This window comes from Bos mutus, chromosome 13 (genome assembly GCF_027580195.1).
Source record: "Bos mutus isolate GX-2022 chromosome 13, NWIPB_WYAK_1.1, whole genome shotgun sequence".
NCBI classification, from domain to species: Eukaryota; Metazoa; Chordata; class Mammalia; order Artiodactyla; family Bovidae; genus Bos; species Bos mutus.
This window is the reverse complement of record NC_091629.1, coordinates 69,103,486-69,247,664: the sequence shown is the minus strand read 5'-3', so window position 1 is coordinate 69,247,664 and position 144,179 is coordinate 69,103,486. Positions and strand designations below refer to the sequence as shown.

At 41.3% G+C, this 144,179-nt stretch overlaps 1 long non-coding RNA gene across 1 annotated transcript; it reads left to right on the top strand.

Annotated features, from left to right (window-relative positions):
- The first annotated feature begins 38,500 nt into the window (after positions 1 to 38,500).
- LOC138990550 (uncharacterized) lies at positions 38,501 to 123,913 on the top strand. Its single transcript, XR_011466688.1, has 3 exons — positions 38,501 to 38,753; positions 118,878 to 118,971; positions 123,255 to 123,913. It is a non-coding gene; the product is annotated as an uncharacterized lncRNA (long non-coding RNA).
- The last annotated feature ends 20,266 nt before the right edge of the window (positions 123,914 to 144,179 follow it).

Here is a 144,179-nt window from a genome sequence, read left to right as displayed (position 1 = left end):
TGGAAAATTCCATGGACAGAGGAGCCTGACTGACTTCAGTCCATGCAGTTGCAAAGAGTCGGACACGACTGAGTGACCAAGCACACATACGCTTATATTTGGGGCCAGCTTTATGGGTATGTGACCTGTGTTGTCATACAGCATCCTATGCTGAGGTGTAGCCAGTGCTGGTTAATACTCTGCTGTTACTATCTTGCAAGTCTTCCTCATTTTTGAATAAGACTCCTTGTGTTTTCATTTTACATTGGGTCCCACAAATATGGAACCTGCTTGGCTGATATTTGTATACTCATTCAACATGCCTCTTTGAGGGCTAACTGCCACACACTCTTCTGGGTGCAGAAATATTTCGGGGAACAAGGCATCAAAGTTTCCTGCCTTCATGGAATGTACATTCCAGTTGCCAGGAGATGACAATAAAATCAAGCGCAATAAACCATTCTTATATGTCATGCCTGAAGATGACAGATGCTAAGGAAAAAACAAAACAAAAAAAAAACAGAGCCAGGTAAAAGGAGGTCAGGAGAATTCAGAGGAAGATTGCAGTTATAAGCTAGGCCAGGAGCTGGGGTGTAAGATGGCTTTTCCATGTGTTTGTTGTCATTAATGTGACTTTAGTATTATAACTAGAGTCTCACAAAGCCACAGAGAGCACAGAAACCTACTGGGTGTCATAGTGCTATCCTTAGGAATTGTGGCTTTGGCAAAAGAAGGAAAAAATGAGAGGAAAAATGTTTATTAGATCTGATCTTCTCAAATTAGGTGGTAAAAATTATAAAAGAAATACCTTAGAGTATGAGGAATCAAGTGAAATGCCCAGTAAAGAGAGTTTTTAGAATCAGGCAGACATTAGAATGTCATGAAAGAGCAGTGAACCCAAACCAAACCAACAAACAAACCTCCTAGATCCAAACAGGCAGGGAATGAGGTTAACTGTTCCTGTAAAGCAGATGGGAGTAGGTGCAAGTCAGAGGGGAATATTAAGCAATATGGAATTCAATATAGTGTTGTAGACCAGGAGTTATAAAGTTATAAATTAAACTTAAAAGTTAGGTAACCATAAGTCTGTCCTAGAAATCTGTGAATCTGCCTCTGTCCCACAAAACAAGTCCATCTATATAATTTATTTTTAGTCAGATTCCAAATATGAGTGACATCACCTGATATTTGTCTTTTTCTAAGTATGATAATGTCTAAGTCTGTCCACATTGCTGCAAATGGCATAATTTTATTCTTTTTTATGGCTGAATAACATTGGATTGTGTATATAAAATAAGTACCACATCTTCTTTATCCATTCTTCTGTCAATGAATATTTGGTTGCTATTGTAAATATTGTTGCAATGAATATTAGGGTGCATGCACCTTTTCAAATTATGATTTTCTCCAGATATATGCCCAAGAGTGGGATTGCTGGATCATATGGTAGTTTTATTTTTAGCTCTTTTAAGGAAGCTTTTTTAAAGGAAGCTCCAGACTGTTTTCCATAGCGGCTATACCAATTTATTTTCCCACTAACGTGTAAAAGGGTTCCCTATTCTCCATACCATCTCCAGCATTTATTGTTTGTAGGCTTTTTGATGATGGCTTTTTGTTCATACCTCATTGTAGTTTTGATTTGCTCTTCTCTGATAAATTAGTGAATAGTGATGTTGGGAATCTTTTCAAGTACTTTTTTTTTTTTTTTTTTTGCCATCTATACACCTTCTTTGGAGAAAAGTCTATTTAGATCTTCTGCCTGGTTACCAAGAGGGGAAATGTGGTGGGGAGTGGTGAACGGGGTGCTTGGGGCTGACATTCATACACTACTAAATATATATAGGGTAGGTGACCAGTAGTGACCTATTCTGTGGCATGGGGAGCTTTACTCAGTGTCCTGTGGTAACCTGTATGGGAGATGAATCTGAAAAATAATCTGAAAAATACATGCACATATATGTGTATGTACGGCTGAATCACTATGCTGTATGCTTGAAAATAGAATAACACAACATTGTAGATCAGCTATACGTCAATAAAATTTTTTAAAAATAAAAGCTTGGGTAAGAAATAGAGTTTTGAATTAATGACTGTGATAAAGCTTAAAGTCCAAAGGAACTATAGCCTTTTCTGTACCTAAAACTCACCATCAACGACACCTAAATTAATTGTGGTGTTTGAACTAAAGTTGTCAGTTAAGTATTTGTGGCCCCACCTGGCTGTTGCTTTTTCTTTAAAGTCTACCTTGATCTTTGTTATAAAACAAATAGGACTGGAATGATGAAGTTACATTTTCTTTCTCTTTTTAAAAATATTTATTTGTTTTTTGTTGCATCGGGGCTTAGTTGCAGCGTGCACACATAGGTGTCCTGCAGCATGTGAGATCTTAGTTCCCCCGTCAGGGACTGAACACACGTTCCCTATATTAGAAGACAGATTCTTAACCACTGGGCCACCAGGAAGTCCCCATTTTCTCTTTTAAGATGCAAGATTATGAAGGATTTTTCTGAAGACAAAGATTAATCTTACTTAAAGGAACACTACTCACCAATGTTTGAGATTCCTAGAATGAAAAGTACATTCATGTAGCACTAGCTATCCTAGACTGCTTGAGAGATAAAAAGGCAAGTTTTAGACCCAGTGAACTTTATAATCTGGTTAAGAGGCTGGTGCATTTAAGAAAAACTAAGAACCAGTATAGAATATGATATATGCCCAAATAAAAAGTGAAGAGAGACTGAGGGGGGAGAAAGAATTCTGTTTGAAAAAGGATGGAAGCAGGTCTTCTCAAGTGTGTGAGGCGTATGGCAGAGGTCTTCGGGGTCTCTCCAGATAGAGGTGGGCTGTGAGGGCAGCCAGCTGGCTAGATTAGAGGGAACAGAGGTGCAGAGGCTGAAATCTGAGGTCACATGTCAGTAATGAGAAGAGGATCTTGGAAACAGGAGTAAAAAGGGGAAGTAAGATTGGGAGACTCCACGTTTGCTCCTGGGGTATTCTTCCCCACTCACCATCCCCAGATGCTCCCTCCAGTTCCAGGAACGCCTCTTCCTCCACTCAAATCCTTCCACTAAGACTCAGGTCAAGACTGTTCTTTTATTCCCAAGTGTTAGATGATGCCTCCCTCTTCTAAAATTCTTGTTCATGCTAGTTCTTTGTCATGTAGTGTCATATTGCCCATATGGTGCTGGACGATGTCCAAGGTGAACTGTCAAGGAAGAGGAACACTTCTGTTCAACTCCTCTTGTTTCCAGGAAGGAAAATGCTTCCCTGAGCATACTGCCTCTTGCCCTGATTGGTGAGCCTGGGATGGGAAAATGGATGGTCCATTGCTTGGCCCCTTACTCTCTAATCCTCCCTGGGGGCCAGACTTTCCTACACATCATTTCTTGCTGCTCTGCTTGAAAAGTTTTCTGGGGATAACTTCAACACAAATGTCCGTGGCTGTCCACTGTGTCTACAACTGGGTGATTTTGTCTTATTTTGGGGTTTCTTATTAGGAAGCCCATTATTGCCACATACCAAGGGCATATTTTCCAGCCCAGCCATTCTCAGTGCTGGAGGTATTATTTTGATTTTCATTTTCCTTCTCCTTGCCTCTTTCATAGTTGGTTCAGAATATAATATGGTCACCTGAAAATAAATATTTTACCTCTGCAATGAGACCACAAACACAAATCAGAATAATAATATGTACTTTGTCCACCCCCTGGTTCATTCACTTATTTGTTCTTTTAGCAAACATTTGTGGGTCATCTAGCATGTCATCTGTTGATAGATGATTTTTTGTTTCCTCCATACTATTAGGACTGTACAATGTAAAATATTAGGCACTCAAATATTTGTTGATTTGTTAATGTTAAGGAATTCGGGCTTTACTCCACAGTCAAAGCCAAGTAATCAAAGGTCCAATGAGACAATGTCAAAGTCTTCCTCACCCTTCTCCCTATCAGAGGTCAGGTATAGAATCCAGTGGAAATACATACGGATCACACTGACTTAACTGCACATTTATGTGCAAATAACTAGTCATTTCCTACATGCAGTTTTGCTTGGATTAGAATAAAGATGCCACAAAATAAATCTAAGAAGTCTGGAGGGTGGAGAAGGATATCTGCTTGCAGAAAATTAGGTTGGGAATCTTTTAAAAAATACTTAAATAAGTAGGTCTTACCAGAGAGTGTTGTAACACTTAGGCATTATAAGTGATTAAAAAAAAAGTCTTCCATGTCTTTGTCCTTTGCTGTTTTCTTAATTGCTTGCAAGAAATCATAAAGAATCATGATGAATAAACCCAAACTGTGTTATTGATTCTACAGCTCTTTTCTCTTTAAGGCCATAGCATCGGTCCCACTGAACTGTTCATTTGGATCAGCCCAGCTTTTTTGACAGATAGTCCCAACTAGATCTAGAGTCTTAAATACATTGTATCAAGACATGGATTGTGACACCTGATACTTGCCAGTAAAGCCACAGCCTGGAAGGCTCATATCATCAGGCTTATTTACAACAGAGAAATGCAACATGTCAAGTAGTTACCTTCCAGATAAATGAAGCTAGTGACAAGGGAAAATCATCTTCTTTCCTCTGCCTGGGGAAATCTTATCCCTGCTGGGTCTTGCCTGGGAAAAGATTCCTGCTTGGGCTTCCCTGCTGCTGGGAGTGTTGGTCTAACTCGGGACAGAATTCAGCTCAGAGTCTGTGGGAGTGGAACAGACATTCTACAGGCAGGGTCCTTTCTACCCCAAATCCAGAGTCAGGGACCACATGTGGCTGAGAAAGAGCTCTTTTTTTTTTTTTTTTTTAAACCAGAGACGTTTCTTGTAATCAAAACCCAAGGCTTTGTGGTTCTGTTCAGAATAGTGTGCGACTTGTCACAATATGTTTGCCAAGTCCAAGAGAGCTTGAGTGAACATGTGTGTGTCTAATCCCCAGCCACGTCCGCCTCCACAGCAGGGGCTGGCGCTCAGGGCAAGATTGGTTTTCACCAGCTGTTTGGAGACCGAGACACATGACAGGTGGGCAAGGCTGGCAGATGCAACAACTTGCTTTCTGATTGCCAAGAAATAGATGGGCCAGCTACAGACGGGGTTGGTCTGAGAAGCCAGATGCTTTTTGCACAACCAGAAAAGTGTGGCCACCCTGATAGAGAAAGTCACCAACACATCCTGGGAGTGCCTGGGTGGTCCTGATTTCAACCACTGTGGACACTGTCAGACTGTGTGACCGACATGCCCATCCCTGTGTCCCCTATACCAGGGCACACATGTAGCTTGATTGACAGCCCATGAGCAATACTTCTTTCCTCAAAGTTGTTTTCAGTTGTTTGCTGTTATTGTTCTGTTGCTCAGTCGTGTCTGACTCTTTGTGACCCCATAGACTGAGGCCTGCCAGGCTCCTCTGTCCATGGGATTTCCCAGGCAAGAATACTGGAGTGGGTTGCCATTTTCTTCTCCAGGGGATCTTTCTGACTCAGAGACTGAACCCGTGTCTCCTGCATTGGCAGGATAGTTCTTTACCACTGAGCCACCAGGGAAGCCCTTTCGGTTGTTACAGGTCTGAAATTCCATCATTAAGAATTTTATCCTTGGGATTTCCCTGGCTGTCCAGTAGTTAAGACTCCAACTTCCAATGCAAGGAATGTGGGTTCAATTCTTGGTCAGGGAGCTGAGAGTCCTCATACCTCTCCGTCAAAAAGCCAAAAAATAAAACAGAAGCAACATTGTAACAAATCAAATAAAGACTTTAAAAATGGTCCACATGAAAATTAAATTAAAAAATTCAATTCTTGGATGTTGAAGTCTTTTGTAAAATTTTCAAGACCTTCTATTATAATAGCTGACTTCATAAGTCATGACTCACAGAGAGTAAATTTCTCATTAGGGCAAATGGTACCAGGAGTGGAAGAAAGTCATTTAAAAGTTTTGGTTGATCAGTCAACAGTAGAAAAACTACCTCGTTGAAAGTCTAGTCCATGGCTGTACCTCATCTAAGGCCATTCCAATTAATTTGCTGACCTTACTGAAACAAAGTTTTTTTAATAAGAAAAGACAGGATTTTAGATTCTGTTTTGTTAAAAAAAAAAATACACACTATCTACTTTGTTTAAAAATGTTAGACCATATGTAACGCTTTTCAGCAGAGGCTGATTTCCAGGTTTCCTTGTGACCAGGACAATGATAGTAAGATTTCCAGTGCCTGATGTGGGGAGAACAGGAAGAGATGGACTAATCAGAGTATAGGAAATGATTGATGGGTAGGGTAGAATCAAATGTTACAAAACTCAATTTTCCGCTGATACGTCATTTCTGCACTTTTATTTTGCCATGGGGCAAAAGTGATCTGCACTATAATCAGAGAAGTGCTCAGAACATGCATGGGCTTTGTCTCAAATGAGTTGGAAGTAATAGGGTCTGTGTTATCAGACCTACATGATCAAGGGGGCGTGGAAGCTCCTTGAGAGAAAAAAAAAGCACATCTTACCATTGAGCATCACCCAGATCAAGGGAAATTCAACTTTAGTTGAATTAATGTTGCATGCAGCTCGTTGGAAAATGTCAACACTTTTTAGATTAGTAGTCTGTCAAGGTCACTGTTCAGTTCTGCAGAATGAGAATGTTCCAGAAATCTGCTGTACAACATCATGCCCATAGGAACAAGACTGAATTGGGCACTTAAGCCTTTGAAAAGAGAGGAGATCTCATGTTGAATGTTCTTACTACAACTAAGAAAAAAAGAAATCTATTCCAAAGTTTCAGGGTGTTTCTAGAAACTTTTTTTTAAATGGTCTTCAACTGAATATTGAATATTTTTGATAGTTTCTTTCTTTCTTTCTTTTTTTTTTTTGGTAGTATTGTATTCTGTATTCTCTCATTTAGGTAAGTGTGTCCGTGTGAAGTGAATGCCTAGACCATAAGACATCACTGGTCACCTGGGGGCCCTTGATGTTGGCTGTGGTGTGAGGACATTACTGAAAATAAAAAAGGCCACCTGGGTACTAACCCCTTAGTTGTCACCACACCACTGAAACTGCCCTTGCTGAGGTCTCTACTGCCTCCTATTTGCAAAGTCCAATAGAATTTCAGCTTTTTTTTTTTTTTCAGTGAATTTCCTGAGATATCTAATGCCATCTCTGCCTAGTTCTCTTTCTACTGAGATGATTGCTTTTTCCAGGCTTTTCTACCGGCTTCCTCTCAGACTCTGGATACTGATATTCCCTGGGATTTCATGTCCCCATTGGGCTCTTTCTTCTCCTTTCTACTGCACTGTCCTGAGTGATTCCACATGTTCTTGTGGCTTCTCCTTCCTTCTGAATGAAGCTGCAACCCCCTGACAAAGCCAACGAAGCCTTCATGTTATGTCTTTTTGTCTAACTTTCAGTTTCATCTCTCTCTGATCAACCCCTCACTACTCCAAAATGACAGCACTTTTACATGACATATTCTTTCCACAAATCAGGCTGCTCCCTCCCTCTGTGTGTGTGTATCCCCACTGCCTGGAATCCGATTGGATTGACCCCGTATCCTAGTAAAGAACCAGTGAGGACCTCTTCTTTTGATGTCATTTGCTCCCTTTCCTCTCTCTCCACCTTGTGTTTACCTATCTTTCAGCCTAAGTGCTGAATGCAATTTGTATATATCATATTAGATTAGGATCTAAGATCAAAGGCAGTAATAGGTTTTACTTGGTTTTGTATCTCCTGTCACTAAGGGACTGTATTGACTCATATAAGAAACTTGGTAAAGCCTTATACACAGAATTCCTGAAGCCAACCCTTAACTCAATGAAATGACTACATGGATCAGAGTTGGTCTGATCTTTGTTTCTCCCATCTCATACTCCCCAATTTAAGGACTGCACAGTTAATCATAAACCCAAAAGGACTAATTTCAGATGCATCAGTCAACTGAAGAGAGAATGAAAGAAAGGGTTGGCTCTAAGTCTCCTATGTTTATTTTGTAAATTGGATCAAATTAGGTAGTCCCAGTCTCATCACACATCCTCAGCAGCATTGTGCTTCCTTTGGGATGCATCCTATATGTTTGCTTAATCTAGATTAAAAGCTCACCCCAAATCCTAACTCTAGGCTGATAACCACACCATTTGCTTTTCCAGGAAAACACAGACGGTCAACCCCCTGTCCAACCTTCCATCTTTTTCTCCTCCTCTGTTGAGGAAAGGTGTAAGCTTCTCCAACCCTTCTCCTTCTCCCCTCAAACCCTTCTCCTTCTCCCCCTCCATCCCTTCTCCTTCTCCCCCTCCATTTCCTCTTCCTCTCTATCTCATCCAATCATTTCCTTTTCCTGTCCTCCCTCATCTAAACCTGGTCTCATGTCTCTCTACTTTTCTGGTTGTTCCCTGCCCTAATGTTGTTCACCTTTAATACAGCCTTCTTCCTCGGTTCTTCTCCTTAATCTCAAATGTGTCCTACTCTTTCCGCTCGAATGTATCTGCCCTTAAGATATCATCCTAATGCCCACCTCACCACTGCTGGGGCCAGCTTGGACCCTCAGCAACCTGCTGTCTGCCTCCTTACCCTGCTGTTGCTGGTTTTGCAAGGATCACTTAGCAGTTACCCTGCTTTCATGTCTCCTTCCTGTGGAATCAGACAATTGCTGATTGTTCCCTTCCTTTATCTTGGGGGTGTAGCTTCTCTTGTTTTCAGTTCTCATCTTTGTGATAGTCCATCTTAGCTTTTGCATTCCTTGGCTAGGGCTGCCATAACAAACACCACAGACTGGGTGGCTTACTCAGCAGAAATTGATTTTCTTATAGATCTGGAGGCTAAGAATTTAAGAATGAAGTTTTCAGGAGGGTTGGTGTCTTCTGAGGCCTTTCTCCTTTTTCGTAGATGACCATCTTCTTTCAGAGTCCTCTCTTGGCCATCCTGTGTGTGTCTGTGTCTTAATCTTCCCTTCTTATGGAGACAATAGTCATATTGGACCACAACATATGGCCTTGATACACTTCGATTACCTCTTTAAAGGCCTTATCTCCAAATACAGTCCCATTCTGAGGTAAAGAGTGGGGAGGAGGTAGGACTTCAACATATTAATTCTGAGGGTTCACAGTTCAGTCCTGAGGCATTCTCTTAGGCTTATCCTTATGTTGGGTCCACATCAATGTTTCTCAAAATATGGCCTCTGGAATCACCTGTACTTCTGGTTACAAATATTTATCCCTGAGCCACATCCTAGCCTCTTGGATCAAAATCTCTAAGGAATAGCTCAAGGGATATATCTTTGAACAGACTTTATAGTTGATTCTTATTCTTTTTAAAGTTTGAGAGCTATTATTCCGCATGGTCCCTGGTTAATTCATCTATTGCCCTGGCTTCAGCTCCTGTCTCTTGCTGATATCTTTCAGTTTAGGGGTCTTCACTATTTTTAAGCTTAAAATACACTTTTCCAACTATCATATGGACAGATCCACCTTGATGTCTTATTGATATCTCAAACCCCACCTGTCTAAAGTGAAACACTTTATCATCCTTTCCCTGAAACTGATATTCCAAATACTGAAACCCAGTCAGTGGCATGTCTGTCTACTTAGACTTTCGAGCAAGAAACATTAGAGTTACCCTCTGTTTTTCCTGACTGACCCCACCTCCTTCCCATAACATTTAGGTGATTCTTCCATGGAAAGCTCTCTTCAGTCTCCCCACAGAGCCATGTTCCAGACCAGATCCACATCACTACTCCTTTCCCTGATTCTTGCAATGCCTTCCAGCTGCTTTCTCTTCGCCCTCCACACTGTATTCCCCTCCATACTGCTTCGGCAGTCACTTTTCCAGTCTCCAAACGCTGTCACATCACTTTCTTTACTTAAACCCTTCTGTGTTAGATTAGGCCAGGGCTTCCCAATAAGGCTGGTCATCAGCATGACGGGGGTAGTTTTTAACAACTCAGACTCCCAGGCTCCATGGCTCTCCTGATTCATTGGTCTGGGCTGAGATCCCAGTTATTCTGAGGATCAGCAAGTCTGGGCACACCTCGCAGCTGGATTCCAGCCTGTAGGATGGAAAACAAACTTCTCGGCTTAGCTGCCTTCCCATAGGACTGAACCTAGTCTTCCACCTCACCCTCTAAGCTTCAGATCCACAGGCAGCAGGACTCAGACTTTTCTAAATGTGACTGAGATCCTCATCATAATTTTGCAGCTTCTTTTATCTAAAATTCCTTTCTTTACCATCATCAGCTGACAAACTCTTGTTCATCCTTTAGATTCAGTTTAAATGCCCCCTCTTTGGCCAAGTTTCCCTGAGCCCTTGGTACCCACTAAATTGTCATTCACATTTCTGGAGCAAAAATTACTACATTACAATGCAATTTACTTATACATATCTTTCCAAAACATCAGTAATTCCTCAAGTATCTAGTGTCCAGTGACATAAAGCAGAAACCTAGTAAACATTTATTGGATGAATATTCTGGGCCAGAATTTAATATTCTGGTGTCTGATCTTATGAAGAAAGCTAGAAACCACAAGAGCTTCTTACCATGACTGGAGCACAAGTTTGGAACTGGATACCAGCTAGTGCCTTGGGGTACAGCTGTTTCCTGAGGGACAGGGGACAGTCACAACCCAATAGACTGAAGCTCAGGATAAGACTCTGGACCCAGCAGAGTAACCAATGTCCATCAGAAAATAGCACCACAGTTAAAGGATAGACATAGCAGAGGGTGTTACATAATGTGAGCATGTGGTGGGTTAAACATATTCACAAATTCTTTGCAGCTCCTCCCACCAAGACACGGAGTCTATTTCCCCAACACTTGAACCTGGACTGACCATGTGACTGGTTTTCCCCAAAAGAACACACTGAATGCTGTACCACATGAGCAAGCCCTCGAGAGCGCTTCTCGCTACTCTTCTTATCCTCTTTGGATGCTCCCACTATCATGAAAAAGAGCTCCATCCAGCCCGCTGGAGGATGAGAGGCTTGTGGAAGAGAAGTTGGGTGCCCTGGCTGACCACCCCAGGCAGCTGCCAAGTGTGAGTGAGGCCACCTGGGGTGAACCAGTCTGCAGCTGACCTGCCAGTACCACAGGGGCAGAGCCCTGCCCTCCCAGTTGTACCCCAGTCTCACTGTGAACCCAAAGAATCAGGACCAGATAAATGGGTGGTTATTCTGGACCACTAAGTCTTGGGGCAGAGTGGGAAGTTCCCCTGGAGAAGGCTACCCACTCCAATATTCTTGGACGTCCCTGGTTGGCTCAGTCAATAAAGAATCTGCCTGCAATGTGGGAGACCCAGGTTTGATCCCTGGGTTGGGAAGACCCCCTGGAGGAGGGCATGGCAACCTACTCCAGTATTCTTGCCTGGGAAACCCTATGGACAGAGGAGACTGGTGGGCTACGGTCCATGGTGTCAAAAAAAGTCGGACACAACTGAGCGACTAAGTGTGCTCAGCACAGCATAAGAGATAAGGCATACACAGCTTAATAGGCACAGCAGGGGTATTTTGGAACACTCATTACGGAAGTAACAGACATCTTCTAGAAACCTCCATGTAGGCAACATGGAGGCTGACAACCAGGCTGACAACCAGGCTGCGCTCTTGGCAGCCAAGAGACTCTAGGGCAGACAGATGGGCAGGAGAGGGGAGCAAACCACAAGCATCCCAGGGCAGCACGGCCAGTTGTCAGTGATCTCATCCGTGGATATGAGCTGGGCCAAGATGGATGTTGTCGTCGCCAGGTATGTAAAACTGTAGCAGGACTCAAATGGGCTCCTGAGAACTCTGTGAAAATACATGCCTTTCAAGTGTTGTGTGTTAGTCACTCAGTTGTGTCCAACTCTGTGCAACCCCATGGACTGTACCCCATCAGGCTCCTCCATCCATGGAATTCTCCAGGCAAGAATACGGGGCTGGGTAGCCATTTCCTTCTCCAGGGGATCTTCCTGACCCAGGAATCGAACCTGGGTCTCCTACATTGCAGGTGGATTCTTTAGCATGCCTTTCAAAGTTGTCTTCTATCCTTAGTTTCTTAGGTATTGTTGTTTCAAACACCCTCCTAATGCCATCCAAATCCTGATTCGTGTGTGGGAGTAATTTACAGTGGCAGCCTCATCTCTAAAACAGTGTTCATCTGAGTCACCAGTTCTGTAGCTCCGTGGACTGGTGGCTGGGGGCCACGGTGAGGTGCTAGGGGTGGTGTCTGGCACCCGAAGCCATGTGGTTTCCAGGACCAGCAGAGATACGAAAAGTCTGCTACCCTTGACCCCACGATGGCTTTTGTCTGTCATCGTATCTCCGTGCATTTCAGAATTCAGCTTCTGTTGTAAGTTTTTCACTCCTCTCTTTAAAAGATTTCATTACATTTTCCATGTTTTAATCCAAACAACCAATGCCAAGAGAAAAAAAAGAAACTACAGCTGTGGTGAGTCATTAAAGTGATTCTTCCAGCTGTTTAACTATTATGTCTGGCCCTTCAGCAGCCTCTAAAATGCTCTGCTTAGACTTTCAAGAGCTGAGAGTTTACAGAGCTCTGATTTTTCTTACATTAATAAAGCCCTATTACCACCTCTTGGAGCAATGGTGCAGAGGAACAGGAGAGGAAACAGGATAAAAATGTTTTAACATAGTCGTAAAAATCTTGAGCCCTGGAGTCAACAGATGGACGTGGGTTGAAATCATGGGTCAGCTGCTGATTAGCTCAGGACACGGAGCAAAAAAATTAACCTCTCTGTGTCTTTATCAGCGATGTGAAGATGTTATCTAAGATTCAATGAATGGACACAAGTGGGCATAAATTAGAAAATGCATCCAAGTAGTCTGGGGCCATCAGTGATGCTATTGAGTGGCTGTGACTATTAATATTTGTGATTATCTTGCTGATCTTGCCCCCACCCCCCCCACCCCCAGCCTTGTGATTCCTGCCCACTGAGGCCTGGGCTGTGCATTACGTTTCCCCAGCAGTTGAGGTGTCCAGGAGGAGCACACAGCCAGATGGCCCAGGTGTATTGCTTTCATGAAATTTGCAACACAAGGGGTATTTACACCTGTCAGAGCTGTCACTCATGACAGATGAATCAGATGGCATTCCCTGAGAGGTGAGCAGGGATCTGTCACAATTCAGCTCTGCAGAAAAGCCTGGACTCCTTTTTGCCACCTTGCAGAGATGGGCACCTGCCTTCCTACCTTCTGTAGTCAGCAGCTGTGCTTGCCCAAGAGGAAATCCCACTTTGCCCTCTTACTACCTGCCTCCTGCCTTCCTTGGGTACTTAGAGATTTGAAGGGGTTTCTTCCTTTAATAGATTGCTGGGCCTGTAAGAAAAGAACCCGGGAGTTGGAAGGCAGGGTACAACCTTGGGGCTGATCCAAGCTCTGGAGTTTTGATTGTGTTGCTGGTTATCAGTGGCTTCTTCTGGGAGTTGCTTAATCTCTCCAGACTCCAGCTCCTTTCTGAGATAAGGAAAAATATTAAAAGTTTTGAATATGAATAACCTCTAAGAAACCTACCAGTGCTATAGCCCTCTGACTTTTTCTAGTAGGGAGAACTCACCCAAAATTGCTAAGCTAGGATACCAGAAAGAAGAAGAAGAAGAAAGGAGTGATCTCAGTGGTGCCTTGGCTTTACCTTGTGTTTATCTCCAAAGTTATCATCATCCTGGCCTCAATTTATCAAGGACTTTTGGTTTAGAATGAGAGGGAATTGAAGGCAATCCAAATGAATAACGATTCTTAACAGGATTATGAATTCTTTTGTCCACAAGGGCAAGGCAACATGTCCAGATGCAGATGAGAGATAAATATAATTGGTAGTAGCATACATGTTAGAAAAAAATTCTAAGAATGTTTTACTAGAAGTTAGCTGGATACGAACAGGATAAGAGGAGAAACAGTTCTTGATTAATTTGAAAAAGAATAAACTCATTTTACTTCTAAAATCTACTCATTATTCCTAATCACTATCTTATCTCAGAAGAGGACATATTGCTGAAATATATTATAAAAACCTAATGTTTCCAAGAATTCTTGGTCAGTCATAAGTATTTGGAAAAATTCAAGCAAGTTACCCAGTCACTCAAAGATTTGTATGGTGTTGAGGATTTCAAGCACAAGAGAGAAGCTGATTCTAATGATCAATTGAGATGTTACTGAATATTATATATCAATTTAGGAAAGAGGGTGAAGGTAGATCTCAATATCATCAGAAGGATATAGCTGAGTCTCAGTCTTCATAGAAGTTGAAGTTCTGCTAGTTTGCAGTGTAAAAAGTTTCTAACCTCATGGATGATCTGCTGGTTTGCAGTGTAAAAACTTTCTAACCTCATGGATAAACCGGATGCATAAAACCCATGGCTGTTAGCGTATGAGCAAGAGGCTCTTCTTCAGTGTTTCTTGTCCCTGAATTTTCTCATGTCCAGTAGTGCTGGAACCTGATGACAACTGGCTACAGTCCCTCAAACAGGATGGCTGTCATCCAAACCATCTGGAGCCTTCTCCACAGGGTTGCCACAACTTCAGTCCTGCCCTGACAGCATGCGAAAGTACAGGTTTCTTTTGGATCCTTAGCTCCTGCGTTAGGGACACATTATGACTTAGAGATTCTCATGAAACACCTTTTTTCATCTAGTGCAATGTGAAATGCATCCTGGGAGGATAATCCAGCCTGCTCTTATGCCTGCTTCTTCTTTCATTTTCAGGGCTACATTAAATAAAGTAATTGACATAATAGTACAATTGGTGGTTGTTGTTTGGCTGCTAAGTCATGTCTGACTCTTTGCAACTCCATGGACTGTAGCCTGCCAGGCTCCTGTGTCCGTGGGATTTTTGCAGGCAAGAATACTAGACTGGGTTGCTGTTTCCTTCTCTAACGGGATCTTCCCGACCCAGGGGTCAAACATCCATCTCCTACATTGGCAGATGGATTGTTTACCACTGAATCACCAGGGAAGCCAGTACAAGTGATAGATGTGTGATGCTGCATCCTTAGGTTTCTTATAAAATAAGGTGTTACAGGAGTATGATCAGTAGAAAATAAATGAACAGGACATTTTGTTGGTTGATTATTGTGAAATGTGCATGATTCTCTTGAATAAGTATATTAATGGCAGAGTCCCGTATGTTCAAGAAATTAAAAAAATTTTTTTACGTGGACCAATTTTAAAGTCTTTATTGAATTTGTTTCATCAAAAAGTCAACAAATCTTGAAATAATTTAATTGAGGTAATTCTCACAACAGACTGCTTTCATGAGGATACTTTGAAATCTCAGGATTATTAAAGCTAGTATATGATCACTTGGAGATGAGTTTAAATGAAGCTCATATAAATTTAAGGGATTTCCCTGGTGGCAGAGTGGTAAAGAATCCACCTGCCAATGCAAGAGATGTGGGTTTGATCCCTGGGTTGGGAAGATCCCCTGGAGAAGGAAATGGCAAACCACTCCAGTATTCTTGCCTGAAGAATCCCATGGACAGAGGAGCCTGGTGGACCACAGTTCATGGATTCATGAAGTTGAAATGAATTGAACAAGACTTAATGGCTAGACAACGACAACAACAAACAGTTTATTATTTTAACTATTAATTAAAATATATACACAACTATATATAACTACTAATTTTCTTTGTTGTTCAAAGTTCTCCAGGAGAAAATAAATTTGACATTATCAATATGGAACTGTTAGGACCTCACAGCTTTTCCTGCACTGAAACCAAGATTTCCCCACCTTGGTGCTGTTGGTGATTTTGGCTGGAGAATTATTGTAAGGGGCTGTTCTCCGCACAGTAGGAAAGTCAGCAGATTTTCTGGTTCCCAAATAGCGTAGCATTCTTCTGCTCCCATTGTAACAATCAAAATACTTCTTAAGTGTTAGTCATTCAGTCATGTCCAACTCTTTGCAACCCCATGGACTGTAGCCCACCAGGACTGTAGCCTGTCCGTGGAATTCTCCAGGCAAGAATACTGGAGGGGGTAGCGATTCCCTTCTCCAGGGGGATCTTCCCAATCCAGGAATTGAACTGTGGTCTCCCGCATTGCAGGCAGACATTTTACCATCTGAGCCACCAAGAAAACCCTGCTGCTAAGTCACTTTAGTCGTGTCTGACTTTGTGTGACCCTATAGACGGCAGCCCACCAGGCTCCCCCGTCCCTGGCATTCTCCAGGCAAGAACACTGGAGTGGGTTGCCATTTCCTTCTCCAATGCATGAAAGTGAAAAGTGAAAGTGAAGTCACTCAGTCGTGTCCGACTCTTAGCGACCCCATGGACTGCAGCCTACCAGGCTCCTCCACCCATGGGATTTTCCAGGCGAGAGTACTGGAGTGGGGTGCCATTGCCTTCTCCGAAGAAAACCCTAGGCACTGCCAAATGGCCCCCACCCTGGGGTCAAAATCACCCCCACTTGAGGAATATTGATTTAAATAATTGTGTTTCTACTACCATGCCATCACATTTTTTTTTTTTTTTTTTTAAGATTCAGTTCTCAGATTATACCAGTACAGACTTTGTGGTGCTTTGTGGTGCTAGAGACAGATTTTAATAACATGTACAACTTTATTATCAGTGCTGTCAAGAAAATAAGGTGTTACTTTTAAATATTTATCTAGATTTTGACACTGAAACTTAGCACTCTATTGCTTTAAAACCTTAAAAATTGGATGTTCATCAGTCAAGAAAATTGAGGTTCATGATGTCATATCACTGGGCTTTTTTGTAGGCTATGTTTTTCCCTTCAGTTTAAATATTTTAGTGATGCTGTTCAAGTCCATTTAACAGGCTTTCCCTTCCCTTCAATTTACATCACATATATGAAAATAGTCCAATTTATTATTAGAATTATCTTTAACTTAAGCACAAATAGATTCTCTGTAAGAGCTGGAGGCACTCTCTAACTAATAACTTGAAAGGTCTTTGGGCAGGTAACTTTGAGCAAACCCAGGTAACTGCTCACAAATCTTCCTAGATCTTGACTAAATTTTAAAGAGCCAAGGTCACCAGGAAATGAACTTTGGCTAAGTGATCACCCGAGTCCAGAACTGACTGGTGCTCTGAATTTTAGAATACTCTTTTCAGGACACATCCCCAGTAAAACTCCATCACTGTGTTCTTACTAATTGTCATGAAGGCATTTCCATCACCACCAAATCCCCCTATTGTTCTTGCTCCTGTCAGGCTCCGGTCTTGACTTTACCTTCTTTAATGTCTCTTTACCTTCTTGTAGACTGCTGTTTCTGCTCAGACTGGTGTCTCCCTCTTTTGTGGAGCAAACTCCTGTTCATATGTCAAAGCCTCATTTCTCTGATTCTCTGTGAAACCATCCTGAAGTCTCTCTTCCTCCTCTGACTGCTTTTCACCTCTGAGCACTTCTCCGCTTAACATTTTCTTCACTCTATTTTGTTTCTTTGCACAATTCTCTCTCAGTAAGTTGGGCATTCCTGGAGGGTGGGGCCTTTGTCTTTTGCAATTTTGTCGGCTCAGACATGCTACTAATGCTCCATATGACAGGCTCCTGTTGGTATTCACACAGCTACCTTCAACTCAAACCAGTCTGCCTCATTTTTGCATTCAGGACAAACCAGCATCCTCATACTGATACATTTCTTTGTTCCTGAAGGAAACTCTCCATATTGAATAGTTGGCCCAATGGTTAAAAGATCTAGCCATCATTACTGTTTCTCTTTGATTGAAATAGAGGCAATCTTTCCCTTCCTTTCCTTCCTAGAAACTAGCTTTCTGTAGATGAGATGCTGGGAAGAAATTCCAAAGTGATGATAAGCACCTCTAACCTGGGTTAGTCTGAACCAGCCTACTGTAACCTGTTAGTCATTGCAAAGGAAGGAGAAGGATTTTGATATCTTTGATGCAACCCAGTGAAGACAGGGACCAGATAGACACTAGCATGCAGGTGACTATTTAATTCTTTTTGTAATTAAACGGGGACAAACTGTCTTGTTTTTGAAGCTAACTGGAGAGAACAGATCTGAAAAAAATTTAGCAAAAATAAATTGAAAGTGAAAGTGTTAGTTGCTCAGTCGTGTCTGACTCTTTGCAACTGCGTGGACTGTAGCCCGCCAGGCTCCTCTGTCCATGCATTTCTCTCCACAAGAATACTGGAGTTCGTAGCAATTTCCTTCTCCAGGGGATCTTCCTGACCCAGGGATCAAACTCTACATTGCAGGCAGATTCTTTACTGTCCCAGTCACCAGGGTATAAATAAATAAACTGACTTTAAAATAAGAGCAACACAATGGAATATTCATCAACCTTAACCCTGAAGAGGTTCATCCAAAGAAAGGAATACATTCAGTATAACATTTGAAAAATTTTCAGCCTGAGATTAGAAGTAAGACAGGAATGCCTGCAATCACATCTCCTCAACATTATACTGGAGGTTCTACCAAATGCAATGAGGCAAGAAAAATAAATAAAAAGCACAAAGATTGGAAAGGAAGAAATAAAACTTTCTTTATTCACAAATGACATGAAGGCATGCCTAGAAAATCCAAAAATAATTTACAGTCAAACCACTAGAGGTAATAAATGGATTTAGCGATGTCATTGTATACAAAGAGCAAAAATCTATTTTATTTTTATGTACCAGAAAAGTAGGAAATGGAATTTTTGGAGGAAATGGAATTTTTGTAAGAAATATCGAGCACCTAGGAATAAATCTCACAAAATATGTGCAGGAAAAACTAAACAAAGAGAGAGGAATATTTGAAACAGAGGGAAGAAACATAGACTTCAGCTGCTGACGGGCAGTCTCAAAGCAGAATGACAGCTGATGGGATTCACACCTGAGCTGTCTTCTCAAATGCTCCATTTCCAGCTTTGCTGAGATTTCCCATCCTTGGTGGCTCTAGCCACTGGATTGCAGGCAAGGAGGAGGCTCTGCGGATGATGAAGACTTAGAGGAAAACTGGCAACAAAGCAGCTGGCAGCCTTGAGGTATCTCCTCTTCTTTCCTCCCTAAAGGGAGCCCTGGAAAAGCAGTGTGCTCCAGTGGGGAGAAACCAAGGCCAGATCTGACCTGCTCCTTCCAGCCATTTCAAGGAGCCCTACACCCACCCATGGCCTCACCCTAAGGCCAGTCTTAGGCCCAGTTGCCATAAGTCTGTATTAGAAATAGAACTGTCATAGCACTAGGAAATGGGCTTTTAAAGAAACCATTCCAACTCAAAGCACAAAGTTCTGATATTTCTTCAAGGTGCATGTAGACTGGTGAGGGTAATGATCAAGATGAATGTTCCAACTTCCTCTTAAATTTAAGAGGCTGATGAAGCATCAGAAATTCCGGGGTGTCAAGAGCCTAGTACAAAGGCTGTGAACGAAATTATTTTCAAAGAAAATATAATTATCTTTAATTTTCCTCATAATTTGGCTCTTTCTCTGATGAACTGAGCCCCCTAATGCCCTTAATAGTGGTCAATAACATGTGCTCAGTCACGTCCAACTCTTTGTGACCCCATGGACATAGTCCACCAGGCTCCTCTGTCCATGAGATTTTCCAGGCAAGGATACTGGAGTGAGTTGCCATTTCCTTCTCCAAGGGATCTTCCTGACCCAGGGATTGAACCTGCGTTCTCTTGTGTCTCTGGCGGCAGGAGGATTCTTCACCACTAGCACTCCCTGTGTAATCACTAGTGCCCTTAATATCTCACACCCAATTCTCCTTTGAGAACAGAGGGGAACAAGCATCCAAGTCGGGAAAAAGGAAATGGAATTCCTCTTAGCTGGCTCCCCGCTTCATTCTCTTCATGGGGCAGCCCCTCCTCACACTGTGCAATTTGGGGGAATGCTGTTCCCCCAAGTGATAGCAAGTGAAATACAAATAAGTTTGAAACAATTAAGTAAAATTTATTGACATTCCCAAAGAAGAAGGAGGGAGCCTGTTGTTGACCACTAAGGAGATCACACCTCTCCCTTACCATCTTCCTGGGCAGAGGGACTGTCAGGGTGAGCCCAAGCTGAGTTCAGAATAGCCTCATTCTTCCCTTGGTCTTGGTCATTTCCTATAGGTGGGGTCTTGAGCTGGAGCCATCTGGAAACGTGAGGGGTCTTCCTGAATTTCTGGCTTGGAGTAACAGTTGATTACAAAAGTTGATGGGGCCCAGGATTGACCCTCAGATGCTTCACAGTATCCTGTGCCTCCTTTATTTTGGTTCACATCACAGTTCCTTGCAACTGTAAGTGGCATTATATCTTTCCCTCCCTGGAGAGTGAGCCCTAGGAGGCAGGAAACTGACCTGCTCTCAATTAGCATTTGAATTCTCTTTGGCAGTTAACAGTCACTCAATAAAATTCATAACATGATTAAGTCTCCCCAGTTTGAATCCAAATGTCCTTGTTTCCTTGGAAACTGCTTCTGGAGCTGTTTCTGGATGCATCCACAAGTTGAGGGTGTTCTGTTGTCCAGACACTTGCCCAGGTACCGGGTGGACTCTTTAGCTCAATTTTTGTAGGGAGGGATATTTAAGCTGAGAGGCTCCATTCTCCAAGTAGCACACCAATACCTGTATTTGCAAGAGGTTGGGGAGTATGACTGCAGTGGAGACCTGGGCATCTCCATAAATGGAGAATGGAGCCTTCACACCTCGAATCCACCTCCCTCCATTTGCTCCTTTTGAACAAACTGAGATCAGAAATGCAACCCAGCTAAACTCTGTCCATTTTGCCTAACCATGTCGCACACATATGACTTCCTCCTTTGAAAATTAATTTCCAAGACTTAAAGCACCAAAAACCATTTCCCATGTAACCTGGGATCCCAGTGCCCTCCTCCCCCTACCCCCAATAAGGGGGATCGTTTGAAGCAATACTTTGCCTTCAAGAAAGAGTGACAGTTGTTCAGTGTATTTCTATCAAGCCCATAGTACGTCTTCGTGCACACACACATGCACACATACACACACACGTATACACATGGGCTAAGCTAGTCCTGAATACTGTCTCTCAACTGTTTGATTCAATGATGGTTATTAAGCAGTAAACCCACACCAACTGCACAGTCATTGTGCTTCTAAAAAACATAAATGTCACTTTTTTGGTCTTTAAAAATTATTAAGCAGTGAGAAAGCTGGCAATTTCCAGTGTTTGCTTGGATGGTAAGATGCAGGAGAATTAGCATTACTCTTGAGAGCTGCCATTGGTTAGCTGGAGGGAAAAAGGATATCAATTATACATAATCTAAGAAGCCTCTGCATAATAATCAGGCCCAGTAGGGGCTTTGGGGCAGCTTCGTTATTCTCTTGTAAACACAAGAGCCCAGATAGACATGTCAGTCAGGAGTAGGGGAGCAATTCTTCCTTTTTAACACCTTCACTATCTTTGCTTCGATATGCAAACAAGGCTGTTTAGCTGGGGGTAGAGCCGTGCTAATGAGCTCCTTGCACTAACCCTGAAGTAAAAAGGTTCTGTTTCACAGCTGCTCCTAGACAGCTCCTCTGGGCATGCTCAGGTATTGGAAAATAATGCCTTTCAAACACAGAAATGCCAATCAGGATTTCGTGCATACTTCCCTTTTTTTTTTTTTTTCCTATGTGCTAATGCAATTACCTCATAACTTGTGAACTTCCAGTGCGTTTGTCTGGTCTTTTCTCTCTAAATGATATCTTTGGAATGTGACTGGGGAGAGAAAATGCTTGAAAAATGCAGTCACTGTAAAAATAAGCCCTCCTTTTTTTCATTCCTGGAGGATGCTACTTGGAAGCTAATCTCACACGGCTGCCTGAAAAGTGGACTGTTCTTTCATCTCCTTAAAAAAAAAAAAATATATATATATATATATATATATATAAAATTCCTCTTGGTCTCGAGGTCACTTGGGTGACCTGCATGGACAATGCCAGTCAGGAGAGACTTCTCAAGCCAGAGGGTTTGTGCCCTGGCCTCTGTGGTTTGGGAGCCATCGTGGTTCCCGGGGCTCACTGCAACGAGGAGATTCCATAATTGGCTGAGCAAAGACGCACAGGGCCAAGGAGAGGAGGCAGGGAGGGAGAGGGCTTCACACATCAGTTGACAGTTTCAAATCAAGATACAATACATGATGGTTTTTCAATATCCAATTATTCTCATGAATAAAGAAATATTTTGCACAGAAATATGCCCCCAATCCCCACTGGATTAATTTACCATCTACAGAAACCACTCAGCTTTGCTGGCTAAATAGCAGAGTATGTGATTTCTCCCATAATTATAGGATATCCTCCTTCTCACCATTAATTCAATCTCAGGGCCAGGCCTTCTAGGTGCCTGACACAGCAGACAGGGCCTGTCCATCGCACCCAATAAATGGATGTGAAGTACAAGCACCAATATCTGCAACTCTTAACCAGTGTTTTAACTCTTTGTCCATCAAAAGAGATGGTGTATTTCCCATCCCTTAGTTGACCAATCAGTGGGCAGGTTCCTAACCACCGACTGCTCCACTTATGACAGTACTGCCAGGTATTACACAGTCAGCAAGAAAGCCTTTCTGCTGGAATATTTTGACATTTAAATTATTTATTACGTGAGCTTTATGGCATATCACAACCTATTTGAGACAGGTAGACTGAACTCCTTTCTGCCATAAGGAGGCTCATTAAATGGCCATCATAACTGGTCAGACTTAATCGCTTTACAACGGGTAGTTTTCTGTCATGATTCAGATCCCTAGCAAGGCAGCTGACCCCAATTCTCAGGGTGATTTGATTCACCCCTAACTTGGAAAATGAGAGTAGGTTAAGAGTTTGCTTGCGCATTTTAGCATCTGATTAACGATGTGCAAGCTTGTGCATTACTATAGGAAACAAATCACTAGCAATCGCGTGTGAAAACAGTTCATAAAATCTTACAGTCAATTGTTCACTTTTGTTCATTTCTTCAAATCACCGTATACCTGTTCAAATGATTTTTGAGGGCAACGTGTTTATAAAACTGAGTTGTATTATTTACAAACTAATTGTGTTTATGATTAGAACATGAGGTGAAGAACAGATTATATTCAAATTTGAATGCCAAGTCCTTTGGCTATGATTGCTTGTGCATCTGATTAGTATTTTAAGACCAGGCCATTTGTTTTGAATAAAATAATGAAGATATTCAGCCAGAATGAATCTAGATTTCTACATTTTATGCTATATTTGATAGAGTGCTTAGGTTTGCCTTCTGCTTTCTGATGAGAAGTAGCATCTATGGATAAGAGTGCAAACTTTTGAGATGGAGTCTTGGAACTCTGGCTCTGTGACTTAATGGCTGTGGGGTCAGCTTCCCTGAATGTCAATTTCCTCTTCTGTAAAATTCATGTAAAAATAGTACCTACCTCCATAGTATCCAAAACTCTTAGAACTCAATACACACTAGCTGTTGCTATTGTTTTTGTGCATTGCCTTGGTGCTTTGCCTCAAAGCTTTATGGTAGAGACATCTAGATATGACATCTCCACTTATGGCTCTCAGTGGGCAGGAGTCCGTCTGGACTTACGATTTGCTGAACAAAAGCCAAGTCAGCAGTCTGTCCTTCTGACAGTAAAGCATCCAATCTCATCACCTTTAATGTTGATATTTAGAAAGGTGAGTTGTGTTAAAGTCTGTACCACCATGAGACACCCACTGATGGATCCATCCATTGTTATATGTTGAGCTCTTTGTGTTGAGCTGAAGAACCCCAAACTATTCCTGCCCAGTTCATATGTATATCATTCACATTTCTCTGACAGGGCTGGATACTCTCCACGATTCACTCACTACCGATATTATTAAACAAAAAAAGAGTGATGCTGTTTCCACGGCTTAATTTCCCTTGTCGTATAAAGTGAATTCTCTTTTAATTGTATGTTCTGATTGGAAGACACTCCTAGCAGAATGGTAATTATAACAATAGGAATATACTCTCAAATCTGCTCTGCAGGAAACAAGAGTATCTTGGGATTGTGCAATGTTATCCTTTGTGTGTGTGCGCCATGCCCTTCATAAGAATAGGAAGAACAGTCAAATCTTGAGACACTGGTATAAGTCGTTGTTAAAACATTGTTGTCATTTTTCTTTAAGCCACCCTTTGCTCTATAATTTGAGGGGTTGTCATGCCTGGATTGAGTTTGGGAAATCCACAGCCTTCTCCATAAGGGGGAATCTCTGAAAGCCTTATAATTAACTGGAGGATCAAGTAAAGGTGTGCTGAGATGAACATACTTTATTCCAAATATCAAAGTGAAGGAGGGAGGAAAAAGGGGACACACTGGTGTTTTGCATTTTGATGAGTTCAGGGACCTCCCCTTTAATTGGAAGATGGATAGAGCAGGAGGGTTGAAGAATGGAGAATGTAAATGACTGTTTTTGAAAGACATTCTTAGAAAATAAGACAGTTATGTTAAAAAAAAAACTTACAGTTTTTCTTTTTTTTCCTAGCATCTGGAAGTGAATCATATGTGACATTCTACAGGTTGATTCCTTTGATTTTCTTCCCCCCATCAGATCTGGCCACAAATCTGGCAGGCGAGGGACAGAGGTTATTTTTAGGGTGACTGCAATTGGGGCTTGCTTTGTGAATGTGCAAAAGACTGTGCAAAGACTCAGACAGATCCCACAAGGCTGGACACTCTCCATCACTGTCTTGAAATTCTTAACAAGATTTTGAACAAGGGGCTTCATATTCATTTTGCACTGGGCTCCACAAAATATGTGGCCAGATTGAGATTTCAATCGGTATGCAGCAGGAAGTCAGAGCAGTGAACCTGGGGCAGCAGCGTGGCTCCCCCAGCATGTACATGGCAGGCAGAAGGCTCAGATGTCTGCATGCCCACTGAGGAACGCAGGACCACTGAGGCATCATGGGGTGAATGGAGGCTAGGACTAGAACGAAGAAGCTCACAGTGTGTGTGAGACTCGAGATTGGAGCCTGGGACAATGGACTCCACTCATGGGAGCCAGAATGTCACTCTGGCATGGGTAGATGGCACAGGGCCACATAACTCAATGGTTACAGGTCAGAGACCAGACCAGAGGGCAAAAGGCAAAGGGCACCCAAGATCCAATGGGCGTACATGGATTCCACACCATCTTCTTCCTCGTGATCTCGAGGACCATGTAAGCCAAGAGTGGGACCTTTAAATTGACCTTGGCAAAGAGATTAGCTACTACAGGGAATTCTTTGCATTTTGAGTGAATATGAGTTTGTCGGATTGTCTAAAAAGATCTTCCTGCTCCTCTATCCATGCCCTCCTTCAATAAAGAGGCTTAAGAGGAAGATTAAATCTGTTGTAGAAAATGAAGAAAAAAGGAAGAAAGGTAGGAAGGGAAGGAGAGAGGGAGAGAGGGAAGGAGAGAAGGAGGAGGGAAGGGGAAGGAAAGAAAGAAACTATATTCTCTATGTGTACTTTGTGGGGAAATGTGCAACTGTGAGGTATTTGTTTTAGCTAATGATATTACGTATTAAGTAGATAACTGATAACTTACCACATAGCACAGGGAACTCTACCCAATGATTTGTGATGACCTAAATGGGAAGGAAATTTTAAAAAAAGAGGGTATATGTAGAGCTGATTCATTTCGCTGTACAGAAGAAACTAACACAACTTTGTACAGCAACTATTTGTTGTTGATTAATCACTCAGTCGTGTCTGACTCTTTGCGACCCATAAACTATAGCTTGCCGGGCTCCTCTGTTCATGAGATTTCTCAGGCAAAAATACTGGAGTGGGTTGCCATTTCCTTCTCCAGTGGATCTTCCCAACCCAGGGATTGAACCCATGTCTCCTGCATTGCAGGCAGATTCTTTTTGCCACAGAGCCACCAGAAAAAAAGACTGCTCTGGTCTCTACTCTGTGTCAAGAAACCTGTTTATAATGTATCTCATTATTCCACCTCATCTTTCCTCTGTTCTCTTTCCTTCCTCCTCCCACATCCCCAGTTCTGGGAATTACTCTGGATGCAAGTGGGAAACGCATAATTTTCATTGGCTCCTTGTTTTTAAAGGGACATCATTTCCAGTGTGTTTGTTTGGACTCTGGAGTGTGGGGGTGGGGAAAGATTTGCATATCTGAGGTTTTGGTTTCCTCCAATTCTACCCCGAGTTACTTAGGCCTGCAGTGTCTCCCCCCTGCACACCTGGGGCTATATCTGTACCATATGACACAGGACCACTGTGCTGCGCATTAGAATCACCTGGGGAGCTCTTAAAAGTACAGATGTCCAGGACTGGCTCCATTTCAGTTAAATCAGAACCTGAGGTGGGAGTGAGGGGCCAGCACAAGCATCAGGAGTTTTTTTTTTTTTTTTTTTTTAACTTCCCCAGGGATTCCAACATGCAGTCAAAGACTGAGAACCAGAATTCAAGATCCAGTTTTTCAAACTTGCTTGATTATAAGAATTGCCCAGGTCCTATTTAACTACATACATTTCCTGGCCTCTTCCGTAAGAATTTGGATTCAGTGAGTCTAGCTTTGGGTCTAAGACTGTATATTTTGAACAAACAGACAAAAAGAACTAGAGGAAGAGGTTGTCTAGTGTGGATGAGAACACATTTAGGGAGTTAGTGAAAGCTTCTGGAGTGTTTGGTTTGTTTGTTTTTAAGAGAAACTAAATAATTAAGAAAGTGAGGAAAGAGAATTCTAATAAGTGCAATAGTAAGTTACATGTTTGGATTCCCTTTTTACATGAGAAGAGAAATAAAAGGGAAGGATCGTAGTCACCTGATAATTTCTTACGGAGGCAGACAATGTTTTACTAAGACGGCCCTCGAAAACTGGATCACATGGGCTTCTATGTTTATCTGAGGATATAAGGAAAAAGCAGGCAGTTATCTTGGTGAAGGATATAGTGATGGAGTCGGGAGCTTGAGGAGCATAGGGCAGTTTGAAGGCGCTTCTAAGGAGATGGGGAAAGGTTCTTGAAAGGGATGTGGGATAGGGTTGCTCAGCATGTGAGATACCTGTTAAGGTGGCATCAGTTTCTAGTAGCCTCTATAGGAATAGCTTTGTGGTTTCCTCCAGGAATCCTTAGCCAGGCAGGTGTAACAGTGGAGGAAGCAGAAGGTAGATTAATCAGTGGATGGAATTTATCAGGAAGGTAATGTAAAGCATGGAGGCAAAAGAGCAGAATATGCAGGAAAGAAGACAGTTATATGCAGGATAGTAGTTGCTTTAGTGTCGACCCAATAATGCCACTCAAAGAGCAACCATGGTCTTCAGTTGCATGCAGTGGTAAGCTTTCATTGCTCACACGTCTGCTGGTCTTACCCGGACTCTTTCACATGTCTGGGGTTTGCTGGCTGCCAGCTAAGCCTGGATGTCCACAGCTGGAAGACATCAAAGTATAAGGGCAAACAGAGTTACATGGCAGAGTGTGGACACAGGGCAGGTGAAGAATGAAATCATCTTTGTAATTGACCACAGGAACTGTCAGTGGGCTATTAGCATTTTTCAAAATTGCAAGGGAATAAATATTTTGTGTATATAGGACAAAATATATGGAAACATCATTCAGATTTTTTTTTTTAAAATGCCTGATATTACTGTAACTGCTATCTAATCAAAACTCATTTAATCACCATAAATGACTCTGAGGAACTAGACCAAGAAATACTGATTTTTCATTGTTCCTCTTTTGTGGCCCATGTCTGATATTTCACTGATCTGGATCAGAATTCGTTAAGCATTTCAACATATAAAAATGTGAAGGTTAAAATTAAATTCTGCCTCTATAAAATTATTCCTGGTATTCCATTTCCTTCAGGACATTCATTTTTAAAAAATGTGTTAAGACATGCAAAAGAACTTTGTACTTGGTCTTCCCTATAAAAGTGCCTGGAGTGAACTTTCTCTCAACTTAAGCTAAATTGTTAATTAGTTCAAGGTACACTAGAGATGTGAGCTTGAAATATTCTGTTAGGAAATGTTTAAAATAGTAGTCATCAGTCTTGCTTAGATTTACTGGGGGAGAAGGGGAAGGTTAGAGTCATTTTAACATGTCCTAAAGACCACAGCTGAAGCATTTGGTTCCTTAACAAAAAACACAGATACCATTTTATCAGAGAGTCTAGAAGGTGCTGTCTCACCTTAAGACACAGTATTTTTCACTGTCAGAAGCAAATTTCATTTCTGTGTGACCCCTACTTATAGGGACCCTGCATGCAATATGCTCTCCGAACATCATACCCCTTTTCTATGATAGAAATGGCTTGTGGTTTGTTTATTTACTTACTCATTTATTTATTTTTGTCTGTGCTGGGTAGGAGCTACGAGGGTTTTCCTCTAGTTGCCGCAAGTGGGGGCTACTCCCTAGTTGCGGCACACGGGCTTAGTTGCTTGGCGGCATGTGGGATCCACCCAGATGAGAGATAGAACCCACGTCTCCCGCATTGGCAGGCGGATTTTTTTTTTTTTTTTTTTTAACCACTGAGCCACCTGGGAAGCCTGACTTGTGGATTTTGATGCAGTGATTTGATGGGTTCTACTCCACTTCCTTCCAGTGGTCCAAGTGGGTGGGGCCGACTGGCGGGGCTCTACCCTCTGTCCGCATCTGGCCAGGTGCTAAGCGGTGCTCCTGTGATTGCCTGAGTGAGGCGATGCTTTTCTGGGACAGGAGTGGTAACTGTCTGCCTGGAGAGACTGGAAGTGTTCCAGGGCGTACAGGCTGTCCCTAAATATTTCTCTGGTCAGACTCCCACAAAGATCTCTCTAACGTTAAACTCTGGGGCCCATTTGAGAGGAGATATGCTGCTCACGACTGAGCGACTGAACTAAACTGAACAGATGCTGCTCACATATTCCTGCAAGAAACTTCTTCTCAGGTGCCAGGTGCCCAGCATACTTTTCTTCCCTCCTGCTCCTTGTGTTTTGCCCAAAGGAAACTGGAAGCTCCATGATGTCTTGCTCCCTGCTCTTATCTCTGAAAGTAGATCTCTGCACACAGGCACCTGAGGCCTGAGAAGAAGTTTCACATTCCTTGCAGGAATTTGTGAGCAGCATGTCTCCTCCCAAAGGGATCCCAGAGCTTAATGTTAGCAAGATCTCTGTGAGGGTCTGACAGAGAAATATTTAGGGACAACCTATACACCCTGAAACACTTCACCACTTTCAGTTCTGGAGAGACTGTTAATGAGACACAGTGTATATTTACATCTCTGTGCTTCTGTAAGGAATGCAGTCCTGTTAGGAGACCTGACCTCCAGGATGCCCTGCCTACAGCCTCTTCCAATCCCCTCTTAGGGGTCAGGCTGAGGCCTGTTACCCCAACCTTAGGGTCTTTCATGTAATCAGCACAGCCTGCATCAGAGATAAAACCCCCAGCAGAGGGACTTTTACCAGGTTTATTTTGACCCTTCTTTGCAAAAGAGAAGAAAAAATTCTTTTCCCCATGTATCTTATCAAACTATATATATATACATATATTAGTTGACATATTTAAAGGAAAAAAAGAGAATCTTCTTCCTGTAACCTTGTAGCTTGTCAAGAGGGCCTTCTTAATATTCCTGCTTCTAAAGACTTGGGGAAACACACACCTACTCCGACAGCTTTTCCTGTTCTCAGATATCTCTTGCTAATCTGCCTCTAGCAGCGCCCTAAGTCTCATTCAGCCTTGAGTGAACATGACCCCCAGCCTCGGGAGAGGCTCCAGCTAGATCTGCATGCACTTAACTGTCAGGATCCTGCCTGCTTTTAAGCCTTAAATCAGCCATTGACAGATTGACAACATCAAGTCGTGTGTAACTCTCCCAGGTTTTCAAGTCTGGAAATAAATAGAAAAAACACACGATAGTAGCTTTTGCTGAAGCTGAAGCGCCAATACTTTGGCCACCTGATGCAAAGAACTGACTCATTGGAAAAGACCCTAATGCTGGGAAAGATTGAAGGTGGGAGGAGAAGGGGACAACAGAGGATGAGATGGTTGGATGGCATCACTGACTCAACGGACATAAGTTTGAGCAAGCTCCAGGAATTGGTGATGGACAGGGAAGCCTGGCATGCTGCAGTTCATGGAGTCGCAAAGAGTCAGACATAACTGAGCAACTGAACTGAACTGAGTAGCTTTTGAAGCAGGTGCACTGTCTCTGGGCTAAACTGGAGTCCACTTGGGATTAAGTGTTTTCCCAAGGACTTCATCAATAATTTGGAGAAGAAAGGCCAATACACTCAGATCTGCATGTTTTATTTTCTCACATTTAAACACAAGAGCGTCTGGACAGGCGAATCTGTTAAGGAGACATCCTGTAAGCTGGAAGTGAGCCAAGGAGATTGGCTGTAGGGTCGATTCCAGTCCCTGCCTTCAAGAAACTTCTAATTTAGGGATAAGAAGCAATGCACATGTTAAAAACAAACAAAAAAAAACTATACCAAGACAATTAGGAGCTGATGAGTGGTCCAGACAGTGCATGGTTTCAGGGCAGCACACAGACCCTGCAGTTCAGAGACTCCTTTTCTCTGTTTGTGATCACTGACAGTCTGTGGCCCGGAGCTTCTGTGAAAGTGGTCATCATAAGGATCAGATTCTTGTTTGTAGCAAAGCTGTGAAATTCTGTACTAGCAAAGTATTTCAAAGTCACACATGAAATCTCTTGAGGTACCGTGTGAAAAGGACCCACATTTGCTAAAGCTACTTGGAGTGAAATGCAATGTCTGGCAAAAGATCCCCTCTGGGGGAAGTATGGGAAGTGTTCCTGTCCCCCTGCTTCTCTTTTATTCTCCTTCCCTTTTGATCTCACCTCTCCCTCATTTCCCCTGACCCTTTTGCTCATTTCAGTAGATTTCCCAGTCTAATTGGGATCCTCTCTAACAGAGGGTCAGTGAAAGCTGGAAAAGAAAGGAGGGGTGTTCTGAATGAAGACGGGACCCTATGACCAAGGCAAACTGCCATGAGTAAAATTTTCTATCTAATAGATGTACTGCCCTATTTCCAATTTACTGCAATTAGAACTCAACTACATCATCTAAGTGGGCTCAGCTAAGTAAGAAGAACTCTTGGGATATAGTTTTGAGTGTTCACATTATAATTGCTAAATCAGAAAATCAGTCAATTCACACTGGGTCTGTAGTGCATTAATATCTAATGGTGAAATTTCACCATGGTGGGAATTCCTCTCAGTTCTTCCAAGAAGCAGAGGCCTTTCCATTAACCTTTGATATTAACCCTGGATGAATAAAAAGCATAGGGTCACAAGGAGTCTGATTCCTCGTGTTCTTCAAATACTTGATTAAGATAATTGGGTGATGCTTCTGCATCAGAGGAAGGGGCTGAAAGGATCTGTAGTAGTGAGGTATGGATTCGACCCCTGGTCAGGGAGCTGAGATCTCACAGGCCTTGAGGCCAAAAAAAGTAATGTAAAATGGAAGCAATATGGTAACAAATTCAATAAGACCTTAAAAAATAGTCCACATCAAAAAAATCTAAAAAATAAATTAAAATGTGACTTTCTATTGGTGCATGTTGCATATAAAATTACATCTCCTCTTTGTTGGGGATACTGTTGCTGAAATGACTAGATTTCTGCATGCAAAAAGATGAATCTAGACCCTATATCCTTAAGAAAAAATGAACTCAAAGTAGATCATAGATCTACATGTAAAGCATACCTATAAAACTCTGAGGAGAAAATGTAGGAGAAAATCCAGGTGACCTCAGTACAGCCATAACTTTTAAAATATACCACCAGAGGCACAATCCATGAAAGAAATATTTGATAAGCTAAACTTCATCTAAACACTTCTGATCTGTGAAAGACACTGTCAAGAGAATAAGAAGGTAAGCTACAGACTGGGAGAAAATATTTGCAAAAGACGTATCTGATAAAGGACTTACCTAGAAATGTATAAAAACTCTTAAAATTGAACAACAAAAACCAAAAAAATCTTAATCATTAAAAAATGGGCACAAGACTCGAATAGGGCCCCCCTGCAGTGGAAGTGCAGAGTCCTAACTACAGGACTGCCAGGGAATTCCCCCAAATTCTCTTGTTTTAGCCACCAAATTTGTGGTTATTTGTTGCTTCAGTCTTCAAGGTAGAATGAAATGAACATGAACACAAGTTGACATTTGGACATTCTCCTTTATGGTCTAACCTCACACAGGTAACCTAACCTTTGAATCTCAGTCTCTTTATTTGTATAAATACAGATAACACCATCTATATGTGCAGATTAAATCTGGCAGCACAAGTAAATTGCCATAGAGAATTCACTTTCATCCTCTTCTCACTCTCCTACTCTGGTCTACACAGAGTGAGATGATTGTTCCTCTTCCCTTAGGAGTAAGAGAGAGGATGCAGGAGGAGCCTCTTCTCTCCACCCCCTCACCCTGCCCCTCAGGCATTGGTTTTTGGGTCAGCACATGACATTCACTGGGTCACTCCTCCCCATGGGCTCAACCCCTGCATTGAAGGGGAGAGCAGACTGGTCTCAGAGTTTGATAGATCTTTGTCCTGTCTCTGCAGACTTGACCGAGTAGGCTGATTCCAAAGCAAATATTCAAGGAGCTCCTTATCCTAAGTTGTGTTTTCCAAACGTTTACCCACCATTCCTGCAGCTGGAGTTGTAGATTCTTACAGAACTGATAATAACCGGGATTTATTTTTGTTTGTGTCTGTGTTCCTCAGATCCCCACCAGGAGGAAACATGAGTTGCACTGCGAACCTCAGATGCCAACAAAGTGCCCAAAGATGCTGGTTCTTTCACACTGCGTCCTGGCTTGTTCCCCAGAGGAATGAATAGATATTTTTTTTAAAGGTGTGCTCATAAATGTATAGATGCCAATGAGAACACCTGTTCATTTAACCTAAAAACGTCAAAAGGGAGACTCACTCATCCTGCAAACTTGAAATTACCAATTTGTCTTATTTTTCAGTGGCCTTGCTTCTCCACCGTGCATGTCACAGTGAGACCCCAGATAATGACTAATGGCCTCAGCAGGTGAAAAAACGCCTTTATTCATGAACAGAGATTCATTACACCCGCTCCTGCCTACACGGAAAATTTTGCTGGCTTCAAGTAAAAGATTCTGTGCTGATAAACCCCACTGGTAAGAGAAAAAGTTTGTGTTCTCCTGATGTGCTAGAATTTCACAACACATACATTCCACAGCAGGACTCGGGCTCTAAAAAGAAAAAAAAAATATGGACCCATAGTGGTTGTGTAGATAGATTTTGCAAAATGAGTCTGGCTTTTTTTTTTAACCTCCTGTTTCAAGGTGGTCCTTATCCCTGCAGTGTGCTTCATGTTTTACACCCCAGACCCATCGGGTAGCTTTTTTGCCATTAGTTCTCCAAACAGTGTGCACCCTACTGAGGAGCACAGGTCAGCACAGCGCTCTCACATGCACAGGGGCACTGTGGATTCAATCTCATCATAGATGCATGGGGTCATCTCTTGGAGGTTCATTCACCCATTGACTTCACAGAGCTCATCTTGGTTGCTGCAGTTGCTCAGACATGGCACTCAAGCCCTTGTTCTTGTCTAAGATCTGGGCTTCTGGCTTGCAAACTTGCTTTTAACCTAGGGCAGAAACCAGACTCCTGTTTTATTCTCTTGGTCTGACTTAGTACCTTAGCTTCTTCTGGGATTGGTTCTTTCTTGGATCTCAGTCCTCGCAGGATGAGCCTAAGTTTGTGCATCCAATTTCTGCCCTACTGTGGCTTCTCCCCCACCTACCATCCACAGATTGCCTGTACCACTGAACTCCTTGATATCCTAGTTTTCTTGGTGTATATTCCCTGGAGTGATAGAGATGTAATAGGAGCTCAAGACAGGAGGAGGCTTTTCTGAGATCTAAGCTGATTTTCATTCAGAAAACGAAGATCATGGCATCTGGTCCCATCACTTCATGGGAAATAGATGGGGAAACAGTGGAAGCAGTATCAGACTTCATTTTTTGGGCTCCAAAATCACTGCAGATGGTGACTGCAGCCATGAAATTAAAAGACGCTTACTCCTTGGAAGGAAAGTTATGACCAACCTAGATAGCATATTGAAAAGCAGAGACATTATTTTGCCAACAAAGGTCCATCTAGTCAAGGCTATGGTTTTTCCAGTAGTCATGTATGGGTGTGAGAGTTGGACTGTGAAGAAAGCTGAGTGCTGAAGAATTGATGCTTTTGAACTGTGGTGTTGGAGAAGACTCTTGAGAGTCCCTTGGACTGCAAGAAGATCCAACCAGTCCATTCTGAAGGAGATCAGCCCTGGGATTTCTTTGGAAGGAATGATGCTAAGGCTGAAACTCCAATACTTTGGCCACCTCATGCGAAGAGTTGACTCATTGGGAAAGACTCTGATGCTGGGAGGGATTGGGGGCAGGACGAGAAGGGGATGACAGAGGATGAGATGGCTGGATGGCATCACTGACTCGATGGACGTGATTCTGAGTGAACTCCGGGGGTTGGTGATGGATAGGGAGGCCTGGCATGCTGCGATTCATGGGGTCTCAAAGAGTCAGACACGACTGAGCGGCTGAACTGAACTGAACTGAAGCTGATTTTGTTCTTCTGTTGCTTCCTGTTAGCAGTCCCTGAAGCAAAACTTATCTCCTCAGAAGCTTGGACATCACTGGCTATCTGAGCATGGCACTCAAGGACCTTCTGATTTGATGCTTTGAGGCTCTGCTCCAGGCTCATCTCCCACTGCTCCAATTCTTCTTCCTACAACATGAAGCTCAGCCCTGCTGACTGCTTGTCATTTCTTGAGCACTTCATGCTCTTTTACATCTCCTTTCAAGGGACAGCTGATGATCTTGTTTGTGAATCCTTCCCTAACCCACCACCAATTTGGTTGGAGGTGTACAGATGTTCTGCAGAAATTCCATCACTGGGGTCCTTTGGTCTTGAGTCCTGCTATTCCTATTACCATCTGTTTGGATCTTGATCAAGCACTGGAAGTTAATATCTTTCCCACCTCCCTTCCCAGTTGTAGTAGTAGCTGTATTGACTGCAGATGTAGTACTTAATTAATTATCTATTATTTTATTGTATTGTGGTGATACATTTGAACACTTTCTGGTAGCATGGGCTATAGACTGTGGTAAGACCCAGTGTAGCACAGGGTGGAGGCCTTGGTAAACACATGATGAAATGGTTTGGTACAAAGAAGGGAGGGATGCATCGCTGGGTTCAGGATCCTTGACTTGGTGTCTGATACCTTGATACAAGGACCAAGGAGTTCACAAATTACATGACATCATACAGACGGCTCCTATTGTTTGTCTGTATCACTTAGGACTTAATCTAATATGTCAACAGGGACAATTTGCCATACAAATAATTAAGGTATTCAAAAGCTGAACTCAATGTATACATTTATCTATAGGTACACTGGACCTTCCCATGATATATGTAGTTGTTAAGAAATTATGGCAGGAAATTCCCTAGCAGTCTAGTGGTCGGCACTCTGCTCTTCCATTTCAGGGGGCATGGGTTTGATCCTTGATCCAGGAGGTAAGATCCTGTATGCATGGCCAAAAGAAAAAGAAGTCATGGCAATCTAAAAGTGGTAAATTCTGCATTTAGCAGGCCACTGTTTGCCTTAGAGCCTGAATCCAAGCCCTATTCACTAGGGTCACTTCACTCTACCTCCTTTTCCAGAAAAGTAGGCGACTCAAATTCCACCAGACATGGTTATACCCAAGGAGACAAACCACATACCTTACCCAGGGGTCCAGAATACATAACAAACAATGGGAGAGGGGAGGCGTGCACACCCAGGTGGGCTGTTTCTCCACCATCATTTCTACTAGTAGAACAACTGATTCGGTAGACGTGCTCTGTCTTCATTAGGGACTCATCAGCTAACTTTGTTAGCTGACATTTACTCTAGTTAACAGCTTCCTTGCTCCTTTGTAAAGCTGTCTTTTTTTGATTTGCTAATAATTCCTAATGAAGAGAACTAGGTAATAAGGTTGTGGGTGGGGAATAGCGCATCTAAATACAGAAAAGACCCAATGATGCACTGACTGGTGGTGAGAGAGTCTAATGGGATGCTTTAGAGTGCGTCTCTGCCTGGGCATTCATGGAGCTGACACTTTTCTGGACTTCTTATCTTTTTTCTTCTCTCCTTCTTCCCTCCCTCCCTATTTCTCTTTCCATCCCTTCCTGCTTTTATTTGGAATTCCCCCCTATGAAGGAGGTGGGGAAAGGATAGATCAGGTCAATAGTTGGTGGGAATTTTAGGAAAATGGTGATTTTTCTCAACTCATCTAACCAGGTAGGCTTTTTGCATGGATGTGGGGTTTTCGAGGCTTGTGAATTAGATAGAAGGCTGGCTTGGCAAATGATAAGGGAAAATGAGAAGAAAACACTAAGCGAGACAAAGGCATTGGGGTTGGGAGTCAAACATGAGGTGGTGACTCCAGTGGGTCTGTCCTTGTGGGCGAAGTCACCCACCAGCAGAGGCACCTGGACTCAGTTCAATCCATCAAAGCAGGGACATAATCTGTAGTTGGGGGCTTCCCTGGTGGCTCAGTGGTAAAGAATCAACTTGCAATGCAGGAGATGCAGATTCAATTCCCAGGTCAGGAAGATTCCCTGGAGAAGGAAATGGCAACCATCTTGCCTGGAGAATCCCATGGACAGAGTAGCCTGCTGGTTATAATCCATGGGGTCACAAAGAGTCTCACAGGATGCAGGGACTTAACAACAACAGCAACATGCGGTTTGGAAACGTGCTTGTGAAGATTATCTTGGGTTGTTCAGTAGGACTAACGTCTAAGAGGTAAATCCTCAGAAGGCCTGGGGTCAGTTGTCTCAGTCAAGTTCAGGAAGCCTATGGTCTTTTTTAAGATTGATTAAGTAAGTCAGGCACAGAAAGACAAATACCATGAGACATGGCTTACATGTGGAGTCTAAAGCGTTCAGATGAACATATTTACAAAACCTAAATAGAGTCACATATGTGGAAAACAAGCTGATGGAGACCAGGGGATAAATGGGGAGATTGGGATTGATAAATACACACGATTATTAAATAGATAACTAATAAGAACCTACTGTTTAGCCCAGGAAACCCTATCCAACACTCCATAAGGGGCCAACTGGGAAAAGGATCTAAAAAAAAGAGCAGATATATATTTATGGTTCACTTTGTTGTATACCTGAAACGAACACAACATTGTAAACAAACTATACTTCAGTAAAAAACATATACTTCAAAAAAAGATTGATTAATCTTTTCAAAAAGACATGCATAAAAAAGGACAAAGCAGAAACTGGAACCACTGCGTGTTAAGTACTAGAGCCTCCTCACCATCTGGGGACAAGTGAGTATAAATAGGGCTTCCCTGGTGGCTCAGTGGTAAAGAACCTGCCTTCCAATACAGGAGACACAGGAGATATGGTTTTGATCCTTGGCAGGAGAAGATTCTCCTAGAGGAGGGTATGGCAACCCACTCAAGTATTCTTGCTTGGGAATCCCATGGACAGAGGAGCCTGGAGGGCTATAGTCCATGGGGTTGCAAAGAGTTGGACATGACTGAAGTGACTTAGCACACATGTTAAGTATGAGTATAAATAAGACCTGGCCTGTGTGTTCATGAATTTCACAGAATAGTCCTAGAGAAAGACATGGATGAGGGTTGTGTTCTTTGCCCCCATGCAGGAAGAAGGCTTGGTCTGATGTGCTTCTAGTAAACTTGCTCAGCTTAGGGAGACTCTGACACCCTTAGGGGCTCTGACATCCCTTAGGCCTGTATCTTTGTCCAGTAAATGGTGTGTGTGGCTGCTGATGGGTGGGGACAGGTCTGCTGAGTAAGCTGAAGTGCTGTGTGCAGGGAATCACAGATGTGACTCATTTTGGACCTAAAGTCAGGAGAACTGCAATTTGGTTTCCTCGCTCCTGATTCAGATGTTATATTTTGTTGTGGTTTGGAACCCCCCTAAACCTCCAGGAGACAGTACCTGGCTCCTGCTCAGGGTTCCCAAAATGCCCCGTCCTTCACATTTTCAGGAGAATGATGTGAAAGTCTGTAGAAACTCTCCTCTCTCTCCTGCAGTTTTTCTCACTAATTAATTGGGGGTTGAGCATTTTACCTCTGGACAAAGTTTTAGTGTTTTGTGAGACAAAAATCCTAAATTGAAGTGGAAATATTTTTCTATCATGGGAAATGACTCAGGATGCAATCAGAACGTGTTTTGCTGATGGCAAGATTGGCAAACCTTGGCTCAGTGAAAAGTACGTGGTTTTTGCTCAGTGACGAAGCTGGCAAAAAGTCAAATGTTCCCGTTTCTCTCCACATGGGTGATTTTTGAGTATTTGCACTCTCCACTCTCTGTGTGCGCTCTGTTTTCCTCTGGGGCTATAATTAGACCAACAGGGGTGAATATTTTAGCAGAAACATAAAGATTTGGGAAGATAAGAACTGCAGGATTGCACAAATCTAAATCTGGACTCATTTCTTAGTACACTGCCTTCCTCTTCCCACCCTTGTTACATTTTTAAAATGTGAACTTTTTGGTAGATTTATATAAGCTAACACCTACCTACTGCTCTCTGAACACAACAGCTAATTTGAGCACTTGGCTGAAAGGGTCTGGTGACATCTAATGCCAACTGATCCTGTCTAAAAGCCAGTTGCTGGGCTTCCCTGGTGACTCAGCGGTAAAGAATCCACCCGCCAATGCAGGAGACATAGGTTCAATCCTTGTTCCCAGAAGAGCCCACATGAGGCCAAGCAACTAAGCCCGTGTACCACAACTACTGAGCCTGAGCTCCAGAGCCTGGGAGCCGCGACTGCTGAGCCCACGTGCCCGAGAGCCTGTGCTCCACGACGAGGGAAGCCACCCCAATGAGAAGCCTGCACACCGCAACTAGAGAGTGGCCCCTGCTTGCTGTACCTAGAGAAAAGCCTGAGCAGCAATGAAGGCTCAGCACAGCCAAAAGTGAGTAAATTACTAAATAAATAAAAAATTTTAAAAGCCAGTTGCTATCCCAATTGGTGGGACATCAGGCAGGCGAAAATATTAGTGCTACAACTGCCCAAACTTATCAAGAAAAATTAGGAGTCTTCTTAATTCAAACAGTTGCTAACTAGTTGGCCTTTCTCAACTTGAAGAAATCATACAGCAAATGAAAGCATCAGAACTATCCGAAGCATATCTCCCAAAAGTAGTTTATATTTCATTTGTGTGTTGAAGTAATGTTAGGTGGAATTATTTGCCTAGCAAAACCCACTAGTTTTAGAAGGTGGTTTGTGTACTGCAGCAATTTAAAGTGGTATTCTTTTTCAGGCCCGTCAACAAGAGAGCTGACATTTAGTTAGAAGTATCCGACTTTGAAAATTATTGCACCCTGTGACATGATGTGGAAAAACGACTAGTCTGGACTCTAGTCTGTCTGCTCTTTCCTTAGGAACTGCTGATTAGGGAGGTTTCCTTTCCAAGTCTATTTCTGACTTCAGCCATTGTTCACATTAGAAATAAAGAAAAATAAGAGAAGCTTGATCCCTGGTTGTTGAGATGTTCAAAATAGTGTAAGTACCTGTGTGTGTGTGTGTGTGTGTGTGAGAGAGAGAGAGAGAGAGAGAGTATGTGTACAAGATAAGTATCCTCAGAGTCTGTTATGGCATACTATGGATTGGGGTTTCTGGAATCTTCCACCTTCCAGAAATACTTTAAGATATTTACGTAGTCTTTCCATCACTCCTGCCAGGCTTTCTAGCCTTAAAGAGGAGTATCGTTCAAAAGAAAAGTTCCTATGGCTGCATCTTTTCCAGACTGTGTGTGTGAAAATTAATATGATGCTAACTCCTTAAAGAAATTTTATATATCCAAGTTACTTTTGAAGTAAAACTTGGGGTATTTCTTTTTGCCATCAAAGATGAGAGATGTTTGCCCTCCTAATTTCTTGCTTGTCTTCTTTCTTATACATCCCTGAGATTCTCATCAGCCTCTGTTTCCATCGAAGGAAACGGCAACCCACTCCAGTGTTCTTGCCTGGAGAATCCCAGGGACGGGGGAGCCTGGTGGGCTATCATCTATGGGGTCGCACAGAGTCGGACACGACTGAAGCGACTTAGCAGCAGCTGTTTCCACCAGCTACGCAAAACAACAAGGATGAGAATCAAGTATGTTAGTGTTGTTTGTCGCTCAGACGTGTCTGACTCTTTGCGACCCCATGGACTGTAGCCCCCATGCTCCTCTGTTCATGGGATTCTCCAGGCAAGAATACTGGAGTGGGTAGCCATTCCCTTCCCTGGAGACCTTCCTGACCCAGGGATTGAACCTAGGTCTCCTGCATTGCTGCAGATTCTTTACCATCTGAGCCACCAGGGAAGCCCAAGGATGAGAATCTTAGGGGTCAAAATGTAATTCAGATGGCTTCCCCATCCAAATTCAGAACCAGCTGAGAACTAAGAACCAGCAGTCAGAGATACAAAGTCACCTCGTTACTGATGAAGCCAGTTGGGTGATGTGGCTCTTAACTTGTAGAGGAAAGGGCTTGTGGACACATCCCACTTGGATTGAGGGTTGAAGCCCTTGGTTCTGTCAGCCCCAACATCTCCAAGCTGCCACCACCAACCAAGTGTGATTACAGAGCAGAGAGAGGACCAGCATCACACCCTTTGCAGTCGGGCAGGTTCCCTGGAGGACAAGCATCATCACCTGATGCTGAGTGAGGTGGGGGAACAGGGAAGAAGGACAGGGAGGGTGAGTCCTGCTTAAGGGCCTCTTTGTGCAAGCTGAAGAGTGGGGAATAAATATTCCTCTCTAACAGCAAGAGGAATTGATCAGTCCTTTGAACTGAAATATTCAGGAAGAGTGATTTATGCTGAGACTTGGCTCTGAAGTGCATTTCTCTCTGGTAGGATGTTTTCTTTGGTCCCAGCAGTCTTGTTTGCACCTGGTGGCCAGTGTGGTTGTTAGCAGAGCTCCTTTGAATCTCAGACCTGTCCCAGTGTGGGTGATAAATCCCACAGTGCCCACAGCTTTGGGGATGAAGGGGTCAATAGATTACATCTCCTTGGACAGCCTGACAGTAAGCTCTGGCTTGTATTGTTCTTGGAGTTCGCGATTGTTTTCCAGGACATCCATGTGGTGGAATTTCATAATAGTGAGAACTGAAACCCTTCCCCAGCATGAACAATACTGACAGTGTTGTCAGTATACAGCCAGGCGGCACCACCACTTCCCGTGTGACTTGGGTGAAGACCTTTCCAGATTGTCTACCATGTCCCACTGGATCAGCATTTTTTTCATTTCAGGGATGGGTGATTTAAAGGGAATTTCCTCCCTTTCCACAAGCACAGCTGCAGCATTTATTGACAGGTTTTGTCTTTTATGACATAGGGATTAGGATGGTATTAAGTCTCCAGAGAGCATGGCATTCCTGGTGGAAGGAATATAAGAAATAAACTGAGGAGTGGGGGTGGGGGAAAGTAGACCCCAAGATGACTTTATGGGTTGTCCTGGAAAAGTGACATTTAAGCCAGGATAGAGAATCCCACCGCAGCCTGGGAAGAAAGATAATGTTAGAGTAAGAAATAAGAAGGAAGGAGAAATAAAGATGGGATATGTGTCCTGAAGGAATCACACGAGTTCCTTGGTCAGCAGCAGCAGACTGGGAGCAAGGCTGCTGAGTCCAGACCCGTGCCTCTCCCGTGCCTGCATGGCCATGGGACCCCTGGCTGCTGCACTGTCACCGCAGTTCATGAATATGGTTCACCTTTGGGAGTTAGCACAGGCTGGGGAACAGATCACTGGTTAGAGAGAACTGGTTCAAAAGACCTAGGTTCAAATCCTGATTCTCCCTTCTGAATTGCTTCATGTTTATAAGATAAGGACAGTGAGGTAAGCCTCACTAGGGACAGGTAAGTTAAATGTGATGCATTTTCTAGCACAGTGCCTAGTTACTCTGTCTTGAATTATAAAATGGAGCCTTCAAAGATCCTTTTTTTTTTTTTAAACTTTTTTATGTAGTAAAAGTCACATAAAATATTATTTTCACCATATTTAACTGTACAGCTCAATGGCACTAAGTACATTCACATGGTTGTACAACTCTCATCATCATCCACCTCCTGAATTTTTCACCTTTCTAAACTGAAATTCTGTCCCCGTTAACCACTAAATCTCCCTTTCTACTCCCTACCCCTTCATCCCACAGCCCCTGGCATCCACCAGTATACTTTCTGACTCTATGAATTTGACTATTCTAGTACCTCATATAAGTGGAATCGAACAGTATTTGTCTGCACCTACAAGACTGAAGGCAGGAGAAGGGGATGACAGAGGACGAGATGGTTGGATGGCATCACTGACCCGATAGACATGAGTTTGAGCAAGATCTGGGAGTTGGTGATGGCAAGGAAGCCTGGTCTGCTTCAGTCCATGGGGTCGCAAAGAGTCGGACACAACTGAGTGACTGAACTGATTGTATATTGGAATGCAGTTTTAAGATTACCTTAATATATGTCCCACAGATTGTGCTTTCTCTCCCCGCCCCCCATGCTATACAGTAGGTTCTCATTAGTTGTCTGTTTTTACACAGTAGTGTATATGTGTCAGTCCCAATCTCCCAATCTATCCCCTCCCTTTCCCCCACCCTTGGTGTCCATATGTTTGTTCTCTATGTCTGAGTCTCTATTTCTGTTTTGCAGATAGATTCATTTGGACCTAGAGAGTCATACAGAGTGAAGTAAGTCAGAAAAAGAAAAATGCTTATTGTATATTAATGTATATATGTGGGTTCAAACATCCTTGATGGTTCTGTTTCATGGATCTTTGGAAGCTGAGGAAGGTGGTTGGTGGGATAGTTCTTTTTAGTTATTTCCATCAGGTACATGAAGAGCAATTTCTATGGGAGCCTCTCACTGGGGTCTGCTAGATTAGATTAATTATTTGCTGTGGATTAAATTGAATGTTAATTATGGGTTCAGATAAGATCCTGGAGTGTTTATCCAAGGCAAAGTTAAGACTTTACTTTTTTCTAATGGTTCTGATAGAGAAAGGGGAAGGTTATTCTCGGAGCATGAAAAAGGTCTAAATAGCCACAGCTGGTTTAATTACAACTAGGAAGAGATCAGAGGAAAGAAAAGAGATGAGGTATATGATCCCATGATATGCTAATTAGAGATTTTCATATATGTTGCTTTGCAAAATACTATGATATCATGTACTTTGGCAAAGACCTTGAAGAGGAAAATTGCACTTTTTTTTTTTTTTTTTTTTTTTTTAATGAGTTCCTACTTTCTCTGAAGATAGTAACTTTTCAAACCACACTGGTCAGGCTGAAAAAAAGTGACTTTTCTGCAGTTGTTCTGCAGTCAGGTCTTTGCCATCATGGTGACTGAAGTGAAAGTGCTGATTAAGGGCTCTGCAGGAAGGTGACATGTGCAGAATCGTAATAGGAAGGTGGCAGCGATTCAACCGTTGGGTCATTTACTTTGGCAACGGTCATTAGCAGGTGACAGGACTGCGGGGGAGGGGACATCCCAATTATGTTCCACAGCCTTTCCTTGTTTCTCCAGTTCTACTCCTTACGTCAGTTTGCTTTTTTTACTCTAGTTGTTTGCCTATCTCTCCAGTAAGATTTTAAGCTGTGTCAGGACTTAAATGAGACATGTATTCATCAGTGAATCCCTTAGCATTTCGCACAATACTTTGCAGTAATAGTTGCTTAATAAAGGCGGGTTGAATTGAATTTTCAAATATCTGGTACCCTGTCAATGTATTCCATGGTTCAGTTGGCGACAAGCGCAGGAGAGACATGAGGTGGGCTTTGTACTTGGCCTGAGAGAGTTTGAAATGAACTTTTGTTTCAGTCTATGGATTCTTATTTTGCATTTGACTGAGTTGTTTGAATGCACTTCCGGTCAGGAGCTGAGGCTGGTACCCAAATCAGTTTGATAGTGAAAAGGCCCCAAGAGAAGGAATCAAAAGAGTTGAAATCAGCTGATAACTGATTCTAATTCTGGACACCTCTTGGTAACAGTAAAAGCTTCTTGATAACTCCAGTCTCACAAAATGCGTTTTAATCCCCTTTATTTTTTTGTCTTCTCATAGGAGAGATGAATTTCGGTCACTTTGCTATGTTATGTGGAAAGATCATTTATGCTTTTTACCATGATAGCAAGATTAGCTCTTGGCCCTTAGTGAGGCTGGGCTGAATCATCTGTTGGTTTTTTTCCCATGAACTGGTCAACTGCAGAGTTAGGACCCATCAACACAGATTCAACTTTGAGGCTTGGTCATCAGTACATGTCTGATTAATTTCCTTTACTCTCACATTTGTCAGAGACAAAGCATTTCTCTTGATTGAAAACATTCCCCTCCTCCTTCATTGGGGCTGACTGATCGGTGGCCGAACAGAAGTCATTTCTTCTGGCCCCCAATTAATGGGAATTCCACTGCAGATGCTCCCACTGGAAGCATCAGCTTTGTTAGACTCATGCAAGGAGGGAAAAGATCAGGTTTCTTCTTTTCTGCACAGGCCTTAACAGCTTTTTCAGAATCTTCATCCTTTTCCCCTTCTCCCCTCAGCCAGCCAGGAGAGCTGGTGACAAGGCATTGATTTTGAACTGGGGGATGGGATTGAAGGCTGCTCCTGCTTCTTCCACAGTCAATGCATTAATAAACAGCTCAGAAAATAACATGTCAGCTCAGATTTCCTCTCTCAGCGGTGAATAACATTTCAGAACCCTTTGGAGGTGCTCACGAATGCAGTGCATTATTTGTGATAGGTCCCTCCTTCCCTCCCCAGCATGTGAATTCATTTCCTCTTCCTTTTCCTAAGCCAGCGTGGTAATGTTTCCTGCTTGCCCGAGCATCATTCTCTAAGGGAGGGATCAAATCTTTGTCCTTGTGTTTTAGCTCCACACTATGAATGCTTGAGGGAACCATTGAACAGGACTCTGAATTTTAACCATTTAAAAGTTGGGAGAAGGTAGGATGAATTGAGAGAGTAGAACTGCCTTATACGCGCTGCCCATGTGTAAAATAGATAGCTAGAGGGAAACTTCTCTATAGCCCAAGGAGACCAGCTTGGTTCTCTGTGATGACCTAGTGGGATGGAATAGGGGTGGGTGGGAGGGATGCTTAAGAAGGAGGGAGGCTTAAGAGGGAGGGGATGTATGTATACATATAGCTGATTCACATTGTTGTAAGCAGAAATTAATACATTGTAAAGCAATTATTATCCAATTAAAAATAAATTTTTTTAAAAGTTGGGACAAAATGATGAAAATCACATTCAACCCAGCTTTTTTCTAAATGATAAATTACCTAATAGTTATCTTAGCTCCTAATATTAAGTAACTACTTACACATCAAGCTGGGTCTGTTGCCTGCTACTGATGCTGAAACCAGAAGTATTGAAAGTAATGATTATTACTTTATATGAAAAATTAAGCTTGAGATCAGAGTTGAGGTCAATGTATAATAATCATAGCTCACATTTATCAAGTGATTATGTGTTAGGTACTTGGTAATTACTCTATGTGCATTATCTTGTGCAATTCCAACAATGTCCCTAAGAGGTAGGTGCTATTACTATTATTATTTTGCAGTTGAGGCAACTCTGGGTTAGAGTTTTAAGTAACTGGACCCAAGGTTGCATAGCCAGGACATAGAGAGGGTGGTACTCCAGCTGCTGTCCACTTGCTCCCAATAAGTACAGTAAGCCAAGCACTGTCCTATTTTCAGATAGATTGTGAGAGGTTGAAACTTAAGAATCTGCCTGCCAAGCAGGAGACCCAGGTTTGATCCCTGGGTCAGGAAGATCCCTGGAGAAGGAAATGCCAACACACTCCAGTATTCTTATCCAGAAAATCCCATAGACAGAGAAGCCTGGTGGACTACAGTCCATGGGGTCACAAAGAGTATAAACTTACACCTGTTGGCTACTAACTGGTTAATATCAGTTTCTGGGACACAGTTTTCTCAATAGGTGTCACTGGCATGAGGATTACTCTACTTCTCTTAACATTTGCTTTTATTTAAATTCTAGGATATTGGCAAATACACGCATTTCAGTCAAAGGGTAGGTGATTGGTTTAACAGAAGAGGACTATGTCACTTCCTGGAAGGAAGGGTGGAGACTTAAGATTGGTCTTAAAGAATGGGCAGGATTCAGAATGATTAAAAAGAAGTGATAGGGGCTTTCCGATTGGTTCAGTGGTTAAGACTTTGCCTTCCAAAGAAGGGGGTGCAGGTTTGATCCTGGGTCAGGGAGCTAAGTTCTCACATGCCTCATGGCCAAAAAACCTAAACATAAAACTGAAGCAACATGGTAACAAATTCAATCAAGCCTTTAAAAATGGCCCACATCACAAAAAATCTAAATAAATAAATAAAAGGAATGATGATGGTGAGTTATCTGCTACCACGTGGTAGAGTCTGGATAAACTGGGTCTTTTCAACATAGTCTTCAAAAGACAGAAGATGGTTTTCTTCTTAAGTGAATGGAAAGCATTTTTCATTTAATCCATTGTAATGCATTTACTGTCATTTTTGTCCGTGGCCCTTTCCAGTGCTGCAGTTTTATACAGTATGTGGTGATCATGTGTCAGCTTTTGGCTTCAAACATTTAAACTCTTTCCTAGTGAAGAGGCCTTCATTGTGCAGATCTTGGTGGGAGGGAGGGCCAAGAACCCCAGCAGAAGCTGCAGAAGGGGACAAAGTTCCCCTATCCTTGCTTCTTGACATTGACCACAACATGAACTTGGCCAGTCAGATGCTCCTGGCTAATACTGTGAAACTGTCTGCGGAAATTTACAGCAGTGATGAGTGCCCAGGGTGGGGGTGGAGGCAGGGAGGGTGGTCATCAGTTCTGGAGCCCTAAACAGATTTTCTGGTGCAAATATGGATGGATTCCGGGCTCTCAAGCTTGTTCTGTTTCCTGTCTATATCCTTAGTGCATTCTTGAGACTTCCCAGAATTTTCTTTTCTGCTACCCAGTATTTCACAGATACATTTATTTAATATCAGCATTATTGAAATATTATTTATATACCATACAATTCTCACAATTGGCTTTTTATACATGTAATTACAAGTTGCAACTGGCACAAATCCCCTTTAAGAAATGTACAACTGGATTTTCAATATAGAATGATTAAAAAAAATTAATACAAAATACATTACAGAAAATTTGTGAAACAAAAAAGAATGATCTATAACCTACCATTCTAATATAATTATTATGTTTGTGGCTTTTATATTCCCTTTTTAAAACTATACACATTCCTAGTTATCCTCATGTCTCATCCAGCTTACTTGACCACAGCTCTCCCAGGGAACACAGCTGTTCACAAGATTCTGGGGGATCTATTTTAAAAATGTTGAAAATGAAGGACCAAGGTTGATCTGCTCCCTTGCCCAATTAGCTTTCATTGAGAAAACTGGCAGCCTACTTTCAGAAAAGTTTTGTTCACAGATAAAGGAAAAGTTGTGTGCAGAGAAGTCTTCAACTACACAAGGATGAAAATGAAAATTAGGGAAGGTGGGTTTCTAAAAGAAAAGGTGGGTTTCTAAGGGAGAAGGTGTGTGACAAAAGCCTGGTCATGACTTATTCGGATGCGTCCATTCAAATCAGATGATCACAATTACACTAAATGGTGCAGATATGCATCCACGGGCTGGGTATAGAAGATAAAGAATCTTTGAGCAATGAACTTGCTTGCTGGTCCAGTGGCTAAGACTCTGTGATCAGAGTCAGGGAACGAGATCCCACATGCCATAACTAAGAGTTCACAGCTGCAACTCAAAATTCTGTGCAGAGCAGCCAGGACCTGGCACAGCCAAATAAACAAATAAATATAAACATTTAAAAATAGTCACTGAGCAGAGTCTCTTCTCTTAAAGATAATAATCAAGGTGGCACGATGAGACATAACCCTGGACAACTGAAGGACATACAATACAGTGCACAGGCATTTGTAAGAGCAGTGAAAGTCGGTGCCAGTGTGATTTATGACTTACAGTTCTCAGGGAGGGCTGCTTGGACATGAGGCCCTTCAGATACACCTGGAAGAACTGGCAAGATTTGGGAGGATGGAGAGAAAGAGGAAGGGCAAGTCGAGGAGCCAATTATAGCAGAGATGCAAAGATGTGCTGCCTTATAAAAGGCTGCTTGGGGCTTCCCACGTGGCTCAGTGGTAAAGAATCCACCTGCCAGTCCAGGAGACACAGGAGACATAGGTTTAATCCCTGGGTGGGGAAGATCCCCTGAAGAAGGAAATGGCAACCCACTCCGGTATTCTTGCCTGGAGAATTCCACAACAGAGGAGCCTGGTGGACTGCAGTCCATGAGGTCGCAGAGAGTCGGACACGATGGAGCACACACAGGGGTGGCATCTCCCAGCCCAGCTTCAGTTGTAGAGCATCAGGGCTTGAGTCAGGGGTTCTTATACTTTAGGGTCCTGAGACCCCTTGACACTTTTAAAAATTACTTAACATGTCAAAGAATTTTTGTATATGTGAGTAATTTCTATCCACATTTACTAGATTTGAAATTAAAAATGAGATATTGGAAAGATTTATTACTTGACTTAATAATAGCATACTCTTATAAGTCAATATAAGTAACATTTTGGGGAAAAATAATTCTATTTTCTAAAACAAAACATTTTAGTAAGAAGAGTGGCATTGTTTTTACAAATCTTAGTAAAAGACAGCTGGTTTCTTTTATCTCTTCTTCATTCAATCTGTTGCAGTTTTTTGTTTTGGTCAAAATAGCTGGAGGAAATCTGGCCTCACCTAGATTTATTAGAAAGGGTAGAAGTATTTGAATAGCATTTTCAGATCCTTGTGAATATTCTTTGATACTACACTAGAATTTGACAAGAAGTAATTTCTTAAAGGTTGGTTGCAGTTGTGGAATTTGAAACCTTATCAATGAATTTTGCCATGTTGTAATCCATTGGTCTCTTGTGCACTGAGGTTGGGTCTTTAACCTGTGTGTGGTTTTGTAACTTCATTCATTGGTCATTGAAAAATATTGGTTCAGTGAGTTGTACAGATCTTCCAAATGCTGCCATATTCCCTTAAAAAGCATCAAAAGATTACATCGGGTACATGTCCCTCCATCTCATTAACAAGGTCTCTAAATACTGGGAAGTTCTCAAGCTCATGGTGGCAGATAGAGATTTTTATCATTGGCAGATAGTTCTGTAAGTATTATTCCTTGAAGTGACAAGGTCATATCATTCTTGACATGAGAGACAATGCCTCACAAATACCTGAGTCTGAAGGACCATTGTTTGCTGGTCAACAGTCCTTTCAGGTAAAAGTCTATTCCATGAAAAAAGAGCCTTGTTTGGCTCACAATTGAGATGATTGCACTTTGGTTTTCTTCCTTAGGCAGCAGAAGTGCCATATGTATACTTCTTGTCTTGTCATGCTAAATATTGTTCATTTATGCTAAATATTGTTCAATACACTAAAGGTGTTCATTCAAGAATTGAGGTTTAATAATACTAATAATTGACCTCATCACATCAAGGACATTCTTAAGTTCTTATATGGCACTGACTTTTTTCAGTGACAGTGAAGACTCCCAGGAAAGATCACCAGCGCCACTGGAGTCTTGATTCATGTACAGGAATTCAACCCACCTCTGCTGTTACACTATCAGTGCAAATATCAGGATGAAAATGGCAAATAATGCCTCATGTTATAATGAAAATCGTTTTGGCCTCATCACCCCCCTGAAATGGTCTTGGAGACCTCAGGGCTCTGTAGAACACACTTTGAGAACTACTGACTTAGCTTTATTAAGTGTATCTTATGCACCAGGCACTTCTCTGTGATTTAAACATATTAAATTATTTAGTTCTCACGATGATTCTCTTTAGGAGGCGATATTACTCTCCCACTTTACCCAGGAGGACACTGAGGTCCAGAGGTTACCTGTCCAAGGTCTCACAGGTGGGACGCAGCAGAGGCCTCATCTGGCTTCCATTCAGGGGTATCTGAGCCTTGCTTCTGAGATGGGCTGGATTACTGTCATTTGCATGGAGCCCAGGGCTGGTGGCTGCAGCTCCAGTCCACATTCATAGTAAATGTGCGATCAGTGTAGTCAGTAATCTATAATCAGCCAGTGTCCTGCTAGGAAAGACGAACCGCAGACAAAAGCATTGGCTTTGGGGATTCTTATGAGTTCCTTGTGCTAGAGACCTCCACTGCCTTCAGCATCCACCTGCCCTTTCCCTACCCTTGGTGATTTGCAGTCCCAAGATAATGTGCACTTCTACAAGCCTGGTTCAGCCTGGAGGGAAGGAGAAGGGCCTTGTGGAGAAAGCTTCCTGAGGACCTTTGGAGTGGGGAATGCTGTCAGCCAGCCTGTGATATGTGTCCCCCAACCTCAGCATTCTCCATCCCTCTGGTTTCCTACTCCATCTTCTGCTTGGAGCCAAGAGCCAGGGTGTTCCCTGATGGAACTGCCCATGATGGGGAGAAAGTGGGGTGTGGGTCTGGAAGGTGGATGAATGGGGAAGAGTTCCTTGATAGGCATGTTTTGTATTTCAACTTGGTTTACATCTTATGCTTTATTCAAACAGCTGGAAGATATACTATTTGTCCACACCAGTGTTGGGGACGTATTTCAGACATGATGATGCTTCTCAGGGGCCTGTCAAGGCAAACAGAGCTTCTCCTACAGGGCTGCCTTTAGTTCCTGCTTTACAGGGTTTGGAACAATCCTCCTGCCCCTGGGAACCATAGCCCACTCTGTGTGTATGTGTGTGTTAGTTGCTCAGTCATGTCCAACTCTTTGTGACCCCATGGACCCAGCCCATCAGGCTCCGCTGTCCATGGGATTCTCCAGGCAAGAATACTGGAAGGGATTGCCATTTCCTTCTCCAGGGGATCTTCCCAACCCAGGGATTGAACCTTGGTCCCCTGCATTGGCACGTGCAGATTATTTACCAAATTCTGAGCCACCAGGGAAGCCCAGCCCATTCTGTACCCCTTCCCCCTCTCCCCAACTGACTCTGTGTCAGGGACTCTCCACCTGAAGTTCCTAAATGGCAGTGGAGGCTGGTACTTTTTTTCTGATCCTGGCATCATGCCTCCATTTGTCTGAGATCTCGGTAAGTCTCTCTCTCCAGATGATTTCAGGATCTCAGTCTCAAATATTTCCTGCTTGTTCCCCAGCTCCCTCAGCCTTCCTGGTGGTGCCCATGACTCACTGGTTAACAACATCTGTCCTCTCTGAAGGTAAACACATTGATTAATTCAGTTCAGTTCAGTTCAGTTCAGTCACTCAGTGGTGTCCGACTCTTTGTGACCCCATGAATCACAGCACGCCAGGCCTCTCTGTCCATCACCAACTCCTGGAGTTCACTCAAACTCATGTCCATCGAGTTGGTGATGCCATCCAACCACCTCATCCTCTGTCGTCCCCTTCTCCTCCTGCCCCCAATCCCTCCCAGAATCAGGGTCTTTTCCAATGCTAGTAAATAGTTTAAATAATTGAAGAAAGGTGGGAGGAGCAGAATTGAAGCACTTTTATGGATGGACCCAGAGCTGAGACATCTCTGTTGTTAGCTAGACACACCATTTGAAGGTCACTGCGGTGGTTAATCTTGAGTTAATTTGGCCGGACTATGGTGCAAAGTTGTTAGGTCAAACACTAGTTATATATTTTGCTGTGAGGGTCCTGAGGGTTCTTTTTAGATGCGATTAACATTGAAATCAGTAGACTTTAAGTAAACTAAATTAGCCTTCATAACGTGGGTGGATCTCATCCAATCAGTTGAAGGCCTTAAGAGAAAAGATTGAGGTCTCTCAAGGAGGAAGAATTTCTGCCTTCAGTCTGCCTTTGGACTTGTGTTGCAATATCAGTTCTTCCCTGAGTCTTCTGTCCTGTAAATTTAAGAATTGACATCCTCCACAATCACAGGAGTCAATTCTTTAAAATAATTCTCTCTCCCTCTCTCTCTCCATAAACATATATACATGGACACATTCTATTGGTTCTGCTGGTTTCTCTGAACCCTAACTTAAGTGCACTGGAATCTAAGCTTACTGGGAAACTACTATTTGGTTCTCACAACAACTCTCTTTAGGTTAAAAAATTATGCACATCTTTTAAGGAATTGTAGTGATGAGTTTAATATTTCAAGCCCATGGCAGCATATTAGAATCAACGGGGGAGACTAAAAATTCTGATGCCTAGGCCCCACACCAGAAAATGAAGAATCTCTAGTGTTTGATCCAGGACTGGGGTTTTAAAAGCTCCAGGGCTATCCAAGTGCAAAGCCAGGGTCAAGGACCAGTGAATTTTCCAGAGGGAAAGGCAGTGCTGAGAAAGCACAAAGACAGTCTTTCTTCCTGGGGCATCAAATGCAGCCACCTATAAGGGACAAATTAACCAGGAACAATATTCATGCTGATTACACCTCTTCACCCCTGGCATTCACCGCCAGCTCAATGGAACGTTCAGTTTCCAGAAACCTATAATTTATGGAATTCTTTGAAGATGCCTCTGTGAATAATGCATGTCTATCCACCGTCCATCAAATGATTTTGTCATTCCAAGTGGGTATGGCCAATATGAATAGTCAGAATTGAGCTCCTGCTGGACTTGAAGGAGGATCACCCTTCTATTCATAATTACCTTATGTCATTGGGAAAAAAAGAGCTCTGCCCTGGATTCACAAAAGACGTTGGTTTGACACGTTACCTTACCTTAAGCATAGGCTACTGTACTGGTTAAAAAAAATAATATCTTTTGAAACTGACTGGAGTTATATTCATTTCCCCCTAAGATAAATAGACTCTGTTGAACATATTCATTTTTTCAAAGACCATTCAGTATCCAGGAACGTGCATCTGATCTTTAGGTGGGTGGTGCTGTCATAGAGAGATGAAGTGAGTGAAGGCAAATTAGTGAAGGTTGTGCCCCAGGACTAACCTCTCCTTGGTCTGAAGGGCTCGCCCATTGTCGCTACCAAGGTTCCCTCTGTGAGATCCTTGGCCTCTGACCCTTGTCCTAATTTATTGAGGTGAAGCTGAGAAGTGGAGCTATTTTTACTTTTGGGCACAATGACAGTCAGCACCACATGGAGAATAAGTGTGCTGGGCAGCAAAGATACAAGGGATGTGAATGTGGGCGTTCATTCTTTACCCATTGCAGTGGCTCCGAGGGGTGTTTCCCATCCCAGCCGGGGTTCCAGGCTGGGAAGGGGTGTGTGCACGATGTGGAGGAACATGCTACTGCGTACCTGCTGCGATGCAACCCCGACCTGTGAAAATGCTACCCTCCACCTGTGACTGTCTGTCATGTGCGACAATGCTACCTCTTTGCAGGGTATGCTTATCATGATGAGCTCATGTCATTCTCATTCTGTTCTAGGAATATCATTGAAAAACTAGGAATATCATTGAAAAAGACCCCTATTCTGGGAAAGATTGAGGGCAGGAGGAGAAGGGGATGACTGAGGATGAGATGGTTGGATGGCATTACCGACTCAATGGACATGAGTTTGAGCAAATTCCAGGTGATGGTGAAGGACAGGGAAGCCTGGTGTGCTGCACTACACGGGGTCACAAAAAGTTGGACAATTCTTAGTGACTGAACTACAACCAAAGAATATCATCCTTTGGGGGCAAAAGAAATCTTGAAGAAATAATGACATCCAGTCTTGTGTCTGTCCTCACACAATTAAGGAATGGCAGCCCTATGGTTGGAACCCAGTCCTAACACCTATTTCAATACTCTTAAAAACCAATGTGATATTTATCTTCTCCTTTTAACCAGGAAAGAGGTAGTGTTTATGTTTGCCTGTGGAAGGAGGAACAGGTCCTCTGAAGAGAGAGAGAGAGAAGTTAGGGGTAGCTGATTTCATCCTTGCTTTGGGTCCTGGGAGCAGGTGGAATTCCAGGGTCTTCTCACCTGTGAGGCTGCCCAAGTGCTCTCAGGGTATCTGGTTCCTGCCTAGCAGGAAAAGTGGGTCTAGGGGTGTTTCTTTCATACTGAACCAGTCCTGGAGGGTCCCTGTGGCTGCTGTGATTAGACATTTTTCCAAAATATAGAAGGAACTTATACAACTTAACATAAAACAAACAATCCAGTTAAAAATTGGCAGAAGACCTGATTAGACATTTTAAAAAAGACAAATAGATGGCCAATAGACAAATGAAAGGATGCTCAGCATCCCTAATCATCAGGGAAAGGTAAATCAAGAGCACAATGCTGTAACACCTCACACCTGTCCAAATGGCTATTATCAAAAAGACAACAAATAACAAATGTTGATGAGGATGTAGAGAAAATGGAACCCTTGTGCACTGTTGATGAGAATGTAAATTGGTACAGCCAGTATGAAAAACAGTATGGAGGTTCCTGAAAAAACTAAAAATAGAACCAGCATATAATTCAGCAGTTCCACTTCTGGCTAGTTTTCCAAAGAAAATACTAATTTGAAGAGCTACATGCATCCCTATGTTCATGGCAGCATTACTTAAAATTGCCGTGCTATGTAAGCAACGTAAGTGTCCATTGATAGACAAATAGAAAATTTTATATATATATATACATATACATTTGTATATGTATATATATATAAAAGGTATGGCTTTAAAGGTGGCACTAGTGTTAAAGAATCCACCTGTCAATTCAGGAGACACAAGAGGCATGGGTTCTATCCATGGGTCAGGAAGATCCCCTGGAGGAGGAATATATATATATAATATTCAGTTCAGTTCAGTTGCTCAGTCATGTCTGACTCTTTGCGACCCCATGGACTGCAGCACACCAGACTTCCCTGTCCATCACCAACTCCAAGAGCTTACTCAAACTCATGTCCATCGAGTCAGTGATGCCATCCAACCATCTCATCCTGTCTTCCCCTTCTCCTCCCACCTTCAATCTTTCCCAGCATCAGGGTTTTCTCCAATGAGTCTGTTCTTCACATCAGGTGGCCAAAGTATATTGGCCAAATATCCTTCCAATGCATATTCAATATTAATTGAATATTCAAGTAATATAGAATATCCAAGTAATGTAGCATATTACTCAGCCATACAAAGAATGAAATCTTGCTATTTTTGACAACATAAATGAACGTAGAGAGTATTAAGGTAAGTCAAATAAGTCCAACAGAGAAGTAAAAATATCATGATTTCACTTACTTGTGGAATCTAAAACAAAACAAATATACATAGCAAAACAGAAACAGATTCATAGACACAGAGAACAAACAGGTGGTTGTCAGAGAAGAGGAGGAGGAAGGGTTGAGTGAAATAGGCGACTGAGACTAAGATGCAAACTTCAGTTACAAAATAAATGAGTCATGGAGATAAAACATACAGTCAATAACATTGTCAAAAAAAAAAAATAACATTGTCATAACTTTGTATGGGGCAAATGGTAACTGGAGGTACTGTGGTGATCATTTTGTAATGTATAGAAATAGTGAATCACTATGTTGGAAGTAATTACTTGGAAGTAATACAGCATTGTTGGGCTTCCCAGGCAGCACTAATGGTAAAGAACCTACCTGCCAATGCAGGAGACTTAAGAGACACAGGTTTGATCCCTGGGCTGGGAAGATCACCTGAAGGAGGGCACAGCAACTCATTCCAGTATTCTTGCCTGGAGAATCCCATGGACAGAGGAGCCTGACAGGAGTCGGACACAATTCCAAAGAGTTGGACATGACTGAAGCGAATTAGAAGCACATATTGTGTACGTGGAAGTAACATAGCATTGTAGGTCAGCTACACTTCAATAAAAAGCAAACAAAACAAAACACAGAAAGAGAAAAATAGCCTTAAAAAAGGCAAGAGAAAAAGAAATAAAATGGAAGAATACCTTACTCAACCAGAAATTGAAAAGCAGAAAATACTCTTCCTATCAAAGTAATGAAACTTTCTTCTATTCCTAGTTTTCAAAAAGCTTTTATCATGAATAGATGTTTATTATTAAATGTATCTTGGAAAAAAAGATACATATACATATATACGGATATATATATGCATATATATATTATAAAAACCATAAAAACACTTTAAGAAAACATCAAAATATTAGTGGTGATCATCTTTGGGGAGTGAGATTAATGGTGGTTTTCTTTTCTAATTTTTAACTTGGCTGTATTTCTAAATTTTCTACATTGAAGACATGTTTGGTACCAGAATAAACTCAAATGTGATTAACGTACACAAAAGACCTCCATAGAGATTGTCCCACTAGTTTTCAGTCAGAAGATAGATAAAAGTAGGCAAAGGCTGACGTATTTCCCATCTCCATCTCTTACTCACTCCTTTGTTCAGCATGTATTGAGAGACTCTGTCCCAAGGTTGTACAAGTCCTGGGCACCCAAGGTTGAGCATGCCTTTTGTCTCCCAGCAAGCACTGCTGAGTTCTGAAGGGCAAGGTCAGACATGACTGGGAGATGAAACAGACGAAATGGAGTAGAGGCCCCAGCAAGATAGTAGGAGGGGCGAAATCATGAGAAAGGAGTTTAGAATCAAACCCCTTATCCACCAGAGACATTCAGAGGGCTCAAACAAACCTTGTGCACTCCAGGACCCAGAGACCCCACAGAGATGCAGCCAGAATTGTGTTTGAGTGTCTCCTGTCAAAGTATAGGTCAGCAGTGGCCTGCCTCAGGGGCAGGGGCTCTGGGTGCAGCAGACCTGGGTAAGGCATAAGCCCTCTTGGAGGAGGTCGCCATAAACCCCACCACAGAGCTGCCAGAACTTACACAGGACTGGGGAAACAGACTCTTGGAGGGGACAAATAGAATCTTGTGTGCACCAGGACCCAGGAGAAAGGAGCAGTGACCCCACAAGAGACTGACCCAGCCTTGCCTGTGAGTGTCCGGGAGTCTCTGGCAGAGGCATGATTGATGGTGGTCTGCTGCAGGGTCAGGGGCACTGAGTGTAGCAGTGCTTGCATGGGATCTTTTGAAGGAGGTCACCATTATCTTCATTACCTCCACCCTTGTTTGGCTTCAGGTAAAGCAACAGGGAGGGAACCCACCCTGCCCATAACAGAAAATTGGATTAAAGATTTACTGAGCATGGCCCCGCCCATCAGAATAAGACACAGTTTCCCCCTCAGTCAGTCTCTCCCCTCAGGAAGCTTCCATAAGCCTCTTATCCTTCTCCATCAGAGGGCAGACAGACTGAAAACCACAATCACAGGAAACTAAACAAACTGGTCACATGGAGCACAGCCTTGTCTAACTCAGTGAAACTATGAGCCATGCCATGTAGGGCCACCCAAGATGGACGGGTCATGGTGGAGAGTTCTGACAAAAAGTGGTCCCCTGGAGAAGGGAATGGCAAACCACTTCAGTATTCTTGCCTTGAGAACCTCATGAACAATATGAAAAGGCAAAAAGATAGGACACTGAAAGATGACCTCTCCAGGTTGATAGGTGTCCAATATGCTACTGGAGAAGAGTGGAGAAATAACTCCAGAAAGAATGAAGAGACAGAGCCAAAGCAAAAACAACACCCAGTTGTGGATGTGACTGGTGATGGAAGTAAAATCCAATGCTGCAAAGAGCAATATTACATAGGAACCTGGAATGTTAGGTCCATGAATCAAGGCAAATTGGAAGTGGTCAAACAGGAGATGGCAAGAGTGAACATAGACATTCTAGGAATTAGCGAAATAAGATGGACTGGAATGGGTGAATTTAACTCAGATGACCATTATATCTACTACTGTGGGCACGAATCCCTTAGAAGAAATGGAGTAGCCATAATAGTCAACAAAAGAGTCCAAAATGCAGTACTGAGATGCAATCTCAAAAAGGACAGAATGATCTCTGTTCAGTTCCAAGGCAAACCATTCAATATCATGGTAATCCAAGTCTATGCCCCAACCAGTAATGCTGAAGAAGCTGAAGTTGAACAGTTCTATGAAGACCTACAAGACCTTCTAGAACTAACACCCAAAAAAGATGTCCTTTTCATTATAGGGGACTAGAATGCAAAAGCAGGAAGTCAAGAAACACCTGGAGTAATAGGCAAATTTGGCCTTGGAGTACAGATGAAGCAGGGCAAAGGCTAATAGAGTTCTGCCAAGAGAACGCACTGGTCATAACAAACACCCTCTTCAAACAATACAAGAGAAGACTCTACAGATGGACATCACCAGATGGTCAACACCGAAATCAGATTAATTATATCCTTTGCAGCCAAAGATGGAGAAGCTCTATACTCAGCAAAAACAAGACTGGAAGTAGACTGTGGCTCAGATCATGAACTCCTTATTGCCAAATTCAGACTTAAATTGAAGAAAGTAGGGAAAACCACTAGACCATTCAGGTAAGATATAAATCAAATCCCTTACCAATGGAAATGACAAATAGATTTAAGGGATTAGATCTGATAGAGTGCCTGATGAACTATGGACTGAGGTTCATGACATTGTACGGAAGGCAGTGATCAAGGTCATCCCCAAGAAAAAGAAATGCAAAAAGGCAAAATGATTGTCTGAGGAGGCCTTACAGATAGCTGAGAAAAGAAGAGAAACTAAAGGCAAAGGAGAAAAGGAAAGGTATACCCATCTGAATGCAGAATTCCAAAGAATAGTAAGGAGAGATAGGAAAGCTTCCTCAGTGATCAATGCAAAGAAACAGAGGAAAACAATATAATGGGAATGACTAGGGATCACTTCAAGAAAATTAGAGATACCAAGGGAACATTTCCTGCAAAGATGGATACAATAAAGGACAGAAATGGTATGGACCTAACAGAAGCAGAAGATATAAGAAGAGGTGGCAAGAATACACAGAAGAACTATACAAAAAGGATCTTCATGACCCAGATAACCACAATGGTGTGATCACTCACCTAGAGCCAGACATCCTGAATGAGAAGTCAAGTGGGCCTTAGGAAGCATCACTACAAACAAAGCTAGTGGAGGTGATGGAATTCCAGTTGAGTTATTTCAAATACTAAAAGATGATGCTGTGAAAGTGCTGCCCTCAATATGCCAGCAAATTTGGAAAACTCAGCAGTGGCCACAGGCCTGGAAAAATATCAGTTTTCATTCCAATCCTTAAGAAAGGTAATGCCAAAGAATGTTCAAACTACCCCACAACTGAACTCATCTCACATGCTATCAAAGTAATGCTCAAAATCCTCCAAGCCAGGCTTCAACAGTATGTGAACCTTGAACTTTCAGATGTTCAATTTGGATTTAGAATAGGCAGAGGATCAGAGATCAAATTGCCAACATCCGTTGAATCATTGAAAAAGCGACAGAGTTCCAGAAAAACATCTAGCTGTGCTTTATTGACTATGCCAAAGCCTTTGACTGTGTGGATCACAACAAACTGTGACAATTCTAAAAGAGATGGGAATATCAGACCACCTGACCTGCCTCCTGAGAAATCTGTATGCAGGTCAAGAAGCAACAGTTAGAACTGGACATGGAACAATAGATTGGTTCCAAATCGGGAAAGCAGTACATCAAGGCTGTATACTGTCACCCTGCATATTTAACTTACATGCAGAGTACATCATGCGAAATGCAGGGCTGGATTAAGCACAAGCTGGAATCAAGATTTCTGGGAGAATCAATAACCTAAGATATGCAGATGACACCACCCTTATGGCAGAAAGTGAAGAAGAACTAAAGTGCCTCCTGATGAAAGTGAAAGAGGAGAGTGAAAATGTTGGCTTAAAGCTCAACATTCAGAAAACGAAGATCATGGCATCTGGTCCCATCACTTCATGGCAAATAGATGGGGAAACAATGGAAACAATGAGAGACTTTTATTTGGTCTCCAAATTACTGCATATGGTGAATGCAGCCATTAAATTAAAAGATGATTGCTCCTTGGAAGAAAAGCTATGATCAAATAGACAGCATTTTCAAAAGCAAAGACATTACTTTGCCAAAAAGGTCCATCTAGTCAAAACTATGGTTTTACCAGTAGACACGTATGGATGTGAGAGTTGGACTATAAAGAAAGCTGAGCTGAAGAATTGATGCTTTTGAACTGTGGTGTTGGAGAAGACTCTTGAGAGTCTCTTAGACTGCAAGGAGATCTAACCAGCCCATCCTAAAGGAAATCAGTCCTGAATATTCATTGGAAGGACTGATGCTGAAGCTGAAACTCCAATACTTTGGCTACCTGATGCAAAAAACTGACTCATTTGAAAAGACCCTGATGGTGGGAAAGATTGAAGGTGGAAGGCAAAGGAGACGACAGAGGATGAGATGGTTGAACAGCATCACCAACTTGATGGACGTGAGTTTGAGTAAGCTCCAGGAATTGGTGATGGACAGGGAAGCCTGGCATGCTGTGGTCCATGGGGTTGCAAAGAGTCAGATACGACTGAATGACTGAACTGATACGTGGGTGCAAGCTGCTATGAGAGTCAGAGGATGTGGTTGGTTGAGGTGTTAGAAAATAGGCCCTGAGTTAATACTAAAGAATGACTGTTGGCCTAGAATAAGAAGATAAGAACAGTCTCAGGAGATCTGGACCCTGTGTGGAGACATGAAGGACAAATACTGGAGGCTGGCAAATGATTTCCTGTGACTAGAGAGTAAGATGGATGGAGAGATAATAATAGGAGAGGAACCACAGAATTTTCGGTGGTCCTAATCATGCTAAATTATTAGGGCTTTTTTTTTTTTTCCCCCTCAAAGTCAGTGTTGATCAAAACGTGGGTCCTGAAATAAATTGGTGGGTTATAGCCTGTATTTGGAGAAGGAAATGGCAACCCACTCCAGTATTCTTGCCTGGGAAATCCCATAGACAGAGGATCCTGGCAGCCTATAGTCTATGGGGTTCCCAAAGACTCAAACACAACTGAGTGACTGAGCACTACTACTACAAGCCTGAGTTTTTAAAAAAACCCCACAAAGTAGAGGGATGGGGAGGGATAAATTTGGAGTTGGGGATTTACAGACACACACTACTATACTGTTGTGTATAAAACGGATAATCAACAAGGATCTACTGTATAGTCAGCGATTCTAAGTTGCCCTCCTGAAAATATTACATTTTATAATCAAAGCTGCATACCCACTTGTTAAATAGGATGATACTATGGTTATTTAACATTTTTTAAAACAAACTCCACCCATGTTTAGTGATAGTAAGATGTTCAGGTCTGTTTATTATCACTTGCTTTTTTATTTCTTTTACTATTTTTTTATTCTTCACTAGGAGTTTTTTTTTTTTTTTATTCAAAATACTGCTGGTAGATTTAACTTGTCCTTACCAATAAAGTTTCTCATTATCAACAAAGGATAGCAAGCAACCTGTGTCCGGGTGTGCTAAGTGGCTTCAGTTGTTTCTGACTCTGTGACCCCATGGACTGTAGCCCTCTAGGCTCCTCTGTCCATGGGGATTCTCCAAGCAAGAATACTGGAGTGGGTTGCCGTGCCCCTCTTCCAGGGGATCTTCCCAACCCAGGGATTGAACCTGCATATCCTGCATCACAGATAGATTCTTTACCACTGAGCCACCAGGGAAGGCCCACTTAGGTTGTATACAGGCACTAAAAATAGAGTGATCCAGACTCAAGTTTGGTGCTTAGGGAGGGAGAACACTGAGACATGGAGGAAGAAGATATGCAAACACTTAGGAAACCAAAATAATCTTTGCTGAAGAGGTCAGTGGGATATTCCTCGGAAGTCAGTGGACACTGGTCAGCAGAGATTTTGAGAAGGGACGAATCAGCTGCGTTTCCAATTCCAGGCAGGGGGCAGATCCATTCCTTTTACCTGAAATTGGACTTTAATCAGCCTCCTTTTATAATTTCCTCAATGGTTAAAACAGCATTGTAGTTGTTGTAGTTGTTCACAGGTCATATTGTTTACAAGGACAAATCTACCATATAAATGCTGGCTTTGTGATTCTATTAAAATTCTGTTGAATAAATAAATGCTTATGCTTTTTTTTTTTTTTTAACTAAACCAAGGCACCATCAGAGGGAGGGTGGGAGATGATAGTACCAGAAAGGCATTCAGTTCCTTTCCCTTTATAGGAAAGGCAATGAAACTATCCTGTACAGCAGCCACATAGCAAAAGTTCTGTCTCACGTCCAACACTGACTAATTATCAAGTTCCGCTCTCTACTGACTCATCTGGAAGATCCCTGCTCTACATAGGAGCTTCTTTATATTTCTAAAGCTTGTTGTCTGTAAGGAATTTTTTTTTTTTTTTTTTGGTCCTCTTGCCTTTTAACTCTGAATCCATGGTGAAATTTCAAGCACTGATATCTTTTCTAATAAAACAATGACCTGGTCAGACGCACCAAGATTTGTCCCGGTGGAGAAAGCTTGCTCAGCCTTGAGATTTTTGAAGCCGTGCAGCCCTGACTTCCTCCTCATTCTGCTGGATGGTCTCAGGAGCCCACTCCTCCTTTGGCAGGAAATGGAGAGAAGGTCAGCCAGGAGACCTTCCTGCATCCTGGTCTGTGATTCTCTTTAACTGTGGAATTGCCACACACAAAAAAAATCAGGGGGTCTTTTCCCCTTTTTTCGCCAAGATATTGAGCGATCATTTAAATATACTAGCTAATAGAACACGACTGGTCGGGGGACTGGATCTTTCTGGCAGGGTCTGAATTTGTTTTCCCTGCAGGCTGGAACTCTGATAAATTGAGTTCTCTCATTTTTCCAGAGCAACTGGAAACTGACTCTGCCATAGGTCAGTGATGCCTCACCAGGGCACTTACTTCCTGTGTAGTCAGCTGATGGGGGAAAGGGAGGTAACCAGGGAGCTGGCAACAATCCAGTTTTAGGGAGCTGAAGTGTGCCATTTTGGAGAAAAGATAGCAATGAAAATATCAGTGGAAAGCAATAAACAGAGGAGAAGTGATGGTTTGGAAGAATTGTCAGTGTATGTACTTTGACTAGAGCTTTGAACTGATGATGTATTAAGCCCCTTTTCTCGCTTCAAAAAAGTGTTTTTCGGAAGAACTGTCAACAGATTCTAGTAGGAGAGGACAGTGAAGACAGACCCTGGCGAGCAGGTGAAGCTCTCCGGCCCCCTGGTCCATCGTACCTGCCAGCCTATCACACTGGAGGAGATTCTGATGTTGCCGACAGACAGGGAACATAAAGTTGCTTGTAACACCTGTTAGCCCTATGCATGCCGCTTTGTCGCTTTCTTTTTCTCTTTTGACTATTCATCTGACATGGCATGAGAAGGGACCATGCGGTGTAGGAAGAGGAGATAATTACCAGATTTGAGCAGCGACGGGACCATCTCTGTTCTATCAAATGAAGGGTTGCTGCGTGTGATGCCCACCACTGGGCAATGCGGTCCACCGTCCCGGAAAATGCAGATGACCGGAAGTTGAAGCTAAACGCCGGTAAGGACTCAGGACGCTCGTGGAGGTTCCAGGACTCGGTGCTTTAGGTGTTATCTTAATGAGCTGTGGAAGTCAGAATAATCAAATCTTAAAGCTGTGTCCAATTTCCTTTAAGAGAGAGCCTGAGGCAAAACACCGCGGGTTTCTGGAGGAGGCAGCTAAGCTGGTACCGAGGATCGTTATCAGGAAAGGAGAGGTGACACTGAGCCTGTCACTTGCCCTGCCCAACCAACCTGGGGCTGTGTCATGTGAGGGACGGGAAATGAGCCTATGATCTTTGAGAAGCTAGCCAAAAACGATTCTTCTTTTGGCCTAAAATATCCTAAAAATGAAGTTAGTGTGAGCTGAGGGGAAGGTCAGGATTTGAGAAGAGGAACTCATATAACCGGATGGTTAATTATCTATATGACTTTGGGACTTGTGTATGTGCTTCAGATCAGTTTAGTTCAGTTGCTCAGTCATGTCTGACTCTTTGCGACCCCATGAGTCACAGCACGCCAGGCCTCCCTGTCCATCACCAACTCCCGGAGTTCACTCAAACTCACATCCATCGAGTCAGTGATGCCATCCAGCCATCTCATCCTCTGTCGTCCCCTTCCCCTCCTGCCCCCAATCCCTCCCAGCATCAGAGTCTTTTCCAATGAGTCAACTCTTCGCATGAGGTGGCCAAAGTACTGGAGCTTCAGCTTCAGCATCATTCCTTCCAAAGAAATCCCAGGGCTGATCTCCTTCAGAATGGACTGGTTGGATCTTCCTGCAGTCCAAGGGACTCTCAAGAGTCTTCTCCAACACCACAGTTCAAAAGCATCAATTCTTCGGTGCTCAGCCTTCTTCACAGTCCAACTCTCACATCCATACATGACCACAGGAAAAACCATAGCCTTGACTAGATGATCCTTTGTTGGCAAAGTAATGTCTCTGCTTTTGAATATGCTCTCTAGGTTGGTCATAACTTTCCTTCCAAGGAGTAAGCGTCTTTTAATTTAATTGGAGCCCAAAAAACTAAAGTCTGACACTGTTTCCACTGTTTACCCATCTATTTCCCATGAAGTGATGGGACCAGATGCCATGATCTTTGTTTTCTGAGTGTGTGTGTTTAAGGTTTAGTTATTAGATAGAGTGGTACAAAGAATGTACTTGTGTAAGATTTTTTAGCTTCATGGAACATTATGCACAAATTTGCTCTTTTAATGGGGCTTCCCTGGTGCTCAGCTGTAAAAGAATCTGCCTGCAATGCAGGAAACCCCGGGTTCAATCCCTGGGTGGGCAAGATCCCCTGGAGAAGGAAATGGCAACCCACTCCAGTATTGTTGCCTGGAGAATTCCATGGACAAGGAGCCTGGCAGGCTACAGTCCATGGGGTCGCAAAGAGTTGGACATAACTGAGCGGCTAACACACACACACACACACGCACACACACACATACTTTTAATGGATACATAAATTGAATATTAGCTCTAGTGCATTTATATGGCTTTTCCAGCTTTTATCCCCAAGTAGGGATTTTTCCCTTAAATCAAAATCCATGCGTATAGGAAATACTCTCAGATATGAATCACATTCTACTTTTATTTGGAGAAAATAGAAGCTATTTTTATTATAAAATAATCAAAGAAACCATATTAAAATGAAAACTATTAATACAAAGATTTTTGAATCACATCTTGATGAATTTTATCATTTGTGGAATATCCCTCTCTTGTTAAGATTCAGTTTTGTGTTTTTTTTTAACCCTGATTTCTATTTTGTACACTATTATTTATATTAGGACATTGGTTTTTTTTATATTTATATATATTATATATATCATATATAATATAAATGTTTTTATATTTATATATCTTAGGACATTGTGAGGGTAGAGAATGCTTCTCTCAGTTGATTTTGAGAGGTAATCTTCTGACCCAGTGTCTAAGAAAAGCTATGTAAAACATGCCCTCAAATGGATTTAAAGGTATCAAATCAAATGAAGGCTTTTCAGAAATAGATTAAAAAACAGGAAGCGGCTGCATCTCTTCTGTTTGAATTAATTAAATCACAAAGCCCATGTCAGTGAATGTTTGATTATCCTCTCTTTAAGTTATTGGATTAACAAAAATATCATTTTCACAATTAGTCAAGATGGAATGTGGAATTAGGAAGCATTTATATGAACTTATAATGATCATTCTCTCAGATGCAGGATGTTGGCCTGCCCTGGGTAACACTCATATCATGAAGCTCTTCCGAAGGAGAGAGGAATCTTTGGAATGTCTCGACTTAGCATTTTGAAGGCTTTTTAGTGTTAAAGGCTTCCAAATGAAATTGATTTTCCATTGAAAAATCATCCATTTGTTTTCCCACAACCGTGCACTTCTGCATTTTCTTCTTTTTTTTTTGGATAAGCTGTGTGACATGTGTGGTCTGACCAGGGATGGGACAGTGACCCCTCTGTTGGAAGCGTGGAGGCACTGGACCATCAGGAAAGTCCCCGTTTGCATCTTTAGTTCCTCACCATTGACATCCAAACCACTGACGAGCGCCTTGGCTCCTAAGTACTTCAACTTCTTGGGTCCAGCCTTCTGTCCCAAGGTTCATTCTTCCCATTTGGGAACAATCTTTTGGTGCCCACTCCTCCCTCAATATGAAGGTCAAATTTCAAGGTCTACCCTCTACAAAGTACTTCTCCTGTTTACACATGAACTCAGCTTCTGTTTGATTCCATTTTTGCAAAATTGAATTTAGTCTCATTGCCCCGAGCCTTCTGTAAGTTTCTAGGGGAGAATTTGCACTCTTTAACATTCTATCCTTGTTGAACGTGGCACATTTTAAAGATCTATGATTTATATAGAGCTGTACTGAAAACTGATGGCTTTCCTGTTCTGTCCCCCCACCCCAGCCCACGTATCTGTGCCCAGGTGAAATCAAAAGGCTCGAGGCATAAGCAGCTTAGAGGGGACAGTGTGTCTCCCACAGTTGCCTGATATATGTTAGTGAGGGTAAACTTGCTTCAGGGGTTTATCAGCTGATCCTGAGTGTACTTGCAGCCCTGGTGGAGCATGAACCCCTGCTCCATGGGCTGCCTCTACCAGGGATCTTCGGATGGAGTCACCACCCAGCCACAGGCAAGAGGAAAAGGTCAGCATCCCCTAGGCTGGGCTGCTCTCTCCACCTCTTATCCTCTGGCTGCCTCTGACGACAGGCTGTCACTCAGCAGAGTTTCTAAAAATGGTGTTGGAAAGGAAGGAATTCGCTGTGGACTATTTAATAATTTAAGATAGTGGATCTCAATCTGGGGGAGCTTATATTCTTGGGAAATGTTAAATGTTAGCCTTGCTGGGGATTTCCAGAAAGTGTACATGGTAAATCAGCAACTTCCCTGCCTTCATTACGATGATTCTGAGGGTGAAATGACACCATCACGTGGCGTTTGAGGAGATGGAGTGGAGGGAGGACCAGGGAAATGTGAGACTATGAGGGCAAATTGTAAAATGCAGTTGCTTCCTGTTAGCCTCTCCAAAAGACTGTGGGTCGTAAAAAGCATATTTGAAGTCAAACATTGCTTTAACTGACTGCTGTGGGATTGGTGCAAATCAGCCAACTTTACTTTCCCCTTGTCTTCTTATCTAAACAATGTGGTGAGAATAATTCCTGCTCAAGTGAAATAGTTGCTAACATTTTTAGGAGCTTATGACATGTTAGGCATTGTCCCAGAAGCTTGATATAGATGAACTCCTTCAATCTTCAAGCCTACAAAATAGGTCTTTTTATTATGCCCATTTTACAGATGTGAAAGCTGAGGCACAGAAAGCAAGCAACTTGTACGTGGTGGGACAGGAACTCAAACCCAGGCCCTCTGCCTCCAAGGCCACATCGGTCCACCTCCTCCCCAAGATTTCACAGGATGTTTGCTCAGGTCAAATTGCTTCTTTCTCTCTGATGTAAAATACACATATCAGATGCTATAGCGTTGAAGGCAATGCTGATATTAACATATACCATGTATACTAGTCTTTAACTGGCTTTTGTGTCATTGTGTTTTGAGGGGTTTGATTTGATCCATGTTCTATTCAAATCCATGGAATCATGAGCCACACAATAAGAGGATTATAACTTTTCTTTAATGTAGAGCTGAAAGAGCAAAAATAATCTGTCCCCTGGAGATCAAATTTAAAACCTTTTAGCACTCAGATATCATGTTGCCTGCATGCAGGCCAGAGGCTGCTGGCGAGGCAGCTGGGGCAGAGATATCAAGAACGGGGGTTTGAACCTCAGCTCTGCCACTGTGAGTTCTATGACAGAGGGTGAGGTGTTAGCTAGTTGTAGTCAGGATTTTCCAGAATAGATTTTCTTTTCAAAATTAGTAGATACTGGGGACTTCCCTGGTGGTCCAGTGGTTAAAACTCTGTCTTGAAATGCAGGGTACGTGGCTTCAAGCCCTGGTCCAGGAACTAAGATCCCACATGCCTTGGGGCAACTAAATTCGTTCATTGCAACTACTGAGCGCAGGAGCTCTGGATCCTGAGAGTCGCAACTAGAGAGCCCATGTGCCACAATGAAAGATCCCGTGTGCTGCCGCTAAGACCCAATGCCAAATAAACACATAATTGGTAGATATTGTAACTAAAGCAGGCAGACAAAAGCAGCTCTTTCCCAATAGTGAGTTTGTGTTTGTGTTTAAGTAAAGGATAAGAGACAGAGTATGAGACAGAAAATAAAGGACAAAATATGTACTATATATGAATTAGGTAAAACTTCAGGGAGGAGAGAGAGTAGTGACCTGGCAGAAAACAGAAGAAAATGCATTCTGGGCAAGACAGGAAACTTCCAGTGGTTGATCCTGAAAGGAACCCCAGAAGCTCATGGGCTTGACTCTGGCCTCTCCCAAGCCAGCCTGGGCCTCACGCAGACATAGATCTGAGCTGATTTGTAAGGCAGGTGCCTGCCATTGGCAGAGGGAGAGCGAAATGGGAGAGCATGCCTCTAACTCATTTTCTCAGAGCTTGTAGTTGTTTGGTCGCTAAGTTGTGGCTGACTCTTTGCAACCCTGTGGACTGTAGCACACCAGGCTTCCCTGTCCTTCACTATCTCCCAGAGTTTGCTCAAATTCATGTCCATTGAGTCAGTGATGCTATTTTGCCATCTCATCCTCTGCTGCCCTCTTCTCCTGTTGCCTTCATTCTTTCTCATCATCAAGGTCTTCTCAGAGCAAAGGAGTCTCTATTCCATTGCATTTTCCTTTGTGTCAGGCTTGTTCAGGACAGAGGTTCAGGATCCTCCAAACTAAGCTTTTTTTTTTTTTTTTTTTAGCAAGCACATCACAGACTCTTAGCGTGGCTTCTGTATGCAGCTGTAGCTTATATTTCTTGCATATTTACAAGTGTCGAACCAGGGAACCAGTGAAGTCACTTAGTCGTGTCCGATTCTTTGTGATCCCATGGACTGTAGCCTACCAGTCTCCTCCATCCATGGAATTTTCCAGGCAACAGTACTGGAGTGGGTTGCCATTTCCTTCTCCAGGGGATCTTCCTGACCCAGGGATTGAACCCAGGTCTCCCGCTTTACAGGCAGATGCTTTACCATCTGAGCTACCAGGGAAGCCCTACAAGTGTCGAAGGTACCCCTAAAAAGACACTTCTTTATTAGCACCCTATTTTTAGTAGTTTGGATTCAGGGTGAGCACCGAGATATTCTCAATTGTGCCATATTTAAATAAAAATAGGAAAAACATAAAGTCTAAGACTCCATATCCCTTTGGGAATAAAGAAGACTATCAGCTGGAAACAGTGAACCAGTCAAAACGCTTATCTTAGGGAAAATATTCACATTAATCATTTCCGGTATGAAAAGAGACATAAATTCTCATCCAAGAAGCTTTAGAGCATATGAATTTTGCCAAAGCTGCTTTAATAAAAATATGATTTTGAATTTTGCGTAATAAACATCTGTGAAAATGATCACATTTTAAGTGTAATCTTGGGCTCCCTGATGGTTCAATGGAAAAGAATCTGCCTGCTAATGCAGGAGACATGGGTTCAATCCCTGATCCGGGAAGATCCTACATGCTGCGGAGCAACTAAGCTCATATGTCATAACTACTGAGCCTGTGCTCTAGAGCCTGCAAGCCACAACTACTGAGCCCATGTGCTGCAACTTCTGAAGCCCAAAAGCCCTAGAGCCTGTGCCGCTGCTGCTGCTAAGTCGCTTCAGTCGTGTCTGACTCTGTGCGATCCCAGAGACAGCAGCCCACCAGGCTCCCCTGTCCCTGGGATTCTCCAGGCAAGAACACTGGAGTGGGTTGCCATTTCCTTCTCCAGTGCATGAAAGTGAAAAGTGAAAGTGAAGTTGTCAGTCGTGTCTGACTCCTAGCGACCCCATGGACTGTAGCCCACCAGGTTCCTCTGTCCATGGGATTTTCCAGGCAAGAGTACTGGAGTGGGGTGCCATTGCCTAGAGCCTGTACTCCACAACAAAAAAAGCCACCACGATGAGAAGCCAGCACACTGCAACTAAAGAGTAACCCTCACTCTCCATAATGAGAGAAAAGACTGCACAGCATCGAAGACCCATAAATAAATAAATAAACATTTTAAATTAAATAAATAAAATGCAGTCTTATGTATACCATCGACTTGTTTGAAAGGTTTCAATGATGTCACAAGCTTTAATGATTATTGCAAATTCTAAATAGTGAAGTTCAAATTAATATAATTTCATATTTGCAACAAAGTGGTCATTGTTTCTGAATAGCAGATAATTTAAAACAAATACCTGATGCATTATACATGATCAAAATGCCACATTTTTTTCTTAAAGTTCTCTGTGTGGTCTGGGGAAAGGGTGAAGGTCTGCTGGTTATGGGGCAAAACAACAGCCACTTTGGAATCCCAGTTAGACTGCCTGGATTTAAACACTGTCTCTGTCACTTTCCAGCCTTGATACAGTGACAAGTCAGTGAACCTTCTGAACGTCAGTAACCCTATCTGCAAGATGCAGGTTTGAGGATGAAGATTAGACAATGTATATAAAATAGCACAGATCTTAACATCTGTTAGGTACCTGAAAGATGGTCTTTATTATCAGTGTGGTTCCAGTGGTTTTAAACCTTCCCACAAAATTTCCCTGCAGAAGGTGGAATCTGATTCTCCTCCCTCTGGATGTGGGCTTGACTTAGTGACTCACTTCTCATGAATAGAATGCAACAAGTGGATGCTGTGTGACCTCCAAGACTACATTCTAAAGAGGATACAGTGTTTGCAGTCAGCTATCATGTTGTGAGGATGCTCAAGCAATGAACTGATGAAATAGAAAATTTGTTTTATTCATTTTCTCTCTTTGCAGGGAACATATGCTCTATGAGAGTAGGGATCTCCTACTTGGTCCTGCTCTCCTCCAGTCTTTCTCCATATTGGAGTCAAAGTCAAACAGTGAAATTGTTGATCTAATCACATGACTTTTCCACTTAAAATGATGAATTGACCCCTCCTTCCTTGTAGGACAGACTCCACAATTCCTACATGGCTGACATGCCTTCATGTCTGGCTTTCGCCCACATATCTATCCAGATCCAAGCTGCCTTCTGCTTGGCTCACTTCCTGGAAGCAGCCACCTTCTTTTGGGTCTCAGGCCACAGATTCCCAGCCTCACAGCCGCACTTTAACTAATGTACCTCCTCTACCCTTCCACCTGGCTAATTCTTGTCAATTACTCATCCTCAACTATCACATACTCTGCCAAGTGCCCCATCCCCTCCCAACAAACTGATTTAGCTTTCTCCATCATCATACTCATACCAGGGACTATTTATGGCAATTATGAATTATTTTGTCAACAGTTTATTTAATGCACCTATTTTGAGCACTTACTAAGTACCAGGAAAATATCTACTTCTGCTTTACTGACTATGCCAAAGCCTTTGACTGTGTGGATCACAACAAACTGGGAAAATTCTTCAAGAGATGGGAATACCAGACCACCTGACCTGCCTCCTGAGAAATCTGGATGCAGGTCAAGAAGCAACAGTTAGAACTGGACATGGAACAACAGACTGGTTCCAAATCAGGAAAGGAGTACCTCGAGGCTGTATATTGTCACCCTGCTTATTTAACTTATATGCAGAGTACATCATGAGAAATGCTGGGGTGGATGAAGCACAGACTGGAATCAAGATTGCTGGGAGAAATACCAATAACCTCAGATATGCAGATGACACCACCCTTATGGCAGAAAGCAAAGAACTAAACAGTCTCTTGATGAAAGAGGAGAGTTAAAAAGTTGGCTTAAAGCTCAACATTCAGAAAACGAAGACCATGGCATCTGGTCCCATCACTTCATGGGAAATAGATGGACAAACAGTGGAAACAGTGACAGACTTTATTTTTGGGGGTTCCAAAATCACTGCCAATGGTGACTGCAGCCATGAAATTAAATGATGCTTGCTCCTTGGAAGAAAAGTTATGATCAACCTAGACAGCATATTAAAAAGCAGAGACATTACTTTGCCAACAAAGGTCCATCTAGTCAAGGCTATGGTTTTTCCAGTAGTCATGGATGGATTGAGAGTTGGACTATAAAGAAAACTGAGCACAGAAGAATTGATGCTTTTGAACTGTGGTATTGGAGAAGACTCTTTAGAGTCCCTTGAACACATGGAAATTCAACCAGTCCGTGCTAAAGGAAATCAGTCCTGAATATTCATTGGAAGGGCTGATGCTAAAGCTGAAACTCCAATACTTTGGCCACCTGATGCGAAGAACTGACTCATTGGAAAAGACCCTGGGTGGGAGGAGAAGGGGTTGACAGAGGATGAGATGGTTGGATGGCATCACCGACTCAATGGACATGGGTTTGAGTAAACTCTAGGTGTTGGTGATGGACAGGGAGGCCTGGCGTGCTGCAGTCCATGGGGTCACAAAGAGTCAGACACTACTGAGCGACTGAACTGAACTGAACTCAATATTGAGCACCTATTATGTACCAAACAGTTTAAGACACAGATATCACAATGGTAAATGAAATGACAAAGAATCCTGCCTTCATGGGGCTTATGCTTCCATGAAGGCAAATGGACAATAAATAAGATGAATTAAAAATATGGAGGAGATCACATGCTAAGGGGTGTTAATGAAGAATATTAAGGCAGCAAAAGGAAAATAGAAAATCCTAGTGGCTGAGGGACTGTTATTCTACACAGAATGCTCAGGTAAATCTCCAGTGAGGGCATGGCATAGCAAGCTGGGCTCTGGTGTAGGTCTTGTGGAGTTCAACTGGCTTTGAAACCCAGTCTTTTCCCCTTCTCTCCCATGCAACCAGTTGGACTTACTCCCGACCAGCTCACCTCTGGTGAGAGTGGTCAGGTGTCAGGGGTCAGATCATCCAACATCATTTGCAGGGACCATGTAGGTAGTTACTAAACCATTTTTTCACATCAGTGGGGTCTAAGCACTAAGCTTGAGGCTGCTTATGTGAACAAACCCATCAATTCTTTTAAAACACATAACTGAAAACCATCTATTCCCATTCATTTCAAACATAGCATTAGTGCCTAAGCTGCTGTCTTCTAAGCAAGTTGCATCAGCCAGCTTTACATCTTAGGCTCATCGGCATGATTTTGGAAGTCTGATGACCAAAGAGCCTAACTACAAAGTGGAAGGAGATTATTCAAACTAAATCTCACCACGACACCTGGGACGGGGAACAATGAATGGGATTCATGTCAACATGGACATGACAGGTACCTAATACTTTCCTGAAAGCAGGTTTTGTTAAAAGTGGGAGAGAATAGGAGAGCCCTGAGTGTTTGAATATGAAACTGAGTGGAGAAAAGGCAGGATGCAAAATACACCTCTATCTATTTCTAAACTTTATTCAAGATGTATATGTATAACTGAATCACTTTGCTGTACACCTAAAACTAACACAACATTGTGAATCAACTATAATGTAAGATAAAGATTAAATTAAAAAAAAAAAACAACCCATAGCTTAGTCTGGCTGTTCATCTTCTCAACTCAAAAGGCGATCTTGCCTCGTGTCAGGTTTTCTTATCTACCATGATTGACAATTAGCTGCTTTTTCTCCAGATAAACTGTATGATGTTTTTATAATGTTGTTCAAAACTTCACTTACTCATGTATGTTTGTATCCAGCAAATAATCATTGCACTGCAGTTAAGTCTATAGACATGCACACGTGAGGATCTTGTTCTATAAATCACTGGCTTGCAAACATGGCTGTGTATCAGAAAAGGCAATGCATGTAGTTAGTGATCACTCGAATGTCATAATATTTACATAACTAAAATATATGAACACCTGTAAGTTAATAGTTTGGCAAGCATCTTTCCAGAAACATTGCTATTTTGCTTGCTTTCTCTCTTCACTTTTCTTACGTTGATTTATTATAGAAATAGTTTTAAAATATGTCTCTGCTTGGCAAGGTAAATAGTTCCTCATTATAAATGCTAAATATATATGTAAGATCATAATAGTTAAACATTTTGAAGCCTTGAACAAAGCATGACTTTGTTCAGTTTTTAATATAACTAAGTGGTAGATGTTTAGCTTTTAAATTGCTTTTGCTATGTTCAACGGTGCCATGTTTAGCATCTTAGTGTATACAGTTTCCAGATGTGGAATTCTTAAAACCACCCTAAGTAAAGCTACACCCATCAATATTACACCAGCATTTCTTAACTGAATCTTTTTTTAAAATTAATTTTTATTGCAATATAGTCATTTTACAGCGTTGGTAGCTAGTTTCTGCTATTCAGTAAAGTGAATCAGTTATGTGTATACATATCCCCTCTTTTTTGGATTTTCCTTCCCATTTAGGCCACCACAGAGCATTGAGTCAAGTTCACTGTGGTATAATGTAGGTTCTCATTAGCTGCCTATATTATAACAGTGATAACAGATGTACACACACTTAATTAAACCACATGTGTGTGTGTGTTAGTTGCTCAGTCGTGTCTGACTCTTTGTGACCCCATGGACGGTAGCCTGCCAGGCTCCTCTGTCTGGGGGGTTCTCCAGGCAAAAATACTGGAGTGGGTTGCCATGCCCGTCTCCAACCTGTATTATATATAGTATCAATAGTGTGTATACGTCAATCCCAATCTCCCAGTCATCCCAGCCTCTTCTTCCCCCTTTGATAGCCATAAATTTGCTCTCTAGTGTGTGTGCCTATTTCTGCTTTGTAAGTAAGTTCTTCTGTATCATTTTTTCTAGATTCCACATACAAGCAATATTATACAATATTTTTTTTTCTTTCTGACTTCACTTGGTATAACAGTCTCTAGGTCTAATGGATAGATTATTTTTAATTTTCTATCCGGCCTCATGGTATGATCAGAATTTCAGATAAAGCTTAGAAAAATGTGTAACTTTTGGAAACTTGGCAGTTTTCTCCAGTTTAGTGTTTCTCAAAATTTATGGATCTCATGGGAAAGTTGTTTATCTCTGGTTTCTGGGATTTGCTAGAACTTTGTAGAAATCATCTGACAGGCAGCTTTTGGAGAGAGAGAAGAAAGATCCTAAATTTATATTTTAACCTTTTTACTGAAGTCTCTTGATACCAGGTTTCCCGGCTGCTGAGCCAGATACATTTTAATGTGCACACCAGGTGTGGCCCATGGTGATGGTCATGCCCATCAGGGCCTCACAGGAGCGACCAGAGGAATAGCCCTGTCACCTGGGCACCAGCGATCCTGTGAAAATGACTAGTCCTGTCTTTGCTCTCTGCGTATCTTCAGGAGGTGCAGTCTCTGACAGAGTAGCTGCTCAATGGTTCTTTGTGGAATGAGAGAAGTGTATGTCCAGGGAACTTAAAAATGTACAAGGAAAAGGTGAGAGGATTGATATTGGGTTATCTGTTAAGGCAGGCTCTTTTCCACACTGCAGACTCCCTTTCTCTGCTTTTCTCTTGTACGTGTATATTATCCGGCCACCTTAGGTGAACAATAGGTGGCAACAACTAAACACAGTTTGATGTTCCCTCGGTGTCAAATCACACCTGTCGGTCAGTGGGCCTCACCATCTCTCTAAATATCCTTGGGAAGCAATTGGAACCTGTTCTTTGAGTAAATGAGTTGTTTTCAAAACAGAAAATGTATCTGTGTTTTTTTTAAACTTCTATCTTTACAATAGAGTATAGCCAATTGACTATGTTGTGATAGTTTTAGGTGGACAGCAAAGGGACTCAGCCATACATATACATGTATCCATTCTCCACCAAAGTCCCCTCCCATCCAGGCTGCCACATAACACTCAGCAGAGTTCCCTGTGCTGTACAGTAAGTCCTATACAGTAGGTTATCCATTTTAAATATAGCAGTCTGTACATGTCCATCCCAGGCTCCCTATCTCTTCCCCCTATTCTCCCCACTCCAAGCAACCATCTAAGTGTTTATTCAAGGAAGATAACAGAGGAAGGATAGTATAAGCTGTAATTACTTTAGTAATTTGCACACATTCCATGAAATTATTGTAATTGAAAAACACACACACACACACAAAACTTAGACTATGGCTCTTCTGCTTTGAGCTCTGACCTTGGGGGAAAGCACATGGTATGCACTGGGTCTGAGCACAGAACACTCGGATCACTTCAGAAGTCACCGGCTATATTTTCAGCCAAGTTAGATGATATTCACCACTTAATTCCTTTCACTTCTGTTAGTGAATCACTGAAAGAACTGATTTTAATCTGAGGATACCTCTTTCAAAGAAATCTCAAGAGATTCACTCTACTAAAGAAGCCGAAAGATATGAAAGTATTTATTACAAGTGAAGAGAGCTTTAAAACAATGTAGAATGGGAAATGTACACCTGGTGACCTCTTCCCTACCTCGGAAGATTGTGAAAAGAATCTGATGGGGATGCTGACTGTCACTGAGTATGGATGTTATATGGACTTTGCTAATGGAAAGACAACAAAGGCTACACTCAGTGGGTGTTCAATGATCAGACAAAACCGTCGAGAAGCATGAGGGTCTTACCTGAACATTGGTTCAAAGAAGTGTTCCAGCACCAAGAGACTCTTCATACTATATAGAGAAAGGAAGACTGGATTGATGTGAGATTGCCTACCTGAGATGATCACAGGAGATCCATAGATGGAAAACTATTCGATACATTATTTTCCCCCAGCAATTTGGCGTTGATCTTATAGTGTATCTTTCACCTAAATGTTTAAAGTGTAAAACTATGGATTCTTTCATCCAGTCACCTTATATTGGGAAGCCTTGAGTAACTGTGACACTAGTGTATAATCAATTATCTCTATTTTGTGTAAAGGAGTAGCTGTGAAATTGTTAAAATGCTGACTTTAATTCAGTTGAATTAAGAACCGTGAAAATCTATATGAGAAAAGAGTGAATGAATATATGAGACAAAGAATGAATACATGTATATGTAAAACTGAATCACTTTGCTGTATACCTGAAACTAACACAACACTGTAAATGAACGACAGTCCACTGAAATTAAAAAAAAATAAAGCCAAAACAAACAAAAAAAGAACTAGAAACTAGGAAGGGTAGTATGTGTACATATGTGTATTAGGTGTGTCTGTTGTAAAACTAAATAAGTGAATGAACATATATGTGAAATGTGTTTTATTCACTGTGACAGCCATCATTGTAAGCAATAAAATAAGTTAAACTTATGTCATTTGATTTGAATATTTAAAATTTACATTACAAGAGTAACTGCTCTTTTGCTTTATACTGGTGTACATAGTGTTACAAATGATTTTTCTACCTACACTATGTCTAGTGGGATTCCAATATATGTATGATATAAAATAAATATTCTGAGAAGATATATTCTCCTAAAAATAAACACTTCACTAAAGCCATAAATATTAATAGGTAGAAATAAATGATGAATGATATGCCTGAGAATCTTTTATGATTTGAAGAATATAAGATAGAGTGAAATCAGATCATATCAGACCAGTCGCTCAGTCGTGTCTGACTCTTTGCGATCCCATGAATCACAGCACACCAGGCCTCCCTGTCCATCACCAACTCCCAGACTTCACTCAGACTCACGTCCATCGAGTCAGTGGTGCCATCCAGCCATCTCATCCTCTGTCGTCCCCTTCTCCTCTTGTCCCCAATCCCTCCCAGCATCAGAGTCCTTTCCAATGAGTCAACTCTTCGCATGAGGTGGACAAAGTACTGGAGTTTCAGCTTTAATATCATTCCTTCCAAAGAAATCCCAGGGCTGATCTCCTTCAGTATGGACAGGTTGGATCTCCTTGCAGTCCAAGGGACTCTCAAGAGTCTTCTCCAACACCACAGTTCAAAAGCATCAATTCTTCGGCGCTCAGCCTTCTTCACAGTCCAACTCTCACATCCATACATGACCACAGGAAAAACCATAGCATTGACTAGATGGACCTTTGTTGGCAAAGTAATGTCTCTGCTTTTGAATATGCTATCTAGGTTGGTCATAACTTTCCTTCCAAGGAGTAAGTGTCTTTTAATTTCATGGCTGCAGTCACCATCTGCACTGATTTTGGAGCCCCAAAAACTGAAGTCTGACACTGTTTCCACTGTTTCCCCATCTATTTCCCATGAAGTGATGGGACCGGATGCCATGATCTTCGTTTTCTGAATGTTGAGCTTTAAGCCAACTTTTGCACTCTCCACTTTCATTTTCATCAAGAGGCTTTTGAGTTCCTCTTCACTTTCTGCTGTAAGGGTGGTGTCATCTGCATATCTGAGGTTATTGATATTTCTCCCGGCAATCTTGATTAATAGATATCTACAAAAGCAAAAATCCCTGGGAACATAATTGCCCATTAACCATGTCTTTTGTTGGTTATCAATGGATAAGAAAAGGGGATCTCAGGACAGTGGAATTCCATGGGATACTTAGAGGAATGAAAAATACAGGGAAACTTCCAAGTAATTGGTAAGATATATATCAGTTCAGTTCAGTTCAGTTCAGTCGCTCAGTCCTGTCTGACTCTTTGCGATCCCATGAATCAATCGCAGCACACCAGGCCTCCCTGTCCATCACCAACTCCCGGAGTTCACGCAAACTCATGTCCATCGAGTTGGTGATGCCATCCACCCATCTCATCCTCTGTCATCCCATTCTCCTCCTGCCCCCAATCCCTCCCAGCATCAGAGTCTTTTCCAATGAGTCAACTCTTTGCATGAGGTGGCCAAAGTATTGGAATTTCAGCTTTAGCATCGGCCCTTCCAAAAAACACCCAGGACTGATCTTTAGAATGGACTGGTTGGATCTCCTTGCAGTCCAAGGGACCATCAAGAGTCTTCTCCAACGCCACAGTTCAAAAGCATCAATTCTGCCATATGACCCAGCAATCCCATTGCTGGGCATACACACTGAGGAAACCAGAATTGAAAGAGACATGTGTACCCCAATGTTCATCGCAGCACCGTTTATAATAGCCAGGACATGGAAGCAACCTAGATGTCCATCAGCAGATGAATGGATAAGAAAGCTGTGGTACATATACACAATGGAGTATTACTCAGCCATTAAAAAGAATACATTTGAATCAGTTCTAATGAGGTGGATGAAACTGGTGCCAATTATACAGAGTGAAGTAAGCCAGAAATAAAAACACCAATACAGTATACTAACGCATATATATGGAATTTAGAAAGATGGTAACGATAACCCTGTATGTGAGACAGCAAAAGAGACACAGATGTATAGAACAGTCTTCTGGACCCTGTGGGAGAGGGAGGGGGTGGGATGATTTGGGAGAATGGCATTAAAACATGTATAATATTATAAAAAAAGTAGTATTTGCACACACACAAAAAAGCATCAATTCTTCAGCGCATAGCTTTCTTTACAGTCCAACTCTCACATCCATACATGACCACTGGAAAAACCATAGCCTTGACTAGATGGACCTTTGTTGGCAAAATAATGTCTCTGCTTTTGAATATGCTATCTAGGTTGGTCATAACTTTTCTTCCAAGGAATAAGTGTCTTTTAATTTCATGGCTGCAATCACCACCTGCAGTGATTTTGGAGCCCCCAAAAATGAAGTCTGACATGTTTCCCCATCTATTTCCCATGAAGTGATGGGACCAGATGCCATGATCTTCATTTTATGAATGTTGAGCTTTAAGCCAACTTTTTCACTCTCCTCTTTCACTTTCATCAAGAGGCTTTTGAGTTCCTCTTCACTTTCTGCCATAAGGAGGTATCATCTGCATATCTGAGGTTATTGATATTTCTCCCGGCAATCTTGATTCCAGCTTGTGCTTCTTCCAGCACAGTGTTTCTCATGATATACTCTGCATATAAGTTAAATAAGCAGAGTGACAATATACAGCCTTGACGTACTCCTTTTCCTATTTGGAACCAGTCCGTTGTTCCATGTCCAGTTCTAACTGTTGCTTCCTGACCTGCATATAGGTTTCTCAAGAGGCAGGTCAGGTGGTCTGGTATTCCCATCTCTTTCAGAATTTTCCACAGTTTATTTTGATCCACACAGTCAAAGGCTTTGGCGTAGTCAATAAAGCAGAAATAGATGTTTTTCTGGAACTCTCTTGCTTTTTCTATGATCCAGTGGATGTTGGCAATTTAATCTCTGGTTCCTCTGCCTTTTCTAAAACCAGCTTGAATATCAGGAAGTTCACGGTTCAGGTATTGCTGAAGCCTGGCTTGGAGAATTTTGAGCATTACTTTACTAGCATTTGAGATGAGTGCAATTGTGCGGTAGTTTGAGCATTCTTTGGCATTGCCTTTCTTTGGGATTGGAATGAAAACTGACCTTTTCCGGTCCTGTGGCCACTGCTGAGTTTTCCAAATTTGCTGGCATATTGAGTGCAGCACTTTCACAGCATCATCTTTCAGGATTTGGAATAGCTCAACTAGAATTCCATCACCTCCACTAGCTTTGTTTGTAGTGATGCTTTCTAAGGCCCACTTGACTTCACATTCCAGGATGTCTGGCTCTAGGTGAGCGATCACACCATCGTGATTATCTGGGTCGTGAAGATCTTTTTTGTACAGTTCTGTGTATTCTTGCCACCTCTTCTTAATATCTTCTGCTTTTGTTAGGTCCATACCATTTCTGTGCTTTATTGAGCCCATCATTGCATGAAATATTCCCTTGGTATCTCTAATTTTCTTGAAGAGATCTCTAGTCTTTCCCATTCTGTTGTTTTCCTCTATTTCTTTGCATTGATCGCTGAGGAAGACTTTCTTATCTCTCCTTGCTATTCTTTGGAACTCTGTATCCAGATGGGAATATCTTTCCTTTTCTCCTTTGCTTTTCGCTTCTCTTCTTTTCACAGCTATTTGTAAGGCCTCCCCAGACAGCCATTTTGCTTTTTTGCATTTCTTTTCCATGGGGATGGTCTTGATCCCTGTCTCCTGTACAATGTCATGAACCTCCATCCATAGTTCATCAGGCACTCTGTCTATCAGATCTAATCCCTTAAATCTATTTCTCACTTCCACTGTATAATCATAAAGGATTTGATTTAGGTCATACCTGAATGGTCTAGTGGTTTTCCCTTTCTTTTCCATGGGGATGGTCTTGATCCCTGTCTCCTGTACAATGTCATGAACCTCCATCCATAGTTCATCAGGCACTCTGTCTATCAGATCTAATCCCTTAAATCTATTTCTCACTTCCACTGTATAATCATAAAGGATTTGATTTAGGTCATACCTGAATGGTCTAGTGGTTTTCCCTACTTTCTTCAATTTAAGTCTGAATTTTTCAATAAGGAGGTATATAAGATATATATACATAAACATATATATGGACTCCCCAGGTAGTTCAGCTGGTAAAGAATCAACCTGCAAGGCAGGAGAGCCCGGTTCGATTCCTTGGCCAGGAAGCTCTCCTGGAGAAGGGATCATGTACCCACTCCAATATTCTTGGGCTTCCCTGGTGGCTCAGATGGTAAATAATCCGCCTGCAATGTGGGAGATCTGGCTTCCATCCTTGAGTTAGGAAGATCCCCTGGAGGAGGGCATGGCAGCCCATTCCAGTATTCTTGCCTGGAGAATCCCCATGGACAGAGGAGCCTGGCAGGCTACAGTCCATGGGGTCACAAAGAATTGGACATGACTGAGTGGCTAAGCATAGCACATACGTATATAATTTATTCTTTCAATTACAGTTATTTCACACTTTCTCACACAATCGTTAATATAAACCAGGTTCCATTTGCTAAATACATAGATCTTGTTTCAAATTAACGTACAAGATTAATTAGCAATTATAAATCAATCTTACAATATCTGAGTGCATAAATATAATGTAGTATGCTCATTTGTTTTAAAATATAGTTATATATACCAAAGGCATTTGGGTATGTACATGTGAGGATGGGAGACACCAGGGTAAAGACGTTAATGTGTAAGTGATATACTCACAATAGTGTTTAAAGCTATGGAGTCACCAAAATGTAGATGGAGAACAAGTGTAAGGACTGAGCCTACAGGTGGCTTTGTAGTCCTGGTGATTGGTTGGTTGGCTTGTTTCTCTTCAGGTGTTGAAAGGGTTAGGGTTAGGGTTGAGAGCATGCTGATAGTTGGGGAAGGGCCTCTACACAAGGAAAGCTTGAGAGATTTCATTACCGTCTCTGGCAAGTTACTGCTCACTGAGGGCGGGTGTATGAAAAGCCTCAAGTTAGATGGATGACCACTTCATGCATCTCCATCCTCACCCATCCATGTAGTGGGTCACTGGGATGGGTCTCATTTTACAGAAAGGAGCCAGTCAATATGTGACACATGCTTCAGCTGCACCCTGGACATGCAGAGCAGAGCAGAACACAGCCCCAGGCTTGCAGAATGTTCCAGGGCAGGCTCAAAGTGGAACCTTTGTTGGAGTTTAGTTCAGAAAATGCATTTATTTACCTTATCCCGAATTCCCTTCTTTGACCTGGATTGAGTCTTAGGACATTCATCTATAATTAGATGCCTGGCAATATGATCCCTTTGTTTTTATTTTATAGAAATTACAGTTTCTGAATCATTAATATGAGCCTGATCCGCTCATTTTTTTGTAGTGCTATAATGGGGGTGTGTGTGTGTGTGTGTGTGTGTGTGTGCTTGAGAGGTACCAGTCAGTGGGATTTGGGAAAAGTGGAAAGGTGAATGTGGACGTCTTGAAGGAGAAGCCATTTATAAAGTTGCATTGTGTTCTAAGGAAAGATATATTTAAATTACTTTTTTTTCTCTGAAAACACATGAGATTGTAAAATTACCAATCATAAAAGATCCAAGTAAATATTTAAAATGTAAAATATATTTTACTTTTAGTCCTAGATATTACAACGTTAATAAAAATATGGAGAAGTGGAAAGTCTCTGGAGTCATTATAGCTACAACTGTGTAAATAGCTTGCTTCAAATGATATCAAAGGGAGAGTTAACCTCATTAGATGCAGTTCTAACAGCAAGAGAGCCGAAGGCATGGCAACAATTGTATCTGAAGATTGAATTGGAAGGATGCTGTCCTTACAAAGGCTATGATTCAGTGAAACTTTACTTGGTGAAATTTTCATTTGCAAAGTGATGTTTCTTCTTACAAGTTACTAATATGGTTTACTTTGGGGGTCTGGAATCAATTTTTCTGTTCATGTTTTAAAATGAAAAGCAATTAAAATACCAGATTAAGAAAAACAATACACTTGACCATAGGGACAGTCTGTGATTGACCATATTGTTTGTGATGTGACGGATATTAATACAATGAAACTAGAATGGGGAGGAGATATAAATTTGTGCATACTAACTAGGAAAAAAAGGTGGCACAGCAAATCCCTAGCCACTGTGCTTTGATGCTAAATAATAGTACTCAATTTATATTTGAAGGATTTTCCATAAATTAACAATCCTACTCTTTTGAAAGCATGTACTAGATTTTAGGGGGTTTATGGGAAAAAGCTGAGCATTTTTGAAAGAGGTTGCTGATAAGACAAAGATGGAAGATATATGATATATATGTATTTAATACAGCAAATTCTACAAAACAAATTGTATTAGTAGTATTTTCTGTGCCTGAACCATACTGTTAGCACTAAGATGGAAACTCTGATGTTGTTTTCCAGTCTGGCTAGGTATTTTTATATAAATAGCAAGATCATTTGGCACTTCAGTAGTTGAGTCCCCCTGAAAACGATGCAAATTAAGACTTCTCCCAATATTTTCCCTGTTATATAATGGCTGCAATGAATCCATTGCAAGAATCCGCCTGCAATGCAGGAGACACAGTTTCAATCCCTGGGTCAGGAAGATCCCTTGGAAGAGGAAAATGGCAAACCACTCCAGTATTCTTGCCTGGACAGAGGAAAAAATCCAATGGACAGAGGAGCCTGGTGTGCTACAGTCCAAAGAGTCAGACATGACTGAACAGTTGACTAAGCAAATTAGTGAGTTATTATGGAGAGTTGCTATCTGTGCTAGCTGTTTTCAGTTTGACACCTTCTTCCCCCAAATTGCTGTTCTCTGCCTTGTTCCTACAAGGCAGGCTGCCCCAATGCCACACAGATTGAGCCCCTTTGCCACTGGCCAGTAGTGAGGTGCAGCCAGGGGTGGGATCAACCAGAGATGGCAGCAGAAGGAGCTAGTGTGTTCCTTGTTTCTTATCTACAAGCAACTCTCACAAGGATCTTGCTGCATTACACACCACCTACCTTTGTCCCATCAGCTTCCAATGGTTAAACTTCTGGGTGCTTCAGCATCCTTTGTAGGTACCCTTAACTCTGAGCACACCCCTGAAATAATCTCATTAAAAACTCTTCTGATGAGTCATCAGAGTGGGATTCTTTTCTTACTGTGGCCCTGGCTGACACAGACACATGATACTGATGTCATATGACAGACCAGGCAGTATGATGTACTTCATGAACACTTCCCTTACAATCAGGGCTGTAAGCACTATACAGATTTGAATCTGTTTGCTGATGACGGTGGTACCACTCAACAATAATGCCTTAGTTATTACCATAACTATAAGGTACTGAACATCCGCTGGATTATGGAAAAAGCAAGAGAGTTCCAGAAAACATCTATTTCCACTTTATTGACTATGCCAAAGCCTTTGACTGTGTGGATCACAACAAACTGTGGAAAATTCTGAAAGAGATGGGAATACCAGACCACCTGACCTGCCTCTTGAGAAACCTATATGCAGGTCAAGAAGAACAGTTAGAACCGGACATGGAACAACAGACTGGTTCCAAATAGGAAAAGGAGTTCGTCAAGGCTGTATATTGTCATCCTGCTTATTTAACTTCTATGCAGAGTACATCATGAGAAACGCTGGGCTGGAAGAAGCACAAGCTGGAATCAAGATTGCCGGGAGAAATATCAATAACCTCAAATATACAGATGATATCACCCTTATGGCAGAAAGTGAAGAGGAACTCAAAAGCCTCTTGATGAAAGTGAAAGAGGAAAGTGAAAAAGTTGGCTTAAAGCTCAACATTCAGAAAACGAAGATCATGGCATCTGGTCCCATCACTTCATGGGAAATAGATGGGGAAACAGTGGAAACAGTGTCAGACTTCATTTTTGGGGGGCTCCAAAATCACTGCAGATGTTGACTTCAGCCATGAAATTAAAAGACACTTATTCCTTGGAAGAAAAGTTATGACCAACCTAGATAGCATACTGAAAAGCAGAGACATTATTTTGCCAACAAAGGTCCGTCTAGTCAAGGCTATGGTTTTTCCAGTGGTCATGTATGGATGTGAGAGTTGGACTGTGAAGAAAGCTGAGCACTGAAGAATTGATGCTTTTGAACTGTGGTGTTGGAGAAGACTCTTGAGAGTCCCTTGGACTGCAAGGAGATCCAACCAGTCCATTCTGAATGAGATCAGCCCTGGGTGTTCATTGGAAGGACTGATGCTGAAGCTGAAACTCCAATACTTTGGCCACCTCATGTGAAGAGTTGACTCATTGGAAAAGACTCTGATGCTGGGAGGGATTGGGGGCAGGACGAGAAGGGGACGCCAGAGGATGAGATGGCTGGATGGCATCACCGACTCAATGGACATGAGTCTGAGTGAAGTCTGGGAGTTGGTGATGGACAGGGAGGCCTGGCATGCTGTGATTCATGGGGTTGCAAAGAGTCGGACATGACTGAGCAACTGAACTGAACTGAACTGACTAGTAGCCCTACCTTTTGAGATGAAAATGAGGTAAGGATGCCAGAGATAATTATTCCATGTACAGGCAGCAACCTCAAGAAAAAGGGTAGGCTGTGACCTCTTGACCAATAAACTGACTTCCCTGGCCCAGTAGAGCATTCCAGTTTTCTATGCAGACTCTGTGAAAAGAATGCTAATTTGCCTGTTTCCATTTCTGAATCTCTTCCTGAGGAAATTTTAATGCAAAATCTAGGTAACTAGATCACCTTGAAAGAAGGGATCTTCCCCAGAAATGAACTCATGAGGAGATAGCAAAGGGAAATGCAGGTTCGACTCACCAGTGGCAATACATCTTAAAAGCTATGCTGTTTTTGCAGAAGAGCTGAAAATTGGCAGTTTCATCTGGGTCCTGGATATTTGGCACGAGAATGTTTCTTGAGGTCCCTGGGCTCCTTTCTCCCAGTCCCTGAGTATCTGAGTCTACATTTACCTTCACGGGTAAATGTCCTGTCCCGGACCTCTCTTAATATGGACTTATAGGGTTCATTCCCTGGGATCCCTGGTTGGCAGTTTTTTTTCCCCTTATATTTGAGCAGTGGGAGACACTTGCCAGAAGTCAAAGACCAAAGGAAAGAAGGAGATCTGGGATGACGTCCCTCTTCCTTTCTCCTTTGTCTGTGTCCCTGAGTGATCGGAGTTCTTCTGGGTGTCTCTGCACTACAGACTGATGCCAGGGCTTCAGTAGCACACCCCCATTTTCCTGTCCCTTCAGCTCTACTGGTATTAACAATTTCAAGTCTGGATATCTCAGTATTCCTGGCTGCAGCTCTCCGTGTAACTCCCTCATTAAAGTACTTTTATTTAAAACACCTGTGTTGGGTTTCTTCCCATTCGCCTATAATCTTTCTTGAATTTGTGTCCTTTCCATAGCATTAGCTCTGAAATCATATGCAATTGGTTTTACTGTTGCAACACTTTCAGAATCATGTTAAATAATGCTATCAGAGCAGAAATAATCTTGGTAGCATTTTTACATAAGAGTTAAGCAATGGATGCATTTTTTTGGTAATTGGAGAAAGAACTCCAAAGACCAATTAAAGCCAAAAACAAACCAAACGAAACTCTCTCAGTAGCTGAGAACATGCTTAGCCATGGTTTCTTGAAAAAGTCCTTGTAAGTGTCCAGTGACAGGAGAAGTGTACCTTGCAAGCAACTATGCCACATGTAAAGTTTTACAAGCTAAATCCAAACGAGTCTTTTCCTGGTTTATAAAAAGACAAACTGTGTGACCTTTTGGATTTATGCTCTTTTTTTTTTTTTCATCTCCTTTAGTCTAGCCTTTCCCTTTAGTCTAGGGTTCTATTTTAATAGAACACATTGCTAAAATGTACACTGTTATTACTGAATAGAATTATATAACAATTTTATATAAATATGTCTATGATTATTTAATTAAGATGTTAAAATTTTAATATTTTATTTTAAAATACATATGTAAATATTTGCAATAAAGAGAAATAGAATTAGAAAAATATGGGCAGAGTGTCCTGGAGGATAGACTGAAAGAAAGAAAAAAAACAAAACTCAAAGCAAACAGAATGTGAGTCTTTGGCCAGAAAAGCAAAGAGAAGAGAGAATGATTAGGTTTTAGGGTAAGACAACTCACTCTCTTTCCTCAATAAAATCAGTAGAAATTTAATGGTGCTGAATCGTGGGTTTTAAAAAGCTGATTTAATGGCCTGAAATGAAAGAACAGGTCATGGATTCTTGGGAGGTGGCGACAATAGCTGTTAGCAGATCAAAAATCCAGGAGATGAATTGATTGCAACAAAGAGGGCAATTCCATAGCAATGTGGGGCATACTGACAAGGCCGTTTTAAACCATCAGTTTTGACATTACTGTATGAAAATGACCCCATCAAGGTATAAAGCTACATTTTAAAGTTATAACCCTGCCACTTCACCTACCCACACCCACCAAGATTATGCACCTTTTTATTCATTTTTGTATTGTTACAACTATTGCTTTCTTTTAGTTTAACTACATTTTATTCATTTTAAAGATATTTAAAGCTATTTTTATTACCAATACTGAATTATATAACACAATCATAATATAATACTTTAACTTATAATCAGAAAAGACAATAAAGATATTTTTTACAACCCAAATTGAGTAACATACCACTGATTGTTTTATAACAACCTGTGTCTAAAGTGAGAAACTACATTGACTTGCTATAACCTGTTTGAAATGTCCCACCATGGGACTTCCTCGCTGGTCCAGTGGTTAAGAATGCACCTTCCAATGCAGGGGACACAGGTTCAATCCCTAGACAGGGAACTAAGATTCCTTGTCCTGAGGGGTACTAAGCCTGTGCGCCACAGCTAGAAAGCCCAGGCACAGCAACTACTGCACCCTTGTATTCTAGAGCCTGTGCTCTGCAACAAGAGAAGCGCTCTTGCCTAGAGAAAGCCTTCAGTGAAGATCCACTATGGCCAATGATTAAAAAAAATATTAAATATTATATTTGCTGTTAGATAATAAATTGTGACAAGATATGGAAAATTTGCATAACTTACTAAAACCAATATTTTCCAAAAGACTGATGATCACAAAAATCATTCATGATTAAAGAACCACTGAAAATGCAAGATAGGCAAGTAAGCTTTAAAGAGGATGAAAAGTTCATGGATATGGTTTCAGAGTCTGCATTTCAATTACTTTTTAAGAAGTTAATACTTGTTGGTTCTAATGAACTGACTCATTGGAAAAGACCTTGATGCTGGGAAAGATTGAAGGCAGGAGAAGAAGTGGATGACAGAGGATGAGATGGTTGGATGGCATCACTGACTTGATGGACATGAGTTTGAGCAAGTTTCAGGAGTTGGTGATGGACAGGGAAGCCTGGTGTGCTACAGTCCATGGGGTTGCAAAGAGTCAGATACGACTGAGCAACTGAACTGACTGAACTGACTTGTTGGTTACACTGAAAATAAAGAGGAATATCCACAATTATCCACAAATATGACTAAAATAATATTCTCTTTTCCATTAACAACAAAAAATATCTTTTGGAGTTCATAGATTTTAATATATTTATTGAGATATAGTACATATTCCATAAAATTCACCTTTTTAACATATATAGTTTAGGGATTTAAGTATATTAACAGATACTGAAACTGCTATCACTGATATCACCATCAATTTTAGAAAATTTTCATTATCTCAAAAAGAAAACCCTATTCTTCAGCTACCTTTTGCCATGCTTCATCTTCCCAGCTCTCCACAACCACAAATTAAATTTTTCTCTCAATAGGTTTGCCCATTCTGGAAATTTCTTTTTAATGGAATCATGTGACGTGTGGGGTTTTGTAACTGGCTTCTTTCACTAAAACAATGTTTTGAAGATTCATCCATGTTGGACTTCCCTGGTGGAAGCAGTGGAAAAGAATGTGCCTGCCAACTAAGTGACACGGGTTCGATCCCTTGCCTGGGATGATCTCATATGTGGAGGGGCAGCTAAGCCCAAGTGCCACAACTACTGAAGCCCTCACGCCTAAAGCCTGTGCTCTGCAACAGGTGAAGCCACTGCAGTGAGAAGCCCATAGCACTGCAATGAAGAGTAGCCTCCACCCCCCACCACAACTAGAGAAAGCCCGAGCAAAGCAACAAAGGCTCAGCGCAGGCAAAAATAAATAAATAAAATAAAATAAAACAACAACCTGCTTTCTAAAAAAAGAAGGATTCATCCATGTTACAGTATATACCAGTACCTTGTTACTTCTCACAGTCAAACAATATTCCGTTTTATGGCTAGACACGTGGTGTTTATCCATTAATCCATTGATGGCCTTCAGATTGTTTCAACCTTCAGGCTGCTTTGAACAATGCTGCTGTGAAGATGGGTGCGCCAGTTTTTGCAAGGACATACTTTATTTCTCTTGGGTCTACATCTCAGAGTGACATTGCTATGGCAACCCACTCCAGTACTCTTGCCTGGAAAATCCCTCGGACAGAGGAGCCTGGTAGGCTGCAGTCCATGTGGTCGCTGAGGGTTGGACACGACTGAGCGACTTCACTTTCACTTTTCACTTTCATGCATTGGAGAAGGCAATGGCAACCCACTCCAGTGTTCTTGCCTGGAGAAACCCAGGGACGGCGGGGCCTGGTGGGCTGCCGTCTATGGGGTCGCACAGAGTCGGACACGACTGAAGCGACTTAGCAGCAGCAGCAGCAACATTAGCTTTAAGCTTAACCACCTGAGGAACAGCCAGACTAGTTTTCAATGTGGCTCCACCATTTTAAATTCCACCGTGAGTGTGTAAAGGATTTCTCCACATCCTTTATAACATTTGTTATTATTTGACATTTTGATTATAGCTCTCCAATGAGGATAAAGTAGCATATTATTGTTGCTTTGATTTGTATTTGATGATTAGTGATGTGGAGCACTGACCTCCTCCCAGTCACCCATCACTGCAACCTCTACTGCTTGTAAGACGGTCCTGAGGCTTGAACTTCTCAGCTCTTTGTTTCAAAAGAGGTCAGTTCTTTGCGAAGAGAATATAAGCTGTTCCAGGGTCTCCTTCTCCTTTCAGGCAGAATCGCTGTGCCATGGCTCCAGGGCTGGGAACCAGACAGTGCATGCATCACCCTGTATCACACCATAACTAGTACTCAGTGCAGAACACAGGGTAATAGCCTCAGGTCTTGAGGGCTTCTCGCTGAGTGTGGAACCTCCATCTTTACAGCTGAGACAAGGGAAATTAAGACTTACGTGTGGGGACTTTCCTGATGGGCCAGTGGTTAAGATTTTGTCTTCCAATGCAGGCAGTATGGGTTCGATCCCAGGTCAGGGAGCTAAGATCCTACATGCCTTGGGGCCACAAAACCAAAACATAAAAACAGAAGCAATATCATAACAAATTCAATAAAGACTTTAAAAATGGCCCATATCACTCTGCTCAACATTATGTGGCAGCCTGGAAGGGAGGAGAGTTTAGGGGAGGACGGATATGTGTATATGTATGACTGAGTCCCTTTGCTGTCCACCTGAAACTATCACAACATTATTTATCAGTTATACTCCAGTACAAAGTAAAAAGTTTTAAAAAAAATGGTCCACACCAAAAAATAAAAAAAAATCTTAAAAGAAGACTCATGTGTGTATATACATACAAGTATAAAATTTTAAATATATTAATAATTTACATATAACCATGAAATAATGTAATAATTTGTCTTGTTTTATATATATCCATATATTTAATAATTTTGACCAGTTTTGCTGGGGAGTGGGTCTCACACTGTGCCAGAAGTGGAATCTCATTTGCAAAGTGGATTTGCCTCCAGATGGGTTATAAGTCCTATTCTCGAAAACCAAAGATGTTTTTTATACATGAACTATGTTATTGAGAGAGAAGTTATTGCAGATTTCTTGTGCAACCCAAATGGCATTGCTCTAGCTTCTTCCTTCTAGTTATGTATTATTGAATATAAGGGAGAAATCCGAGAAGTCGTGATGTGGCACTTTCAAAATATAAGCGATTTTTCAGAAAAAAAAAACAAACAAAAAACAGAGAGTTTGTTCAGAGCAGGTGGTGGTCTCTTTTGGGGGTGAGAGTCTGTGGCTGAATTTGACTCCCAGTGACCTGTAGTTTGTCCAACCTCTGACCACTCCTTGATTCACTCACACCTCTTGGCTGATGCCCATATTATTTGTTTTATTTTTTAGTGACTTAAATTTTTTTTTTATTGGAGTATAGTTGCTTTACAGTGTCATGTTAGTTTCTACTTTATAGCAAAGTGAATCAGCTATATGTATACGTACATCCCCTCTTTTTTGGATTTCCTTCCCATTCAGGTCACCACAGAGCACTGAGTAGAGTATCCTGAGCTATACAGTAGGTTCTCATTAGTTATGTATTTTATACATAGTATCAATAGTGTACATATGTCTACCCCAATCTCCCAATTCATCACATATCCCCAGTTTTCCCCCTGGTGTCCATGCATTTGTTCTCTACATCTATGTCTCTATTTCTGCTTTGTAAATAAGAACATTTTTATCAGTTTTTTCAGATTCCACATATATGCATTAAAATATGTATTTTTTCCTCTTTCTGACTTAATTCACTCTGTATGACAGTCACTAGGTCCATCCACATCTCTGCAGATGACCCAGTTTTGTTCTTTTTTATGGCAGAGTATGCCTCAGATATGCAGATGACACCGCCCTTATGGCAGAAAGTGAAAAGGAACTAAAAAGCCTCTTGATGAAAGTGAAAGTGGAGGGTGAAAAAGTTGGCTTAAAGCTCAACATTCAGAAAACGAAGATCATGGCATCAGGTCCCATCACTTCATGGGAAATAGATGGGGAAACAGTGGAAACAGTGTCAGACTTTATTTTTCTGGGCTCCAAAATCACTGCAGATGGTGACTGCAGCCATGAAATTAAAAGATGCTTACTCCTCAGAAGGAAAGTTATGTCCAACCTAGGTCACATATTCAAAAGCAGAAACATTACTTTGCCAACAAAGGTCCGTCCAGTCAATGCTATGGTTTTTCCTGTGGTCATGTATGGATGTGAGAGTTGGACTGTGAAGAAGGCTGAGCGCCGAAGAATTGATGCTTTTGAACTATGGTATTGGAGAAGACTCTTGATGGTCCCTTGGACTGCGAGGAGATCCAACCAGTCCATTTTGAAGGAGATCAGCCCTGGGATTTTTTTTTGGAAGGAATGATGCTAAAGCTGAAACTCCAGTATTTTGGCCACCTCATGCGCAGAGTTGACTCATTGGAAAAGACTCTGATGCTGGGAGGGATTGGGGGCAAGAGGAGAAGGAGACGACAGAGGATGAGATGGCTGGATGGCATCACTGACTCGATGGACGTGAGTCTGGGTGAACTCCGGGAGTTTGTGATGGACAGGGAGGCCTGGCGTGCTGCAATTCATGGGGTCGCAAAGAGTCGGATACGACTGAGCGACTGAACTGAACTGAACTGAATGTTCCATAGTATATATGTGCCACATCTTCTTTATCCATTCCTCTGTCAATGGACATTTAGGTTGCTTCCATGTTCTTGCTATCTCAGAGACCTCTGATGCTCACTTACAGGCTGTAAGACTGAAATGGGTAAGGAATGCTCAAGTATATATGCAACTAACATAAAAGCTTATCTTACAATATTTTATTATTTTTAAGTTGGGTCAAAATGTCTGTAATCAAAATACCCTATGGCAGTGTCAAAGAACCTGATATTGAAATGACTGCAGTAGGAACACAAGGTCAGAAAAGTTACAAGCATGTCCCACAGAGAGGATATTTTTGACAGCCTCTAGATTTCAGTGGCTTAGATGAGGGAGAGGAAGGATTGAGAAATGCATGCCAATGAGATGGTCAGTGTACCTCGTGAAGAGGACTAACTTCAGGGAAGTCTGGGGAAAATGAGAAAACAGGCATGTGTCTCCAGCATCACACACTGAGATGAGATGTGATGTGCTGAGATGAGATGACTTTCATGAGCTAAGTCACTCAGGAATTCTTGGTCATTCTTTGCAGTCCACACTAAATATTAGAAGATGTAGTACTTGGATTTCTGTTAATAAGGTCTTTCTGTGTAACTTCTTACATATTTTAAATATTTCCAGGAGTGCTAGAAAAGATGAATATAACATATGCCATGGTGGTATTTCACATGAGTACCTGCTGTGGAAACTTCCTGAAAAAACAGAATGGAGTAAAAAAATGTTACTCTATTTACTTTTTCTGCAAAAATAAATAAATAAAATAATAAAATATCACTCCATAAAATATAAGCCCACATCAAATTAAAATAGAACTGATGTTAACTCCTGAGAATTACTGAATAAATCTAGAAGTACAAGGGTTAGACCATGCCTGCTTTCAATAAATTCCAGTAAGCTCTGCGCCTACTTATGTCGGATGATGTTCAGCAACATTTTATCACTTAAGCATGTAGAGTCTCTCAGCTTTCCAGCACTAAGCAAAAGTAAATACTTAGAATTAAGTGAGTGTTTTCTTGGAGGTTTTAACTCTATACAATAGAGGGGGTAGATACACAGTATTCTTGCTATAGTTAGAGATGCATCAATGTGTGTTTAGAGAAAGTGGTTTTTCTCAAACATAGCCCACAAATCAAGATAGAAAAACTCCCAATTTATTGTTCAATGTGTACATGTACACACCCACTTGTATGTATACACAGATGCATACATATATACACACACACGTATATACCTTATACATATGTGTACATGTTTGCTAGCAAAAGGCAAACAGTATATATTAACAGTATATATTAAGTGACTATTAGTTACTTTACAGCTAAAATATTCCTATACTTTTTTCCATTATGGTTTGTACCCCTCAGGACCCAAAGGTACTGTATAGAAAGTTTATCCACACCTTCCCCTCTGCAGTTATAACAGTGGCTCAATCAAGTTAAAGGCTGACAATGTGAGAATAAAGGAGAGAGTTGAAAAGGGCTGTAATTCATTCAAAATTCATTTGTCAAATTGGAATATCTTGAGTTGGCATGTGGTTCTTTCAAAAAATAGCATCATGTTAGGAATCATTTTAATTTTTGATTCGTGATACAGTAGCAAACATTCTCCTCTTGCTATTCTCTCAATGGTCATTTGTGAATATATTTTTATTTTTAAATAATGTATTGTGCAGCATAGACTTCATTAGGAAGGACATTCAGAGGGGGTTTTTGAGGAGAATAAAGTAAATTCCGAATAAGACCAGATGTTTTCCCAGGAGTCTTGCATTCCTAACCACAGGCCAGATTTGAGTGTTAGGTCTCAAAAACTAAACACACTAGGCTTAATGCAAATTAAATGAGAATGAGAAAAGTAATTATCCGGGACTTACAATGGCCAAGGAAAGAAACGCGATGACCGTCCTTCATACAAGGAGGTGCTGCGGCTCTGCAATTCTCAAGGTACGTTCCTTGGAGTTATTTTTCTTGGGTTGTAGTTGTGAGGAGCTGTGCAGAGCTAGCTATGTCTTGGGCTTCCTGTCCCGTTATTCCTAAAGGTACACTTGAGAAAACAGCTGGATGGGCTTAAAGAATAACTTCCTTCACAAAAACTTGCCTGACAGAAGATGTGGTTTAATACATCCCCAGAAATCAGCCCTGGCCTGTGTGCTGAAAATAGTCCTGCTAGGTGGGAGGCAGGTAGAGGCCAGGCTGATAAAATGTAGGGCAGTCTCGGTCCAGCACGTCGTGCAGTGGGCCGAAAAGATTTTCTGCTGTCCTTTCTCTTCTGGATTTTTTTGTTTGTTTGTTTCCATAGGAATTTGGCAGGGAAGGGAGACGGAGGACAGGGCAGCTGATGATTTACGGCTTTTGCTTAAGGTTGATTCATTTATTTATCTGAGCAAGTCCTGATCTCACATCCTGAAAATTTACTGCACAGTTGAACAGGGTGGGGGATAACCCAGGGCACTGGTGGGAACCCATCATCGTAATGCTGAAATCTAAGTCTTGGTCTAATTCCCATGTAAATCAAGCTTGCTCTGACATTGTTTTTGTGCTGTGGGAGACCTGATTTTGTTTGGGTTATATCTGAGCTGACTGTATCATAAGAACAAGCCCATCTATGACAAGATTAAACTTCATCTCCAAGAAGATATACAGAATTTTAAAGCTGGGAACAGTATCTGGTTTAAGTTCCTGATTTTATGCACAGGAAGGTAAGTGACTTGCCCAAGGTCACACAGCCTGTTTGCGTCTCTCCCCAGAAAACACAAGAAATTTTACAGGTGACCTTTTCACCAGACCATGAAAAGGACCCGTTCTGAAAGCTAAGATTTCTTTGGCTTCAGTTCTGGTTTGGTCAGTTTTTTTCTTGAACAACCCTGGACACTACAACAAGCTTCCTTGAATCTTTCAGCAGCCACGCATGACAGGAGGTGCAGATTTCAAGGGGCAGAGCTCTGGGAACCATCTTCTGATAATGCAGAAATCACAGCACACAACATAATTTTCCAGAAAATATTCAGTTTAGCTGCAAACATAGCATGCAAGTCATCTAAGTTCACTGTGGAAGAGATACACTCCTAAAAGGAACTTGTAGGTGCATAGTGAATGAGTCACCAGAAAAAGCAATGGTACACCTTTCTATTTCTCTTCTGAAACCTCTTCCTCAGTGATTATAAAGAGTTTGAGCCAGGGGAAAATGTGTGGAAAAGTCTTCTCCACTTGCTCTATATCAAACTAGTATTTATACATAGCAGCTTTCTATGTATCTGACTCCTTCTTACCACTTGAGATTACCAAGACTCAAGACTGAAATGAAGAGGGGTGCTTCCCTGGTGGTCCAGGTTAAGAATCCGCCTGCTGATGCAGAAGGTACAGATTTGATACCTGGTCCAGTGGTTTAGAATCCGTCTAGTGGTTAAGATCCCACATGCCTCAAGACAACCTAAGCCTGTGCACAACTGCTGAGCACCCGCTCTAGAGCCTGTGCTTCACAACTACTGAGCCTGAGCACCTAGAGCCCACAGCAAGAGACACAACCGCAATAAGAAACCCATGCATTGCATCTAGAGAAAGCCCTCATGCAGCAACAAAGACCCAGTACAACTAAAATAAATTAAAACGAACAAACAAAAAAGACTGAAGTGAGAGGAATTTCATTTCCAGACTAAGAGAATCTTTGAGCAGGAAGGTACATTAAAGATCATCCTGACATCTCTACTGGGAAGCTGAGTGACACAGTTATGAAGCCACTTGTCCAGGATGAAGAACTAGGATTAGATTTTCTACAGTTCAGCCTATGTCGCTTCTACCATACCCGTGTCTCCCTTAGTTGCTAGCGTCCTGGTGAAATAGCGATATCATGAGTATGGGCTTCCCTGATAGCTCCGTTGGTAAAGAATCTGCCTGCAATGCAGGAGACCCTGGTTCAATTCCTGGATCAGGAAGATCCACTGAAGAAGGGATAGGCTACCCACTCCGGTATTCTTGGGCTTCCCTTGTGGCTCAGCTGGTAAAGAAATCACCTGCAATGCAGGAGACCTGGGTTCTGTCCCTGGGTTGGGAAGATCCTTTGGAGAAGGGAAAGGCTGCCCACTCCAGTATTCTGGCCTAGAGAATTCGATGGACTGTATAGTCCACGAGGTCACAAAGAGCTGGACATGACTGAGTGACTTTCACTTTCTTTCAGGAAGCTCCATTGTCATGGGCTTTTTGGATACAACCAGTAAGTCTGTGTTCACATATGCTTTCAAAACTGAAAACCCATCTTGTTGCTCCTATAAAAGAGAAAACTATGGTAATAATGTATACCAATTTGGTGTTAAGGTAAGGAAGACAATGATTGTGTCTCATAAATACACATCCAAAGAAGAGTGGAGAAACATAAAACCTTCAGGGTGACCCAAGTTTCAATAAGAGAATTAAATTTACATTCTGGCCTTTTAGGACTTTCCCACTGGACTTGGACACTGAATATGTGCAGAAAGCCCTTCAACGCAGGATATAGGGGTGGGACCCTGAACCCATCTTGTCCTAATCCTTATCACACTGATGAGGAGGAAGATGCGAAGAGATTGTGACAAGCTGAGGGCACACAGCCATGTAGTGGTTTAGAGGCAAAGCCCATTGATTCAAACTTCAGGATGTCCACCCAGCAGTCTGCCCACATGTGATGCTCCTTCTCTGGTCAACTATCCCAAGATTCTCAAAAGTGTGACCCACCTGAGTATCTAGACATGGACATTTTCTTCCTGGACTCAAAGCGCTGGGGCACAGCCACATTGTTGGAAGATAAATCTGAAAGCTGAAATCTGTGAGTTGGAGTGTTCTAAACAGAAGTTCCAGACTGACTGTGCCCAGATTCAGTCAAACTGTCCTTCCAGAGAAACCCCAACTTCTAAGTAATAGTGCATGTGTTTAATGGCTGTACAGAACTTAGATTCCTCCAAGGAGAATCTGAATCTCAGTAGATATCTGGACCAAACTACAATCTTTGCCTAATTTAAACTTTCATTTAAAGTTTTTCTGTGAAATATGAATTTGTGAATGGGAGTTGATAGCAAGAAGCTAGGGAGTTTGGGGATGTTGAATGAGCTGTCACATTACCATAACCTGATTTAGAGCCCCAGAAGGCAATTGTGACTGGAATTTTCTGAGCTGAAATGATGATGGGAGAGTTATACATAGAGAGGTTATGACAGACTCAGCCTCTGGAGTGACTGTAAGGGCAACGGATTGTGACTGGAGGTGAAATTCACGGGTATGTAAAGGAATGCTTTCAGGGAAGGACATTACTGAGGCAAAGAGAGAGAGTTAAATTTGGAATTTTAAGGGCATAGAAAATTTCAGTGGGTGCATTGAATCATAAATCAGGAATTAAAAAAATACAGTCACACGTCAGTCATCGCGGTGAAGCAGCCGAGGCGTTGATTTAAATGATACCATCTTAGAACTATTTTAGAAGTAAAAGCTTCAATTTCCAGTTCCATGGGCAATCTTTGGCCAAGACTTCACATTTCCAAACTAAGGGAGAAACAGTCTGACCACCAGTGAGTAGATGTCTTGTAATTGAACTATTTGAGGCAACAGCTCAGAAACCTTCCTGGTGAACAGGGAAATATTTGCTGTGAGCTTTATAATCTCCCTCGCTTTAATCCTTCATTGTACTTCTGAGGGGGCTTCCTGGGTGGCTCAGTGGTAAAGAATCCGCCTGCCAGTGCAGGAGACACAGGAGATACGGGTTTGATCCCTGGGTGGGGAAGATCCCCTGGAGAAGAAAATGGCAACCCACTCTAATATTCTTGCCTGGAGAATACCTGGGTAGAGGAGCCTGGCAGGCTAGGCTATTACTTCTCACCTCTTCTCCTCGGAAGGGTCACTGATTCTGTTTGGAGAGCTTGCCCTTGGGCTATGCTAAGATCACTGGATCATCTTTATGGGACAAATGCAGTTCAGAGATTTTGACTGAGGACTCAGGCATATGGAGATGTGATATTGGCTCTATTCAAACTCTTTTCTATGTACTTTTCCACTTATTTACTACTTTAGGCCTCAAGATTTCTCTCTCAGGATATTAGCTCCCACTTAGAAATAGTTTAAATAATTTGCCCCAGGATGGCACAGGTAGAATGGGGTAGGCCTGGGGCTTGAACCCATGCCATTCTTCTGCCTAGCTCCTAAGTACGCAGAGATCTATTCCCAGGTTTCCGGGAATTCTTTCATCTCCACCCAGTTCCTATATTCTGATGGAGCATCTTTGTACCTTCCTTCAGGCATGAGTGTCATGATTCCAATCACCTTTGTCTTGTTCTCCCACATGTAAATCTTGCCCTGGAAATATTGATTTTACTCCAGACACTTCCTAATTCCTAAGCGTGGTTTCTGAGCTGCTGCTTCAGATAGTTCAGTTGACAGAAGATCTACCATCGCCCAATGCTCAGCCTTCTCTTGTTGAATTCAAAGACCAGATCCAAGGCTGATCAAGGAAAGAGAAGATTTAAGCTTTGCCTGCCCCACCACCAAAGATCTAAAATTGTATTGTTTGATTAACATCTCAGTAACCTGACTGAATGTGACATTTTAAAATTCATAATGAATGATTTAATGTTCCTTCTGTGTGTTTTCCTGATTCCAAAATTATCAAAAGGTGCCAAGTTTAATTCTTCATGTTTTGGTCCCAGAATTATTCCTTTATTGTCAACTCTATGGTCAAAAGAAACCCTTGGAAAAATAAAAACTATAAACCCAATAAAAAGGAGGGGAAACACAAATCCAGTAAGATATTAAACAGATTCAAGTCCTGACTGTTCATTTTAAACCAAAAAAAAAAAAAAAAAAAAAAAGATTAGGCTTCCTGTAGTTGCTTTTGACTGACCTTTTTTTGGTAGCCAGAGTCAAAGACAGTCCATGGGCTCCTGTGTTGTCTGATCTCACAAATAAGTACACACAACTATGTCATTGAGCAGGCCATTTTGATTAGGCTTTAGTCATTCACATTTATTAATTCTGTCCAAATATTTACTGCATTCTTAGTATGGCCAGTGCAGGAGAGTCTCTGCTTGAAGAGTTTGTAGCCCAGCAGTACCACAAGTCAATACCAACCACATTCTAAGGTAATGGTTGAGAAGATTACAAAGAAGGAATTCTTTCTACAGTCTATATCAGTTTATTTATGTAAAAAACTAAAGTATATGAATTACTCAGCTTACGAACAACTGTATCTTAATAGCTCAATTGCAAATTAGCTGTTTGAAACCCTCAATATATTTTCTTCGATCATAGAAATTGCAGCTGAATGACATGTTTCTCTTCAATGGTCTTGACATTTAAGTCCTGGTGGGCATGAAGAGGAAAATGGTAAGAAAACAAAAAGAAAGGTAAGAAAGAGAATGCAGAAACATGTAACAGTGGCAGTAATGTGGTCTGACTCTGATCCTGAGCAGGTTTCTGTGTCTCTCTGAGTCTCAGTTTCCTCACTGTGCAAGAGAGAATATTTCCTAAGTCTTGTAAGCAAACAGCATCTGGTGTCGTCCAGTCCTGTTTCTTGAGCAGGAACTTTCTGCAGCTGCTCCATTTTCCAGTGCTCTAATTTACAGACATCTCCACATCTCTATCTCCATCAGCCAAAGGGAGCCCATTCCCTCAAATTATCTTTCACCCAAATTACCCGCCTTTCCTTTCCAGCTATTCAAAGCTCTGATTAACTCAGCCTTGTTGCTCTCAGCTGGCTGTTAGGACAAAAAACAATCTGTTTGAATCAACCCACACAAATGCAGGAAGGGCTTGACAGTCTCTGAACTCTCCTAGAGTTAGTGGCATTTTAAAAAAATTGCTTATTATCCCACAAGCATGTCTCAGTGAGGTGATTTCAGCCAGCCAGCCAAAGTGAAGTCAAAACTCCAGGCACAGTGGGGGAAAGATATTTTTGGGCTGGTGAAGGTCAGCTCGTTCTGTGCACCTGTCCCTGGTCAGCTCCATGCTGAATTTCCTTTTTTCAGTCTCATTCCTTTCTTTACTTCTGAACCTCCAATTTCTCTAAAGCTTTCTGCCTGCCTGGATGGCTTTTTTGGCAATAGCACCAGGGGGTCCAAAGGTGAGGAGACCAGGGAGGAAGGGGCGTTTGCACACGCTGTTGATATTTCTGAGTCTTTTATAGGTAGGGGGTGTCTCTCCTAGCACATCGGTTACCCTTTATGAATCTGAAATAATAGCTCTGGGATTGTTGAGATGTGAGTTTGGAGGGCGATATTCATTGGCCGTGAAAGTACAAATTCATGGAACCTCTAAAGACTCTCTCTTAGGTTTCATAAGACTATTGACTTACCAATATTTTTACCAAACTGCAAACCTTTTATGTTTGAACTGGCCTAGATCTTGGAGATTTCTTTGGTCCAGCTCCTCATTGTAATTTTTTTCAAGAATTTTTGTTTTAATCTGGACCATTTTTAAAGTCTTTATTGAACAGTTAAAATATAGATTCTGTTTTATGTTTTGTTGTTTTTTTTTTGGCTGCAAGGCATGTGGAATCTTAGCTCTCTGACCAGGGATCGAACCCACACCCTCTGCATTGGACAGTGAAATCTTAACCACTGGACAGCTAGGGAAGTCTCCCTAATTCCTTATTTTAAAGACAAGGAAGCCAAATCACAGAGAGATAAACATGTAATTGCTTCTGCATTATATCCTTTGTGTCTTCTCAGAGTTGTGGGAAATGACAGAGGTGAGGTCTGTCCATAGTAATCAGTTGAAAACAGGTCTCTCTGCATCCCCCACATGTTAAGCTTTAGAAAGAAGCTGATGCGTAAAGGAAAGCAGAAGACCTGACCTATGGCAAGTTGTCTGTGGTGTGAGATGAGGCAGTGTGAAGGGAAACTTCGATATTTCATGCTCAGACGTTAATTAGAGGACATCACTCAGCTCCCTGCCCATGGTTGGAAGTACTGGTTGGGAATGGTCAAAATGGCACTAGAGCAACCCATGGTCTGGGGAGCTCACCCTATTATGTACAGGGCTGGGACTGATGCATCATGCCACAACCCCTGATGTTCCCTGCTCATAATTAAGGACAAAAATTGTAGTTTCATTTTAAAAAAGGTTAAAATTGACCTTGACTCTTTAACTCACAGAGTAGTTGGGAGTATCAACAAGGTCATCTATGTAAACGCAGTTCATAAACTGAAAGTGTACATAAGCGCAAGATGTAATAAAATTTAAAGAAAGAAAGAAAAAGTCAAAGAAACATAAGTCAAGTCAAAGTCAAGAAAACATAAGTCAAAGCTGGAGAGAAAATAAATCCAAGATTTATTTGGATTTGGTCAGCTCTTCCTCTGCTGACCATCTTACCCATGGCTTTTTACCACATCTTTCCTCCATCAGAATTGATCAAGTTTTCCTTCAGGCTGGCACAAATCTCATGATGTCAATCCACTGGTAGAGGTTCATTTTTCTTTTAATGGCTGGGATTTAAATGCACTGCTGGGAGTGGGGGTTTGGGGAGTGTGAAGGGTCAGGATCAAAGCTCAGTGGATATCTAGTTATCATGGCTCCTTCACATTGCTCAGAAAAGTGAAGGTCAGTGGGCAAATGCTCTAGTGCCTGCTGGGGATATCTGACCCTAACCACCTAACATGGTGAAAAAATTACATTAATATTTGTATTGTACCCCCAGCAAAAACAGTTATAGTCAGCCAAATGTCAGTGTGACTGAAGCTTGCGGTCATCATAGTGATGTGAGGCAAGTTCTTATAGAGCCTGGAGCCTTTCTCTAAATGTTGTAATTATATTACATCATTATTGATCTTCCATGGAAAATGCCATGTCATTTCTCCTAGTTAACGCTTAAATTTCTACTTCTCTCTAGCTTGGCATGTGAATTTAATCAAACACTAATTGTTGCAAAGAAATTCAAGAAAAAAATAATTTTCAAGGTTTTGTCCCTTGGCATATTAGTACTTGATTCTTGCTATCCAAATTTCACATATAAACAATAATTTCTTTATTACTTGAAATTTCTCCATTATTAGAGATATATTTCTTCCATTGTTAAATGGATGACATTATTAGATGTATTGGTTAACTTCTCCATTATTCGGTGTATGACCTGGCAGGAAGGAGAAGACCCTGAGAATTTCATGTGGGGTGTTCATTGTCTCAACTGGGAAGGGCTTAGACCACCTCCCTCTTATTTCAGTGGACTGCTCTCCTCAAGGGGCTGAGACGAGGATCTTCCACAGGCCCCTAAGGGGAGGAGGAGGGCTGGAGCACCACTGGTACCTTCCCGGGAGTGCCGTGCATTTCACATTTGCTATCTATCTTCTTCATCTTGCTTTGATGTAGTTTTTGGCCTTCGTGTGTGTTTGTAAACCATTTCAAATCTTTCTCATGAAAAGTGCCCGTGGAAAATGACCTCCTAAGATTTTTCCAGGGAAAATTGGATTTGTTCACCGTTTCGCTCTTTCTACTTCCTAGTATTATGTTATTTGAGGATAATTCTTTGACACTTTGAGAATTTACATCCATCGTGCTTTGTTAGTTTCAAGGAGTTTATGCTTGGAGAATGTGATCATCTTCTAGGACTATTTCACCAAAATCTCATCCTCATATTACTTAGTTATTAATACTGTTTACATTTTTGATGGAAGTAAATACTTTCTGGATGTAAAACTTCAATGGGGGAGATTAATCTCCATAGAGCAATGGTGATAATGCACTCTCCCTTAAAACTCTTATGCCAGACACGTGTGTTATTTGTCAAAATCCAGGCTATTTGAACTGTGGCTAGGCACCATGAAAAACAAACAGGCATAAAGCCCTCAAAGAGAACGGGTTGTAGAACATAGACTTGAATACTGCCAACATTAACTAGGAAGTCCTCCAAAGTTCATGATTTCTAAATGGAAGTAATGTGGCTCCCTTTGAAAAGAGCTTCAAAACATCAAATACTTAATCTTATTTTTTAAGAATTGGTCTGTAAACATGATGATTCTCAGCCCTCTCATTATTTTTGCTTCCATGTGGTCAGTAACAGAAGAGAGTCTTATTACTCAGGATATTTTGAAATTTCAGTTTCAAAACCTTCTGAGAAACAGGCATGGTGATAGCAGATGAAAACAGAGGGCTTTATTGTTGTGAATCGTTTAAAAAGTATTTTCTTTTAATGATAAGAAGGATTTGATCCTGTGTTCGATCTAAAGTTGGGTCCTCATGCTAAAAATCGATGTAAGACGTTAGGTCTTACATGGAAAGGTGGGCCCCACCTCCACATCTTACATCCAAGTTGCACCTCTTTCCACCGATGCCATGCATGCATGCTAAGTTGCTTTGGTCATGTCTGACTCTTTGCGACCCCATGGACTGTTACCTGCCAGGCTCCTCTGTCCATGGGATTCTCCAGGCAAGAATACTGGAGTAGGTTGCCATGCCTTCCTTCAAGTGACCTCCCCTACCCAGGGATGGAACCTGTGTCTCCTGCATTGTGGGCGGATTCCTTACTGCTGAACCACTGGGAAGCTTCTTTCTACTGAGGGGGCCCCACAAACAGAGCAAGGGCGAGGAGGTCTGTTAGAAGAGAGTGACTTACCTATAACTCACCAACCCCCCTTGCCCACAATGCAGTCTGTCTACAGACCTGTTGATTCTGCTTCCAAAGCCTCTCTTAAGTTGCTCTGTCCACCCCACTCCAAGTCATCTGCCAAGTTCAAGCTCCCCACCGTCCCATTCAATCTGCCTGCCCTCCGAGGAGACAGCTCCATGGTCCCCTGTGGACCAGAACCAGGCAGTCTCCATCCTGAGGTCTGAGAGATGGAGGAGAGGTACTCACTAGAGATGATTCGCCCTCCCATCCCCACCACTCCCCTCCCGTGACATCTAAGCGCTCTGGTTGCCCATGGGACAGGATATCACATCCTCAGTGGCTGTAGCCAGGCTTGTCCTGTCTCTCTGCCTCCTGTATCCCAGCCCTGCTCCTCCTGTCCCACAAACGAGCCCTTCTGGTTGGGGCCCTTGAGGTCTGTGGCCCAGGGTAAAGAAGAGGAAAGAGGAGGAAGAAAGTGAAAACAACTATTTGAATAAACACTCCATGAGCTAGTGGACCACACACAGTAAAAACTAGAATGTGAACAAAAATATCCTTTCTCGATTTCCACAGAATTTACCTGTTCATCTCGTCAGGGCAGACTGGGTAAGTTAGTCACGATGTGTTTATAATTTGCACAGTTTGGAAACAGGGCAGCTGTGTGGAAAAGGACCTTCGTGACTGAAGGAGAGACTTTTGACTGGGTTCCTGTGTCTAATGCGTTGCTCTAAATTCCTGACCCGGTTTCATAAATCTTCCTTGTCACAGGGACACAACTATCCATTTTTCACTTTAGGTGGCACTCTCAATATCCTGCTCACTGTTTTTAATGCATGCTAAGTCAGGCTAGTTGTTACAAGCCCGGAATTGTGAATCGATCAGTCACTGACCAATTAAACTTTGTTTCTTTAAAAGGTGACCACATCCAGTATTTTTATTTGTGGATCATGCCATTGGGATGATTAATTGGTTGGAAGCAGGAAACCCGGGTCTCACTGTGAAACTGCACTTGCCCGGCAAGCGCGCTGTGTCTTGTGTAGGTTTGATGTTTGCAACGACTTTTCAGGGAGCAGAAGGAAATGACATGTAGACTCAAGCCCTGATCCCAGCCTCAGTTATTGCTTTAACAAAAAGATTAGACATGTCTGCTTCTGTGCATCACTACCCCAGTATCACAACCATTTGTTTTATCTTCTAATTGTTTTATCTTTTGAGGTATGCTTATCTCAGATTGCTGTGCAGTGCTGTCAGCAACTCCTGGGAGGAACTGAGACTCACACCTGCCTCTTTCTGAGCATCTGCTGCCATGTTTTATATCTAGCTGAATCTCGATTAATGTTTTATGGCTGAAATAATGGTTACCTTGTAAAAATATCTACTCAGCATAGACACTTGCTGGTCTTCATGTGCTAGGCCCCGGGTGTCAGAGTCGGAGAGAATCTCAAAAGGGGGATTTAAATAAAGTTTGTTTCTCAATGATCTTATTTTTGGTATTTGATTTTAGGTTTTAGAGTTTATGACAGAAGTCCTAAGGATTAGTTTCAAATCATCCTGAGAGTTGAGAGCTGGAGGGGGCCTTCGATGATTAGGTCAAGTTTACAGATTCAGAGCTGCGGGACCTGGGAGGGTGAGTCTGGTCCCATGGCCCAGAGCTTGCTGATGTCCAGAAGATTAAGAACTTGGAACCATCACTTCCTTTCTGGGGCTCTTGAGTTACGTGGGAAATAAAAGTGAACCGAGCTGAGTCTCTCTCTTCTCATTTTAGTCCTGGCTCCATGGTGGCTTTTTACTGGAGATAGCTAGAAATATATTTTCAGCTTTGATTGGATTTTAAAAGGATACTAATTAAAACCTTAGATATATGACAAAGTCTCTGGGGGGTAGGGACCTTTATGTCAGTGTATGAATTCAGAGATCAGGAGCCTGTTTGTTCTAACATGCCATGTGAAAGAGCCACTGGATCCAACCTGCCTCCTACCTGTGGAGAATAGGAGAGGATACATCTGAAGGAAATATTGAGCTTTGGAAATAACTTCATTATCCACAATAGGAACAAGGTTACTTATTTGGTACAGTTGGCAAGTTAATTCTGTAATTTCTCTCTTTTGCTTCTATCAAAACCAAAAGCCTTTACTAAACAGTTCTTCTGAGGCTTCTGACCACTGCCCTGACTTCCCCACAAGAGCTAGTACTGTTTCCTCAGTAAGACTTGGCAGGTGAGGATGTCTGTCCCCCTGACATGAGTCTTTCTTTGTTTCTTAAATTATTTTGATTGTTTTAGTGTGGCTGACATTGGCAAATGTAAAGCACATTTAGAACTGAGAACTTCTCCCTCCTTAATTTCTTGGTCAGATTTTAGTGTCGAAAAATTCGGAAATGACCTGAAATAATAGATCAGTACGTGGATTCCATGACCTGTGGCAAATATCACCTTCAAAATAAAATGTTAAAAAAATTCTCAGTATGTGTATTTTCCTTTCAACAAACTCTTTATAATCGTAGGTTGGTGTTCGTTTCCATATTTCCTGTCTGCTTTTTGCTACCCTATTTAGAATTCTAGGTTTTAACCTCCCTGTAAGAAATTCTCCAGAGTTCTTTCTGGAAGAACCATGGAAGGGATATGAACACTGGCTTAAATTTCTTCTTTTCTGGGGTTACCGGATTTTTTTCCTACTGTTACCTCTTTGGCAAAATTCAAGCGCTGGGCTAAATTTTCATTATTATTCAAAAAGGATTTTTTTTAATTGATAAAAGCCTAACTTGCCCTCCACAAAATGAGTTTTGCTAATTAAAAGGCTCTGATTCTTAGTCAATGTTAACACCTGTCGAATACCAACCAAACATCTTAGTGCTAAACCCAGGTGGTGGCATATCGGTTGATTGCAGAAATTCTTTATGAGGCATAAACAAGAAGGCAAAAATTAATTATTGCTTACTGGATTTGAATGAATAATTACTCTAGTTTCCATCAGCATCAAATGAGAATGATTTTCAAAGTCAAGCTGTCCAAGAAAGAGTCTCAGTGGTTTGGGGGCAATGATTTTGTAAGAATGTAGAAGGATGCATATTTTTAACATCCATCATTCTACCCATGCCTAAAATTGTGAATATTACTGCTTAAGGCACCAGCCTTTATCTTCTCTGAGAGATAATATTCAGAGGAATAGTAAAAGAGTGGCACATGGGACTTAGAACATTTTCTGAGCCATCCTTCTGACATCTTTATGAACACTTCATCCATATATTTATGTGCGTATTTTATTTATTCTATGTATTTATAGCTCTGCTTATTTCACAAAGGATTTGCTCAAGAATTATTTCAGCATATAATAAAAAATAAAGAGGGACTTCCCTGGTGGTCCAGTGGTTAAGACTTCCTGCTTCCACTGCAGGGAGCAAAGGCTTCATCTCTTGTGGGGAACTAAGATCCCACATGCTGCATGGTGTGGTCAAAAAGAAAAATAAGAAAAGATATGAGAGTGTGAAAAATACTTTAAAAAATAAAGAAATATGGCACATATGTTTTTTTAACTTGGAAAACATTTGCATTCATTTTTACTTTCCCACATCACCAGTCATGGATATGAGTAGCTAAATTTTCTACCCATCAGAAAAATACAACACTCTTGAGTGATGATGTTGTCCTATGGAGAATTCTCAATCTTTGGTTTGACATATGTATTTTAAACTTGAATTTTTTAAGGGAAGAAACATCTGTACTTGCTATTATGTTGGGTAAACCCAACCAATAACTATGAAAATAGGTAATTATTAAGCATAACCCTGGAATGATTGTAAAATACATCTGGGTATTCTTTACACACTACCTTCAAAACAATGGAGTCTGATTCCTCTCTCCTAACAAGTGCTGAACTCATGACTTGCTTCTAATGATTAGAACATGATGCAAGTGATGCTGTGTGACCTGCGAGCTCCTGAACTTGTGGGGAAACACACTTTGGAAGCCCTGAGTCAACACCCAAGAAGTCCTGCTCCTTTGAACACACCAGGCTGGAGAGAGGTACCCCAGCTGTTTGGGTCTTCCCAGCCCTGACACCAGTCAGATGAGAACTTTGGCCATATCTTAGCCTGAGTGACCACCTGACTGCATCACCAGAGAGGCACCAGAAGCAGGATGGATCAGCCAAGCTGCCCTGGAAGTCTGACTTCCAGAAGCTGAGATGGGGAAATGATGACTGTGTTTTAAACCACCAAGTTTTGGACGATTTGTTGGGCAGTGTAGACACCTGGAACAGCCATCACACTGAGCTGGGTAATTGGAGGGGGTTTTAAAGGCCAAAGTAATAATGTCCCTGTCCTTTAAAGGTTATATCATCAGGAAAATGTCTTTTAAACCCCACTGATCATTCAGTGTGCCTTTGCTAGGGGCTAGAGAGGGCAATGGCACCCTACTCCAGTACTCTTGCCTGGAAAATCCCATGGATGGAGGAGCCTGGTGGGCTGCAGCCCATGGGGTCGCTAAGAGTCGGACACGACTGAGCGACTTCGCTTTCACTTTTCACTTTCATGCATTGGAGAAGGAAATGGCAACCCACTCCACTGTTCTTGCCTGGAGAATCCCAGGGACGGGGAAGCCTGGTGGGTTGCTGTCTCTGGGGTCTCACAGAGTTGTACACGACTGAAGCAACTTAGCAGCAGCAGCAGCAGCAGCAGCAGCAGAGAACAATTTGGAACACATCCAGTAGAGCGTCTTCAAAGCCTCTGATGACAGCTGTCGGCTGAGTTGGTGTCAACCCTGGCCTGGTTTAATTTTGGAAAATTGGAGCAACTCGTCCTCTGACTTTGGGCCTGGCCAGCACTGAACTCTTGATCAGTGACTCTGTGTGTTTGTATCTCTGTCTGTGTGTTTTGTGTATTTTCTTATTTTATCCAAAGGCATAAGTAATAGTCCTCTGGTTGCTTTATGTACAAAGTATCAAGTTACTAGGGAGAAAGTATTGTTTATCAACTGAGCTTTCAAACAGGTGTTGGATATTTCTGAGAAAAAGAATGAATAAAACAAACAAAAAAAGTGGCCATGCTTCCCCTTTATCACATGAACTTTAAACTAAGTTAAAAATAATATTTAGTGGTCTAAAGGCCTAACTGAAACTTTCTAGAGTAAATTGGTGAGAATTTTCATAATTACTCCTATAACTATAGTATAGGTTTTATTTAAAAAATAAAATTTAATTAACGATTGCCACCAAATCTCATTTCTTTCCGGGTAGGCTAGTCTGCATTATGCTGCTTTGTTGTTTTAGTTGCTAAGTCGTGTCTGACTCTTTTGCAACCCCATGGGCTATAGCCCACCAGGCTCCTCTGTCCAGGGCTTTCCCAGGCAAGAATACTGAAGCAGGTTGCCATTCCCAACTCCAGGGGAGCTTCTTGACCCAGGGACTGAACCTGTGTCTTCTGCATTGGCAGGCAGATTCTTTACCACTGAGCAACCAGGGAACCTGTTATGCTGCTTTATTTATTCTAAATTAAAAACAAAATCCTATCCCCCAAAGATAAAATTATTTATAGTATGAGTAAAGAGTATTCTATTTCCTGAGTTGTGTGGGATTTCTCTCACACAGTTTTGATGCCTCATGGGAAAAAATCCACAGAGAACGACGGCAGAAATCTTTCCTGGTCCAAACCTCCCCTTCTCATCAGGGAATACACGTGTTCAGGCATCTGTCTCATTGTTTCCTTAGTTGATTCATGTGAGCAAGAAAATGAGCTGTGTTAGCGACTGTGTTAGTGCGTTAACTTAGTTACTTAACATATATGTTAAGACATATATGTTGACTATACTGACCAAGAAATATTTATGTTTCCAAACAATAAAACAAAAATATTATTATTACAATATTATTTTAAGTATGAAGGTGAATACATTAATTATAAACCCTGTATTTCTTAGACACATAGCAAGTTCTGTAGAGAACTGTAGGTATTTGCTAAATACTTGCTGTGGTTGACAAGCTGCCTTTGCACTGAGGATTGACTGTCCTGCCCAAGCATCACTCAGCAAAGTCACCTCCAGAAAAGGTGTAGACTTTGCAATGTTGGGGCCAGGTTGGTGAGGAATTTCATCCCCAGGCACCTTTCTCTACACCCTACTCATTCTGGACAGAGCAGGGTCCCCATTTCCAATTTTCATAATTATATAGAAAGGTTTCATGTTGGCCTCAAAAATTCAATAATTTAAAATCTAACAATTTTGAAATCACATATTGGTGAATTTTGACCTAGAAGAAGTGATCAATAATTAGACTAAAAGAATACTGTCCTCATTAAGTAAATGTTTTCAGAGGTTTGTAAAATATTTGACTAAGACTTTTCACTGCAAGGGACAAAAGAGAGTCATCAGTTTGTTTCACAAAGAGTGAGCATGGCTTTGAGACCAAGGCTGGATAGATTTCAAAAAGCTCTCAATGCAGACCCTCACAATGTTTTGAGGGGATAAGACCTGAAATCCAGCATGTGAGTGGTGTGTTCTATTAGAGAGGCTCAGAGAACATGCTTTGTGCATTTCTATTAAAAACAGCTCATCTTTATTGATCTCTGTGCAAAGCATTCATCTAAGAACTTCAGGTTATTCCTTTTGACCCTTATAAAAGCCCTGAGTTTGTTATTCTTATCTCCATTTTATAGATGATGATAACTGAGGTACAGGGAAGTTAAGTGATTTGCTACCCGTCGTAGAGTCACCCAGGAGAGTCAGGATTCCAATCCAGGCAACTGGGCTCCAGACAAAGTCATCATTGTATCTTCCATCTGTGGAGCAGAATAGTTACTTCCAGAGGCAGTGGTGGTTGGGGAGGGAGGAGGTAGTGATTTCATCTAAAATAAAACAGAAGTAGCCTTTCCTCCAGGTAATTTGCAGTCCTTCTTTTATACAGAGGAAATTCATCCTGCTTCTTACATAGAAATAGAGCCTCTGAGTGTGAAGGCATCCTTTACAATCCCAATATAGCAACAGCCTCAAGCTGTTCTGAACTTGAGAATACTGGCTGGCTGACTCAGATTGACAGTGATGAACATATTTTGGCTGACACTTTATCAAAATTTGGGTTATTTATCTCATTAATATTTTTCTCTAGGTGGAATCTATTTGTAATGCTCTTTCTATTTATAAAATGGAAATACTTCCTTTCTTGAGTCAGATGACTCTCTGTAACAGGTAAGCGAGAAGCCGGAGACAGGTGGTTTAAATGCCTTCTTAGCATCGTTTAAAAAAAATGCAATCTCTTTGTACAAAGATGTAAGTCTGGTTGGGAGCAGTGCTCCCTGTGTACCATTTTGGTTTTCTGAGCAGAAGTTGCCTGTGCTTCTAAAGCAGGATTTCCTGCTAGGTAGACCACTATTCCAAACACAGCTCCTGGGAGCGAGGAGGAGACCAGGCTCTCACACCAGGTTCCTTTCCATTGATCAGGCTTTTCAAGGGGTGATATCAAAGCTAGAAATCCAACCCTGAAACAGAAATTTGGGCTCCTGGTGCTGTAGCTGTTTCTTTCTTTTTTTTTTAACTCCCCTCATGGGCTGCCTTGTTGAGAATCTTATACATGAGCCATATATTGTGACATAGCCCTTCCATCTTGAAGACTGAAATATACTGAAAATCCAAAGATGAACTTTAAATATATCTTTTATAAAGTCTGAATATGGTTTTAAAAAGTATTCTCAGGGCAGACTTATTAGTCAGCCCCAGGTGCGGGCTTGTGCATTCCAGTTGGAGCATGTCCGTGCCTGTGGAAGAAGTTGGAGGAGATGAGTTTTAAACAAGAAAAACAAAACCATTCTTGAAAAAGGAACATTTCTAAAGAGGAAATTCACAGTGAGTGCTCCTGAAAAGTTTTGTTGTCAAGATGTCTCATGCAACAAATGTCAAGTCTATCACCATTACCTGGATAAGTTAGCCAGAAGTATTTTGTAGATTTGCAGTTATTACCTCACCTTCACCTTGTTAACAGGTAAATATGTTGATGAACAGAGACCTAGAGAACTGCTGTGCTTAATCACTTCCTTCCCACTCTGCAGCACTATTAGATGGCTTCTCCTTAATTATCATATCCTTGGAGATGTGAAATGCTATATTATGGGAGGATCTGCAGGGTACTTAAATGACGTGGGTCATGTCTTTGGGGCATTTTAACTCCATTTTAAGTCAAAGAGGAGATGGGTAAACATCCTCAATTTGAGTGTTTGGTCAGGGACTCTGCTGGGCATGTTATGTTCCATCAGTGTGTCCAGTGCTCATTTCTCTGTTGTTCACACACACACACATAATCCTGATCCCAGTCCTGGCTGCACTAGCTTTGGTGGTGTGTCTCCCTATATGGTGGACCAAGTGGGACCATGTTAAGTTTGAAGAGTGAGGTGCTGAGGTTCTGCAGGAGGGAGAAGCAGAGGCTGAATTCCAGGGCTTGGGAGGGAAGGAGGGAGGAGCTGGAGGCCGAGACACAGATTGGGGGTGAGGCCTTTGCAGGGGGTTCCCAGGGCCACAGTCAGGAGCTGAGGTCTCAGGAGAGTTGTTCAGGGGAAGGGATTGTCAAAGGTCAGAGCACTTGAAGTACTTTAACCACCAGGTTAAAATGTGGTTTTGCTGACAAACCATTAGCCAGACTCATCAAGAAACAAAGGGAGAAAAATCAAATCAATAAAATTAGAAATGAAAATGGAGAGATCACAACAGACAACACAGAAACACAAAGGATCATAAGAGACTACTATCAGCAATTATACGCCAATAGAATGGACAACGTGGAAGAAATGGACAAATTCTTAGAAAAGTACAACTTTCCAAAACTGGACCAGGAAGAAATAGAAAATCTTAACAGACCCATCACAAGCGTGGAAATTGAAACTGTAATCAGAAATCTTCTAGCAAACAAAAGCCCAGGTCCAGACGGCTTCACAGCTGAATTCTAACAAAAATTTAGAGAAGAGCTAACACCTATCCTACTCAAACTCTTCCAGAGAATTTCAGAGGAAGGTAAACTTCCAAACTCATTCTATGAGGCCACCATTACCCTAATACCAAACCCTGACAAAGATGACCACAAAAAAAAGAAAACTACAGGCCAATATCACTGATGACTTTAGATGCAAAAATCCTTAACAAAATTCTAGCAATCAGAATCCAACAACACATTAAAAAGATCATACATCATGACCAAGTGGGCTTTATCCCAGGGATGCAAGGATTCTTCAATATCCGCAAATTAATCAATGTAACACACCACATTAACAAATTGAAAAATAAAAGCCATATGATTATCTCAATAGATGCAGATAAAGCCTTTGACAAAATTCAACATCCATTTATGATAAAAACTCTCCAGAAAGCAGGAATAGAAGAAACATACCTCAACATAATAAAAGCTATATATGACAAACCCACAGCAAACATTATCCTCAATGGTGAAAAATTGAAAGCATTTCCCCTAAAGTCAGGAACAACACAAGGGTGCCCACTCTCACCACTACTATTCAACATAGTTTTGGAAGTTTTGGCCACAGGAATCAGAGCAGAAAAAGAAATAAAAGGAATCCAAATTGGAAAAGAAGAAGTAAAACTCTCACTGCTTGCAGATGACATGATCCTCTACATAGAAGACCCTAAAGACCCCACCAGAAAATTACTAGAGCTAATCAATGAACATAGTAAAGTTGCAGGATATAAAATCAACACACAGAAATCCCTTGCATTCTTATACACTAATAATGAGAAAATAGAAAGAGAAATTAAGGATACAATTCCATTCACCATTGCAACAAAAAGAGTAAAATACTTAGGAATATATCTATTTAAAGAAACAAAAGACCTATATATAGAAAACTATAAAACACTGGTGAAAGGAATCAAAGAGGACACTAATAGATGGAGAAATATACCATGTTCATGGATTGGAAGAATCAATATAGTGAAAATAAGTATACTACCCAAAGCAATTTATCGATTCAATGCAATCCCTATCAAGCTACCAACAGTATTTTTCACAGAACTAGAACAAATAATTTCACAATTTTTATGGAAATACAAAAACCTCGAATAGCCAAAGCAATCTTGAGAAAGAAGAATGGAACTGGAGGAATCAACCTGCCTGACTTCAGGCTCTACTACAAAGCCACAGTCATCAAGACAGTATGGTACTGGCACAAAGACAGAAATATAGATCAATGGAACAAAATAGAAAGCCCAGAGATAAATCCATGCACCTATGGACACCTTATCTTCTTCAAAGGAGGCAGGAATATACAATGGAGAAAAGACAATCTCTTTAACAAGTGGTGCTGGGAAAACTGGTCAACCACTTGTAAAAGAATGAAACTAGAACACTTTTTAACACCATACACAAAAATAAACTCAAAATGGATTAAAGATCTAGATGTAAGACCAGAAACTATAAAACTCCTAGAGGAGAACATAGGCACAACACTCTCCGACATAAATCACAGCAGGATCCTCTATGACCCACCTCCCAGAATATTGGAAATAAAAACAAAAATAAATAAATGGGACCTAATTAAAATTAAAAGCTTCTGCACAACAAAGGAAACTATAAGCAAAGTGAAAAGACAGCCTTCAGAATGGGAGAAAATAATAGCAAATGAAGCAACTGACAAAGAATTAATCTCAAAAATATACAAGCAATTCCTGCAGCTCAATTCCAGAAAAATAAACAACCCAATCAAAAAAATGGGCCAAAGAACTAAACAGACATTTCTCCAAAGACATACAGATGGCTAACAAACACATGAAAAGATGCTCAATATCACTCATTATCGGAGATATGCAAATCAAAACCACAATGAGGTACCATTTCACGCCAGTCAGAATGGCTGCTATCCAAAAGTCTATAAGCAGTAAGTGCTGGAGAGGGTGTGGAGAAAAGGGAACCCTCTTACACTGTTGGTGGGAATGCAAACTATTACAGCCACTATGGAGAACAGTGTGGAGATTCCTTAAAAAACTGGAAATAGAACTGCTATATGACCCAGCTATCCCACTGCTGGACATACACACTGAGGAAACCAGAATTGAAATAGACACATGTACTCCAATGTTCATCGCAGCACTGTCTATAATAGCCAGGACATGGAAGCAACCTAGACGTCCATCAGCAGATGAATGGATAAGAAAGCTGTGGTACATATACACAATGGATTATTACTCAGCCATTAAAAAGCATGAATTTGAATCAATTCTAATGAGGTGGATGAAACTGGAGCCTATTATACAGAGTGAAGTAAGCCAGAAAGAAAAACGCCAACACAGTATACTAACACATATGTATGGAATTTAGAAAGATGGTAATGATAACCCTGTATGCGAGATAGTAAAAGAGACACAGATGTGTAGAACAGTCTTTTGGACTCTGTGGGAGAGGGCGAGGGTGGGATGATTTGGGAGAATGGCATTGAAACATGTATAATATCATATGTGAAATGAATCGCCAGTCCAGGTTCAATGCATGATACAGCATGCTTGGGGCTCGTACACTGGGATGACCCAGAGGGATGGTATGGAGAGGGAGGTGGGAGGGAGGCTCAGGATGGGGAACACGTGTACACCCGTGGCAGATGCATGTTGATGTACGGCAAAACCAATACAACATGGTAAAGTAATTAGCCTCCAATTAAAATAAATATTTTTTTTTTTAAATGTGGTTTTGCAAGCTGGTTAAGTGTATGGCACCATGGAGATCTGACATTGGGCAAGTTAGCTTCACTTCTGCTTCACCTCTGAGTTATATCAGACCCATGGACAGCAGAAATAAATTCCAAATAATAACCAGACAGAGATAACCAACAACGACCTACTGTATAGCATGGAGAACTCTACCCATTAGGCAATAACCTATATGAGAAAAGAATCTGAGAAAGAATGAATATATATGCACTGTCGTTTAGTTGCTAAGTCATGCCCAATTCTTGCAACCCCATGGACGGTAGCCCACCTAGCTTCTCTGTCCATGGGATTTCCCAGGCAAGAATATTGGAGTGGGTTGCTATTTCTTTCTCCAGCGGATCACCCCACCCAGGAATCAAACCCGGGTCTCCTGCATTGCAGGCAGATTCTTACCAACTGAGTTAGGAGAGAAGCCTGAATATATATATAACTGATTCACTCTGCTGCATATCTGAAACTAACACAACATTGTAAATCAACTATATTGCAATAATATTTTAAAATATATAAGCAGAGTAACTATAAGAAGAAAAATTCTTATTTCAAAATGGAATAAAAAGAAAATCTTTCTACCATGGTTACAAAGCCTCAAATTTTATAATTCACAAATTCCATTTTAAAATAGGAGGTAGCTTTTCTTTAGCATCCTAAGTAGATGCCAGGCCTGAGCTAAGTGCTTTACATAGATTTTCCTTTGTGGTCACGAAAGTAACTCATTGCATTTATGAAAGCAATGAATTAATCCTATTCACGGAGGCTGAAATGACCAAGCTTTCCTAAGGGGAGGATCCTTGAAGAGCCCCGAGGACAGGGTGATGTGTCTCTTTAGGCCCATTTGACAAAAGCAGTAAATTTTGTTCCTAAGGCTATACTGTGAGCAGTAGAAAAGCCTTTTCACGGCTCAAGGAACCTTGTTGCCTGAAATGAGAGCTGCCTGGGATGGCAAAATATCAACTATTTCTTTCCATTACTTCTTTATATTGAAACACACTGCCAAACAACCCAACCCAACCTACTAGTGTCCCAATAAATATCCTGTGTCTTCATAGTCACATGCAGGAGATGTTCTTTGAAAAGTTATATCAGATTTTACATTCTCTTTGTATCCAAATGTACCAAAGGAAGGTTAAAATTCTAATTAGAAATGTTTTCCATAAAATTCATTCTGAATGTTAAAATGGAGTAACCTTCTTCTTTTCCTAGTCAATTTTCCTTCAAGATCTCACAGAGGTTTTCAAATCTATTGTCTTGAATGTCAAGTTTAAGTCTTTGGTATTGGATTAAAGACAAGATGATAGCAAATTAGAAAAGTATTCAGATAATAACCACCCACAAAAAGGCAAAACTATTGGCTTTGAATTGAAAAGATTAAAGAGACTATACTCATTTAATCCTAAGAAAATGGTTATTTAATGATAATCTTCATATACACATGCATGGTTGCTACACAGGAAATGGCCAGAACTGTTTTCTATTTTTGAAAAAATAGTAGGAAAATATGGGATTTAGCAGCAGCATAAAAGATTGAATTCATACTTTAAAGAGTACCTTGACTGAGGGATTATTAAATATACGGAGGAGACTCAGAGTGTCTTCACTAGAGGTTAAACAAGGGTAAGATGGGCCATTGTTTCGTTACTTATTTTTTATTTTTTTTGGCCTGGCCTTGCAACCTTTAGGCTTCCCTCGTAGTTCAAGTGGTAAGGAGTCTGCTTGCAATGCAGGAGACCTGGGTTCAGTGCCTGGGTCTGGAAGATGCCCTGGAGAAGGGAATGGCAACCCACTCCAGTATTCTTGCCTGGAGAATTCCATGGACGGAGGAGCCTGGCATGCTATAGTCCAATGGGTCACATAGAGTTGGACACGACTGAGCGACTAACACACATACACATGCACATGCCACCTCTGGCATGTGGGATCCTAGTTCCCCTACCTGGGATCAAACCAGTGCCCCCTGTTTTGGAAGCATAGAGTACTAACCCCTGGACCACGAGAAAAGTCCCTAGTTGCTTATGTGGTCTTATCTGACAGCAATAAGATTAGATAAGTAAATTCAAAGCCTTTGTAAATTACTTAGGCTTCTTATACTTATTCTATTGTATGTTCCTTTGGCATTTCACTTTGTGCAACATAATACTAAAAAGCATTAGAGCATGGGAAATAAATTGTCATTGAGAATTATTAAAAAAAATTTTTTTGTATATGACTGGTCTGAAATTGTCTCTTCCATTTACAGGAGTCATGGTAACTTCTGACATAAATGGAATTTTCAGATTTTTCCCTTGAAATTAGTTTTTAAAAAATAATCTCCTAAAAGAAATTGGGAGAAGATGAGTTATTAATAATTAATCAGTGTGATTGACTCCTTAAAAGAAATAATATTTCAAAATATTAGAGTTTTGGATAGTAGTCTTTATTACTACAATGGCAGTCTTGGAATAAAATTTCAAGAGAACATGTAACTAGATGATGTGTATGCTTAGTTGCTCAGTCATGTCCGACTCTTTGCAACCCCATGGACTGTAGCCCACCAGTCTCCTCTGTCCATGGGGATTATCAAGGCAAGAATACTGGAGTGGGTTGCCATGACCTCCTTCAGGGGATCTTCCCAACCCAAGGACTGAACCCGGGTCTCCTGCATTACAGGCAGATTCTTTACTGTCTGAGCTACCAGGGAAGCCCAAGAATACTGGAGTGGTAGCCTCTCCTTTCTCCAGGCGATCTTCCCAACCCCGGAATCAAACTGTGGTCTCCTACATTGCAGGTAGATTCTTTACCAGCTGAGCTACCAGGGAAATTCTCTTTTTAATAACTTTTTAAAGAACATTTTTATATTTGTTGGGAAATTGTGAAGGTAGCACAGAGAGTCCCCAGTTACCCCAGTCTCCTCCATTAAAAATGTCCTCCACTTGTTGGTACACTTATTAAAATGAAATGTATCCATATTGATATTTATTGTTATCTAAAGTCCATCTCTTATTCAGCTTTTCTCAGTTTTCATCTAATGTTCTATTTCTATCCAAGAATCTCAACCAGGACACTACATCACATCATCATCATATCTTCTTGGGCTCCTCTGGGCTATGACAGTTTCTCATATTTTCTTTGTTTAGATGACCTTGACCGAGTTGAGGAGTAGTGGTTAGATATTTTGTAGAATAAACTTCCAGTGGGGTTTGTCTGTTAGTTTTTCTCAAAATCAGCCTGAGGTTATGGATTTGGGGGAGGAAGGTCACAGAGATAAAATACCGTTTTCACCACTACCCATTCTGGGCCCATACGGTCAACATGACTAATCACTGTTATGTTGACCTTGATCACCTGGCTGAGATTATGTTTGTTAGGTTCGTCCACTGCAAAGTTACTCTTTTTTTTTTTCTTTTTTTCCCTCTTTAGAGAGAAGTTATAATGTGCAACTCAAACTTCAGGAGGCCACCTCCTTGGGAACAGAGTATCTACATAAATGATTTGGAATTCTTTTGCATAGGAGGTATGTTCCTTCTACATCATTTGTTTTTTCAATCCTATGCTTATATCCCTGGTGGCTCAGATGGTAAATAATCCGCCTGCAATGCGGGAGACCTGAGTTCTATCCCTGGGTTGGGAAGATCCCCTGGACTAAGGCATGGCAATCCACTCCTGTATTCTTGCCTGGAGAATCCCCATGGACAGAGAAGCCTGGCAGGCTACAGCCCATAGACCATCCAAGAGTCAGACATGATTGAATGACTAAGCACACAATACTTTTATCAAAATAGACTCACAGGCATTTATTTTATGCTTTGATTATTGTAAATCCAGTAGTACATTACTTATTTTTTGTGTAAATTTTTCCAGCTTTGGTAACTGGGAGCTCTGTAGGTTGGATTCTGTGTTCCTTTGACCTACTTCCATCTCTTATTTTATTTTGGACACTCCTTACTTTATGGCACTACCAGATACTTCACTCATGTGTTTCTTGATTCAGTCCACAAACCAGTAATTCCCCCAAAAATCACTTCCTTTTATTGGAAAATGTGTTCACTGCTACGCTGTGTTGTTACTTCTAGGTCCACTGAGATGACAGAGGCAGGAAACATACGTATGTATACTAACTGTTTACACGTACATATTTATACATATTTGTACATGTAGCCATATTAAGCTAAATCTGACTTCATGCTTAAGTCTCTGGCTTTGGTTTATTACAACATGGATCATTACAACCTCCTCTCCCCGCTTACCTGTAAACTTTAAATCTTATGGAGAGAAAGCTGACTTCCATCATCACCGTTCATATTCAATCGTGTGTTTGCTTTCAGTAAACATGCATAGCAGCATCAGAATTGTTAACTTGGACCCCTGTGTGAAAGTACTGCATCAACCGGAGTACAGCACTTATGTGTCGTTTCCTTTGCCTTCAGTCTCACGGAGTCCACACATTTCCAGAGTTGCTGAGGTCAGCATCTTTCCCTCTCCACTCCCCTCAGTGAAATTGTTTCATACATTTGTAGAGTTAGATTCTTTTTCTCCCTCATTTTGCATTCTATCCTGTGTCTGCCAAACTCCTGAACAATTTTTAAAAATTAGCTGTGTTGAGATCACACTTAGTGCTGTAAATGCATCATGTATCCAAAATTACATCATCATATAGAATAGTTTCACTGGTGTAAAATATCCCCCGAGGTTCACCCTTGCAATGCTTCACCCATTCTCCAAACTCATGGAAACTGCTGAACTATTATCCTATTAATAGCTTTACTTTTTCTAGAATGCAGTTGGATTGAAATAATATCTTTTTTGCTCTGTTTCTTATTAATACATCGGGTTTACTTTTTTGTTTTGGTTTTTTAACTTTGTTTTATAATCTTGTTTAGTAAACAAACATTTCTAGTTTTTTAGAACCCAGCTTCCTCCTTCCTGATATCCCAGGATCAGAAGCAGAGCCGTGCTGGCTAGAGAAGCCCAAGTCACACTCCTGAGTCCATTTGGTTTGCTACTACTCAGCTGCCTGGGTCTTGTTAACTTTTCAGTGTTAACTAATCCAGTAAAGTTGTGTTGAATAAGAAAAACAGGCAGGGGGTTCCCTCAGGAGCAACACAGAACTAAGGAAGTGGAATACCACTTCAGCCCCCTCCTGCTCTTAAATGGTGAATTTAAGAGTGATTTCAGAGTTGCTACAAGGCAAACTCACCTCTGCAATTAAACAGAGTCCCAGAATTTGAGCCTAGGAAGTAAAATTTGCTCAAGGCAAAAATCCAAGTTTTCATTCTACTTGAACGGAAGAGCCAGATTCAAAGAGAAAAATGGTGGCATTGAGGACAGAAGACAGAACTCCATTTCACCTGAGTCTGTTTTAGCAGTTAATTTCTTCTCAAGAGGGACATTAAGTCTTTTTACCTGGCAGACAGACTAGCTGTTTAAACCCAGTGTGGGTCATGGAATGGAGGGAATGATTAGATTTTTGCATTAGTCATAGAAAGACAAGGTGAGTATTATTTTCCCCTGCATTTCATCATGAAATATTGGACTGTCCTTCCACTGAGTATTTGCTTAACCAGGTCATAGGAATTCCTAATGCAGAAAGAGGAAGAAACAGCATCTGAGAACCAGGACCAGCACAGTTTAGACATTTGCAGGTGTTTCTAGACAACAGGAGACACTTGTCTACCTGCCCTGAACTTCACCAGCATCTTTGGTCACTTTGATCAATCATCCTGGCCAGCTCTCACCTTCAGCTCAGAAACGAAGTCTGTGACAAAGAATTACTGTGGATTTTCTGTTTCCCGAAAGAGGCTGTGCATTTATATAGACTATAAATGTGCCATTCATTTGTCTTTAATAAGCTTCAAACATAATAATTCAAATGGTGCTCTGTGAAAATGATTGGAAATAAATCACAATAAATTTTAAGGTTTTGACTTGTATTTGAACTTGTCAAAATTTAATAACTTAAGATTGTGGATTCAAGAAATGTCCTAAAATGTCCTCAACCCTCACTTCCATACTCATTTTTATATATGGAAACACATTTTAATGTTTCTGACACATTATTATGATTGCAGAGCCTTATTGAGAACTTTTGATTTTGTCACTCAGTTTTGCTAATAATTATTGTCCATTTATATGTGGGTTCAAATTTATGCTGTACCAGAAGAAATACAATGTAGATTCCTGGGGACTAGAAATATCTAGTCTCCATCAAGTCTAAGGCCTGAGTGTAAACCTAGGTATAGAATCGATATAGCCCAGTGCCTAGTCATAGTGCTTAATGCCTAAAAACACATCAGAGCACAGAGAATCATAAGTAGATATTGGTTGAATGATCCTCTCCACCCACTCAGGCCAGAATTCAGTGGAAAAATTGCAACCACTTTCCCCCTACTTAGAGGAAAGGCAGTCTGGCCCACATTCCAGGGAAAGATGTGGAGGAAGGTTTTATGAAAACAGAGGTGGTACTTTGTAAAATGAGAGCCCATTTTTGCATGTTAGAGGTGAGAAAATAAGTTTCACTGAAAAAGGCAATATTCTGTCTGTATTATAAGTTTTATAGCTAAAAAAATGCAATTCACTTAGTTACAAATATTATGTTAGTACCAAGAGGGCTTTTCTTTTCTTTTTATAAATAAGTCTTTGATGTGGACTATTTTAAAAGTCTTTATTCAGTTTGTTATAACATTGCTTCTGTTTTACATTTTTTGGCTCTGAGGCCTGTGGGGTCTTAGCTCCCCGACCAGGAATTGAACCCTCAGTCCCCACGTTAGAAAACAGAGCCTTAACCACTGGCCCGCCAGGGATATTGAATGTATGTAAATCTTGTACCCTTATCATCTGTACCTTTAGGTGGGTTGTTTCTAAATGAAGTTATCAAGAACAAAGAGGTTTTCCAAGGGTCCTTTATTGAAGAAAGATGTTCATCTTAGAAAATTAAGTATACCCTGCTATATTTAAAATGGATCACCAATAAGGACCTACTATATAGCACAGGGAACTCTGCTCAATATTATGTAACAACCTAAATAGGAAAACAATTTGAAAAATAATACACACATCTATTTGTATAACTGCATTACTTTGCTGTACACCTGAAACTAACACAACATTGTTAATTCACTATACTAAAATAAAATATAATATAAAATAAAAATATTTTATAAATAATATAAAAATAAATTTTTCCTCACAAAAAGATAAAATCAGGAAATATCTCCTTTACAGAATGCATGAGCCCATTTTGAGATTTCTAAAGCATTAATGTCTCCATAAAAGTCTACAAAGCATTAAAAGGCAAAACTCTTTTTGGTTAGCAGATTACTGACTCTTGATTTTTTCTATACACCCTCATGAGATATTGCAGTGTGGTTGTTCATCTTGTATCAACACACAACACTTCACTTCATTCCTGCTGGATCCGTTCATAGCATCCCTCCTTATGACTCAAGACAATTTTGAGACTGAAGTAGTTGGAGTTTCAGTTATGCATGATCAAATAAATAAGATTTTCATATAACGTGTTTCAGGCTGCCTCTTAATTTCCCTCCCAAGGAGGCATGTAGTTTTAAATTTGGCTCCATGTCAATCTTGAAGGGCAGTATTCATAAACGTTCAGTCTATTCTGGCTCCTGACCTTAGCAGGGGATGTCAGAGGAGCCGTGCAATGGAGCGCTTGAGGCAGGGTGGCTTTTCAGGGCATTATTTAATTTTGGTGGTTGGTGCAGCAAGCTCGTCAGAGACTGCTATTTCCAGCTGCACTGCAAGCTGTCCCACAGTTTAATTCTCTGCTTACTTTTTTAGAAATCCTCCAACCAAGCTCTTCAGTCCTGTGCCAAAGTATGGGGATGACTTCACACCTCGGCTGATTCACATCTGCAAGGACAGAAAACCATTTGCAACTGAATCCAGCCTCAGGAATACCACCCAGCAGATTCCTTTTGCTTGTCAGCCACCCCAGAGGACTGCAGCTCAGACTCAGAATTAGCAAGAAAAGTAGATAGGCTTGGATATGCATACACACTATGCTACATATTTATTGATTTGTCTATTGACATTATGTTTAGAGAGAGATTTTATGCAGCTCATGGATTAAGTAAAATCTTGTGCCAAAAAGCACCTCAGTAGAAAGAGGATGCATATTTGACATTTGTGCCGTATGATACAGTCACCCCAAACATGCACGAGATGGAAACATCTTTACTGTCCGTACATTCATCAACCCCTGCCATTGCCATGTCAACTTTTCAAAGACATTATTAGTCTTCGCTAATGTTAGTATTAAATATTTAAAGGTATCCTGAAATAAAATGTCCTGTCAGAAAAATATAAATATTTATCAAGCACTCAATATAGAACAGGGACTTATCTAGACTTTGAAGATATAGCAATAGCAGAGGACAAGTCAAAACAAGCAGAATCTTGGCTTTCACATAGTTTGGATTCCTCTTTGTGTATGTCTGTGTGTGTGTGTGTGTGTGTGTGTGTGTGTGTGTATGTTAGTAAACTGACAAGTAAATCTTTATGTATAAAATTAGATACTTGGGGTGGGAAGTGGGAAGGAGATTCAAGATGGAGGGAACATATGTATACCTATGGCTGATCCATGTTAACATATGGCAGAAACCAACACAATATTGTAAAGCAATTATCCTCCAATTACAAATTAATTAACTTAAAAAATAAAATTAGATAAGTGCTATCCATAGAATTCAAATTGGATTATGTGGTGGGGAATAATGCTGTCTACTTTAGATTGGGTGGTCAGGGAAGCAGGCTTTGTAGACACATTTTAGCTCATTCAGACAAGACGGAGCCAAGAGCATGAAGATCTGACTCTGGAAGAACATTCTGAGTGGGAAGGACAACGAGTTTAAAAGTCCCAAGGAAGGAGCAAACTTGGCTTCTGCAAAGAGCAGATGGAAAGAAGTGTCTGGAGAGTAGCAGGTAATGGGGAGAGTGAGGGCTGGAAGAAGAGGAAGCAGGGAACACGATGGAAACATTAAGCAGGCTATGTGTCGGCACCATGATGAGCATTTTGCATCTATGAATCCCTGTTATCTTCATACCAGCCTGTGTTATGGGCACTGGAATGATCCCCATTCAATGTGAAGGTGAGGAAACCAGGATACAGAATGTTTAATACCTGGGTTCTGGGCTTACCATGCAATCTGGCTTTATGTTCTCCACTGGGAGGTGATCGTGATGGTCAAGCACCAAGTCACACAATGAAGGCTGGTCTCCATATAGGACCATGGTAAGAGTGCATGCATGTGTGATGGGGTTTGGGGTGTGCTTTGGAACAAACCAAATAAAATTTACTGATGGAACAGTAATCCATGATTAGGGAAGGTAAAGGAAAGAATTGGATAAGGAAGTGACAACCCACTCCAGTATTCTTGCCTGGAGAATCCCATGGGCAGAGGAGCCTGGCTAGCTACAGTCCATGGGGTCACAAGAGTTGGACACGACTTAGTGACTAAACCACCACCACCACCAAGGGAGAGAATCAAAGATAACTATTAGCTGTTGGTTAATAGTTCATCTTCATAGATGAGTATGATGATATTGGGTCGGCCAAAAATTTTGTTCAAGTTTTCTGTAACACCTTATGGAAAACAGAAAAGACCTAATGAACTTTTTAGCCAACCCAACAGTACATGACATTCATATGGTATTGATTGTGTGTGCCAGGCACTGTTTAAAACATCTGTGTATTGAAACTTCCCTGGTGGTCAGAGGTTAAGACTTCACCTTCCAGTGCAGGAGGTGTGGGTTCCATCTCTGGTTAGCAATCGCATATGCTTCCTGGCCAAAAAACTAAAACATAGAACAGAAACAATATTGCAACAAATTCAATAAAGACTTTTAAAATGGTCCACATTAAAAGAAATCTTAAAAAAATAGTAAAACATCTGTTCATATTCTAACTTGAATATCATCACAACTCTATGAAGGTACTATTATTATTTCTAGTCTTTACAGATAAGGAAGCTAGGACATTGAGACAGGAAGTAATTTGCCCAAAGTTACACAACTAGCTACAAGATGGGTTTGAACCCAGGCTTCTCAGCCGTGTAATCTGTACACTTCAATGTTGCATTATATGGACTCTCATTTACTGGATCTACTGGCAGAAGAGTTGGGCTTTTCTTTGAAAGAGGAGAGGAAATCAGAATCCTGTTGTTGGCTATATTAATTTGGAGACAGCTGCTATACATCTATAGGAAGATGAAATCAGCTAATTTGAAATATGAATAAAGTTATGAAATATGAATAAAGTTATGCAGAGAGGTAAAGACTAGTACCTGGATTTGGAAGTTATGAGCATAGAGATGACACCTAAAGCCCCCGTGGATCTGAATTATATAACCTATAATAATAATAGCTAACACTTCAATAACACTTTCTGTGTGACAGGCACTGTTCTAAGGGCTTCATATACATTGACTAACTTGACTTTTCATAACAATTTCTTGAGTTAGACTGTCTAACTACAGTCATCTTCATTTGTTTTGTAGACTAGAGAATTGAGGTACCCATTATGCCCAAGGTCCTACAGCCAGGAATGTGAATTTCACTGTGAGAATTTAAAAAGGTAATTCAATATTTAGAATAATAGTAAATATTCAAACATATTAACTATTATTAGCAGTAGTATTTTGTTCAGTTGCTAAGTCATGTCAAGTTCTCTGTGATCCCATGGACTGCAGCACACCACCTTCCTCTGTCTTTCGCTGTCTCCTGGAGTTTGTTCAAGTTTATGTTTGTTGAGGCGGTGATGCTATCTAACCATCTCTATTATGATCTGATTTTTACAGTTATTGTCAGAGCATAGCACTGCTGCTGCTGCTGCTAAGTCGCTTCAGTCATGTCCGACTCTGTGCGACCCCATAGACGGCAGCCCACCAGGCTCCCCCATCCCTGGGATTCTCCAGCCAAGAACACTGAAGTGGGTTGTCATTTCCTTCTCCAGTGCATGAAAGTGAAAAGTGAAAGTGAAGTCGCTCAGTCGTGTCCGACTCCTAGCGACCCCGTGGACTGCAGCCTACCAGGCTCCTCCGTCCATGGGATTTTCCAGGCAAGAGTACTGGAGTGGGATGCCATCGCCTTCTCCGAGAGCATAGCACAGCACCCTATAAATGAAGTGTAAACTATGTGATTAGGGCTTCCCTTGTGGATAAGCTGGTAAGGAATCTGCCTGCAATATGGAAGACCTGGGTTCTAAACCTGGGTTTGGAAGATCCCCTGGAGAAGGGAAAGGCTACCCACTCCAATATTCTGGCCCAGAGAATTAGCAAAGAGTTGGACACGAATGAGCGACTTTCTCTCAAACTATGTGAAGGTCTCAAGTTGGTGAGAGACAAGCAACTAAAAAGTTCATCCTTCACTATCTATTTGCTGCTTAAAAAAAAAAAAATCAAAGGAAGTGAATCTTAGAAGAAGGATCATCCTGGTATAGAAGAAGCAGAATTTGGTAATAATGACAATTTAGTACTAGATTTTTGCATTGTGGCTCACTGTGTTTGCCTAGTCACACGTAGATGAATTAAATTATTTTCTTGATTTTTGCAGTATGAATCATTTTTTTCATCTTTCTATACAGCCCCAGAAAGTCTTTTTGGATTTAGGGGGTCTGGCTGACTTTTCCTTAAATCCCCATTGTGTCATGACCATCTTGAATGGAGGTGAAATGGCTCAGAATTTAGAATTGGAAAAAATAGTCTCTTACAGAGTCGAGGTCTTTTTCATCATGGGAAATGACACCGTGTACTGGTGTCAAAGGATACTTTTTCAGAAACTTGTTTCCCTGTCTCTCTTTTTCTCCCCAAAGGGTCATTTCTGTTTCTCAGTCCATCTGGCCCGTACGTGTGACTGCATCACTGCAGGTGCTCTGTTTCTGACACAGGGTAGATTTCCCTGGGTAGCTGTGCTGAATGACTCCCTGTCCTGACTCATTCAAAACAAGATGGGCCATATAAACCCACTTGAGAATACATCCTGCAGGAAACAAGATTACCTAATCATTTGTTGCATCTTTATTTTCTGCTTCTCCACAAATGGCTGGTAACATGAGCAGTCACAGTTATGGACTCTATTTTTTTTTTTGGTTGACTATATTTATTAAAAAAATTTATTGATATATAATTGTTTTACAGTGTTGTATTAGTTTCTGCTGTACAAAGAAATGCATCAGCTATATATATACATATATCCCCTGCCTCTAGAGCCTCCCACCATTCCCCATTCTCACCCATCTAGGTCATCACAGAGCACAAAGCTGAGCTTCCTGTGCAATACAGCAGGTTCCCACTAGTGATCTATTTTACACATGGTAGTGTATTTATGTCAAACCTAATCTCCCAATTCATCCCATCCTCCTCTTCTCGATCTATGTCCACACACCCATTCTAATGTCTGAATCTCTATTCCTGCCCTGGAACTAGGCTCATCTGTACCATTTTTCTAGACTCCACATACTAATACATATGTGTATATATATCATAGTTAATAATATATTAATACATATATATCATGTATATCATAATGCATATATATCTGTATATATATAAATAATATATATAAATATATATATATTCTTCCACCTAGCAATACATGTAATAGATACAGACTGCTGTTGCTACTGCTAAGTCGCTTCAGTCATTTCTGACTCTGTGAGACCCTGTAGACAGCAGCCCACAAGGCTCCTCTGTCCCTGGGATTCTCCAGGCAAGAATACTGGAGTGGGTTGCCATTTCCTTCTCCAATGCATGAAAGTGAAAAGGGAAAGTGAAGTCGCTCAGTTGTGTCCGACTCTTAGCGACCCCATGGACTGCAGCCTACCAGGCTCCTCCGTCCATGGGATTTTCCAGGCAAGAGTACTGGGGTGGGGTGCCATTGCCTTCTCTAAGATACAGACTACATATATAATGCTTGGTTTGATTGCTCAAGGAGTGAGAATACTAATACTAATAGCATTAATAATTATAGTAGAAGAAAGAGGAGAAAATAAAGGAGGAAAGGGGAGGAGGAGAAAGAAGAAGGTGGGAAGAGGAGGTTTTGGATAGGTTTTATGGCATAGACTGTGGTGATGGGTCCATGGGTGTTTGCTTACTTCCAAACTCATCAAATTGTGTATATTAAGTATGTACAACTCAAAAAAAGAAAAAGAAAGGAAATATCTTTTAAAATATGCTTTCTCACCAGTCAGAATGGCTGCGATCCAAAAGTCTACAAATAATAAATGTTGGAGAGGGTGTGGAGGAAAGGGAACCCTCTTACACTGTTGGTGGGAATGCAAACTATTACAGCCACTATGGAGAACAGTGTGGAGATTCCTTAAAAAACTGGAAATAGAACTGCCTTATGATCCAGCAATCCCACTGCTGAGCATACACACTGAGGAAACCAGAAGGGAAAGAGACACGTGTACCCCACTGTTCATCGCAGCACTGTTTATAATAGCCAGGACATGGAAGCAACCTAGATGTCCATCAGCAGATGAATGGAAAAGAAAGCTGTGGTACATATACACAATGGAGTATTACTCAGCCATTAAAAAGAATACATTTGAATCAGTTCTAATGAGGTGGATGAAACTGGAGCCTATTATACAGAGTGAAGTAAGCCAGAAGGAAAAACACCAATACAGTATACTAACGCATATATATGGAATTTAGAAAGATGATAACAATAACCCTGTGTACGAGACAGCAAAAGTGACGCTGATGTATGGAACAGTCTTATGGACTCTGTGGGAGAGGGAGAGGGTGGGAAGATTTGGGAGAATGGCATTGAAACATGTAAAATATCATGTATGAAACGAGATGCCAGTCCAGGTTCAATGCACGATACTGGATGCTTGGGGCTAGTGCACTGGGACGACCCAGAGGGACGGTATGGGGAGGGAGGAGGGAGAAGGGTTCGGGATGGGGAGCACATGTATACCTGTGATGGATTCATCTTGATATTTGGCAAAACTAATACAATTATGTAAAGTTTAAAAATAAAATAAAATAAATATGCTTTCTTATAATAACATTATAATTAAGGGTGAGGGTATGGGTCAGGAAGATTCCCTGGAGGAGGGCAAGGCAACCCACACCAGTAGTCTTACCTGGAGGATCCCACGTACATAGAAGCCTGGTGGGCTACAATCCATAGGGTCATAAAAGGTCAGACACAACTGAAGTGACTTGGCATGCACACATGCATATATTATATTTGGGCTTCCCCAGTGGATCAGTGGTAAAGAATCTGCCTGCAATGCAGGAGACGTGGGAGACATGGGTTCAATTCCTGGATCAGGAAGATCCCCTGGAGGAGGAAATGGAAACCTACTCCAGTATTCTTGCTGGGAAAATCGCATGGACAGAAGAGCCTGGTGGACTACAGTCCATAGGGTCGCAAAGAACTGGACATAACTGAATGACTAAGCACACACGATACTTTATATATATATATATATATATATATATATATATAACATATACAATAATAATACATATATTGTTCCAAGATCACTTTCCATTTCATTTCATTTTGAGGATATTTCATAGATTTTGCTCATGCTATTTGAGATAGGAAGCATATGAAATATATCATTTTAATCTGTTTAAAAGGCTTCCCTGGTGGTTCAGATGGTAAAGAATCTGCCTGCAACGCAAAAGACCTGGATGAGCGGAATTAAGTTCACGACAAAGTGAAAAGCATTTGCGTGTCATGGTGTTTTGTAACCTTTGTTTCAGTTCAGTTCAGTCGCTCAGTCATGTCCGACTCTATGACCCCATGGACGGCTGCACAGCAGGCTTCCCTGTCGTCACCAACTCCTGGACCTTGCTCAAACTCACGTCCATTGAGTTGGTGATGCCATCCAACCATCTCATCCTTGTTAGTCAGTTCCATAATCTCTTGAAGAAGATATCATTTAGGAATCATTTGAAGAACAGCTCTTTTAAAAAGCTGATACATTTAAATATCTCAAGGTCTGACTTTATAATCAAAATAGAAAGTGTCAAAAAATAGTGGAAAAATAATGACTGTGGTTTTTCATAGCCAGACTGTGGAGGGTACCCCAGGATTTCATCATAGATGACCACATCTGTTCTACAGATTTCAGCAGTTAAAATAATTGTGATAGCTCTAGGAGAATGTCTCTCTATTAGGTTCTTAATGGAAATGAGCCTTTTAAGTACAGATTCTTCTGCTGGAGGAAGATCTCTTCTGACACTCAGAGCTTCAGCTCACAGGCTGCTGGTACCCTTAGCTGCATCCAGGCTCAGAAGCTGTTAAGAGGTGGGGGCTTCAGGGGACACACTTCATCAGATTTCCTAGAATGTATATTTCATGTCATAAAGGACATTTAAAGCAATTCCTTATTATAAAAACATTTCAATTTGGGGGAAAAAACAATTTCCCCTTTCTTGTTCAGTAAACTACACAGACTCACCTGCCCTTTGGACTCTAACATTTGATCCAAATGAATGATTCTCATGTCCTAAGCCTCTGATAGTTAGGAATAGTGACTTTTCCTTCTCATTAGTGACCTTTAGGCATACCAGTCCACAGTTCCAATGAATACCAAAACATGTAAGTAGGAAAAAATAACTAGGAAATAGGATTTCATAAATGGTATCAGGATCTCTCTGTAAGAAAGAAAACTGATATTTAGTCAAAGTGAGGAGTAAAAGAGGAGCTGGCATGCTGCAGTCCATGAGGTCGCAAAGAGTCAGGCATGGCTTAGAGACTGAATAATAATAACAACAACAATATGGAGGAGAGAGATGAGGGCGTAGGTAAACAACTATCTTGAGCTTTGTGAAGGGGGGAAGATAAGGCTAGTCAATTTGTAAAAAAAGAAATCTGAGTACATAAAGTTAGCATAAAGGGTTAAAAGGAGGTGGATGAATTTTTACAAATATAAAAGGAAAGATATGTCCTATGAAGGAATGCGAGCACTTGCAATTTCACTGGGCTTTTTATCTTCAAAGAATTTTGCATGTTAACTAATTAATCCTTCCAACACTCTTGTGACCTAGACATGACAAACAAGGACAGAAGTGAGTCTAAGATGACTAATCTACCAAGCTCACTGGTTGAGAAAGAATTATGAAAGCATGCCAGTTACTAATGAGGAAGATCCTAGGTGGGGACTTTATACAGGATAGTGTGTGTGTGTGTGTGTGCTTTCCAAAATCTGTTTACAGAAATATAGAGCAAAGAATAGAATTTGAAAGAATTATCATTAAATTAAAAGATCCTTGCTCCTTGGAAGAAAAGTTATGACCAACCTAGACAGCATATTAAAAAGCAGAGACATTACTTTGCTGACAAATAACCTTATAGTCAAAGCTATGGTTTTTCCAGTACTCATGTATGGGTGTGAGAGTTGGACTATAAGGAAAGCTGAGCGCCAAGAATTGATGCTTTTGAACTGTGGTGTTGGAGAAGACTCTTGAGAGTCCCTTGGACTGCAAGGAGATCCAACCAGTCCATCCTAAAGGAAATCAGTCCTGAATATTCATTGCAAGGACTGATGCTGAAGCTCAAACTCCAATACTTTGGCCACCTGATGGTAAGAACTGACTCATTTGAAAAGACCCTGATGCTGGGAAAGATTGAAGGCATAAGGAGAAGGGAACGATAGGATGAAATGATTGGATGGCATCACCAACTCAATGGACATGAGTTTGAGTAAACTCCGGGAGTTGGTGATGAGCAGGGAGGCCTGGTGTGCTGCAGTCCCTAGGGTCTCAAGGAGTCGGACACGACTGAGCGACTGAACTGAACTGAACCGATCATTACTTGAGCTCAGTTCATGCTAGACTAGTGTGCAATTCTTAAATAATCTAAACTTAAACCAGAAATATTAGAAGCAGTTAGGTATTTGCTTTTTATGCATGAAGTTGGTGCATTATTTAAACATGAGCACCAACTATCTGAACCTTCAGTGGTTTAAAGGGAGCTACTACACTTATTGGGGGTTTATTTTCTGCCCAATTCCATAACATGTAATCTACATATTCTTTCTTATTATCCAAATGCCAGAGTAAGCATGCAACACTCAATTAAATGAAAGACCTAAGAATTTTAAGCTCTTTTTCACCAACCACTTATTTTTGAAACTTATAACAGAGGCTGTGGTTCATTTTCTCAAGAACTAAGTCTGCTTCTTTTTTCCCTGCCTGACTGTGTAATACTGTGACACCTGTCTACTATTTCCCTGTTGTCACAGCAATATATCTTCCCCAAACTTGCAGAAGAAAATAGCAGAGCTCATGACCACCCTAGAATGATAATCGCAGTGCCGTGCTGTTGGCACCCTGAGGTGATGGTAGCAGGGAGCCACATTATCCACTTACAGCAACAGCCATTCCATTCCAACTTCACAGGATAACAGAGCGAGTCTCACTGATTACAAACCTGCTAACATATGCACTATCCTCCATTCCTTTTCTTGATGATAAATCTCATTGGGGGCATTATTAACCTTACTGTGTTACCCTTAAAATTGTCACTGTGAGCTTGTAAGAAGTATTGGTCCAGAAATGGAACTGGCTAAATGTTTCCAAAGGGAAACCTGACTGCCTTTTCTGCACCAGAGCTACAAAGTTTTTTTTCTAACAAATCAGGACTGGAGGGTACAATATGGTTGACCTCTTACCCTTCTCTTCCTTGGTGTTAGTGCCAAAACACTGTGTGAATTTCTATCCCCTCCTTTCCTCCCTTCTTCCCTTCCCCCCAAATAGGCATAGATTTTTCATCTCAGTCTGTCATTTCCTTAAGAATGTATCTGGGTACTGAAAGTTATCTTGATTAGTGCCCAAGGTTTTCAAATATGGTGCAAAGTTGTAGAGAATATTGATTGAGTCATTCGATTACCAAATATCTCCTGAGTACTTATTTTTTAGTTTTCTCTTGATTGTGATTTCTGGTATGCCAAGCAAATTTTTAATTAAATGATGGTATTGTATGGGTTCTGGGGGATATTATCTTTTTTTTTCCTAAGAAGGTTTGCTCTAGCCTTTGCTAGAACCATACAGTAGGGTCAGGTGACATTAACCTGATCAGGAATTGGATGTACTCAAAGAGTGGGTTGCAGTTTTTGATGACTAAGTCAACTTCTGGTTGTTCCACACTCCTAGAATATAAACTTTCACCATTCTCACTGAGATTCTATTTGCTAGAGTCCTTCTCCACTGTTATTTCCAGACTCTAGTTTCTGTATCTTAAGCAGGGTGCTATTTCTTCAGTGGATAAACAGAATATCCTAAAATTATAAAATCCTTTGTCCCTGGGAGTGTCCTTATCAGGATTCCATATGGGGTAGATAAAGGGAGACCAAGTAGGAAGTTACAGTAATAGTTTGGTTATGAGCTCATGGAGCCTGACACGGGGAGTTGGCAGTTAGGAATATGTATATGAAAGGATGTATATGGGAGCCCTTGTGAAAGGAGAATGGGTGAGGAAGCTTGTTGGTTAATGTGAACGGTGATGTATTCAAACTTCCTTAAGATTTTGAGTCTACAGAACTGAGATATAGTCCGTGGACCACAGGAAAAATGAAATTGTAATAAAGAGAATTTTGAGACGGAAATACTCACTTGAGGGTAATACACACACACGTAGGAGATGATTACAGATTTGGTGAAGAACGTAGAGAGGGAGTCTTCCCTAGTGGTAGAGTAGTTAGGAATCTGGTTTGCAATGCAGGGAGCACAAGTTCTATCCCTGCTTGGGGAACTAAGATCCCACCTGTCATGGGGAAACTAAGCCCGGATGCCCCAACTACTGAGCCCACGCTCCTCAACCAGAGAATCCAAGAGATGGAACGAAAGATCCCATGTGACACGACTAAGACCTGACACAGCCAAATACATGAATAAATCCAAAAGAAAAATAGATTTAAAAAATAGATTAAAAATAAAAAAGAACATACAGAGGATGTGGAACCGAAGCAACAGTGATCACATGCTGTGGGGGATGAACCTGGTGACAAATGAATTCTTGTTTCTCTTAACCAAGATGTGCTTCTTACTATTTAAGGCACAATTGCATCAACGGAAAGCACTTTGCATTAAGTATAGGTGGAGCTTAATATTCATAGTGGACTGGAGATGAAGTAAAACATGAAATAATTTTAAGATTTCTAGTCTTTAACTCCTCTTTTGTGCCAGATGAACTAAAAACTCTATCATGTTTCTATAGACTCTCAGTCCTTAATTATTAATGAAACATATAGTTAGCTCTTTATCCCTTTCAGGGTTGACGTTACAAAAGTAATTTGTTGAGAAGTATACATGGGGTTCATAAATCTGGGAGAGTTTATGGCATATGAAGAGAGCTAGGGGAATGTTGTCGGTGTTGAAAGTAAATATAGTCTGTATCAAAATGCACTGTGGAGAGCCAGTGGTATGCGATAAGATATGGATGCTGGCTTTGGAACTCTCCTTATAAGTGCTAGGATTGGGGTTTTAATAACATAACAATTCTTCAGGCTTTCTGACGAGGAAGACGTGAAAGCATGCAGCACTGCAGCCTGTTTATCAGTCAACTTCCAGGACAAATACAGAAAAAATGGTTCTATGTTCATCTTCAGGCAATTCATTGTTAGGAAAAAACAACAGAAAAACTACAATTACAGAAAAACCCAATCTTAGTGATCTCTGTAACTTTTAGTAATTTAAGTGCATACTGGAGTTGAAGGAGCCCATACTTTGAATTAAAAGCAGTGAATTTGTTTGGATCTCTTGGTCTATTTTCAGAATTCTGTAGCTGATGCTGATAGGTAATGTTTTGGCAGACAAAACAACAATGGGGAAGTATGTACTTGAAATATATACTTTGTGACTTCTATCTGTACCCTGTAAATGTAAATATATATGTCTCCATATAGTTTTAATCCCTCGATAAGAGCAGAGATTTATGGGTGTTTAACTTTCCTTAACAGTTGTGTCCATAAAACTCAGTCTGACAAAGTTCATAGGCTACTATATTTGAAGATGTAGACTTTCCTTTAAAAAAATTATGGAAGTATAGTTGATTTACAGTGTTGTGCTAATTTTTGCTGTGCAGCAAAGTAACTCAGTTATATATATATTCTTTTTCATATTCTTTTCCATCATGGTTTATCACAGGATGTTAAACATAGTTCCCTGGGCTATACATAGGACCTTGTTGTTTATCTATTCGAAATGTAATAGTTTGCATCTGCAAGCCTCAGATTCCCAATCCATCCCTCTTCCGCCTCCCTCCCTCTTGGCAATGACAAGTTTGATCTCTACGTCTGTGAGTCTTTCTCTGTTTTGTTCATTTGTGCCACGTTTTAGATTCCACACATAAGTGCTATTAAATGGTACTTGTTCTCTTTCTGACTCACTTCACTTAACACCATATCTAGGTCCACCCACGTTGATGCAGATGGCATGATTTCATTCTTTTTGATGGCTGAGTAATATTCCATTATATATAAGTATATGTGCACTTGATGAATATGTAGACTTTTCAAAAATCTTCTCATCTTCACTATTTCTCAGCTCTTCATGTGTCTCCCATCCGCAGCTAAATGTGAATGTTCTTATAAATTCTAAAGCAGGAAGGGGAAAAAGCAGCCCCAAAGCTTGCACTACCCTGAATGACAGCCTGGAAGCATGAGCTCCGTTTTCATCTTTTGTTTTTGTGATCACAGATTGGCAGGTCAGACCAATCAGTCTAGAGCAGTGATTCTCGCCTTGGCAGCCGTAATTCACTGTGGAGTTTTAAAATGTGCAGATGCCTGTGTCCCACCCAGAGGTTCTGGTTTAATCAGTCTGAGCTGCAACCTGGATTTTTAAAACTCCCCAGATAGTTATAAAGCACAAACCTCAGGAAATTCAATTCCCCAAAGTGACTCTTATAATTAACTTCTTAGAAAACCTCGCCTGGATTTTCATCTCATAAATAATATTTAATCTTTATGGTTCTACACACAGGTATTGGCTAAACTTATTCAAATATGAATTCAGGGTGCTTTGGGGAGTGGGCATATAAAAAACACATACCCTATTTCATAAGTATCACAGGTAAATTTGCCAGATTTAGCAAATAAAAACGATACAAAATTATACCTGAATTTTGGATAAACAGTGAACAATTTTTTGTATAAGTATGAAGGAAATGGCAACCCACTCCAGTGTTCTTGCCTGGAGAATCCCAGGGACGGGGGAGCCTGGTGAGCTGCCGTCTAGGGGGTTGCACAGAGTCGGACACGACTGAAACGACACAGCAGCAGCAGCAGCATGCCGCAAGCAATATTTAGGATGTGCTTACGCTGAAGAATTATTTTCTGTTTATATGAAATTCAAATGAAACTGCCGTCCTGCTTTTTTGTTTAGCAGCCCTCATTACAGGACATGCAGAAAATGTTTAGCTATTCCATTTTAATCGAGGCATTTTTGTTGACTGGTAACCAATCACCTATGAAACCATTTTATATTGGTCTAATCACAGTTAAGACACACAGAACAAGCAATCTAGCCAGTGTGGCTGAACCATTTAAGCCAATTCACCAAGGCTCTCGGCCTACTTATTCATTTAAAAAACTCACTTTGTCTAAGATATTTATAGAAGAGATCAATTTTAATTTCCTTTACCTCTTGAATACACAGTTGGTAATTCCTCCAGCAGAGATTTATCAGCTTTCTAATACAGTTCTGGGGTAAAACCTGGTTGCCGAGGGGGTTCACTTCTACTTCAGCCTAAATTGTCTGAACTGTCTTAATCTGTAGACCAGTTTTCTCTACAGCCCCCTAAGGAAGGAACTTGTTGATTTTGGCAGTGTTTACCTTTCCTACAAACAAATTCAACATTTTCCAGACCGGCTGGCTCTTAAAAATCACATGAGAGCTGGGAAAAAAATTGCCTTTAGTCTCCTTCAGAATTCCCCTCTCCCCCCATTTTCTAGGAAAAGCTTTGTGTTGCTCACAGCTGCTGGAAGATAATTTGTGGCGTCAGGATTATTTAGAATCTGTGGAGAAGGCTGTAGAGTTCCCTGAGTTCAGCGCTTTTCTAGAAAGAGAGTAGAAGCATCTGTCAGATAAAAAGATGAAATGTTCCAGCCTTCAGGAGTAATTATATGGACTTTTATATGGAGAAGAGGGAAAGAACTGATTTCATGTTTGCTTTCTCATCAAAGTGAAATGTTTCACGGTGTCAGGTTCCACAGAGAACAATCACATGTAGTATGTCGTGTGCTTGAGTGTTATTGGCTTTCACCGAGTGTTGTTACTCAGCTTTGCTTTGGGCAACTTGAATGGTACAGTGTTGTGTCTTTGCCTCTTTTTCATGACCATCATCACCTTCTCTCCACCTTCCTATGCATCTCCAACCACCCTCCAACCCTACTCCCACCCTCCCTACCCCCAGCATCCCTCCCACCCCACCCCCATCTATCAGACCAAAACCCGTTTTCACTAGGAGCTCTGCTAAGTGTTGTAGGGCAGCCTTGTTGGAAGGGGAGTGTGAGGAAGAATGGATACATGTATATGTATGCCTGAGTCCCTTTGCTGTTCACCTGAAACAATCACAACTTTGTTAACCAGCTATACTCCAACACAAAGTTAAAAACGTTCTTTTTGTTGTTGTTTTTTTAAGAAAAACTTTTTGCATCATGCATCAGCAGAAGTAAACCTTCTTCCATGAAGGAGTCTTCCTTTGCAGGCACTAAGTGGAGTCTGGTGTCACTACAATCAAAGGAATCCAATCTATGTTTTGCAAAAAGAAAGTGCATTTGAATTTCCTCACATCTACCTTTCTAAAAAAATTAATTTATTTTTATAAAAATTCTCATATTTAGTTGAATAGTCTTCGAAGTCTGTGAGTGATGTGCCAGAGACTGTAATTCTGTTTATTAAAATTATCTTGATCTGGAAAGTGTAATTTATATATTTTTCTCCCCTTGATATATTTCCATGTCATCTGTGGTGAATTGAGAGTTATTTAACAAACTTTTTGTTTTTTATTTAACAAACTTTTTGTTTTTTTTTCTCCCAGTAGTAACTTCATTGTTCTCAATGTTGAAAAACCAAGGAGTGAATGTTTCCGGCTTTCAGAGTTTTGTTTTTTTTTAATCACCCCTGCCACAGATGCCATCTCAGTCAGCGCCTACCATCAGGGATCTCTCCTGTGAGCTTCCACTTCCAGTGTCCTGCTGGAATGCACCTTTGCCCCAATTTGTTTCTTGTCTCTTCTGTTTTCTCTTCCTCCATTCACTTTTTTTCAAGTTCAGACCTGCCTATCAAATGTCTCTTACAATGGAGACTTACTTTGGGGTGTGTTAAGATTTCCTCCCATTTTTTCCCTAATCCTCCTCTTTCTCTCTAATTTTGCACTGCAATGGCTGTTTCTTTTCTCTTCCATACATCTTCTTTGTTGGATGAATTTCTTCCCTCCTTCAATACCTCCTCCTTGCTCAGAAGAGTTGTTAACAATGAAATTTACTGTTCTAATTCTTTGGCTTATTTTCTGCCATTCAGGCCAGGTCCTGGCACGATTCCGCTTCTGTCACCTAGATTAGATTGATTACAGGGGGAGGAAGGTGACTGATTCGCAATTCACTACTTGGGCTGTTCTCAACGTTGGAACCAAGCCTGCAACACTTTGATTTAATGCTTCAGAATGAACTTGAATCTTGGCCAAACTCACCAATTATTTGGCTTCCATGCACAAACCTGAGCTGCATTTAGCCTCCACTGCTGTCCCCTGGGTCCTGGAGTGGAATCTCTGGGTGAAAGCAGAGCTGGTCTGTGCTTGGGGCTCAGCGTGGCTGCTTGTCATGTTGCAGTAAATGCAGAGGAGGGAGATGGGGGAGGAAATGTGTTCCGTCTCCTCAGATGCTTTCATACAATCCCTCATCCCGTTCTTCTTAAACAAAGCCTCATCAGCACTGACAGGTTCAGATTTTTAGTTTTCAATTATTGGTGGTGGAAGTTAGGTCAGCTCTTTAGTTCACTCCATGTTTTTTGGCCATTTTTGGAAACGTAGTACTCAATATGGGTTTGAACTTTTGTGCTTGTTTCATATTAAATTCTTCAATATCACACAGATTGAAATGAAAGTGATGTTTCCCTTGCCACTCCTGAAAGCTGTACTGTGGCCCTCTCCTACATTACTATGAAAGTGAAAGTGAAGTTGCTCAGTCCTGTCCGATTCTTTGCAACCCCATGGACGGTAGCCTACCAGGCTCTGCGATCCATGGGATTTTCCAGGCAAGAATACTGGAGTGGGCTGCCATTTCCTTCTCTAGGGGATCTTCCCAACCCAAGGATCGAACCCCAGTCTCCTGTGTTGCAGACAGACGCTTTACCCTCTGAGCCTAGGGAAGCCCTACGTTACTATAGGAACCTAGAATTTATAATCAGTCCTCCAGTCCCACATCATCTCTAACTTCAGATACTGTCATGGTGTTTTCTCTCTCTCTCTCTTTTTTTCCAAATGATGAGGATTTTTATTTAAACATTTTAAAAATATTTTTTTGGATGTGGATCATTTTTAAATTCTTTATTGAATTTATTACACTATTGCTTCTGTTTTATGTTTTGGTTTTTTGCCTGCAAAGGGTATGGGATCTTAGTTCCTCAACCAGGGACTGAATCCACACTTGCATTGAAAGGAAAAGTCTTCATCACTGGATTACCTGCGAAGTCCCCTGTCACAGTGTTTTTTGTAACTACTCTTTTCCCCCATGGAAAACACACTGGGAGGACTCTATCATAGATCTGTCTCAGGAGACAACCATCAGGTCCCTGGAAACTCAGGGTGCCTGTCTTCTTGTTGGTGCTTGTCTGGCCATAAATCTGCTTGCTGCCAAATAAGTCAGTGGGGACATCCTGGCAGCTTGGGAGTGATTTTTATGTGGAAGGATATTAAGAGCTTCCCAGACACAATTAAATCAGACCAGGAACCATATTAGACAATTCTGCCAAATTTAAAGTAAATTAGGTGGTTGTTCATTCCTTATAATTATTTTTGTAAACACTTGATCTAAACCAAGGATTTAAGAAAAAAGTTTGCCACTTCTTTCCCCCTCCAACCTTCACGGCCTTTGTTCCCCCAAAATGGCATTGATTTAGGATCCATTAGGCTAACCCATCGGAGAAGGCAATGGCAATCCACTCCAGTACTCTTGCCTGGAAAATCCCATGGACAGAGGAGCCTGGTAGGCTGTAGTCCATGAGGTCGCACAGAGTCGGACACGACTGAGTGACTTCCCTTTCACTTTTCACTTTCATGCATTGGAGAAGGAAATGGCAACCTACTCCAGTGTTCTTGCCTGGAGAATCTCAGGGATGGGGGAGCCTGGTGGGCTGCTGTCTCTGGGGTTGCACAGAGTTGGACACGACTGAAGTGACTTAGCAGCAGCAGCAGCAGCAGGCTAACCCAGTGCTTCTCAGTCAAATGAAAAATAATCCTGAACCACAGACTTCCCTGATGGTTCACTGGTTAAAACCCTGCACTTCCAAAGCAGAGGGCATGGGTTCAATCCCTGATAGGGAAATTAAGATTCCCACAGGCTGCAGGGCAACTAAGCTCCTATACTACAAGCTACAGAGCTCATGCACTCTGGAGCCCATGCTCCACAACCAGAGAGAAGCCTGAACATCAAATTAAGATCCGACAGCAACCAAAAACAAGATAAAAAGGCAATTAATACTTTTTTTTTTTTTTTTGAAATCCTGAGCTGATTTTTACAATCTATTGGTTTCCAAGCAAGTTTGACAAAACCCATGAATTTCCATAGGTAACTCAACTTCTCTATGTAGATCCTTTGACCTGTATATAGAAGCTGGCTCCTTGTAACCAATAGCCTTATATTTTGAAGATTTAAATAGTCAGATCAAATTGGGAAAAAGTTAAGCATCAATTAAAAAAAAATTCATGAAAATTTTGAGCTCAGTTTTTAAAAAGATATCTTGAGCACAAGATAAAGAAACCTTTATGTACTATATACAAAATACTAAAATCCTGTAAGGTACAGGTAGAAATTTATGCATCAAGAATTTTGATTTATTTGCTAGGATACCAAGGAGATCAAATGAGTCAATCCTAAAGGAAATCAATCATGAGCATTCATTGGAAGGACTGATGCTGAAGCTGAAGCCCTAATACTTTGGCCACCTGATACGAAGAACTGACTCACGGAAAAGACCTTGATGCTGGGGAAGATTGAGGGCAAGAGGAGAAAGGGATGACAGAGAATGAGATGGTTGTAGAGCATGACTGACCCAATGGGCAAACTCAGGCAAATAGTGAAGGATGTGAAGCCTGATGTGCTGCAGTTCATGGGTCGCAAAGAGTTGGACATGACTTAGGGACTGAACAACAAGAAAACTATCAATGATTATGAGTATAATCAGAAAATATATAAATTGTGGTGTCTTTCACAGAAGAATATTTTCAGCTATAAGCAACAACATGGATAAATATTAGTGTCATTACATTAAAACAATAAACATGTCTCAAAAAATGACATACAGCTTGATGTCTGTAGGTCATTCATTTTGCAGAAGAGTAAAAATAGTTGATGCTTATATGCCTTCATTTTTTTTTGAAACTCAAAACTAGGTAACTGCTGCTGCTGCTGCTGCTAAGTCGCTTCAGTCGTGTCCGACTCTGTGTGACCCCATAGACGGCAGCCCACCAGGCTCCCCCGTCCCTGGGATTCTCCAGGCAAGAACACTGGAGTGGGTTGCCATTTCCTCCTCAATGCATGAAAGTGAAAAGTGAAAGTGAAGTCGCCCAGTCGTGTCCGACTCTTAGCGACCCCATGGACTGCAGCCTACCAGGCTCCTCTGTCCATGGGATTTTCCAGGCAAGAGTACTGGAGTGGGTTGCCATTGCCTTCTCCGAAACTAGGTAACACTAAACAGTATATTTTTAGGCCTCAAATACATGCAGAGATTCACCAACACTAGAAAAAAATCTCAATACATGCAGTGATTCACTTACACTAGAAAAAATCTCAAAGGGGTAACCAGTATAAAATCATGTGGGACAAATTAGGAATTTGGGATTAACATATGCACATTACTACATATAGAACAGATAACCTATACTCAGTAGAAACTATACTCAGTATTTTGAATTAACCTCTAAGGGAAAAGAATCTGAAAAAGTACATATATATATAAATGGAATCACTGTGCTGTACACCTAAAATTAACACATTGTAAATCAATTATACTTCCATCAAAAACAATATGGAAAATCATGTGTTTATTATTTTAAAGAGAAGGCAGGAATATAGGCTTGGAAGTACTCAGGAAAACATGAGTTTTGGGTAATATTCTAGGTATTGGGTTAGATGGTACTTTGAGGGTACTAACTATATATAGAGTTATATATATGTATAATTATGGCTGATTTGCATTGTTGTAGGGCTGAAGTCAATACAAAACTGTAAAACAATTTTCCTCCAATTAAAATAAGTTAAAAAATAAAATAAAATTTATTTGTTATGAAAAAAAGGTATGTACTTTAGAATGTAAATAAATCAATCAGGCTTCCCTGATGGCTCAGGGGGTAAAGAATCTGCCTGCAATGCAGGAGACACAGGAGACACAGTTTTGATTCCTAGGTTGGGAAGATTCCCTGGAGAAGGAAATGACAATCCACTCCAGTATTCTTGCCTAGAAAACCTCATGGACAGAGGAGCCTGGTGGGCTATCATCCAAGGGGTCACAAAGAGTCAGACACGACTGAACCCAACTAAGTACTTGACTGAGTCCAACTAAATGCTTGACTTAGTCAAACACAAGCATACACATAAAATGACTGGTGTACTGAAAGGATAATGATTAACTCATAAGCTCTGGTTGCTGCTGCTGCTGCTGCTAAGTCACTTCAGTCGTGTCCGACTCTGTGCGACCCCACAGATGGCAGCCCACCAGGCTCCCCCGTCCCTGGGATTCTCCAGGCAAGAATAGTGGAGTGGGTGGCCATTTCCTTCTCCAATGCATGAAAGTGAAAAGTGAAAGTGAAGTCACTCAGTCGTGTCCGACTCTAGTGACCCCATGGACTGCAGCCCACCAGGTTCCTCTGTCCATGGGATTTTCCAGGCAAGAGTACTGGAGTGGGGTGCCATTGCCTTCTCCAAGCTCCGGTTAAGTAAGTAAAAATCAAATGATAAACATTTATCTAGGAAAGTGTTCTGACAGAAGGACAGTTCTGTGTTCAGAATGCCTGCTGGAAGCTCTACTTGGTGGGTCCTCCTGGTTCTTTGTGAACAGGACTGAGCAGTGGAGGTGAGCCTAGCACTGGAGGCACTGACTATTCTGCAAACAGAAGGATTTCCACGGATCTGTGTGAACAAACATTACATTCAGATAGGGTAGCCATGACTCTGTGTTTAGGTAAATGGACCTTGTTATTTCAGTTATCCATATTTGTATGTAAATCATTTTGCCTAAGATTTCAGTTAAAATGACCAATAACTAAATAATATGAACCTGTAAGCTTTATCTCTCTTTCATGATTGTCAAATAAAATTTGAGATTGACTTGATAGATGATACCTATATAAGACAGTGAAAAGCATGTACACACACACACAGACATAAATACACACAAGCACTCACACTGGGTACTCAAGGTGGGGATTCTTTTAAATCAAGTAGTCAGTAAAATTGATGTAAATAAGGCAAGAAAAACAATTGAAGCCTTAATGTTGAATCGAATTGTGATTATATTTTAAAAT